Source organism: Callithrix jacchus, chromosome 1 (genome assembly GCF_049354715.1).
Source record: "Callithrix jacchus isolate 240 chromosome 1, calJac240_pri, whole genome shotgun sequence".
NCBI classification, from domain to species: domain Eukaryota; kingdom Metazoa; phylum Chordata; class Mammalia; order Primates; family Cebidae; genus Callithrix; species Callithrix jacchus.
In genome coordinates this window covers 30177411-30321589 of record NC_133502.1, presented here as the reverse complement: position 1 = coordinate 30321589, position 144179 = coordinate 30177411, and the positions used below count along the sequence as shown (strand labels likewise).

The following is a 144179-nucleotide window of genomic DNA, read 5'->3' as shown; positions in this document are numbered from 1 at the left end:
AAAGGCAATCTGTTTCCACATCCAAATGGCAAATCTATGACAGGAAATAGAACATGAAATCCAAAGATCACACAGACAGATAAGCACAAAAATACTGTTAGAAGCCAGCAGAAGAGGGAAGAAAATATTCATTAATATTACATTTAAAAGAATATCACAGTTAAGAGGGCTTATATAATTCCTCTATTATCTGTATGCTGTATGCTGCCTCAATGAATATCTTACATTAGTGCATAGTCACAGGAAGAGTAAGAACCAAACAAAAATTCCCATTATTACCATTGATGTTTTAGAAGTTCTATAATCCAGTAAGACATAAAGCACGTGCACACACACACACACACACACACGTACACGTACGCAAAATACATCCACATACTTAACGTACATGCACATGTACACAAAGGGTAATATTGGATTCCTAGAAGATTTTGGGAGAGAGAAGCAGTCTAACAAAAATAATAAATTCAACAAGATGAGAGTATGTAAGACAATCCCACAAAAATGCAATTTCTATACTTCAGGAATAATGCATTAGCATTAAATTAAAGGGTTAATTTAATTATAGCAGAAAATTATGAAAGCTGTTCAAATAAAATAATACTGTACAAATATGAAAAATACTTGATATTTTTTAATAAGAAAATGAGAACCAGCCAGAGTTTCTAAATGTAAAGATTAAATGTTGCAAAATAAGTTAATGTAAATTAACTGATAAAATTAATTGCAGTTCTAATTTGAATCTCATTGGGTGTGTGTGTGTGTGTGTGTGTGTGTGTGTGTGTTCTAGAGGACTCAGTAGAGTTACATTACAACCAAAAAGCTGCAAAGGGAAATATTTTAAAATAAAAGAAAGGGTTAACACTATTGAAAATTTATAACACTTTTATATTCACATATAAATTAAAAAGCTAGAAATATAATAAATATTGCAGAAACGAACTCCTATCTTCTGCTTAGCAGACTTCATTGATAGCCTTATATAAACTTCCTTTTTAACTTACTTCATTTTTACCTTAAATATTTTTTCTTCTTCAAGATTGAGTCTCACTGTGCTGCCCTGGCTGGAGTTCAGTGGCACCATCTCAGCTCTCTCCATCCTTTGCATCCCAAGTGATTCTCCTGCTTTAGCCTCCAAATAACTGGGACTACAGGCATGTGCCACCACACTGGGTAATTTTTGTGTTTTTAGAGGGGGTTTCACCATGTTCAGCTTGGTCTCGAACTCCTGACCTCAAGTAATCCACCCACCTTGGCCTTCTAAAATCCTGGGATTACAGGCATAAGCCCACCATGACCAACCTCATTTTTATTTTCCAGTTTTAATTACTAACTCTCATATTGCATACCTTGTTTACATGTTTATTCTCCACACATTCCAAAGACAACATAACATCTACAATGAAAGACTTCTTTTTCTTTCCACTACTACATAGCTTCGGTGTGCAAAAGCACTTAATCTAATAAATAAATGTTAATAAAATGGTTAACATATGTAGCAAAAATAAAAATACTAGATTAATCGGAAATCAGAGATTAACCAATTGTTAGTGATGACTTGACTTTTCAAAAGTGTAAAAAGATTCTAATCTAAACAATTTTACAAAACAATAAGGTCTATTTCAAATATGGGTATATTGAAAACCTTTAACACAATAATTATTCAGCAAACCATGAAAAGTGAAGAAATTTCAAAGTCTCTAAATAAAATTAATTATTAGGGAAGGTCCAGAAAATTTAATTAGAACTTTCTTAAACTGTTTTAAAGAAAAAGATTATATAACTATGTATTAGTCTTGGACTATGCTGAATAGTAAGGTTCATCTGTTTAGAGATGGTTCTGTAACTATGTTTTAATTGAAATATGCTGAATACTAAGGCTCTGCATAATGTGATACTTGTATCTTCGCCTGTTTAGAGATGTACCTGGACCATATAGTTGTAGCTTAATAATAATCTAAATAAAAATGACTTTCATTTGTATATGGTTGTTTTAAAGCATTTTACTAACACTGAAATTTGTAGTATATAATCAATAAATTGATACTGAATGAAGTTTTTGTGATAAATTAAGACCCCATGGCCATTCAGGAGCAAGTGCGTTCTGGTAATCCACTGGTAACACCGAAAAAATAATCATTTAGATAATTAGAACATTCCTAATATGTACTATTGAGGAATATTTTATTTCATATTTCTACAGTTACAACCATAGGTCTTATTGTTTCTTAAATCCTATATAAATGCACTAAAATATGAACTAACCTAGTAACAATGTTTGCGGAATTAAGAATGAAGTGATTAAAGTCGTCCTGAGACCAAACACACATGCACATTGCTGGTTTTCTTGGATTCTTTTTAGTAATTTTCCCTCCAGGCCCTTTGCCTGGCTCTTCAGTATCTTAACCTATTCCCGAGTCAGCAAATCTTCTAAGGGAAAATCCACTGTGTAATATCAACTCACCTTTCTGTGGTGCCTCTTTCTCCTGAATTATGTGAATTTCTAATGTGAAACTCTCTGTGATAACAGGAGAATTGCGGTGATAGTCTGGATCTTAAACATGGACAAAAAGTCAGTAAAGTTTAAGGCAATATAAACATTGCCTACCGATCAGAATTTGCAAAGCTTGAATACTCCAAGTTCTTCAAACTTTTCTTTTTAAAGATACATTTATAAAAATTAGAGCATTCTATGTCCCCCAAAATGTGTATCAACTTATTTATTTTTTTATTTGAGGCGGAGTTTCGCTCATGTTACCCAGGCTGGAGTGCAATGGCACGATCTCGGCTCACCGCAACCTCCGCCTCCTGGGTTCAAGCAATTCTCCTGCCTCAGCCTCCTGAGTAGCTGGGATTACAGGCACGCGCCACCATGCCCAGCTAATTTTTTGTATTTTTAGTAGAGATGGGGTTTCACCACGTTGACCAGGATGGTCTCGATTTGTTGACCTCGTGATCCACCCGCCTCGGCCTCCCAAAGTGCTGGGATCAACTTATTTTTAATTAAGACTACATGGTTACGCAGTTACTATAAATGAACATCAGTTATCCAAACGCTACATAATAGAGAATTACAAAATTATTTATCTCATCTCTATCTGAATTTTGGGGCTCTTCCTGTGTCTTTTGAATGGCATAGATGGGTTGACTGTGTTGGCAAAAGTACTAATTTACATTAGAAAACCATTGAAACATTATTGTTCATCCTTCTCTTTAATAACAGAAAAAGTCCAGAACATAAATCTCTCCCTCAAAAAACTTTGGATTCCTCCTCATTTTCTTTGCTTTTTTTGTTTTTTGTTTTGTTTTTTGTTTTGTTTTGTTTTGTTTTGTTTTTGCCCCTCACTCTCTCTATTTGACTCACAATAATAGAAAACTCAACAGAAGAACCAATATACTTAATGATTAGTTTTGCTTGTAGTTACTGTTGAAAAAATTCATAGGAAAAAAAATTCCCCATGAATATGTTGGAAAAAATACAGTTGACTTATGAACACAAGAAAAAGTTATTTTAATAATAACATTTGGGGGCCAGGGACACTGGCTCACATCTGTAATCCTAGCACTTTGGGAGGCCAAAGCAGGCAGATCACTTGAGGTCAGGAGTTCGAGACCAGCCTGACCAACCTGGTGAAACCCCAACTCTACTAAAGAAAGAAACAATACAAAAATTAGCCAGGGGTGGTGCCTGTAAACCCAGCTACTTGGGAGGCTGAGGCAGGGTAATTGCTTGAACCCAGAAGGCAGAGGTTGCAGTGAACTGAGGTCGTGCCATTGCACTCCAGCCTGGGGGAGAAGAGAGAAACTCTTTCTCAAAGTAATAATAATAATAATAATAATAGAATTTGGGATGAGCTCATTTGGTTTGGTTTAAATTGTTTCTTCCTGACATAGAAATAAAAATGTAATATATTATCATTGAAAACAGTAGGACTCACATACTATTCAGAGATATAAAACTTGTAATAGGAAACACATTTGGGGCTGATAGAACCTGTTTGATGGATCCACACACACTTATTCATGTTAAAAATGTTAGTGACTGGAGGTGAAACAGTGCCCTTTTTCTGAATGGTGTATTAAAAGTATATACCAAAACTAGCAGAAACTTGACCCTAAAAAATATGAGAAAAATAGGTGTGGCAAAGAGGAAAAAAAAAAAAGAGACAGCTTTGACCTGCCCATCTTCCATTTTCTGGGTTGGTTTTAATAGTTGAGCAATCCTAAAATGTAGAGAATACATGAGGTCCATATTTTTAAAATTCGTGACATCAATAGTATTTAGAACAAATTATTTAATGGAAGTCATAGTAAAGTTTCTATTTGATATTCATAGCAAGAATCTACAGATTACTTTTGTATGTATTTGAAAGAAACCTAAAGTCAAAATAAATCATTCTCAGAAAAAAAATATTGTTTTGAAAGTCCAAGACATATTCTGAGTGTTCATCTTCTTAGGTCTGGTTGAAATGATTTATATGTTAAGATGGAAAAACGTAGACAATGATTTTAAAATGGAATTGTGCGAAATCTGCACATTTCTGAGTGAACAATGAGTCATACCTTAATTGCATACTAAAAAAAAATTGTCTCTCTGCTAATGCTATTTTAAAGAGGTTAAGTGGCTATGCTTGGAACATTTCAAAAGGTATTTCCTAAAATAAAGTTTATTTTTTACTGTGGTTTGATTTGAATCCAAATAAATTCATTTATCTTTTAAGCCTCGAAATCTGACTTTTGTTTTTTGAGGATGAGCTTCTTGAGGTGATGTCCTGTGTTAATGTCCCATTTGCTGTGTTCCCTCAGCCACTGTTTATTTTCAGAATTTCTAAACTCTATAAAACATCATTCATCAGGAATCACAGGAATAAGTATATACAATGGAATTTTAATGCCTAATATTTTTTCTGTTAATGTTGATCTTTTGTTATTTAAAATGCTTATAAAGTTTTGTTAATATTTTTAAATGAAAAACATATATTTGCATATTGTTGAAATAGCAAGCAAAGCAAAAGTCCCTTTTGTCTATAAAGAAAAGAGTTTAAAGTCATTTTTTAATTATAACCTCAAGTAATTAGACAATCAAATAATACATTTTTTTTCAGGAATGTCATCCTTATAGATCAAGTCATATTTAAAAAGAGAGAATTCTTAGTATTCAAGATGAGGAGCAACAGAAACTAATATAATAAAGTTAAGATTAAATTTCACTTAAATAAGCCATGTTCAAAATATTTCCTCAAGCAGATCAATACTATATGCACAATTCTAGAAAAAAATATATATAGTTTTCCCATCTATTATCTATTGCTAGTCTTGTTTTTACAATAACATGTATGTAGAATAAAATTATAAAATGCTGAGTTTGCCTTATATTTTGGCATCACTGACAAGTAACACAACTCCTGTTCTCATCGTCTTAACTTAAAAAATGATGTAATTGTACTTAGTTCCCAGTGTTTGGAGGAGTTAGTAGAATAATTTTTTTAGAATGCTTTTCACAAAATTTACTATTACCAGCACTATTCTATCTTTCTGGATGGGGATCATATTATTTTTGTCTCTTTGACCTGAAATCCTAAAGCATACAATGTCCTCAATAAATATTTGTTAAATTAATGAATATCAAATGTACAAAATGTGTAAAAAATGTAGATTCTATGGGGACACAGAGATTGTAATATACAAAATATTTCCCCATCATGATTTACAGTTATGACAAAATTAAGATTTGTACAAACATAACCAAGCCACCATATATTAGGTAAATTGGAAATGAATGATGTTAACTGAAGATGGCATAGATATGCAGAAGAATCCAGTGCCTTAGTCAAGCAGAAAATGTTCTTATGGAATGACATTCAAACTGAGAAACTTTCTGCAGCTTTTGATGGGTACAACGTTCGGGGGAAGGAGTGAGAAAGTGGTATAAACAAAAGTAAAAACGTAGAATTCATATAGTGCTTCCCCTGCATAGCAAAATACTGTTTACACCACCTCCTCTATAGAAATTTTTTTAGCAATAACTATGAAATAAGATGAACAATTACAATGGTCAGGAATGAAATGCAGGTGATGAAACTTTTGACTGCTATTGTTTTGAATTGATGCATGGGGTTATACCTATGAGTCTGAATTTTAATGATTATTATTTATTAATTTCTACAGACAGCCCACCTTTTTATGTCTGAACCTGAGGCAGACCACTACCACATTTCACTCTTGGCACACTAGTTGCCTTAAGGACTCATAAATGCAAGATCCAGGCTTAATTTAATTTAATATGATTACTATATTTCATTCTGTTTTTCCTAAGCATATGTTGTACATCTCAATAAAAATACAACTGCTAACTCCTCAGAATTAATGAAGGGATGGCTTTTTGTTCTTAAAAACTAAAAATGAAGCTGATATGTGAATTAAACTGGGTTGATTTATTTTATACTTTCTACAATATTTTTATTTGTGTGTTATTTTTGCCAGATATCTTCATAGAGTTTAATACTGAAGACAGCTTTAAAAAAAAAAAAGAAACTTCCTTTCTCTGCACATCTTACACAAAACAAATTATAAAGTAAACATTGTGCTTTTTATTCTCTTTCTTAATACAATTTAGGTTAATTTAGGCTAAATCAAAATACTCCTGCAGGAGGTAAATTTGATTTATGTTTCTGGCTTTGAAGTTCGTGCTTAAGAGATAGATGTTCAGTTGAACAAGATGATCTTTAAAGTGTTTTTCTGCTGCAAGACTATGTAATTATCAGGAGATCATATTCACAACTGAGTGTTAAGTCATGGACCCCAGACACTTTTCAAATGAATAGTTTTGATCGAGAGACAGACCAAAAGTGCTATAAAGCATTGATCTCATCAGGTGAAAATAAGAAAGCATGTGTACAACGAAGAAACATACACTGAAAGAACATACTTTCTTTGAGCAAAAATATCTTGAGTAAAGATAGTGTTTCTTTTATTTCTCTCTCTCTCTCTCTTTTTTTTTTTTTTTTTTTTGAGATGGAGTCTCACTCTGTTGCCCAGGCTGAAGTGCAGTGGTGAGATGATCTCGGCTCACTGAAACCTCCGCTTCCAGGGTTCAAGCAATTCTCCTGCCTCAGCCTCCCAAGTAGCTGGGATTATAGGTGCCCACTACTATGCCAGGTTAATTAATTTATTATTATTTTTTTTTTGTATTTTTAGTAGAGATGGGGTTTCATTTTGTCGGTCAGGCTGGTTTCCAACTCCTGACCTCAAGTGATCCACCTGCCTCAGCCTCCCAAATTGGTAAGATTACAGATATAAGCCATCACACCTGGACTTAACTTTTACATATATTGTTGAATGTCTGATTTGTGTACACTTGAAATTACATAACACTGATATTTAACAATGTATCTTTTTTGTAAATCACTTTTGTCGTATATCTAGGCCGGATCATTCCATAAAGTCCCTCCATGAGTTAATTTGTAGTCTTAGAATTTTGCTTTAGTATTTAGTGTCATCAGGCTGATTTTAAATTTAGTGAGCTTATATAACAGTATCATCTAGGGTGAAAAATTAAGTAATCAATATATAACCATAAAAGTAGGTATGTGAATGCTGTATAAATAATGAGATTAAAAAATGAAATGAATTCACACACATGCACACCCAATTTAAATTACCTGAAGTAAGAAACTTAGTGTTGTTTTTATAGATATAAGAGAGTAATCAGAAGTCATACTTTTAAAGCATACTATTTTTCTCATATATTTTAAGCACTATAAATAGCTATAAAATATTTTCATAATCAAGTCTGAAATGCTAACTTCTGATTGAATCAAGGAACAGAGATATTTCAAAGATTATGGAGGTATACTAAATTCTGAAATAGAATTAGCACACATTTTTACATAGACATCAATTAAGTGTCTGGTTATGCACTAGTGTATTTCCCTGAACTGATTAAATTACAATGTTTTTATGAACAGTCTTCTTGAATTATGAAGGATGTAAAAACTGTAAAATGTTTTGCAGCCCTAGACATTATAGAAAATGGTGTTTGTTTTGTAAAACTAGATTTCAGAGAAAATTACTTTCCTGATGCAGTATCTTAGTGTTTCCATAGTTTGGATCCTCATTATACTTGACTGGCAATGGTAAGAAGTTTTATACACACACACACACACACGCATATACATATATATACACACACACATACATACATATATATGTACACACACACACATACATATATATACACACACATACATGTAAAAGTGAAGTCCAGGTTTGGTGGCTTACATATGCAATCTTAGCACTTTGGGAGGCTGAGGCAGGTGGATCACTTGAGGTCAGGAGTTCGAAACCAGCCTGACCAACACGCTGAAGTGTGCATGTGTGCCATATATATCTATATATATATATGGCAGTGATTTTTAAAACCCTCAGTTGAACCTAATGTACAATCAAAGTGAAAATATATTGGCCCCAAAGCTGTCTATTACTGGGAACATTCAGATATACATAATGTTATTATTTTTGGCAGAATTGCGTCACTACAAAACTGATTTGACTTTTTCCTTTTTAAACTCCATTTCATATCTGGTTAAAAGAAGGTATTAGCTTCTATCAGCAGAGTACAACTACCATTGATCCAACCTCATCTTGTATCTAATACTTCTCACCTACAGTTTAAACATAAGAAAAAATAGATTACCAACTCTCCTGAAACCGTGTCTATGACAGTATTTACTATCATAAACATATGTTCCTAGCATATAGGCTCAAATCAACATAACTGTATACTTTTTCTTATATAAGAAAAAGTTATATTGTTTTTAGATGGAAAAATGTATATATTTGTTTTTTTAACTATTATGATGAAATATAGAAAGTAGAAAGTTGCCTGTGAATATATTTATGTTTTAAATGGACTCTTTTTGTTACCTAATGTAACTCTAGGTTATTTGTATAATGTTAATAAAAACTTTTTTTTGCAGCCCACCCTTAAATTTTCTGTTACATTCTTTATTTATTATATGTTTGTTCAGCATTTTAAATGAGTGTTCTGTCCACATCTTCTACATCCCACAGTATGAATGGTGTTCCTTTTTTAGGTGCTCTCTCTTCAAGAGGAGCTTCTTCTTAAAATTCTAATTTTTTTCCTCTTGAAAAAATGTAAGTCACCTGAGAATAATTTGTGTTCATTGTATAAGGGTGTGTGTGTGTGTGTGTGTGTGTGTGTGTGTATTAGTATACTCTTAAGGATTGTCTCTCAAAGCATAAATATTCCCATTAAGAGCAGAATCTAATTGACTAACATATATATATTTATTTATGTCTGACTATCTATTGTCTATCTACCTATCTAACTAGTTATCTATATTTTTTTAAGCTGGGAAGCACCAAAAGAGAGAGGAAAATTAAACGCCTAATTATGAGTTCTGTTTTATAAGGCCTTAAGTATTAATATAGATTGGCAAGTAGAAATTACATTTTTCTCTATAAATTTGCATTCTGGAACATTCATAATGTAAGTGATTTTGTGCTATCATTTTGAATTATTGATGCATGAGGTTATACCCAGGAGTCTGAATTATAATCATTATTTATAAATTTCTACAAACAGCACAACTTTTTGTTGTCTGAACCTGAGGCAGACCACTACCATACTTTGCTCTTGGCACACCAGTGGCCTTAAGGACTCATAAATGCAAGATCCAGGTTTCATTTAATGTAATATGATGACTATATTTCATTCTATTTTTCCTATTAAGATTAGACAAAGACAAGTTAAGTATGAGGTTTTCACAGAAACCAGTGGGTGAAATGGTACATGCCAGAATTGGTATGGTTGCAGTACAGACAGATGAAGACTATACCTATGACAAAAAAGGATTTGATTTAAAAAATCTATTTTTGAGCACAGCATCACTAGAAGTTAAAGGTAAAATTGTGAGAAACAATTTAGTCCCAGTCCTAGGATTTTACATTGTGTTCAGAAATAGCTATATAGTGTCTGAATTTCTACATAATCAAGCTCAAATGTTTGCTTATAACATAGAAATTAAACAGCATATTTTTAGGGAACTATAAAGAAAGAAAGAAGTATTCTTTCATCCACAAGAAGACTTAATCATATTTAAATGAAAACATGCACATCTACATACAGTACCAATATTCTTTGTGTTTCACAAAATAAAGAAATATCCAGGGCATTTTTTTTTTCCATTTTGTTCCATTTTACACTTCTAAGTAAAAGTTGGGAAGTTATATAATGGTTTGTGATTCTATATAGCAAAGGTTAATTTTCTTTGGGAAATATGCTTGTTGCTTACTTATTTTTAATACCTGGCTTTTTTGGAATCATAAGAAAAATACTCTACATGTATGATTGTAGTTTAGAAATAATCTCCCCCTAGGACATTTGGTATAACAAATGAATATATAGAATACGGTAGACAGAAATTTTATTTGTTTAGTAGTCAACCCAAAATAAATAAAAACTTTCATTTCAATGGTCTCTAACACAGCTAAATGTAAAAATTTTATAATAATATAGTTATTTTAATTTTCCACTGGTCATGATTTTAAATGGAATTAGCATCCATTACCATACATATTTTAAGTAAGAGTTGTTTCAAATAGATACAAAATACTTACAAATCAGCTTGAAATTAATCAGTGGAGCACAATCATTTCTAGGATTCCAAACCACACTAATGTCTTTTCTCCTACATCTTCCAACTTCATGTAAAATATTTCTTTCTGTGGTGTATGAGGTGAGATGTTCTCACTTAGTATGAGGTGAGATGTTCTCACTTAGTATGAGGTTCAAATAGTTTACTTCAGGAAGGAAAACTTAAAGCAAATAGGGTTGGAAGCCTGACGCTGAAACTGAGAGACAGGGATCTCTAAAGCTGAGAGATTCAGGTGGCATAATGTCTCTATGCATTAACATCAGAATAGTTCAGCCTACATATTGTAAGAAGCATAGTTTTATCTTCTACAATAGACTACACAGATACATCATTTAAATGGCTTTTAGTATATTTTTGCAAAGTACTACATTAACTAGAAACACATTTTTAAAAGAAGTAATCATGTAAATTAAATTTAATCCATCACAGAACTATTTACACACACACAAACATTTCCTTTCTTTTTTAATCACCGCCCACCCCCCCCACACACCCACACACACGCCCACACACACAACCCTCAGGTAAAATTCAATCAGCAAGATTACCACACAGATGCAGGTATAAACATGTGAATGTAACCACAAACACACATTCCAAAGAACTATGTATTTTAGATAAACACGTGTAATATTAATGAGGTATAGAAAATCTCATATTTATTGGCAAATTATTTATAAATACTAGTATCTAAGGTATTCGAAAAACTTACTTGAAAATGTGTCATCATATTCAAAATGTAAGACCCTAAAAGATTAATATATAATAAAATTAAGATCTATTTTAACAATATGTATGTTATACTAAACGCATTAAAGATATATATATATAGTATTAATTCTTTTTTCTAAAACTGGAAATACGCATGCCAAAAGCAATTTTAAATAGTATTTGACTGAAATAATTAAATCTATCTGAGTACATCTGGTTGGTGAATTTATCTTAATTTTCATCACTGGAAGTTTATTGTTAAACAGAAAATATTTTCTTACAATTTATTGAAGGGAAATTATGTTTGCTTTTTTTTACATTCAATAGAATATAATTTAAATTTAGGTAAAACTGAATATTGCTATAATTAATGACTGAGGAGCAGTATTTGAACAAGTCTTTTCTTAGAACCCAAAGCACTATTCAAGAGATTACCTAACTTTGTCTAAGAGAGTACAAGTTTGTTATTAATGACATATTTATTTGATATCAATACATATTTCCATTTGTTAGTGTAACATCTTCTTGTTAGCTATTAATAAAATAGTAATAAAACCTGATATACGCTAATGACAGTTATTCAGGTTTGTATCCAGAATACTATTTTTAGTCAAACATTTGCATTTTCTTGAATATAAATTTAAAAATCATACAGAATTTTCAATTGAAATGCATTTAGAAGATCAGTAATCAAGGGCGGGTGAAGTAGCTCTCACTTGTAATCCCAGTGCTTTGGGAGGCTGAGGTGGGCAGATCACTTGAGTTCGGAAGCTCAAGACCAGCCTGGCCAACATGGTGAAACCACGTGTCTATTAAAAACACAAAAATTAGCTGGACATGGTGGTGTACGCCTGTAATCTCAGCTACTCACGAGGTTGAGGCAGGAGAATCACTTGAACCTGGGAGGCAGCGGTTGCAGTGAGCCAAGCTCGCACCACTGCACTCCAGTTTGGGCGACAGAGCAAGACTCTATCTCAAAAATAAAAATTAAAAAAGGAGGAAAATCAATATGTTGTCAGTGCATATATTTCACATTCTCTTAATATTATTATTTTCTTAGAATAAATTTGTGTAATTTTTTAGAAACCATAGATAAATCCTTCTATTCTCTAAATTAGGTTAATGATATTATAACAACCAAATTTAGTAGTATATGTGTAAACATTTAAAAACATATATAATAATAATTTTATTATATCACTTATTTAAATATTCAAGGTTAAATTTTATTTATAAGTGATTCAGGATGGAGTTGTTATATTAGTTTTATTTTGACCACCATATTCAATTTAAGGAGAAAAGCTGGTCCTTTTTTGTTCAGAAAAAAAAATTAATTTGTGCTTTACTGCTTATATATTGCCTAGACCTTTGTTTCTTAACCCTAACATTATTGAGATTTGAGGTCATATAATTCTTTTTTGTGAGAGCCATTTTTGTGCATTGTTGAATATTTAACTAGTTATCCCTGCTTTTTCCCAACTAGATGAAGTGGAAATTCTCAGTCATGGCAATCAAAAATATCTCCAGACATTGCATATGTCTTCTGGGAACAAAATCATCCCCAGTTTGAGAACTACTTGCCTAGCCTTTTCAGCTTACAAGGGCCTTACGTGATTGTGTTAAATAAAAATACTGTAATTTAATTATTGCATTGCCTTACTACCAGATTCTGCACATTTTCAAAACCGAAATGCCACATGAATATAAAATACAATAAAGAAATAGGGACATTTTTGTAAGCCACAGAGTCAGAGAGTAGCCTATAAACAGTTGTCTTATTTTTACTTTCATACTAACACATCAAAGTAAACTAGAAAATGAAATAGAAAAAAAAAATAAAGTCAGCTTTTACTTTACCTGAGGAAGTTTTACTTGTGCTGAAAACATAGGAATTAATATATTTTTCCAGTTTGTTGTTTTACATGGCCCAACATTTTTATGTAATATAAATTATACATATTTTTAACTTTTTTCTTTCATTGTTACTACTTTGATTTGCTTCACTTGATAAATCAGATTAGTTGAAGATTCCAAATGCATAAGACACTTTTCTGATTAAATTGTCAAATCTCTTTGGTGTTAACACTTTGTAATATAATGTATTATTGATACTCAAATCTTTTTTGAAAGATATTAAACAGAACTGAATGCTGATTATGATTATTGGAATTTAATCAAGAGGAGAGCTAATAAATATATTTGTCTCTAATTTTTATTTATTAATTTTAAAATTTAATATTTATAATCAACTCATAATAATTATACATATTTATTCAGTTCAGTGTGATAGTCATTGCATGTATACATAATATAATGATCAAATTATGGTAATTGCCATAGCCATTACTTTAAACATTTATTATTTCTTTTTGGTGAGAGCATTCAACATGTTTTCTTCTAACTTTCTTGAAATATACACATTGCTATAGTCATCCTTCTGTGTAACACTAAAAATATTCTTCCTAAGTGTAATTTTATAATCATTGGCAAACCCTCTCCCCTCCTTATCTCTTGTAACTACTATTCTCTACTTCTGTAAAATCATGTTTTGTAGATTCCACATATAAATGAGATCAGGCAGTGTTGGTCTTTCTGTTCCTGGCTTTTTTTACTTAACACAATAGCCTATAAGTTTATCCCTGTGCTGCAAATGACAAGATTTCATTCTGTTTTATGGCTGAACAGTATTCCATTTTTTAATATCGATTACATTTTTATTCATTCATCTGTAAATGGGCATTTAGATTGATTCCATATCTTAGCTACTGTGAATAGTGCTTTGTTCTGCACTTTTGTCCCCATCCTGTAGAACTTGCAATCAGTTTCTGAGCTCATCAAAATAAAAGGTTTTATCTCACACTTTCTCTTTCATACATTGTCTCCCTATATATAATAAATATGAAATAATTATATAGAGCGCATAGTCATAAATATGTATACATACATAGACAGAAAATAAGAGAAACAGAGGGAATGAGAGAAAAGGAGGGAGAGAAAATCAATAACTGTCAATGTGATGATGATGATGATGATGAAATTCCCACTGGTAATGGCCTAGGCTTTAAACACAAATAACCTTGAGGTTCTAGCTCCCAATACTATAAAACTCCTTCCTTTCTCATCTTTTATTCTAATGCCTAGAATTCCAACATATTTAAACCTGAGCAAAAAGACAAATCTTATGAGAAATTTAACATCAGAATATAATCTCTAAATATACTTACATCTATTATTTGTGACCCAGTCAGATTTTCTCAATTTATTAAATTTCTCAGAAAATATTACATTTATATAAAATTTTAGTTTTTTGCTATTAAAGGAAATTAAAATACTTTTGAAGGGCTTTAAATATATCATGCTCCCTGAGTATTGTGCTTACTATGCCTAGTGGATGCATTAATGCTGCTTAACTGAAATGTTTTCTGGTGGGAAAAAGATGAATAAAGTAATCTCACAAGTATCTGGGGAAACCATGCTAAAAGATCAATAGTTTAAACACTCTGCATTTGGGATCCAGCTTGGAATACACAAGAGAAAACAGCAAGTCCAATGTGAATGAAGTAGAGTGAGGAAAGAGAATGTGAAGCCACGTAGGAGACCAAGTGAGGGCACTGATGAAGAGTCTTTATGATAGGCCCATGGACTTTACTCCGAGCAGGAATTAAAGTTGTTGAAGGGATGTGTTCAGCTGAGAAATGATATGACTAGACATTCACTTGAACAGAATTACTTGGTCTGAAGGAGGAAAAAACAGTTATTCAGTCTCTTAGAATGGTGTACAGGATGATGCTATTAAAAGGTAAAGACGTTTGGGAGGCCAAGGCAGGGAGACCACCTGAGGTCAGGAGTACAAGACCAGCCTGGCAAACAAGGCAAAACTCTGTCTCTACTAAAAATACAAAAATTAGCCAGTTGTGGTGGTGCATCCCTGTAATCCCAGCTACTTGGGAGGCTGAGGTGGGAGGATAATTGGAACCCGGGAGGTGGAGGTTGCAGTGAGCTGAGATTGCACCACTACACTCCAGCCTGAAGGGCAAGAGTGAAACTGTGTCTCAAAATAAATAAATAAATAAAAGGCAAAAATGATCATAGTAGTATCCTAGGGGAGAGATAATTGTGTCTGGGACCAAACTGGTGACTGGAGGTGGCAACATGTGGTATCAAGGCAAAGCTAAAAGCACTTGTTGGAAGACTATATGTGAAACTGAGAGAGAAGAAAATGAGAAGCATAGAATTATGTGATGATTTATTGCTGGGCAAATAAAAGCACACAACTGACGTTTATTCACATGGGGCCAACTGAAGGAAGAATAGATCTTGGAGAGAATGTTAAGAACTCAGTTTTGCATGTGTTATGTTTGTGGTGCTTACAGTTATACAAATGCAGATGTCAAGTAGGCATAGGATATTTGTACCAAGATTTCAAGACAGATGTAGGGGTTAGCAAACAGATGATATTTAAATAACGTTACCACATGAGATACTCTAGAAAGTGAGGATAGTTTAAACAAAAATGAAGAAGGACTGAGCAGGAGGTACACTAATGTTTAGTGATGAGAGTGGTTGCTATGGTTTAAGTGCCCCCTTCAAAACTCATAGTGGAATTTAATTCCCATTGTAACAGTGTTAAGAGACAGGGCTTTTAAAAGGTGATTAAGTCATAAGGTCTCTGATCTCAAACATGGATTAATGCAGTTATTGCAGGAGTAGGCTATTTATCACAGGAGTGGGCTTCCGATAAAATGATAAGTTCAACCCTGATTTTCTCTCTTTGTCTATCATGCTCACTTGCCCTTCTGCCATGAAATAATAACACAAGAAGACTGCATATATCCAAGATTGTGGCATCTCATAAAATACCAACACCACAGTCTTGGAATTCCCAACTTTCAGAACCAGAAGCCAAACTCAGTATCTTTTCTTTATTCATTAGCCAGTCTTTGAAATTCTTATATAGCAGCAAAAAATGGCGTAAGACATAAAATTGATACCAGAAGTGAGGTTGTTTTTATAACACATACCTAGAAATGTGAAACTGCCTTTGGAATTGCGTTATGTGTAGAAGCTAGAAAAATTGGAATGAGTGGGCTAGAAAAAGCTTGTATTGGTATAAATTAAGCATTGAGGGCAACTGGCAATTCTAGTGACAGCTCTGAAGAAGAGACATGTAGAAAAATTCTGGAAAATGAAATAACGCATGTTCTCACTCATAGGCAGGTGATGAACAATGAGAACGCATGGATACAAGGACGGGAGCACTACACACCGGAGTCTATTGGGGGGAATAGGGGAGGGACAGCAGTCTGGGGGCGGAGCTGGGGAGGGATAGCATGGGGAGAAATGCCAGATGTGGGTGAGGGGAAGGAAGACAGCAAATCACACTGCCATGTTTGTACCTATGCAACTATCTTGCATGTTTTGCACATGTACCCCCAAACCTAAAATAAAAAAAATAAAAATTAAATTAAAAAAAAAAATTCTGGAACTTTTTAGAGATTCGTTACATGGTTGTGACCAAAATAGTGGTAGAAACAGCAGAATTAAAGGCCATTCTGATGAATACTCAGATGAAAATGAAAGAAAAAAAAAATTTGGAAACTGGAGTAAAGAACATCTTTGTTATAAAGTAGCAGAGACATTGATGAAATTGTGTCCGTATCTTAGGACTTTGTTAAATGCAGAAGTTAAGAGATCAACTTAGATGTCTGATGGAAGAAATATCTAAGCAACAAAGCGTTCACACTGCTATATGGCTCAAACAAAGGGTGAGGCCAAGTGCCCATTTTTAAAAGCGATTAATATGGATAAAAGGGAGAAATCTTTTCCATGGGAGAACTCCACATTCAGAGTTCTCTCAAGCTACTTTATATAAACTTGTTTTTAATTGTAAATATTGAGAATGTATCAATTCTATTAGAAAAGCTTTGTGGATAGGTATATCTTCCTCTATGTCTTATCTTTATAATTTCTGTATTTCTAACTAGTTTGGAAACATTGTACATGAACTTTTGAACTTTTGATTTGAGCGTTTCCATTTTAAGAATTGTACATTTTTCATTTTCTCTTTAACGTTTCCTTATAATGGCTTTATACTTTATCACTATGCATTATAACATCAAAATAAAGCTGGAAAACATATTCCTTAAAATAATAAAAGTCAAATCTACTTGTCAAAATTTTATTGTTGGGCTGATACATTTTTCTCTTTTCCAATCACTAAATTCAACTTTTATTTATAAATGCAATAAATGGATTCATGAGGAGAAAAATAAACATGAGTAACTAAGAGTTATTCTTTAAAACATGGATTTTAATTTTGCATTTGAAACATTTATTTATTTCATGTTAGTTATAAGCGTCAATTATTTAAAAGCATCATTGAAAATCCCCTGAAGATCACATTTTTTTTTCTTAAATCTATTTAAAATAACTGAAAATTGCCTCTAATAATTCCAAGGTCAGATAAAAATAGGCACAGCATGTCAACATTTCAGGCAATGATGGACTGCATTTATGATAGTGGTCCTATAAGTTCATAATGGTGCTGAAAAATGTCCATCACCTAGTGATATCCTAGACCTTTCAGATAAGATGTGGAAGTAGAAGAGTAGCATTGATGTTTCTGGCCCTGGTACGCCTTGGTTAATATGTGTCTTTGTGTCTTAGTTTTAACAAAAAAGTGTAGATAATTACTCTAAGTAATAATTAACTAAAATAGAAAAAAGGCTATTGAATAAGAATATAATAAAACACAATATTTTGTACAGATGTACAACTCTCATCACAAAAGAGTCAAAAACTTAAAAATTTGTTTTAAAAAAGTAATTTTAACTTTCAAAGATGTTTTCGGTTTGTTTTCTTTTGCCTGATATGTTTTAAAAACTAGTTTCACATGTTGCTGCTAAAGATTTTCTGCAAGTTGCAAAAGCTCATCTTTATTGATAGGTGATTGGGAATTCAAACACCCTTGCTGCTCTGCAGCGTGTGCAAAGGTCAAATCAAAGAAATAAATATCAACAACATCCTCGATTGTTTCCCTGTAAAACTAGGTTTCCAGCCACAGCCCACTTGCTGAAACAAGTGCACCAGCGCTGCCTGACAAAGCTCCTGGCAACAACAGAAACATGTTTCCACAGTTCTCAGGCAGCAGCCACTTGCCATGTGAGGCTCCTGAGTACAGGAAGCCTGGCTGGAACTGGGAGGTCAGTAGGGTTACTTCTATTTGAGTTTCAACAGCCCCTGTGGCCAATGGCTATGGTCGGCTAGAGCAGTGCATTGCAGGAAGGTGAGAGGGCAAGAGCAATATGAAAACGTGGATCATGCTGCCAAACGCCTGCCTATAGACCTTCCTTGGAGGAGGAGGATGCCAGGCATGAAGGGCGTTATGGGAATAGCAATTGCCTCCAACATGAAGATAAAGTGTATCAAGCACTTCCACTAGGCCCTGGAGTCCCTGCAGTTGACCTAGCACCCTGCATGTCTTCCCTTCAATCAGAAGGGGACACAGGCACCAGCCAAAAGCCTGTGCTCAGTGATGCAGAATGTCCTAGAGCCCAGGAGAATGTCCTGTTGGCTGAGCTGGTTGGATCTGATATCACCTTTTCTTTCCTAAAGGGAGATGCCAGGATGCAGACTGAAGCTTGTTATTTCAAGTGTGAGAGGCACCACCAGCAGCCAAGATCAGCAACTCAAGACTGCCTTCCTCGGGCTCATCTTCTTGGTCTGTTCCTTGGGCACAGGTGAGGAACTCCTCTTCTGTGGCTGCTTTTCCAGGAGCTGCTACAGTCTTTTCTTTTGTCTTCAGATAGGAGGTCATGTCCAAATGTGGCCTTGTAGAGACTGCTGAAGCTGGCATTTACACAGTGGAGCCTTCTAGCATGGTCCAGTTCCCATGAAGAACACTGGAGATTTTAACATGGTGCTTTTGGGAATAAACAGCCACTGATCACTGGCCACCCACAGGCTTGCAGAACATAGGGATGGGGTAGGAGGTGGTTCCTGGCAACCCTGCTGCACTTCCAAGCCCTGGGTCTTCTCAAGAGCCACGTGCCACACTTGGTGCTGCGACAGCTGCTGTCTGTACACCAACTTCTCTCTGAGGGCTTGGAGCTGGAAGATGCAGACCATGGGAATGTGGTCACACAGGAAACCCCATGCAGTGCCCTGGCACCAGAATCAGCAATCTCTTGCAGACTGGCCAGGTGACAGTCGTGCCATTGGCAGCTGCTTCTGTGGTCACAGAGCCTCAAGGTGCAGCACCCTGAGGTTAGAAGCAGCTTCAGCTGAGTGAGCACCACAGAGATGCAGCTCATAAGCTCAAACAATGCTCCTTCCTCAGCCTCCCAAGTAGCTGGGACTACAGGTGGCACCATGCCTGGCTAATTTTTTACCTTTTTTCTTTTTTTTGTAGGGATGAAATTCCACTGTGTTGCTCAGGCTGGCCTCCTACTTTTGGGCTCAAGCAATCTTCCTGTCTGGCCTCCCAAAATACTGGGATTACAGGTGAGAGGCACCTCACCTACCCACGTTTTTTTTTTTTTTTTTTTGCAGTTTTCTGCATTGCCTACTTTTTTAAAAGTAGTAAACATGTACTTTTTACACAACCTATAAAGTATAATTCAACAGAAAAAGAGTCATGCTCTGGAATGGGAGACACTTGCTGTGGAATATCAGAGAATAAATAGATGACTCTAAGTCACTTAGGGAAGACTCCAAGCAGAGAGTGCTATTTGTCAGAGAACACAAAAGATGGTGAAAAATTTTATGGACTGGAGTGTCACAGGGAGTTAAAATATTTGTAAGCTTTTTTTAACAGAATAAAAATTAGTTTTTTGGTATATATTGTCTTTAAAACTCTGTGGTGAATGAACCAAAATAGAAAATAGTTTCTTACCTGAACGATAATATCAAATAGTTTCTTATTCCTTATAATATAGTTAATAAAGACTTGGATTTGGGGCCTAGAGATGAGAAGATTAAGATAAGTTACTGAATTCATTTAAACGTTTTAGAGGCACCTTTTACTTAAAAGGGAGTGTCATGGTAGGCTACCTTGGCACCACATCATTTTCCCACTGGCTTGGAATGTTGGCTTAGGACGGTTAGCAGGGGAATTGCCTTTGAGGGCAGCCAGGGTCCAATAATAATAACCCAGCCCTCTTGCATCAGCTCAGAATAATTTGGAACAGCCAGGCAAGTTAGAGGACTTTCCACAGGTTCTGCTACAGCCTCTGCTACAACTACATTACTGTTCAACTTCTCCTTCTGCTCATCCTACTGTTCTCACTTCTTCAAAAGTATAAGTTCTGAGACTATTCCTCCAATAAACTTCCTGAGTATAATCTCCTTATACTTTGTTTCCTCAGGAACTCAACCTATGACAGTTGATATTGAGGTCATTCTATGAATGCCATCCTAGGAAGCTGACTCTAAAATGCAGCTTTGCCTCTGGGAAACCAATAATCTGGGTAGGAATGTGGTCTTTGTTATGGCAGGTGCTATGCTTATAGTTCCTTTTATACTAAACTGGTTTAATTGTTAAATTTTTGACAGAAGAAGAATGAATATGTAAGGATAACTAATCACCAACTGAAATTGAGAGAAAGCCAGCTAGCCTCTATGACAATAGAGGGTCATTTCTTGTCCAAAGAGGACAAAGCAGGAGAGAGATAGCCCCAGATTTAATTATAAGGTGAGCAGAACTCCAAAAGAGGTTGCTTTTTCAACTCTGACAAATCTGCTACGCCAAGATAAGTGCTATAATTGAGAAAGAGGGAGACCGTGAGATTTAGCATTTGGGTTGATTCTTTCGAATTTTGAATTCTGATACTCCGCTAATCCACCTGTACCCTCAGAAGTGATCTACTTCTTCCTATTAGAATTTAGAAATGCTCTTTCTTCTCATGCTTAAAAATAATGCAGAGGTCTTTACTTTTGAAGACAACATTCACCGTCCTCAGGATCTGCCTTATCATTTCTCCTGGACAACAGATTATATCACAACATATGATTAAATCATGAAGACATAACTCTGAGATTAGTACCCCTGTAGAAGGGTTCCAGGGAACTACTTAGGCCCTTTTGCACTTCCATCTATTTTGCCATGTGAGAGAGAGAGGGAAGGTGCCACACACGTTTAATCAACTGGATCTCACAAGGACTCATTATTGCTATGATAGCACCAAGGGATATGGTGTGAAACCATGAGAAACCACCCCCAAGATCCAAACAGCTCTCGCCAGCCCCCACCTCCAACATCAGAGATTACAATTTGAGATGAGATTTGGATGAGAACACAAATCCAAGCCATATCATTCCACTCTTGCCCCATCCCAAATCTCATGTCCTTCTCACACTGCAAAATACAATCAGGATTTCCCAACAATATTCCAAAGTCTCAACTCACTCCAGCATTAACTCAAAAGCCCAAACTCCAAAGTCTCATCTGAGACAAGGCTATTTCCTTCTACCTCTGAGACTCTAAAATAAAAAACAATTTAGTTACTCCCAAAATACAATGGAGGCACAATCAATACTCTCATTCCAAAAGGGAGTATTGACCAAAATAAAGGGAAGGCAGCAGGCTGTCATTAAACCTTAAAGCTCCAAAATAATCCCCTTTGACTTCATGTCTCACATTCAGGGCATACTGGTGCAAGGGGTGAGCTCCCAGGGCATTTGGCAGCTCTACTCCCATCATTTTGCAGAGTTTAGTCCCCAGAAGCTTCTCTCAGTGACTGATTTGAGTGCCTGTAGCTTTTTCAGGTGATGGGTACAAGCTGTAATTGTATCTACAATTCTGGTGTCTAGAGTATGGTATGGCCTTCTTCTCACAGCTCCACTAGGCAGTGCCCAGTGGGGACTTTATGTGGTGACTCCAGACCCACATTTCCCTTCTACAACATCCTAGTAGAGGTTCTTGATAATGGCTCTGCCTGTAAAGGATGCTTCGCCCTGGACACTCAGGCTATTCCATATGTCCTCAGAAATCCAGGCAGAATGTCCCAAGCCTCAGCTTTCGCACTCTGTATACTCGCAGTCTTAATACCACGTGGAAATGATCAAAGCTTACAATTTGCTTTCTCTGAAGCAGTAGTTTTTGCTGTACCTGGACCCCATAGAACCACAGCTAGAGCTGTAATGGCTGGAATGCAGAGACCAGTGTCCTGAGGCTGTGTAGGGCAAAGGTGCTCTGGGCCTGGCCCATGAAAACCATTTTATACTCCTAGGCACATGATGAGAGGGACTACATAAAGGTCTCTGAAATGCCTTAGAGGCCTTTTCCCATTGTCTTGGCTATCAGCACTTGACTTCTTTTTTACTTATGCAAATTTCTGCCATTTGCTTGAGATCTTCCCTAGAAAATAGACTTTTCTTTTCTACCACATGGCCAAGCTGCAAATTTTCCATACTTTTACACTCTGCCTCCCTTTTAAATATAAGTTCCAGTTTTATGCCATTGCATTGTTCACACATAGGCATGTATGCTGTTAGAAGCAGTCAGGCCACATCTTGAATGCTTTACTGCGTAGAAATTTCTTCTAAGAAGAATTAATTATAACTAATTAAGCACATGCATAGATCACCAATAATTTCTTCTAATAAGAAATTTCTTCTTATAAACCCATTAGCCTAAATTATCACTCTCAAGTTCAAACGTCCACAGGTCCCTAGATCAGGGGCATAATACGGCCAGTTTCTTTCCTAAAGCATAACAAAAGTGACCTTTTCTGCACTTCTCAGTAAGTTCTTTATCTCCGTCTGAGACCACCTCAGCCTGAACTTAACTGTCCATATGACTATCAGCATTTTGGTCAAAACCATTCAACAAGTCTCTCATCATCCTGTCTTCTTCTGGGATCCCCAAACTGTTCCAATCTTTGCCCGTTACCCAGTTTCATAGCTGCTTCGACATTTTCAGTTATCTTTATAGCAATACCCCTCTCCCAGTACCAATTCTGTGTGTTAGTTCATTTCTCACACTGCTATAAAGAAATACCTGAGACTGGGTAGATTATAAAGTAATGAGGTTTAATTAGCTCACAGTTCTGCAGGCTGTACTGGAAGCATGGCGGCATCTGCTTCTAGTGAGGCCTCAGGAAGCTTTTACTCATGAACATCCTTACTCTGCTAATACCAAAACATTCTCTTTTCCTCAGTCTTTTAATATTTATAATGAGAAACATTTTCTCTATGACTTCATATTTATCCATAGGTAATAAAAATATAAATGTGCTTGTTAAGCAAGAAAGTGTTTTACAAATGACCATTTAAACATTTTGTAGTTACTATTGCTAAGTACCCATTTTTACTACAGTGCAGATTATTCAAATTAATATTTATAAAGTAAAATTACATGGCATTAAGGAACATGAAACTCTAGCTAACTTGTTGTGGCTACTGATTATAAAAAAGGAATAACACAATTTGCAGAGAAGGCAAAGAGAAGATTTCAATAGAAGTAAAGGAAATCTATTAAACCTGATAAATATGATTCTATTATACATTTGCTAAATAGTTTTTTTCCCACATGATATTCAAACAAAGTTCAAATTAATCAATAACTAATTAAGCACATACATAGATCACCAATAATTACATATAAACCAATGGATTATTCATAATGATAAATCACACCTTTTCTTTTTTCAGTATTTCCTATACCTATTTTAAAATTTTGTGTTACTTTCAACTACACATGTGACACTAGTGGAGTAGTATAACTTTTCAGTGTTTAGGGCTTGGAATATTTTCTTTTAGACCTTCTCAAGTATTAGTCAGAACTTAGCAGATACTTATAATTTATAACTTATTTCTAAGCATGTGATACTGCCTTAATCTTACTTTAATGAGCAGTTTTCTACACACTTATATTCTCTATCTTTATTGCCTGAAATAATCTGTTTTCAGACTTATATAGAATTAATGCACTTTATCAGAAAATTTTTCCATAATAAAACTATAAAATATGTAAAATGTACATGTAAAAATTGAAATAAATAAAAGTAGAGCTACAGTTATTACATAAATAAATAAACTAATAAGGTTAAAATAAAAAGGTAGGAGAAGAATAATGTACTCCAGAAAACAATTTGTAACGTAATTTTATCTTCAAAAGGAAGCTCCATTTATATTAAAAGCAGAAAACTGCACATATTTAGCAGATACTCTGAAAATGCAGGTCATAACAAATGTTTCCTGTTACATGAATAAACTTCTAAACATAAAATTGCTATGTTTTTTATAATTCTATCATATTTTCCAAGGTACACACATACACAGTTTCCTAAGGTAGATTTCTTTTAAACAATGACTACTCATGAAAAATTTTAAATGTCAAATTAGCCTAGTGGGACTTATCTTCATTATACTTTTCTGGGTTTCTTATTTATTTATTTTTTACTTTGTAATGATTGTTATTTCAGTGTAACATACCCTAAAATTTAATCCTTTTCTGTTCTAGTAACAATATGTCATTCTCTAAATTCTATTTTTAAAATTCACATATTTCAAAAATAAAAACATGCTAATAAGAAAGCATATCTATATATTTATATGTGTTGAAAACTAGTTGAAAGAAATTTGCTTATGAATGAGCAGATGTCTTCCTCTCTGTTCCTGTTAAAATATCTTCTGATCAGTGTTGAATTTTTTCTGTTTCCTTCTATAATTCTCTATGTCTAGACATTTAATTTGTATTCTATGAGTTAATAATATTGTCATTTAAAAATATCAAGTTATATAATACAAAAAACTTAATATTGAATCAAAGATGGTAAAATGATAACATTTATGTCTATTAACATGTATTAAAAGTTGAACAACTCTAAACCAGTCAGTTAAAAATGCAGTTTTCATCAAATATGCATAGTTTTTAATTTTTCCATGAAAGCATCTGGAATATAGGCATAGTATGAGTTATGGTTCACATTTTCAATTTTAATCCAGATGTTTGCAATAGTGAATGCATAGGCCATGGATTTTCACCAAATTATAGTTATAGAAATACTCTTAGAATTGTCATACTATGCTGAAATAATTTATTAACCTTTTGCTTACTTATATAGTATTTCACAATGTGTAAAATAATATAAAAGTCATTTAAATAAAGCTATTACCAAAAAACTTCAGTTCACATCCTGAATAGTATATTAGGTATTTTATGCTTGTCAATTCTTACCAATAAAGACCAACACCCCAAAGTCATAGAATTTTATTGGAAATTTCTCATTATTCAGTGAATTTCAGCAGGACAAACTGAGACATAGTTAGTAGGGTCTCACTGGGCTCATTATGCATTTTCTTCAACACCCCTGCAGGGCTGATCTGAACATAAAGATCACACTGGCTTTAAATAGAATTCCATAGAAACAATATTAGCACCAAAGACACGTGCAAGAATGTTCATAGCACATTATTTATTTTAAATAGCTGGAAACAAAAAACAGCACAAAACTTCATTTAACAGCAAATGAGATTAATCAATTTTATATTCAGAATAAACTTGATATTGAAATTGTTAAAAAGTTAGAATAAAATAAGTAAGCAGAATTCCACAGTGGACAAAATGAAGTAAAAAAAGAAGATCCTCACACATTCTATACATAGTGCTCAAAAGATAAAAATATGTTTTAAACAAATGAGCACATATATTTCATATCTTATATAACTAAATATATTTTCTCAGAATTTACTTTGACAATTAAATTTCTAAATTTGAAGTTGCCCCAAATTTATGTGATTCAACAAGTCTAATTTGGAGGGGCAAATCTGCCCATACAGATTAAATAATTTCAACAGATTATTTGTCAAATATTATCATGCTATAATTTTAGAATATTAAAAAGGCTTTAAAATAATTGTCCTTGTTCAGTTCTATTCCTATGAATACAAGAGGAAAAAACAGACTCCCATGTTTTAAATAGCTTTGTTGTATTTTTACTGGTAAAATTTTTTCTAGGTAGTTATTTTCTGGACCCTCTAAACTATACAATTTATATCACAGTGAAATGGTTCACATTATGTTTATTTCATATTAACTTAGAAAAAAATCTAACTAATCCATTACAAATTTCAATTTTTGGCCGACGTTCCATAATGAAAACATTTCCTATTTGACTTCCCTGGTGATTTATCTGATATTTTCCTGTAAGATAATAAAATCATTTTCAACATTGACTTTAGGTTGATATATTACAAATGCAAGTTTAATATGAAAGTCTATTTTAATGGTTTCCAGTTAAATATAAGACAGATATTTGTTGTATTGGTTGAGCAAAAAAAAATTACTTTAGCCTAGTTTTCTATGTCTAATGATAAATAACATGAAGTACTTACATCAAACTTATACAAACAGTTCAAAACAACATACAATTACCCGTATTTCCTCAAAATTTTCTATCGCAGTTGTTCTTAACATCACTTTTATACTCATTCTACTTTTTTGAACTATTTGTTTTATAAATATACCATCACTCCTGTTCAGCTTTTTACACTATTTTGCATTACTCTTTATCTTTCTTATCTTCTCGTTTTGTTTTGCTTTGTTTCAATGATTCAGAAACACAGATTTACTACCTTGTGGTTTTGTAGGTCAGAGATCCAGCACTGGTCTCTTGAGGTAAAATCAAGGTTGCCAGCAAGGCTGCATTCCTTTCTGATGGCTCCAGGGGAGACTCTAATTTATGGTATTTTCCAGGTTCTGAAGGCTGTTTGCATTCACTGGCTTCATGCCTGCTTCCTCCCTTCTCAAAGCTAGCAATGTAGCATCTCTCTGATGTTGCTATTGTCTGTTTATCTCATTCTCTGACCTTCACACTTCTCCCTCACTCTTCCTACGTTTAGTCATTTATATGCCTATTTATTTATATATTTTTTATATACATTGAGGGTATACAACACAATGTTTTGATGTACATATACATAGTAAAATTATTATCATAGGCAGGTTAAAATTCCTGTTGCCACAGTTACACCATGTGTGTGTGTTTGTGTGTGTGTGTATGTGTGTGTGTGCGTGTGTGTGTGTGTGTGTGTGTGTGTGTGTGGTGTTTTGGGGGGTAAGGGCATTTAAAATCTAATCTCTTGGCACAATTCCATTATACAATATGATATTAAATATAGTCCTAATTCTATACATTAAATCACTAGACTTATTTATTCTAAATAACTAAAAGTTTGTGCCCTTTGATCTGTATTTTTCTCCTCTCTGCCCCTGGTAACCACCATTCTACTTTCCATTTCTATGCATTCATGGTTTTTAGACTCCACATATAAGAGAGGTCATGCAGTATTTTTCTTCCTGTAACTTGCTTATTCTACTTAGATTCATGTATTCTTGATTCATCCATATTGTCCCAAATAGCAGGAATTATTTCTCTTTAATGGCTGTGTAATATTTCATTGTATCCATGTGTATACCACAATATTTGTATACCCCATCCATCTATAGACATATAGGTTGATTCCATAGCTTGTCTATTGTGAATAGTTCTGAAATAAACATGATAATGCAGATATACCTATGACACACTAATTTTCTTATCTTTGGCTAAATATCCAGTATGAGATTGCTAAATAATCTGGTAGTTCAATTTTTAATGATTTGAGAACCTCCACATGGTTTATATAATGACTGTGCTAATTTACATTCCCACCAGGAGTGAACAAGATTTCTCATTTCTCCACAGCGGTGTCAACATTTGTTATTTTTTATCTTTTTTATAACAGCTATTTGAATTGGGATGAAGTGATATTCATCATGAGTTTAATATGGATTTCCCTTATGATTAGTAATTATTTTAGCATTTTTTCAGGTAACCTATTAGTCATTTCTATGTCTTCTTTTGATAAATGTCTATTCAGGTCTTTTGCCCCTTTCTAATTGAATTGTTTTGCTATTGAATTATTTGAGTTCCCTATATATTCTGGATATTCTGAATCCCTTGTCATTAGATGCATAGTTTGCAAACATTTTATTTTGTTCTAGAGAAATAAAATATTTTACCCTGATCATTGTTTCCTTTGTTGTGCTTTGTAGTTTGGGAAGTAATCTTATTTATCTTTTTTTGTTTGTTTGTTTGTTTGTTTTATTGCCTGTGAGTTCTTATCAAAAAAAGTCATTGCTCAGATAAATGTTATGAAGTGTTTCCTCCATGATCTTTTCCATTAGTTTTATAGCTTTGGGTCTTCTATTTAAGTCTGTAATCTATTTGGAGTTGATTTTTTAATATGGTGAGATAATAGGGGTTTAGATTTATTCTTTTGCATGTGGATATTTAGTTTTCCCAGCACCATTTATTGGAGACTATTCATTCCCCAATGAAATCAATAGGCTATAAGTGTGTGGATTTAGTATCTTGTTCTTTTTGTTGAAAATCAATAGCCTATAAGTGTGTGGATTTAATCCTTGTTCTTTATGCTGTCCCCTTGTTCTAGGTGCCTACTTTTATGTCACTACAATGCTGATTTGGTTACTGTAGCTTTAAAGTATATGTTGAAGTCAGTATATGAAGTAGTGTGATGCCTCCAGCTTTATTTTTTATCTCTTGTGATTGCTTTGGTTAATTTTGGTCTTTTTTAGTGCCTTACAAATTTTAGAATTACTTTTCTTTTTAGTTTCTGTGAAAATTTTGATAGCAATTGCATTGAAGCTTTATACATTCACTTTAGATAGCATGGACAATTAGCAAAATTACTTCTTCCAAAGCACAGCCATAGGCAGGATATCTTGCTATTTATTTATGTCTTCAATTTTTTTCATCAGTATTTTATGGTTTTCAATGCATACATCTTTTACCTCTTCAGTTAAATTTACTCTGAAATGTTATTCTCTTTAATGTCAATTAACCTTTCTGATTTCCTTTTTTTTAAAAAAAGATTGTTATTGGTCTGAATTTTAAATAAATAAAACCGACTTTTATTTATCAATTTTGTAAGCCACTTGATATGGTTTGTCTCTGTGCCCTGATCCTAATTGCATCTGAACTATAATTGCTGCATGTAAAAGGAGAAACCAGGTGGGAGATGACTGGATCATGGGGGCAGTTTCCCCCATGCTGTTCTCATGATAGTGAATGAATGAGTTCTCACAAGATCTGATGGGTTTATGAGTCATAATTTCCTCTCTCTCTCCTCCTGTCACCTTGTGAAGAAGGTGCCTGCTCCCATTAACTTTCCAACATGATTGTAAGTTTTCTGAGGTCTCCCCAGCCACGTAGAACTTTAAGTCAATGAAAGCTCTTTCTTTTATAAACAAAGTCTCAGGCATTTCTTTATAGTATTGTGGGAATGGACTAACACACAGAATTGGTACCAGTAGAGTAGGATACTGCTATAAAGATAAGTTACAAATGTGGAAGTGACTTTGGAACTGGGTAACCGATAAAGGCTGGAGTAGTTTAGGGGGCTCAGAAAAAGACAGGAAGATATAGGAAAGTTTCGAACTTCCTAGAGACTTGTTGAATGGCTCACCAAAAGGCTGATAGTGATATGGACAATGAAGTCCAGGCTGAGGTGGTCTCAACTAGAGATGAGAAAATCAATGGGAACTAGAACAAGGTCACTCTTGGCTATGATTTAGTAAAGAGACTGGCAGTGTGTTGCCCCTGTTCTAGAGATCTGTGGAACTTTGAACTTGAGATAAATGATTTGAAATTGGAAGTTATGCTTAAAAAGAAAGCAGAACGTAAAAGTTTGGAAAATTTCCACTCTGACCATGTGATAGAAAAGAAAAACAAAACAAAACAAAAAAACACATTTTCTGGAGAGAAATTCAAGCCAGTTGCAGGAGTTTGCATAAGTAATGAGGAGCTGAATGTTAATAACCAAGACCATGAGGAAAAATGTCTCAAGGGAATTTCAGAGCTCTTCAAGGCAATCCCTCCAGTCACAGGCTGGGAGACCTAAGAGGCATAAATGATTTCATGGACAGAGCCCAGTGCCTCACTGCTCTGCAAAAGCTTGGAAATTGGTGTCATGCATCACAGCCACTCCAGCTACAGCTCTGACTAAAAGGGGCCTAGGTACAGCTTGGGCCATTGTTTCAGAGAGTGCAAGTTCTAAGTCTTGTATCTTCTACATGGTGTTGGGCCTGAAGGTATGCATAAGAGGGGTTGAGCTTGTGAATCTCTGCCTAGATTTTAGAGGATGTATGTAAATATCTGGATGCCCAGGCAGAGGTCTGCGCAGGGGTGGAGCCCTCATGGAGAACCCCTGCAAGGGCAATGCAGAAGGGAAATGTGGGGTTGGAGCCCTCACACAGAGTCCCCACTGGGCACTGCCTAGCAGAGCTGTGAGAAGAGGATCACCATCCTCCAGATCCCAGAATAGTGATCCACCAACAGCTTGCACCATGTGCCTGGAAAAACTGCAAGCACTCAGCTCCAGCCTATGAGAGCAGCCATGATGAATGAATCCTGCAAAGCCAAAGGGTGGAGCTACTCAAGGTCTCAGGAGCCCATCTTTTGCATCAGAATACCCTAGATATGAGACATGGAGTCAAAGGAGATTATACTGGAGTTTTAAGATTTAGTGACTGGACTCTGGATTTTCAACTTCATGGGGTCTGTAACCCCTTTGTTTCAGCCATCTGAACTGTAACCCTACATGTAGAGGGAGGGACCCGATGGGAGGTGATTGATCATGGGGGCTATTTGCTTTTTCCCATGCTGTTCTTGTGATAGTGACTGAGTTCCTAGAAGATCTGACGGTGGATCTTTATAAGTGGTGGTTTTCTCTCCTTTTTCTACTGCCATCTTGTGAAGGAGAGCACTACTTCCCCTTTACTTTCCAACTGATTGCACATTCCTGAGACCTCCCCAACCATGTGAACTGTGAGTCAATTAAACCTCTTTCCTTTATATTACCCAGTCTCAGGCAATTCTTTATAGCATTGTGAGAATGAACTAATACATCACTACTTTGTGTAATTTATTTATTAAGTCTAGCAGCATTGTGTGTGTGTGTGTGTGTGTGTGTGTGTGTGTGTGTGTGTGTGTATAGAATATTTATGGCTCTCTACATGTAGGATCATGTCAGTTGCAAACCGATAATTTTACTTTTTTTTTATTTGAATGCTTTTTATTTTTTGTTTTTGTTCTGTATTCTGATTGCTCTTACTGGCACTCCATGTACCTCATTTTCTTTATTAAAATACAATTGCAAAGTTTTGTATGAGGACATGCAATAAAGTTTGTATATTTCATCACAATATAATTTGATAGATTAACTTCCAGGACCAGTCATGCAATAGATATTCATTGATCTTATATATCAAGTATTTTGCCTAGAAATTTATAAACACCTACTCATTCATAGACACTCTCTGAATTATTCAGCTCAGGCTGCCATAACAGAGTGCCATAGACTATACAACTTAAATAACAAAAATTTATTTTTTCACAGCTCTAAAGAATGAAGTACAAATTAGGGTGCAAGCATTGTTTGTTTCTAGTGATACACATCTTTCTGGCTTCTAGATGGCAACCTTTTTGCTTTGTTCTTACAGGGCTCTCTTCTCTTTAGACATGTGAAGACAGCGAGATCTCTGATGTGTGTCTCTTTCTCTTGAAGGATGTCAGTCCTGTTAGTTTGTGCCCTGTATTATCTGTTAGCCTTAATTATCATTTTGAAGGCCTCATATTCAAATATAGTCACACTTAAGATTAGGGGTTCAACATATGAATTTTGAACAGACATAATTCAATTAATAACAACTTCCCTCTAAAGAGCTGTTATACAACATTTCAAAGTAGAAGAAATTCATATTCTCGGAAGGCAAATCTTTTTATTAGTGCATTTGATGACTAAAGTGAAAGTAGGACTAATAAATAAAATAATATTGTCATGGAGAGTTTCTATTACTATTTTAGTTAAAAAATGTAAGCATCTTCAAATATGATTAGGTAAATTGTAAGGAATAGAAAGGAAATTGAATCTAAGTAAATAACTTTAGGAATTTGGAGAAGCTCTTGGTTTTAGGCAACATTCTGCATTGCCTTGATAGTTTACTACTTAGATTTGGAAAAATCATCTTCATATTTCAAATTTATACCATGGATTGTTTTCTTAGCAGTATAAAATAATATATTCATATACTAGTTCAAACATTTTTTGTTTCCTCAAATATTTCCTTTAAGTTTTATTGATTATGAGTTAAAAACAAGTTTTAGTCAAATACTCTATGACATGTTACTATCATAAACTTTTTATAACATAGGCAATATAATAAATATAAAAAGTTAAAAATTATCTAATTGATATTAATTTTATATTAGTCTTAGGACTAGAAGCCATTTGGTATTCAGGGCAATGACAAATAATGTTTAATATTACTTTATGTTTGCTATTAAGGATAGAATTTGAAAATATGAATTAGCAGCACTGAAGTTTGAAAGCTACACCTAATGATTAAGTCAACAATTAATTTTGAACTTGCCCAATGTGAAAACTCAATATTATGAGCCACACACATATTAGGTAATCATTATAAATAGTGTCTTTCTCAACTACCTTTATCAGTTAAGTAACAATCATAAAACTTCCACTTAGGTCTTTGAAGGATCTGATTAATATCTGTATTTCAAACTGTAAACCAATTTTGTATTAATACAACAGTTTAGAAAATTCTAGGCTAACATAAAAATCTGCTACTATTTATCTCAAATGATCAATTATCAAAATCAGTGTAATAAAGCAAATTTAAATCAAAACTACTACTAACACTTGTAAAGACAGATACATGTTATAATATTTAGAAACATCATATTTACATTGATTAATTGGACTAAACTTGACAAATAGGTAAAACCACTTATTTAATGTCAGATAAATCAAGTCTATTTGGATCAAATGGTGTAAACTTTGACTGAAGGCTTATTCATTAAGCCACAATGTGAATATTAGTTCTAGGCTCCCAGAAAATCATTGTCCCATCAAAAAAAAAAAATTTATACCCACTGTTTACAATATCACTTTTAAAAATGTGTCTTTTATTTTAGGAGGAATTTCAAGAGTCTACAAGAGTCCACATATATTATTAAACGACCTACAAAACGATTGAAATATTTTTTAAAAATCACTGTCTCTACAATGAAAATAAAATTCACAAGTGAAAATATGTAAGGATTGCAACTCGAAAAAAAAATAGCATGGTTTTAACATTTTAGCACTAAAGATAGACATAACAAAGATAAAATTTTTTGTGACTGATATTCTGGAGTAGGCCTCTTAACTAGATGATAGGGAACACATTAGAAACTTTCCTACCTTTAAAACTAATGTGAATTAATCTATCAATTAGTCAAATTATTTATGGCTAGTGGAACAGAGGTTCACTCAGCCAGTGTCTATGAGCTGGATGAGTTGTGAATGTTTTCATACTGGTGATCTTGAGGACAGTGCTTGTTTAGCTGCTAGAGGAAAAGAAACACTTTTTTCAGTTAGAACCTAGTTTATTCTTTAAGTGTAGGTTAGCATGCCTTAACCCTGACCTAGCATGGTCTTATGTCCTGTTTATAATTTGTTATCTTATTGCTACAAAGAGTCAATTCTGTCAGTCATATGATCTCTATTTTAATATTGCTGATCAGCTGAGGCATGTCTGACCTCTCGTCACATTATGGCTAGGAATCCAGTTTTAAGCTTTTTCTGGGGTCTCCTTGACCACAACGGGGTCCATTCAGTCAGTGGGTTTCTATTTTTCATTTACAATTATTGCACCATATCTTTCCATCAGCCAGCTCCCTTATAACATATTATTAGATAATTTATGTTTTGTAATTTTAGAAAGAAATTACAAAAATAAGTTATTAACAGTTTACAGAAACTGTTTAAATAATATATTCAGAAATAAAATACTGCTTATAATAAATATTTACTTTCTTGTATATTAAACATTCCAATTATTTAAGAGTAAAACATAGAGGTCTTCTGAGAAAAAAAAAACCCTCAAAATAATTAGGGAAAGCATCTTTCCCAAATAAACTATTTTATAAACTCTACCAATAGGATATTCTGCTAGAAACATGACTTACAATTAGATTAGTTAATAAAGAGATATAAAATAGTTTAGTAATTTGTTTTGTAATCACTCAAGCAGAAACAGTGGATACCAGCATTAATGTGAATGGTCTCCAGCTGTTTTCATTTCCCCTACCAATTCATCCCTCAAGATCAGTTACTGGGCATTCTACACCTCATTTAGTTGGTGATTTACATGTAACAGATGGAGATGATTAAATAGAACTAATTGTTTTAGTCCTGCTGTGCTTTTGCTATGCTTACTTCCATTGTATGCTTACGAAGAGGCTCAATCTCTTAAATTCTTGACATTTAAAAACACGCTTCAAGTTCTGAGGAAACAAGATAGCCTTAGATATGAAAGTGACTCCCATTTTTATACATTACATACTAAAATAGTTTTAGAAAATGATTATATGTATTATTCATTTAGTTCATGTGCTTATAAAAAGTTTGAATTCAGCAATATAATTATTAAATTTCTTAAATAGTTAAAATAATTTAATTGGAAAAATAAAAAAATTTAATTGGTTTCATTTTTTAAAATAGCTACAATTTCAATAGTAGTTGCTTAAAGATGTATTAAAACTATCCGGTTATTCAAAATAAATGAAAACTTCTTTCCCTAACTTTGTCAAAATCATGATGTACAAAACATGCAAAAATTAATGCAACTGCATGAAATATATTTTAAAAGTGTATTAAACTATAAAAAGCTAAGTGAAATTTTTTTTTTTAAAAATGGATTGGAGGTTTCAGTGGGACGGGAGAATCACAAGGAATCAGGTGTTCAGAGGAATGTATTGAGTAGAGGTGAGGAACTAGGATGTTGAAAAGTAAAAAAAGGAGAAGGAGAGGGGAAGAAAAAGAGGGAGAGAGAACAGGAATATTGCTTCATTCTAAAAATGGGTATTAATAATGACCGATCAATATTTTGTGTATTTAAAATGGAGAACTCTATAAATATTTATTGAGTTTACTTGTTCCGGATCTGAGTTGAAGTCCTGGATATCCTTATTAATTTTCTGTCTCGTTGAGTCTAAATCTTGTTATGGGTCTTATGTATCTGGGTATTAAGATCTCTTATTGTTGCATTGATCCTTTTACCACTGTACCTTTGTTGCTTTGAAATCTATTTTATCAAATGTGAGAATTGCAACTCCTGCTTTTTGTTTATTTATTTATTTTTGCTCTCCATTTGGTTGGTAAATTTTTCTCCAGCCCTTTGTTTTGAGTCTTTGTGTATCTTTGGATATACCGTTAGGTTTTGGCTGTATCTTTTGATCGGGGGAGTGCTTTACAAGAACTTCTGAAAGAAGCATTATACATAGAAAGGAACAACCAGTATGAGCCTTTCTAAAAATATACCAAAAAGTAAAGAGCATCAACATAAAGAAGAATTTACATCAATGAATGGATAAAATAGCCAGTTAACATCAAATGGCAGTAACCCTAAATTTAAATCGACTAAATCCCCCAATCAAAAAGCTAAGTGAAATTTTTGGCTTGTGTATTTGTTGCAGGGTAGGCAAACCCCAAAGTGAGGCTTAGTCTCAAAGGGTTCTTTGCTTCACCCAGGAAAGAATTCAAGGGTGAGCTGGTGATAGAAGAAACCAGTTTTATTAAAGTGGCAGTATTCCAGCTCTGGGGGTGTTACAGCTTCATGACTGCTCCTGCAGAACAAGGCTATCCCACAGGCAGTGTGCTGAGAGTAGCAACTCAGGGAAGTTCTGCAGTCATATTTATACCTACTTTTAATTACATGCCAATTAAGGGATAGTATATGCAGAAATGTCTAGGTAAAGGGCAGTAACTTCTGGGTTGTGGGGTCCTTGCCATGGAACTCCCAGGTGTTGCCACGTCAATGGTAACTTAATATGCCATTACCATGGTGATAATAAAAAGGACTGGTGAGCATGCCTTGTGGAAAGCTGTTTGTGTCCTGACAGTTTTAGCAGTCCTCAATTTGGTCCAGTGTCCGAGCCCTGCCTCCAAAGTCGAGTCCTGCCTTCCACCTCATATCCGTAGAACAAGTGTTTGAAATGAATATTCAAATAGGGTAGTCCTTTAATACTTGAAAGGAGCTGAGTTAAGACAATTTAACCTTCAGGATTTTCAGAAGGCATTTATTTTGTTTTGTTTGCAAGATATACAAGAAATGTAAATTTCTAAAGAAACTTATCTGAGAGTTGTAAAAATTGAGTCTCAATCAATTACTTTCTTCACATATGTTTTCTGAAAGCCTTCTATAATTATTGCACTGTGCTAGGGCTTTGTGTTAACTCCAAAGCTTAAGAAAATAAGTAGTATAGATACGCATTTTCCACATTTAAACTGTTACAATTATTCGGGGCCCTAAAAATAATACATAATATTACACAAGTGTAGTCAGAAAGCTGAAGTAGGGAATCAATCCACTCATTTTGATGGGTCATACTATCATTAGTTTTTCATTAGTTACTAGTCAACATTAGTTAATAAAAATTAATATTTTTGTCAGAGTACTGTAACAGCTAATTTGTCACTTATCAGGAACAAGAATTAATACACTGAGAAACTGGAGGAAACGTGCTGAAAGTAGACACAGGAATGTTTAGCCATTCACAAGCTAAAGGCAAGAAGACTCCTGGAGTTACTAAATAAAGCATACCTTCTCCTACACTTCCTACACTTTATAACTTGGTATTCAGTATATCAAAAATTATGTTTCTTAAATTTCAGGCCTCTAAATTCTCTTTTAGATGCACTTAGAATAAACTTGTTGATTTAAATATTTGTTTATAACTACTGTGAGTAATTAAAACTTTTAAATTTATTTTATTTTATTTATTACAGATACATAATAGTTGTACATATTTTTGAGGTACATGTGATGCTCTGATACAAGCATACAATGTGTAATGATCAAACTAGGGTAACTGGGATATACATAACCTCAAGCATTCATCATTTATTTGTGTTAGGACTACTCTAATTCCACTCCATTTAGAAATATACAATTAATTATTATGAGCTATAGTTGTCGTATTGTGCTACTTAACACTAGACGTTATTCTTTCTAACTATATTTTTGCACCCACCAACTACCTCCTCTTTTTGCCCCTCCCAACTCCGCTTCCCACATTTAATAACCATCATGCTACTGTCTATCTCCATGAGTTCAATTGTTTTTAGTTCCCACATATGCATGAGAACATGTCATATTTTTCTTTCTGTGCCAGGACTACTTCACTTAACATAATGTCTTTAGTTTCATCCATGTTGTTGCAGTTGAGCACACAGTTCCAGAGATACTGCCTCAGCTGATTTAAGATAAAGCAGAAACCAATTGTCCTGCCAGTTCTTCCCAAATTGCACATGTGTGAACAAAATATTATTGTAGTTCTTATTCTAGGTCACTAAGTTGTGTAGTGGTTTGTTGTGTAGTAATACATAACCAGAAGAGTAAGATAATTTCTTTTTCTTATTTGTCTCCTGTATTTTTATCTTCTACCACAATGATTGTAATGTTAATTTAGAGAAATATGAAACATTTTATATGCTAATGCTCAAAATATTTGAGAATAATATTTATTATAATAAATGTCAAATTAGCTTAAGTGATACTTACGATTTTTCTTAATTGGTCTTATTTTATGCCAATGCTTATTTATAATCTCCTACCACTAACCTACCTCCCAATCTTCAATATTTATTTACATGTGTCAAAAAGCAATTAAAAATATTATAGAAACTGTATTAGTCCATTTTCACATTGCTATCAAGACATATTCAAGACTGGGAAGAAAAAAAAGTTCAATTGGACATACAATTCCATATGGCTGGGGAGGCCTCAGAATCATGGCAGGAGGTGAAAGGCACTTCTTACATGGTGATGGCAAGAGAAAAACAAGGAAGATGCCAATCCCAAGATCCCTGATAAAATCATCAGATCTCGTGATACTTATTCACAACCACAAAATTCAAATTATCACCCACTGGGTCCCTCCCACAACACTTGGGAATAATGGGAGTACAATTCAAGATGAGATTTGGGTAGGGTCACAGAGTTAAACTGTATCATTCCACTCCTGAGCCAAATCTCATGTCCTCATATTTCAAAACCAATCATGCCTTTCCAACAGTCCCTCAAAATCTTAATTCTCACAATCATAAATTCCCTCAATCCGCTGTCTGAGCAGCAAGGAGAGCCAGTCCAAGTTGCAAAACTGAAGAACTTGGAGTCTGATATTCTAAAGCAGGAAACATCCAGCATGGGAGAAAGATGTAAGGTGAGAGGCAAGGCTAGTCTCTCTTTTTACATTTTGCTGCCTGGATTGGGCTGTTGTAGTTTCCCATCGATCTCAATCACAGAGCTTAGTAATACTAAGAGACACCCTGATGGATTTCCTATATTCCATGAAGACTCTTCCTTACCTCTGTTGTGGAGTGGTAGACTGATTTCATCTTGATAGTCCTGGTCATTCACCCCAGCTAACACTGTAATTTCCTTCTTAGCTTGTTGACTTAAAGATAGGCGGAGCAGAAAGTGCCCACATGGCAGCCTTAACTTCCAGTTTAATAGAATCATTGTGTCTCCTGGTGACAAGGTTCCTCCCTCTGAAATTAAGACCTCTAGGCCAGCAGAATGTGATGTCATAAGAACAAGAAGCAAAAATTTTGCTAGTGGATCACCAGGCGTGATGGTGAGTGGTGCCACTTCCATTTCCACCCCTTGATTCCTGGACCCATGAATCTTGGCTATGGGAGAAACAATACCATATATTGGATGCTAATTCAGAGCATACACGGCCTTCTGGAGAACTTTGTCTTAGCTCTGCAAATTATTGTCACATAGTTGGCATTGTAACTGTGACTTCAAAAGGCCATTCCACCATTCTATCAATTCAGCTGCTTAGAAATTTCTACCAACAGATACCCCAAATCATCTTTCTCAAGTTCAAAGTTTCCACATATCTCTAGGGCAGGGGAAAAGGCCACCAATCTCTTTCCTAACACTTAACAAGAGTCACCTTTGCTTCAGTTCCCAACAGATTCCTCATCTCCATCTGAAACCATCTCAGCTTGGATCTTATTGTTCATATTACTAGCAGCATTTTTGTCAAAGCCATTGAACAAATCTCCAGGAGGTTCTAAACTTTCCCACATTTTCCTGTCTTCTTCTGAGTCCTCCAAACTGTCCCAATCTCTGCCTGTTGCCCAGTTCTAAGGTCACTTCCACATTTTTGGCTATCTTTTCTGCAACACCTCACTCTCAGTACCAATTTACTATATTAGTCCATTTTCATGTTGCTGATAAAGACATACCCAAGACTAGGAAGGAGAAAATGTTTAATTGGATTTACAATTCCACATGGCTGAGGAAGCCTCAGAAACATGGCAGGAAGTAAAAGGCACTTCTTATATGGCTGTGGTAGGAGAAAAATGAGGAATATGCAAAAGTGGAAACCCCTGATAAAACTATCAGATCTCGTGAGACTTATTCACTACCATCAGAACAATATGAGGGAAACCACCCCTGTGATTCATATTATCTCTCACTATGTCCCTCCCACAACACGTGGAAATTTGGGGAGTACAATTCAAGATGAGATTTGGGTGGGAAAACACAGAATCAAACCATATCACAACACAGAAAGGAGCAGGGGTTGGACGATTTTCTAGAACAATGGTCCCTAGAAGACTCAGTGTGAACATGATGTGCAATAATTAAAAATAGGAAAAAAATAAACAAAACATACCTTCGCTCAGATGACTCTGCATGTGAGCTTTGGATGGTTTCCCAGATAGGAGGAACTGAAAATATCTCATACCAATCAAATGGTGTTGGATTTAATGAATATTTTCTTGGATATTTATAAAACTCTAATGCAGTTAGTAAAGTCTAAACTGGAAAAGAGACTGATAGTGAAATCACACTGAGGAGTAAAGAGAATGAAATATCAATTATTCCTAATGGGGTGAATTTGTTGGCTACCCTGAAATTTTTAAAATCTGTAAGCAGAGGATCCTCTATTAATATATGGTTCAGGCTTTTATATAATACTATAGAATCTTAAATCAACTTAGTAACAATACACCTTAACTTTATTTTATATATTAAATGACATCCTGATAATTAAGTATTGCATGAAGCTGCAGAAAAAAACAGCAAACAGAAAATATAAAATATTTTATTTGAGTAATAGTGATATTTTTCAAAGATTTTTATGTAAAAGTTCATTTTTTATCCCCATTTTATGGAAAGGAAATTGAGACTCATAGGTATAATTATTTGGATGCTATAACGTTTTTTAAAATTTATCTTGTTTTGTTGCTGTTATTATTTTTCTTTTTCTTTTTTTTTTTTGAGATAGCGTTTTGCTCTTGCTGCCCAGGCTGGAGTGCAATGGTGCAATCTTGGCTCACCACAACCTCCGCCTCCTGGGTTCAGACAATTCTCCTGCCTCAGCCTCCTAAAGTAGCTGGGATTACAGGCACACGCCACCATGCCCAGCTAATTTTTTGTATTTTTAGTAGAGACAGGGTTTCACCATGTTGACCAGGATGGTCTCGATCTCTTGACCTTGTGATCCACCCACTTTGGCCTCCCAAAGTGCTGGGATTATAGGCTTGAGACACCGTGCCTGGCCGCTGTTATTATTTTTCTTATGTAGGGACTGCCTTATTCACTCAGTTGGCCTTTTTATATTTAATGTTGGATAGCTAAGCTGTTAGACTAAAGTACATTTAATCTTTGATTTACTTAAGTGGAATAAGCCAACCATAAAGAGACAAATACCATATGATCTCACTCATATGTGGAATTTAATACAGTTGAAATTGTAGAAGCAGAGGGTAGAATGGTGGCTATGAAAGGCTTTGAGTGGGCTGGGTTAAGTGGATGAAGAAAAGAAAGATGTTGCCCAATGAGAACAAAATTACAGTTATATAAGAATAAGTTTTGGTGTTCTCTTGTGCATCAAGGTGACTATGTTAAAAACAGCTTCTGAATATTTCAAAACAGCTAAAGGAAAATTTTAAATGTTCTCATAAAAAATAAATAAAAATACTTGAAGTGATGGATATGCTAATTACCCTGATTGACCATTCTACAATGTATACATGTATCAAAACACCTATTCCCTACATATATATACATATTTATTATTTGTCAATTAAAATAAAAGCTTAAAATTATTATAAGAAAACAATAAAACTTTATGAATATAATTTTATCACCATTTAAAACTTTTGTCCATGAAATGATATTATCACAGAAGGAAACCCACTGAATGGGAGAAAATGTCTATAAATTATATTTCTTATAAATTTCTAATACCTAGGATATATGAAAAAAATTTACAACTCGAAATCAAAATGACAATCTATTAAAAAAATGGGTAAATGACTTGAATAGACATTTCTCTAAGAAGGGTATTGATATATCAAATAAGTACCTGAAAGATGTTCAGCATCATTACTGATTGGATAATGTAAATCAAAATCAGCTTTTTATATTATGCTCTCAAATGGCTATGCAGTGTTTTTTTTTTTTAAAAAAAAGAAAGAAAGAAAAAACTGAAATAAAAATGATATGTAGATATTGAAACTCTTGTGGACTGTTGGTGGGAATGTAAATTAGTGTAACTGAGAGACTATGTTAAGGAAAACCAACTCAACAAAGGGCGTGGCTTCAAAAGCAGGAACTTCCAAGCGCCAAGCCTCCATTCACGTCCCCACCAGGAATCTAGAGATCTTTGTCTGACTTTCCTGCCTGGGCTAGGTAGAAATTCCAGGTGAATTCCTTTGTTTAAAGAGCCTGCGAAAAGCCCTGGGAAGAGGGGGTTCTAGTTGCGGACTTAGCAGCCAATCCAGTATCAAAGCAAAAGATCAATCACTCCCGGAAGTTTGAAAGAACTCCTCTCATTGAACGAGAACATGAATGGGGCGGGAATAATTCCTGGGTTAAAATCCCTCTGCCCCTTACCTGTGCAGATTCCTCCTTTGGATTCTTTCCCACAGCAGCATGGGAGCTCTCTCTCCTCTCTTTTTCTCTTTCTGCCTAATAAATCGCTCTTTGCAAACCTCTTTGGGTCCACGATAGTCAATCTAACGGTAAGCTCACAGCAACTCCAGGCCCCTTCTCCCATTACTGGGGCAAGAGAGGCCAAGGACCTGGGCAAATGAGATCAGGGAAACGGGGAGCATCTTTAGGATGCCTCTGCAGCTCTTATCCCGTCCTCCAGTTACATCTTTGGTAATTGACAGGGAGGGAACTGAGCCCCTGCATCCCGTTCTGGGGTTACATGTTTGGAGATCAACCAGGTGGGAGCCAAGCCCCTGCATACCGCAACCCGGTTACATCTTCACTATGAAAAACAATATTAAATATCCTCAATAAATTTTAAAAAAGAAATGTTGCTTTCTCCTATTGAATAATTAACACACAATGAAATGTTTTTAATGAATGAGAAACGTGAGAATTTTCATTTTGGTATTTTGTATCTTTATTTTGGCATCCACTAAATAAGCTGTTTTACTTTCTTCTGTTTAGGTGCTTTAAATTTCTCTCTAAAGATTTTAAGATGATTATATAAATAACCATTCATTGAACTTCGCAAATATTTAATTATTTACAAACTTATACATTCTAAATGTAAGGGACATTTCCACATACTACAATATCTTCGTACTTGTTTATAAGAGTCAGTGATAGGGATTATTATAGTAGTAGCGGATTTAAATTATAAACGTAAGCCCTCACATCTAGATTCTGCTTTTCATATTAACATTTCTTAGAGATGCATTCTTGATATTTTGCACAGGCTGTTCTTGAATTTCTGAGTTCAAGCGATTTTACCACTTCAGCCTCACAGATAGCTGGGATTACAGGTTGGTGCCACTATACCTGGGTAGATTCTGCTTTCTATCTATATCTTTGGGAAAGTTATTAAACATTTTACAGCTTCAGTTTTTCATGTGCAAGTGTCAAAAAAAAAATACAATGACTACCTCAAACAGGGTATAAGGATTAATTGAGAGTGATTGTTAACTTTTTTAAAGCAAGCTTGTATAATGTCAAATGCCAACACTTAATATTACTTGATAGAATCTGCAAATCTCATGAAGTCATTTTTTAATCTTCTTTTGCAGATTAGAAAATGAAACACAGAGAGGTTAAGTAAATTGCCCAAGATCATACAAATAACAGAATGCAAAATCATGATTTGAATTTAGGTACTCATTTTTACAGTTCAAATTCTTAGTAATTATTATTGCCTTGATAACTATATCCATTTATATTGTTACTCTAATTTTATAAATGACTGCAGAAGAATGTAATTATCAGTACCAGCGGAATGATGCACTAACTTCAGAGATTATGTGAGAAAGAAATGATGAAAACTTTTCCTTTTCCATGGAGGAATGAAATAGGATTATCTCTATCCTTCAACTAAAAATTGAACAAAAACATGCTGCAAATCTGGGTCATATCATCCTATTAACATCATTCAAATTCTATCTCCATGTTTCTCTTTTAGGATATCCATACTCTCATTTAAAAATGCATATGACAATAAAACAGATAATACCCACAAACAAAACTCTAAACATGGTATTATTATGTAGTTTTACACTTACATATGATGTTTTCCTTCTGTGCCAGTTGAAACTAGGTTAACTATGAACATGTCATACACCTTAACATCAGAAATAAAGATGATCAACTACTAAAATCAGGTCAGTATGCATTGCTAAGCAAGACTGACAGAAGATAAAAGAGTTGTACAGATCAAGAGATTATAGATTCAAATTTGGCTCTTCTATGAAAATGCATGCATATATATATATATATATATATATATATATATATATATCTCACAACCATAACTTATCTGCATTTTAGACATCATTTTCACTTCGTAAATCTTTCTGGCAACATTTTTATTTTAATATTTTTAATTGAGGAGGAAATCTCAGACATTCAGCTTTATGTGCTAAACAAGACTAAAAAATACATAAAAAATGCATTGCTTCTGTGCTAACTAGCAACAAGAGACGTATCATTGAGCCAATGAGGCAATGATTTATTAAAAGAGGAAGATAATCTTTTATTTTTAAAGAAAATCTTGAAAAAATTATGATAAGTGAAGAACAGATTTTATTATACGAAGTTTTTATATGTTGTGTTCAAGCTACCAAACACTGTTTTAAAGAAACCAATTTTATTCAGATGTTGTAAGTGTTAATCCTTATCCTGGTCTAATACTTTAATCAAGGAAAGCTAATCTGGATTTATGTCATCTGAATAACTTCCTATATTAAAACATGATGTAATCTCTTATTCTCTCTACATGAACACCTTATGTCCTTCTCCCTTTGTACTCAGCTGTCTTCCCTTTCCATAAATTTCACTAACTGTAGCAAGTAACCAGAAAATCGGTGAAAGAAGTTAAGTAACTAAACCATAGCAATAAAATTATAGTGGCACCATCACAACATTCCTCAGAAATGGCCCTCCATTGAATTTTAGCCCTATTTCGGATTTTATTCAAGTAACTACATAGTGTAGTTACTTAACTTCTTTACACACTTTAGAACAGGCCGATCTTGGGAGAAATCCATCACAAGGTAACACTAGGGGAATGTGCTAAACCATTAGAAACTGCTACCATGATCCAATCACCTCCCACCAGGCCCCTCCTCCAACACTCTGGATTACAATTTGATGTGAGATTTGATTTGTCCAGGGACACAAATTCAAACAAAATCATATATTAAGAATATTTCTCATTAAATTTGTCCACATTTCCAGATTCTAATGCTAGAGGCAGAGCACTTTATACATTCTCCTAAACAGTATGTGATTCCTCCATCAAATTTTCCACATTTGCAAACTTGTCAGCCTTTAATTCCATATTACTCTTTTTACTCATCTTCCTCCAACCCCATATACAAAGCACAACAAATTTAGACGATTTTAAAAGTATGTATAAGGTATGCTTAAATGCATATGACTGAAGTGTTAATGTTACATAGTTGTTTGAATGTGCTACTGCTATATAAACATTTTTAATACTGTTTTATTAACTAAAATATACATTTGCTTATTTTCTGAGAGCACATGTTAGTATATATGTTGTAAAATATAAAAATTTAGCCATTTATAACATTTTGAAGCCTAAGTTTGGTGAATACAATATGGTTTTTGTCTGGATCAGTAGACCAATAATACTTTGTGATCAAGGCTCCTATGTTATTTCCCCAAAATGTTCCATGAAAGGGTTGTGTCCAGGTCATAGACTTTATTGGGCTTTTGCGAAAACTGCTGTTAATTTAACTATCGTCAAAGAGATCTGTGTTCTATTTGATTAACTATAAAATAGAGTTCATTTCCTTGGAATGAATACATCTTATTATAACATTCTATATATTACAATTTTCTGGCCATGGAAAGTGTAAATCACATTTGAAAATTATATAATCACATTTTCTTTCCTACAAGAATTCAGTCATCCAGCACTTGTGCAATGGAAAAATATTTCCCTGCCTTCATCACGTAATTACTGCAATCCTCACTTTTTTGAGGGAAGAAAATGTTAAAAGTCATATGCTTATGGGAGCTGCATACTAAGTCTCACCTCAAGTATTAAACGCCACAAATGAAATAGAATATGGTTGAACTCAGGGATGTAATTGGAAGAAAACAAAAGTATAGTTGTAAAATTTAGTTTTATGTGATGAGTTTCTTCATGACATATTGTCTGTAGTGTTTCACAGAAAAAAATTAAAAGTAAAATGTAATAAAGTTCACATATTATCAGAGGACCCCAAAATTACTAATTGCTTCAATAATAATAAAGGCCTGGTATTATCAAATATGGCATGTATGATGCTTACAGTTAATTTTATTTATAATTGTTCTATAAAGTAATATGTTATAAAAGTATATTTTGAAAAAATTTGTATATAAAATATCTAAAAGAAGAGATCTTGAAGTTTTTAAAACCAATTTAGAAAATAATTTCCCAATTTCTGTAAATTTATATGAAGACATTATTCACCCTTTAAGTATTCCCCCAACCTCCAGATTATCTTGCATGACCAATGTTTAAAGAAGGCATCATATATGAGCAAAAGCATAAAATTGGCACATAAACATAGCAAGCAGGTTGATTTAACATGCAATGTAAAATACAAATGGGCAAATTTGGATACCTAAAATTCTCCCAATTTAAAGGTGAAGTGTGTCCAAATGTTCAGAGTAAATACACAGTGCAGCAGGGTCATTTACAAGTCTGGTTTAAAATGTGACATACCATGTGTGGAGAAAAAAAATATTGGCTAGAAGCAGGTTCAATCAGATGGATTTACTTGTGAATAAAAGAAAATATCCAATAAACATGTATTAACTAAATATTCAGATGCTATCAGTGTTATATTCTTTATAATTTTACAGGTACCTTTGGTTATTATTATTTCTATTGATGTGTTTTAGAAATAGAAATCTATAGTTTGCTCATATTTCTGTAGTAAGATGCTTTCTGTATTCAAATACACTTTACATCGAGAAAATATTATTATCTAAATTATTGTAAGGTTTTTAAAGTTTTCACTCGCTGTATTACCACATATTTTCAATAATGGCATAAGAGTAAGATGTAGTTATAGATGCAGAACATAATTTTTAAAACAAATCTACCTTTTGTGACTTATCAGATTGCTCAAAAATGTGACAGAAAATGGAACAGTATATACCTCTCCTTGTCTATATTTACCTCAGAATAATCCATTTTGAAAAAAAGACACACACATGCCTTTCCATCAAAAATAGTTGAGATTGACTCATGTATTTTTAAACCATTCCATTTCTGTTAATCATTAATGATATTGTTACTTAAAGTAGTCTCTATTCACCTTGCAATTTCTTATTCAGTTGAATGCAGAGACTACAGTTTTGTAATGTAAGTGGTTTATGCAAACAGTTAATTAATATTGATGCAAAAATGTAAATATCAATAGTTGATAATTTTATCACAATTGGAAGATGTAAAATGTTTCAATTTATAATTTTGTGTTTACTGATACAAAATACATATATGATATAACCAACACAGTTTAAGCTAATATATTAATACTATATATGACAAAGTTTCAATTTATTTCATTTATGTAAAGAACAAAAATATTTACTTTGTCAAAACCAATTATATTTTTTATGCCAATTTGTTTCTGTTGTAGAAAATAGAAAGTTTCTTGGCCATTTTCAAATGTAAAAAACTGTATTACGTACATTTTTATATTTAAAATAGGAATATTTAAATAAAAGCTAATAATTCACATTATATTTATGTTTTTGAAACATCAATACTGTTTTATACACATATAAACTGTATTTTATTTGAATTGCTTCTAAAATGATTCCCAGACTCTTTCTTTTCATAAGTTAATTTACAAATATAATTGCTTTCCTTTGTAGTGCAAAAAAGTGATAAAAACTTAACTAGTAACAGCTGATAATGTTTCTTATTAGTAATTATTATCAATTTATTATCAATAAAATGTAAATCTGAACTATACATAAAATAAACAGATTAAAAATGTAAACACAAGCTGTGCATGGTGACTCACACCTGTCCTCTAACATTTTAAGAGGCCAAAGTGGGTGGATTGCTTGAGCCCAGGAGTTCAAGACAGCCTGGGGAACGTGGTAAAGACCTTTTTCCAGAAAAAATACGAAAAAAAAAAAATAGCTGGGCATGGTGGCACATGCCTGTAGTCCCAGCTGTTCGGGAGGCTGAAATGGGAGAACCACTTGATTCTGCAGAAGTCAGGTCTTCAGTGAGACATGAGTATACCACCATACTCCAGTGGGACCCTATCTCGAAAAAAAAAAAAGTAAAAAAATCTGGTCATTCTAGTGATCAGCCTCCGCATCTAGAAACCCAGTAAAGGTTGCCTCCTTAGAACAAGACACTCCTGTAACCCAGGAAATTCTAAAGGATTAGGGGCTCTGTGACAGAAACCTGGGCCAAAAATCAAACATCAGAAAAAATATGTATACAGTACCCTTACTGTTCAGGAAATTACAAGGGATTTAGAAGCTCTGTGACAGAAATGGAGCAGAGACCAAATATAATTTTTTTATATTAAAGTATCACAGGCCGTGAGAATCTTTTGATAATATTCTACTGTGGTATTTATTACTTTGTCCAACCAAAAAATATAAATAATTTTTGGAAAATCCTTGGCCACCCAACGGTAACACATACCTTTCTCAAATTTGAAATCCAAATATTTACATAATATAGCTAATATATAGTTGTAATTCTTTTAATTCTTTAAAAATTGATAATTTTCAAAGAGATATAGAAAGATACAATTTACTGTAGAAATTTAAGGGCAAAAAATGACTTGTTAGGAAATTAACAGTTAATTCTGAAATTGTGTTTTTACAACAAACATCCAAATAAAGCTATTTCTTGGTAGAATATTAAGGTTGAGATTTTTCAGGAAATATTATGGTTTATAGTACAGTTTTAGAAGTTATCAACTGGCATATACTTGTTACATTTTAGTAAATTTGGTCCTCAAGATAAAGCATATAGATATCAATAAAGTAGAGAAAAAAGAAATCAATTAATATTTAAAATATTTCTAATTTATTTTGCAAAAATGTCACTAGCCTAAATTCTGATTCCATGAGTTCAAGATAGAGATGTCTATAAAAGATTTCACTTGTGTGCTTGTTTTGGATAGGAACAGCATATCTCTTACTGCCCTATTACGTGGCAAATATGCAAGAGTCAAAAGATCACACACGCAAATCTACTGAATTACCAGGGCATATATTTTATTTTATTTTTATAATTTATTTATGGTTTCTTTTTTTTTTTTTTTTTTTTTGAGACAGAGGTCTCACAAAGTGCTGGGATTACAGGCATGAGCCACCATGCGCAGCTGGTAAATATTTAAATTATTAGTCAATTTCTTGGTTACTGTGATTATGATAATGTGGCCCAGCATAATCCATTTAGGAAAGCTGTAACTCTAACAAAGAAAAAGAGCAATTTTTTTTTTGAGACAGAGTCTTGCTCTGTCACCCAGGCTGTAGTGAAATGGCATGATCTTGGCTCACTGCAACCTCCGCCTCCCAAGTTCAAGTGATTCTCCTGCCTCAGCCTCCCAAGTAGCTGGGATTATAGGCACGCCCTACTACACCCAGCTAATTTTTGTATTCTTAGTAAAGATGAGGTTTCATCATGTTGGCCAGGCTTGTCTTGAACTCCTGACATCAGGTGATCTGACCACCTTTACCTCCCAAAATGCTGGGATTACAGGTATGAGCCACCAGGCCTGACAGAAAAGAGCAATTTTAAAATTTACAAATGAATGTTACAGTGATAGGATATTTACATATATATATGTATATATGTAATATAATATGTGTATATAATTAATATTAAATCTTATCTTTCAGGAAAATATTATTCATGTATCTGATCATAGTATCAATCAATCTCAATGCTGAGAATTAAAATTTAATAATATATTTTTATTAGTAAAAAATAAAAGTAACTAAAAAGGGCATTAACCTTAAAAAAATTGTTTTACAACTTATGGGCTAAAGAGTATGTTGAAGTTCTGTGGGCTCATTACTTTTTCAAAGATTCAGGGATTCATTGTGGAGTGGCCTTTCTAGACTGTGGCCTTCCAGTATTTATTAAATGGCAAATTTGAGTGTCTGACCAAACCAAGATCCTATTGTGGCTGTTTTATAGACACATTCATCAGTACAAATCTCGGTGGTATTGAAAGACATGGAGAGAGACGGATTTGGGATGGAGAAAACTGTTAAAATTTAAACAGCTGTATTAAAACATTCTTTAAAAATTCACAAGGTGTGCCAAGTTTGGTTTTTCAATAGACATCTTTTTATCACTGACAGGTTCCTTCACATAGCAGAGAACCTAGTGTTCACTTCGAACATTTAGCTCTTGAACAATTTTAGTTCAATTTAATTAGTTTTGTGAGTGTAACATACAAGAAATTAGATTGTTTATCAGTCACTAGATTAATTACAGATTTATATGTTTTAATGCTGAGTGTCTGGGTTCCATCTTGTTTCTTTTAAATCACTGCAGTTCCACAATGCTTTTTCTTCATAAGCTTTACTTCACTTCCAGATATCTGATAGTTTTCTAAGTCCCTAAAAGAAACAGAAAATGAAAGCATTTTGGACTAAATAAAACGCTTAAGATGAATTCACATAGTTAATTTAGGTAAACATCAATAGTTCTCTGAATTCTCTAAGACACAACCAAAAGTAAGTTCAAACATGTTCCTATTATAAAAATTACATTTGTTCAAATACATTCCTCTTACAGGGATTACATTAGATGATTAACTTTACATCCATGGATGCTGTATTTCTATTCTCCTACTTTTGTGGACTTAGTATGTGCTTCCTTGCCACCTTCATCTGACTGTTCTTAATTGTACTGTTTACATACATAACTCTTCACATGAAATAAAATATTTTAAAGGTTTTCAGTTGGTTTGTTGTGCTAACTGCAGTGTTTTTGTGTAATGACAATTTGATGATGTTAATGGAAACATATCATTAGAGATGATTACATACTTTCTTAGAATTCAGTGGTGTTTTCATATTTAAATACTATTTTTACCACAAGCATGTAGACGAGAAACAAATGTGGCAAATCTCATACAAATATATCACTCTTCAGTATCTTCAATAATAATGTAGTCTATTGTTTTTGGTTAAACAAAGAGAGACTAATAATCAATATTGTTATATTTTGAGTGAGTAGGCTGTATAGGTTTGAATAGTCAAATACATATGTAAAATAAAACACATAATAAGGAAGGACATTTGTTTTCCTAATCTTAATATTTGCTCTAAAATAACCTAAACATCATGGCCTATCATATGAATAAAAAATGTATTAATACACTGAAATTCTATTAACAAAGCTTTAAAAATTAACATGTAAACATAAAGTAATTATAATATAAATTAAGGTTTTGAAATAAGAATAGTTTATTATTCAACACACTTATTTTACAAGATCTTTAAAGTAGTTGTTTCTTCTTAAGTATTTCCATTCCTATGAGGTTGAACCATGGCCTATATGATGACTTTCTATAATAGTTCAAGGTTCAAAACATCATATGGGCTGTATTTCAAATAACTTGTTTGTGGATTTTGCATAGATTGTTTAGATAGTAGACTAGCTGATGTTGCAAATGAAACAGCATGTAGAATATACCATTTAGGAAAAGCAAGTTGCTATTTTCAAAATATACCTATTAACTCCTTCAGGAAAACTTACTTTTTAAAAATTTATTTATTATACACATATAGAAAATGTTGCAGCTAAAACTGAGTTCGATAATGCAGTCATATCCTGAAGTAAGGATGAATTAAAGATCTGGATGAGATTGGCCAATTTACATAAGTAGCCTGGGGCTGTTCTGGAGTGGGGGTACTTCCAGCATTTCCCTCAGGATGACTATGACCAAGATACAAAAAAAAAGAAAATGATAAAAATACCAAAGGGAAGCTCATAAGAAAGGACTGAGTGTAGGATGGTGACACAGGCCATAGAAAAAAATCAAAAGGATTCATGAACAGGTTCAGTTTTGCCTGGTATGAAGTCATATGTGTCTTCATGAGAGGCCACACAGAGAACTGAGTTGAATCTGGTTTGAGTTGTTCCCCCCATGCAGAATTTGCAGACCAGTATGAAAGAGCAATGTGCACCCTGTTCCTATCCGAGGTAGAGAGAGGTGTCCTAAGCCAGGAATAGGTAAATGTCTTTATAAATTCATTTTCAGGGAATTTGAAAGACCTTCCTGGAGGAGGGAGCACTAAAGAATGGATAAGTTTTATACCTGTATAGTTGTTAAATTAGTTATAATACTCAGGTTTTAGGATAAAAAGCATGTTCACAAATTGCAAAAATAAAAGATAGAATATTTCTAGATGTATTAAGTAAGTGCTGATATCCTACACCTTCTTAAACATTATGTTTATTGAGGCTCTTTCCTTTTCTATAACTAATTTTCTCATTTATATATTTGTATTTCTTTCCTTTGTTTTAACATCTGCCTTTAGACTCACTTTTTAAATAATTTTCTTAAAAATTTTTAATTTCATTTGGGCTACTCTGTTGGATAATTCGTGTCAAGAAGTTATGAATAGAATTTTTACTAATTTCTTAACTGAGATTTACATTACTATTCCTTCCTTATTCTCTGACCTGTACAGTAACAATGACAATGAACAATACCAGCTTCTTCCCCTGTCCCAAACACTTTATTAGATTCCTCAAATTATATAGAATTAAATTCTACAGAAAAAAATCAAACAGGTGTATTGATCTCATTCAATAGATGATATCAGTGAGCCTCCAAAAGGTTAAGTTACTTTCCTAAATGTTAATCCCAGTCATACTAATGCCAAAGTCATAGGCTTCTTCATGGTTATATTCTGTGCACTTCTGCAGAGCTGGCAGAGCCAAGCTTAGAGACTATGACTTAACTTCCTGGCCCTTCCAATGTAGGTCTGATTTCATTTGAAAGCTGCAGGTACTTATTCCGCAGCTGGAAGAAGTGGAGAAAGAAAGAACTATATTTTTTCCTGTTACCCTGTGAACATAAAAATAATCTACAGATTATTATTTATATGTGATAAAAAATGAGCCAAATCATTTGAATAAATGCTTTGGGTGAGAGAGGTCAAAATAGTGAAATTGATGACCCAGCAGGCAATCTTTCTAGCGCTTTTTTTTTTAATTTCCTAAAGCACCATGTGTTATTACATATGTCCTTGGAGAAACTATGTGTTTAATATTTAGTCTATTTAATATTTTAACTCTGAGCTATTGCTCACTGAGGCAGAAATCTGGATACTGAAGTCATACAGCTAAGTCCTATTAGAAGGCTAAAGAATCTACTTACAATTTCAGAATGTTGATCTGGGTCATTTGCTGTGAATTGCAACGAGGCAGAAAATGCATTTTAGAGTTTGCTGTATTAGAGATAATGGAACTACTTTGTGAAAGAATGAGATAATTTAAATATAATTTTTTTCATATATAATCTCACTATGTGTTTTAGAGTCACTTGTATTATACAATGCTTATCTCTGCAATTTTAATGTGACTATGACAATTCATTAGCTTCAAATGCGTATTACCCAGATTTACTATTACACTATTGTCCTACCCACCCCACCACACTCCACTGCACCCACTCCCATTTATATGGAAATGGATCTCCTTTTTAGTGGTTGTTTTTTTGACTTCTGCCCACAGTTCCTGACTTCTCATTGATGTGTCAGTGCTATGCTGTCACAGCTGTCATATTTGCAGCTCTGCTTTGAATGCTTTGTTTGTATCACATCCCTTCACTGCTCCTTTTTCCATGGTTTGGTGTCATTCGCTGAGCTTAATCTATTGGTGATGTGAAATGAATTATTTTTCTTACACATGCATGAAAAGGAGAAGTGAAGGGGAAAACTCCACCATGAGAGAGGTCTGGACAGTTATTGGTTGTGGTATTCCAAGGTTAAAAGTGTGAATTACTTTCAGACCTGGGTTGATGTAACTTTTCATACCAATTATAGCTCCATTTAGCTTTGTGGATAGCATAATCATTTGCATATAACATGTAATATGATGCTGTTGACACATTTTAAAACAATAGTGAAATCCTAACACCAAAAGATAAAGGGTTTCTTATTCTTATTCTATAAACAGAAAATCTTAGGAGAGTCCATAATGTCCTTCAGACATTTTCTGAAGTGGGCATCTGAAGTTCAGCTTGCAGTTTCGGTCATCCAGTCAAATCAGTAAGATTTTATGGCACTTGCATCACAACACTTTGTGTGGACAATCTTTCATGAACCTCTGCTTCTGTATTCTATTCTTATCACCAAGTCCAGATCACATCCCCATAAGGTATACTAAGTTTTATTTGCTAAAATGTGTTTATAATCTATGTGTGAGTGTGTATATGTGCTAAATAAAGTTAGTTATAACAATTAACAATGAAGAACCTCTGGTCTCAAGGATCCGGTGGTTCAGAGGATGTTTCATTAGATGTATTCAAGAGATTTTGTTTATGTATTGCCTTTTAGGAGGTGTCCATATATTTACTATAATCTGTTTCTCCTTGGTGGCTTCCATTTCCAAACTTTTTTCTCTCTTTTTATCACTGAACATAAAGTATGTGCTCTACCCAGCTGGCAACTACATTCACGTAATTATACTCTCTAGCTCTCTTTACAAATAGCACTCCACTGTCTTCATTGATGTGATTTATGACTTTGACCTAACATTTTCAGTAAATTCTTGCAAAGGTAAATAAAAGTTGCTCATTTTGTTGCTCATCAGGAACTTTCTCAAATCCCATTTGATGCTTTTTCAATTCATTTATTTTTATTTTACTTTAAGTTCTGGGATATGTGTGCTGAACGTGCAGGTTACATAGGTGTACATGTGACATGATGGTTTGGTGCAGTTAACAAACCATCATCTAGGTTTTAAGGCTCACGTGCATTAGGTATTTATCCTCATGCTCTCCCTCCCTTTGTGCCTCATCCCCTGACAGGCCCCAGTGTGTGATGTTCTCCTCTTGTTCCCCTCTCTGTCCATGTGTTCTTGTTCAACTCCCACTTATGAGTGAGAACATGCGGTATTTGGTTTTCTGTTCCAGTCTCATAACCCCATTTTAAGTAAGTCAAAATGTTCAAATTTCTATGGATGATATCAAATAATTAAACCTCTAATACCATTAAAAACCTTACAGAAGTCCAGGCACGGTGGCTTATCCCCGTAATCCAAGCACTTTGGGAGGCTGAGACAGGCAGACCAACTGAAATCGAGAGCTGGAGACCACTCTGGCTAACATGGTGAAACCCCGTCTCTACTAATACAAAAACTGGAAGGTGGTGGCAGGAGCCTGCAGTTCCAGCTATTCAGGAGGCTGAAGCAGGAGAATCGCTTGAACCCTAGAGACAGGTTGCAGTGAGCGAATATTGCGCCACTGCACTCTAGTCTGGGCAGCAGAGAACGACTCAGTCTCAAAAAACAAAACAAAACAAAATAATTAAAAAAAAAAAAAAAAAAAAAAACCTGCCGGGCTGGGTGGCTCACGCCTGTAATCCCAGCACTTTGGGAAGCCGAGCCGGGTGGATCATGAGGTCAGGAGTTCAAGACCAGCCTAACCAAAATGGCGAAACTCCATCTCTTCTAAAACTACAAAAATTAGCTGGGCGTGGTGGCATGCACCTGCTATCCCAGCTACTCGGGAGGCTGAGGCAGAGAATTGCTTGAACCCGGCCGAGGTTGCAGTGAGCCAAGATCGTGCCACTGCACCCCAGCCTGGGCTACAGAGTAAGACTTGGTCTCAAAATAAATAAATAGAAATCTTATGAAGTGGTTTGTGTATTACTATTGGAAAGCCAGTATTTGACTATTTTGGAGGTCCAAGGAGAGCAAAATTAAGCGGTATTCATCTCTATATCTCAATGCTTTCCACTCAGAAATAGCACTTGCTTTTGCTAGTCCTTGGGCATGTAGATTGACTGTCTCTCAGAACCTGATAATTACTGGTAGTTAATTAAATTGGGTTTGAATGTTAATTTTTTGTACCAAAGCTCCTCGAATACCAATTTAATTTCCTATACGTCTGTTAAAAAACAAAAAACAAAAAAGAACACCTTTCCTAGAGACCCTTTGATCATCTGATCAGATGTGAAAACTTGCATTCTTTTTTTGTGTGTGTGCTAAGAACACTACTATTTGTCTCTCTCTCTCTCTCTCTCTCTCTCTGTCTCCCCTTTTTTGTTATATGTCTACTAATAGGAAAGTGCTCAAGAAAGAAGTTAGATGGAGATCCCAATAAGCCCATTTTTCAAGCCAAACCTGGTGAATAAAAAATTCAGTGTTCCTTATACTAGCATTCTTTGGTTCAGCTTTACCTCAGGTCACTTATCAAAACTTTCTAAGGAATTTCCACAGCGTCTTCTTGTTTTGTCTGAACATTTGAATCTGAGAGAGATCCCTTAACAATACTTTCTAACAGAAAGTGCAGACGAGTTAGGTGAAGAAATTAGGTGGTAATGGTCCAGACATTAGCCTGAGGGTCTCAAAACATAAAGTCATAGCAACTATTTTAGGAACCATTTCAATAGACGTGTTTTAGTTCCAATTTTAGCCAGTGTTCCCTCTAGGACATACTACTAGTCATAAAGGTATTTATGCTATAAATCATACCTTTGCAGACTATTTTAAATGCTATCATTTCACTGTTGATAATTTAATATTGCGTGGCCAATTTTGAAAACTTGATACAAAAACTTATTTGCTTAAGAGGAGCCTTGGAATCAAAAGAGAGCAGTATTTTAAATACTAAATCCAAGTGTTTTTTTTCCAGATAATGTTTGACAGTATATCAAATAAAAGGTTAGAATTTAATGTGGCTTCATGACAATTACCAAACTGTGAAATCATCACCACAAATTAGATTAGATAATTTATATCTTCCTAAACAGAGATTCCATATCTACTAGCTGGGGCTCAGCATCTGTTCACACTATTTCACTGACTCCTTCAGTCCTTGGTAACACCTATTCTTTTTATTTCAATAGATTTTCCTATTCTGGACATTTTATAAAAATTGAAATATACCACACAATGTCTTTTATGACTATATGCTTTTCCAGAGGAAAAAATGTTTTCAAGTTTCTTCTCTGTTGTAGCATGTATCAGTACGTCATTAATTGTTTCCTGTGGAATGATATTTCATTGTAAGGGTAAGCATATTTGGTTTATCCATTCATCAGTTCATGGATATTTGTGCTGTCACCACTTTTAGGCTACTAATATAAAACTGCTATAAATATCTGTGTATAAGTGTTTATGGGGATGTACATTTCTGTTTCTTTTGGTTATATACCTTGAAGTGGATTAGCTGCATACTATGGTCACTTCTTCTTTGTCACTTTGAAGAACTGAAAAAATGTTTTCCAAAGTGGGTGAAGCCTTTTGCATTTCCAACAGCAGTGCATTACTGTTCTGATTTCCTCGCACCTGAAATAACACTTGGTATGCTCTTTTATAGCCATCCTAGTGAGTTTAAAGCGTTTTGTCATCATGATTCCCTTTTATTCCCTAATGATTAATGATCGAAAACATCTCTTCATGTATTTATTTGCCATTTGTATATAACTTCTTTGGAGAAATGTCTATTGAAATCCTTTGCCTATTTTAACATTAGGTTATATGTATTTTATTATAAAATTCTGAGTGCTTTATAGGGATTACTTAAATTCATTTTGTAATTTTTGTTTTTTATAGTTTTTAAAAAAAATTGTAATTATGTGATATATATGCAGGTTTGTTACATGGGTATATTATTTGTGATGTTGAGGTTTGTGGCGGAAATAATTCCATCACCCAGGTAGTGAGGATAGTCACCAAAATAAGTTTTTTTAGCTTTTGTCCCCTTCTTCTCTCTCTGCTTTAGTACTCGCCAGTGTTTGTTTCCATATTTATATCCACATGTACCCAGTGTTTTGCCACCACTTACCAATAAAAACATGTGGTATTGTTTTTTCTGTTCTTGCATTAATTTGCTTAGGATAGTGGCTTCCAGCTATATCCATGTGGCTGCAAAGAACATGATTTTGTTCTTTTATATGACTGTATAATATTCAATGGTGTATATGTACCACAATTTCCTTAATCAATCCACTGTCGATGGTCACTTAGTTGATTCCATGTCTTTATTGTATAAATCTTTTGCCTTTTTAAAATAGTTTTAAACTCAAACTAGGCTTGCATATTTTACAGCACACATCTTCTGTCTTTAGTGTTTCTGTAGATCACAATCACTATATTCATTTGGTGTTTTTGAAGAAATCAACAGTGGCTCCAGTGTTTTATTGTGGTTCCATCCTATATTCACAGTCTTTCAATCAGGACCTCAAATACCTCAAATTTCCATATAATTCTATTGTTATTCACCCAGTGAATGATTTTTGTTGTGTTCCAAAGAAGCACTGAGGTTTAAGATTGACTCCATTTAATTTCTTAATGTTTTCCTTCCAAAAAAAATTATGTTTAAAAGAAAACCCAATAATTTTGTCAAAATAAAGTGGGTTACCTAGGGAAAACAGTCAATCCAGGAAGTTAACTCTTACCCTGAAATAACATAAGCTGGTTAAAATTTCCCCAGTACAAAAACTGAGACACAATTAAAAAGGATTACTGTGTCTTTTTTTATATATATATACGGAGTTTCGCTCTTGTTACCCACGTTTGAGTGCAATGGCGCGATCTCGGCTCACCGCAACCTCCGCCTCCTGGGTTCAAACAATTCTCCTGTCTCAGCCTCCCAAGTAGCTGGGATTACAGGCATGTGCCACCATGCCCGGCTAATTTTTTTTTGTATTTAGTAGAGACGGGGTTTCACCATGTTGGCCAGGATGGTCTCTATCTCTTCACCTCGTGATCCACCCGCCTCGGCCTCCCAAAGTGCTGGGATTACAGGCGTGAGCCCCCGCGCCCGGCCCAGGATTACTGTGTCTTAATGATGACTGCAGACCATGGATTCCATAATGATTCAATTAAAATAACACATCACTATATGGATTAACCATGTTCTCAGCAACTTTTATCCTTTACTAGAAAACTCCAATATAAAGAGTCATTTTAAGGGTTAAAATGAGCTCTGCAATCACCTTCCTTTTTCCTCAGCAGAAGCATTATGTAATAATTTCAGAAATCCATCCACTTGATTTCAAATTTCATCTCATCCATTCTGTCCTTCTAATTCAATACCCTAACCTCCTAATAACTCAATAGCCTTGCTCCTCATTTCATTGTCCTCTGTGATACACACACACACACACACACACACACACACACCAGGTGAACATACTCTTTTGTTTCTGCTCTGCTTGCACTCAAGCAGGAGAGTTTTGTGGGAATAAATCATAATGTATGACAAACAGGTACTACTATGAATTCATCACCACTCATAAAAATGGCAAAAGAGCAATCCATAAAAACCAACTTTCTTCGTTTTTTCCTACTTTCCTAGTCTTATGAATAACTAAACTCTTGAATGCACCTTTTAGTTGACAACTGAAATTTTCATACATTTGTTAAATTGCAAAGATGAAATTTTTGCCATATTGTATATTGTATAAATGCTTTAAGTAAAATTTAAATAAGATTTTATTAAAACTTCAGAGCAGCATATTTATCTTGTTTAATGTGTGTAAAACGTCTACCATGTAAACGAACTGGCAAGGCCAGCCTCCGTAGTCAAACCAATCAGCTACATCAGACCTACTTTCTGTCAGAAAACATCTTTCATAATTTTTCAATTTGAATTGAAACATTAATACGTGCCTGTGTGACAATCCTATTACTTTTGAAATCTTACTCTAATATAACTATCTACTACCTAATGCATGAAGACTTGCCATGATTTTGTTTTTAATGTAATCAATTACTGTCCCCTTTAATATTTTTTGCTTAGCTTCTATTGGGTATTTCTTTTAGAATCAAATTGACTCTTTATTGTCCTAGAAGGATCCAGAAACACATTATGTTAAGTTAAAAATGGAAATATTTCATGCATTTGAAGAGAAAAATAGACAATTGTGATTGAGGTGGAAAAGCAGAACTGAAAAAGCTCTCTCAAGCATTTCTCCTTTGGAAAGAGTACATATAGAAAAGTGAGATCTTGGAATGGATTTACTTGAATATAGCTCAACCAATCTACTATCTTAATAGTCTTAGATTTATCTTTATACACATACTTTGAAGATCACAGCAATCCTACCACGTTCTTTTGTTGATAAATTTGTTGACACACCTTGTGAATTCCAAAGTTTGAGACAGGTCTCAGTTAATTTAGAAAGTTTATTTTGCCTAGGTGGAAGATGTGCACATGACTCAGCCTCAGGATGTCCTGATGGCATTTGCCCAAGGTGTTCAAGGCATAGCTTGGTTTTATACATGTGGGGAGACATGAGACATTAATATATTTAAGAAGTACGTGGCTCACGCCTGTAATCCCAGCACTTTGGGAGGCCAAGGTGGGTGGATCACGAGGTCAAGAGATCGAGACCATCCTGGTCAACATGGTGAAACCCCGTCTCTACTAAAAACACAAAAAATTAGCTGGGCACGGTGGCATGTGCCTGTAATCCCAGCTACTCAGGAGGCTGAGACAGGAGAATTGCCGGAACCCAGGAGGTGGAGGTTGCGGTGAGCCGAGATTGCGCCATTGCACTCCAGCCTGGGTAACAAAAGCGAAACTCCGCCTCAAAAAAAAAAAAAAAAAAAAAAAAAAAAAAAAGGAAGTACATTGGTCCATTCTGGAAAGGCAGGACAACTTGACACAAAGGCAGGAAGAAGATCAAAGTAGGGAGGGAGCTTCCAGGTCACAGATAGGTGATACACAAATGGTTACATCCTTTGGAGGTTGTCTTTCCAAAGGAGGCAAATCAGATATGCATTTATCTCAGTGAGCAGAGTGACTTTGAATAGAATGGGAAGCAGGTCTTCCCTAAGTAATTTCCAGCTTGAGTTTTCCTTAGTGACCCTGGGGACGCAAGATATTTTTCTTTCACAACCTGCAATAATTTTTCAGAGTCTCCACTATCCTCAAAACTTGTCATCAGTTGTGACTCTTTTTCTTCTTCTTTTTTTTTTGAAACAGGATCTTGCTCTGAAGCCCAGGCTGGCAGTTGATGCTTTTCCATGTAACTTTGAGTCAATTTTTAAAACATATTTTTTTTTTACTGTAACTTAATAAGTTTAATGAAATACTATGTTTTGTAGAAATTGCAGGTCCTTTTTTTTTTTTTTTTTTTTTTTGAGAAGAGTCTCTCTCTGCTACCTGGGCTGGAGTGCAGTGGTGTGAACTCAGCTCACTGCAACCTCCACGTTCCAGATTCAAGTGATTCTCCTGCCTCAGACTCCCAAGTAGCTGACATTACAGTCAAGAACCACCATGCCCAGCTAATTTTTATATTTTTAGTAGAGACAGGCTTTCTCCATGTTGGCCAGGCTGGTCTCCAGCTTCTGACCTCAGGTGATCCCCTTGCCTCAGCCTCCCAAAGTGCTGGGATTATAGGAGTGAGCCACCATTCCTGGCCAGAATTGCAGTTTTTAACGATTATCTTTCAGTGTCTCATATCTTATTTGCCATAAATTATTTTACAATTCAAAATTGAAAATAAATCCTTTTATTCTAATTAGTAAATTCTAGAGAATTACATATCTCTTACATCCACAAAAAAATTAAAATATTATTTTATGTCATTTCACAGTTTCAAAAATATCTTGAGAAACATCTCCCTGTTAGGAAGTTATACCAAGAAATCCTTGCATTACATTGTTTTATAAAGGAAAAGACTCAGATATTGAATGCTAAATGAGGTATTGGACCATGCTTTGAGGGAAGGTGGATTAAATTCACACATATCAGACTTATTTTTCTGTGGAAACACTTGCATAACTTTTATCCACTGTCAAAACAAAGGCATTTCACAGTATATATTCCAAATGTAATTAAAAGCATTGGAGGACAGATGAAATTTATTGGCCACAGTTGGAATTTTATTGACATATTGAATCAAACTGATGGATTAGGAAACTCACAAGACTCTATAAGCATAAAATATTTAATAAGACACATTGAAGAAAATCCTGATAAAAATGTATACAAGTAAAAGAGCAAATTTAGCAATCTAGCGATAAATTATCAGGTTCATCAGTGATAATAAAATAAATATTTCATTAAATCTAAGATTGGAATCATCTTAATTACTTAAAGGGAAATATTTGATGTATATTACATGACATATATATGAAATGTGTATATGCATTTTTATTGCTCACTTGCAAAACTCTTCCTGTAAACTTGCCAACTATTCCCAATGGGGAATGGTTTAGTTAGGCTATGACATCAGGTAAGTACAATAGAGACATAAAATAAGAGTGGCTTAAAAAATGGTGGGTAGAGTTGATTATTACACGTTATGTCTATATGAAAGCATCACATGTACTTTATACATAAATAGAACTATTATGCACCCATAAAATTTAAAAAATGTAAAAGCAAATTTTTAAAAAGAAAAGTAATTTCTCTGTCACATAAAAGTTTGAGCTTGTCAGGCATACTGTTTCAAAGAGTTATCTGGATTCCAGCCTCTTGTGCATTATGTCCTCAGAATTTCTATGGAAAGATGTTCATTCACACAGTGAAAGACAACTCAAGACCAGGTGTTGATAGCAGACACTGAGAGATGAAAAGAGAAAATAAGAGCTATAGACCCACCTCCTCTAAAGAACAACCAGGAAAGTGCACCCATTAAGTCCACCTATATTCTTTTTTTTTGTGATGGAATCTCAGTCTGTCTCCAGGCTGGAGTTCAGTGGCATGATCTGGGCTCACTGCAACCCCTGCCTCCTGAATTCAAGTGATTCTCCTGCCTCAACCTCCTGAGTATCTGGGACTACAAGGCACGCCACCACACCCACCTAACTTTTATATTTTATATTTTTAGCAGAGAGGAGGTTTCACCATGTTGGCTGCAATCTCCTGACCTTATGATCCACCCACCTTGGCCTCTCAAAAGTGCTGGGATTACAGGCATGAGCCACTGCGCCCAGCCCCACCTAGATTCTTTGCCTGAATATATGCATACCTAGCTGCAAAACAAACACAAATACCTGAAGTAGATCACCCGTATTCTAGCTAGGTGTTTGCCTAATATAAATTCACACTATGAAATGGTGAAAAAAGAAACCGGTATGTACAACTTTCAGATTTTGCAATTTGGAAGATTTGAGATTAACTAAAAATGTCGAGATTAACTAAAAATGTTAAAATTAACAAGTCAAAACTCGTATCTTAAATATATGTAGGTACTATTTTGCATGCTTATTTATTTACATTTTTATTTCTAATGGGGCAGTATACTTCACTGAAAAACTTTCTGAACATATATGCCAAACATTCAGAAGTAGAAATGCTTTCAATTCATTAAAAAATTTCTTATGGAGATGTGTTTTATTTTCTTTAGCTGCAGGTATAACTTTAACTGATAATATAAGTCCTCTAATGTTTTCCAGAAAACATTTTTTAATAAAATTTCTATATTTATATCAAAGAATTATATAAATGGTAATAAAGGACTTAAAATTTGATAAATGGTTTTGACATAGAATGTCACACAAGTTTAAATAAAATTGGTGCACTTTTTAAATTAAATAACTGGTTGTAAATAAGTATTTGCACTGAAATAGTCTATCCAATAAACTACAATGTCTGGTGGAAAAATATTCAGTGCCTTGCCTCTATTAAATCCCAATCAATTCCTTTTAATATGGATAGTCCATTGGAATATATTAGCAGACAAGGCAAGTAATTGTTGCCTTTATAAAGATTGTATTCTGTTGGGAGATACTTGAATTTAATTACGTAAAAATCGTAATAAATGCATTGCCAAATGAGATTTTTGACTATTAAAGAAACCATTCATAGAAATGCAAAGAAATAAATCTTAATTAGGAAAGGGATTAGTGTAGAGCTTTAACTGCTATTCTGTAGAAATAACTTTTTATTCTAGATCTGAAAAACAGGTAAGTAGAATTAATTTTAAAGAGGCTTGAGAATAATTCAATGGAAAGAAGAAGCAGCATGGACTCTTGTACAAGGAGGGAGGGAACATGAGAGATGTATGAAACTGAGAAACCCACCAGCATTTAGAAATTAATGGAGGATGCAGTGTGAAATGAATATGAAGTTTTTGGAAAAGACAAGATCACTCTGGGTCATAAAACCCACCATGTCAGCTATTTTTGTATTAATCCTAAGAGAAATGTGATTTAATCACAGAGGCGGCCCATAGAGGAGTAAAAATCATAGATTCTGAAATCCCAGCTCTGCTATTTACTAGCTGTGTGACCTTCATAACTTCCTCGACAGTTTTTTTCCTCTAAAATGAGAATAACATATTATCTATTTCTTAGAGTTCCTATGGGTATAATTGACTTTATAATCCTAAAGTATTTAAAGCATTGCCAAGATCATAATCAATGCCAGGTAAGAATTTGATAAATGAATGTTTGAAAATGTAAAATGAGAGAGGCTAAAATGGAAATCTATTATTTAAGAAGTTAAAATAATAACCAGGGACTCCAAGTTTTTTGACTTTCAGAGACTCTGTTCTTCATTTTAAATGCTAAGATCACCTGAGAGAAGCCACTTTGCAATATGTATGCTTCCCATTTACTTTTGTACAAACTGGGTGCATGAGTTCATCCTTTGCTCTTCTCCACAAATGAAGTTATGCACAGGTTTCCATTCTACTCATCCAGGAAGAAACAGTCCCCAGAGGATGTCTTCTTTGTAGACCTAATAGTGGTTATTAATTGCCTATAAAATTAAACTATAAACAGTAAAATCTTTGTGCAGGAGCATAATATTTAATTGAGTGCTAATTCTATTGTGATTATTTTAAATAACACCAGCATGGTAGTTTAAAAAATGTACAGCAATGGCTTTCTAGACAGCTAAAAAAAAAAAAAAAGCCCTGCATGTGGTCACAAATGCCAAGGTGTTCAAAAGATGTTTTATTTGTCAGTCAAAATGTGTTGCTCAATTTGATTCACTCTATCATTCTCTCACACTTGATCCTCATGTGGTGCAAGAAGTATTTTCAGGTTACACATAGAAAACTACCTATGAAGACATCAATCATGGCAGCAAAACTAGTACTGGATTTTCTAAATGTATCCTAAAAGATATGAGGAAGAATAAAGATGTGGCTTTTTTTTGTTGTTACATCCATTGTCATAATGGCTGTTTGTCAAGAGTTAAAAAGCATTGCAAAATTCAACAGCCCTTTATGCTAAAAACCCTCAATAAACTCGGTATTGATGGAATGTATCTAAAAATAATAAAAGCTATTTACACCAAACCAACAGCCAATATCATACTGAATGGGAAAAAACTGGAAGCACTCCCTTTGAAATCTGGCACTAGACAAGGATGCCCTCTCTCACCACTCCTATTCAATATAGTACTGGAAGTTCTAGCCAGAGCAATCAGGCAAGAAAAAGAAATAAAAGGTTTTCAAATAGGAAAGGAGGAAGCCAAATTGTCTCTATTTGCAGATGACATGATAGTATATCTAGAAGACCCCATCACCTCAGCCCAAAAACTTCTGAAACTGATAAGCAACTTCAGCAAAGTCTCAGGATATAAAATCAATGTGCAAAAATCACAAGCATTCCTCTACACCAATAACAGACTTAAAGAAAGCCAAATCAAGAGCGAACTGCCATTCGCAATTGCTACAAAGAGAATAAAATACCTAGGAATACAACTAACAAGGGAGGTAAGAGACCTCTTCAAGGAAAACTACAAACCACTGCTCAACAAAATAAGAGAGGACACAAACAGATGGAGAAACATTCCATGTTCATGGTTAGGAAGAAACAATATTGGGGAAATGGCTATACTGCCCAAAGTAATTTACAGAATCAATGCTATCCCCATCAAGCTACCATTGACTTTCTTCACAGAACTGGAAAAAACCACCTTGAACTTCATATGGAACCAAAAGTGAGCCCGCATAGCCAAGTCAATTCTAAGCAAAAAGAACACAGCGGGAGGCATCACACTACTGGACTTCCAACTATACTACAAGGCTACAGTAATCAAAACAGCATGGTACTGGTACCAACACAGAGATATAGACCAATGGAACAGAACAGAGGCATCAGAGGCAACACAGCATATCTACAACCATACAATCTTTGATAAACCTGACAAAAACAAGCAATGGGGAAAGGACTCCCTGTTTAATAAATTGTGTTGGGAAAACTGGCTAGCCATGTGCAGAAAGCAGAAACTGGATCCCTTCCTGACACCTTACACTAAAATTAACTCCAGATGGATTAAAAACTTAAACATAAGACCTGGCACCATAAAATCCCTCGAAGAAAATCTAGGCAAAACCATTCAGGACATAGGAGTAGGCAAAGACTTCATGCCCAAAACACCAAAAGCATTGGCAACAAAGGCCAAAATAGACAAATGGGACCTAATGAAACTCCACAGCTTCTGCATGGCAAAAGAAACAGTCACTAGGGTGAATCAGCAACCAACAGAATGGGAAAACACTTTTGCAGTTTACCCATCTGACAAAGGGCTGATATCCAGAATTTACAAAGAACTCAAACAGATTTACAGGAAAAAAACAAACAAGCCCATTCAAAAATGGGCAAAGGATATGAACAGACACTTTACAAAAGAAGACATATATGAGCCCAACAATCATATGAAAAAATGCTCATCATCACTGGTCATTAGAGAGATGCAAATCAAAAGCACGTTGAGATACCATCTCACGCCAGTTAGAATGGCAATCATTAAAAATCTGGAGACAACAGATGCTGGAGAGGATGTGGAGAAATAGGAACACTTTTACACTGTTGGTGGGAGTGTAAATTAGTTCAACCATAGTGGAAGACTGTGTGGCGATTCCTCAAGGCCTTAGAAATAGAAATTCCATTTGACCCAGCAATCCCATTACTGGGTATATATCCAAAGGACTATAAATCGTTCTACTATAAGGACACATGCACACAAATGTTCACTGCAGCACTGTTTACAATAGCAAAGACCTGGAATCAACCCAAATGCCCATCGATGATAGACTGGACTGGGAAAATGTGGCACATATACACTATGGAATATTATGCCGCAATCAAAAATGATGAGTTCGTGTCCTTTGTAGGGACATGGATGAATCTGGAGAACATCATTCTCAGCAAACTGACACAAGAACAGAAAATAAAATACCGCATATTCTCACTCATAGGCAGGTGATGAACAATGAGAACACATGGACACAGGGAAGGGAGCATTACACACTGGGGTCTATTGGGGGGAATAGGGGAGGGACAGCGGGGGAGTGGGAGCTGTGGAAGAATAGAATGGGGAGAAATGCCAAATGTGTATGAATGGGAGGAAGGCAGCAAAACACACTGCCATATGTGTACCTATGCAACTATCTTGCATGTTCTGCACATGTACCCCCAAACCGAAAATGCAATAAAAAAAAAAAAAAGATCTGAAGTAAACATGTACAAAGATCATACACATAGTATCCATACTGATTCAGGGAGCATGTGTTGTTCAAAAGACACTTTTATTTTCCTTCAGAGTTAAAACTATTTCTTACAAAATTGTAATTAGAAAATATATCATAAATCAGTAAATTAGCAAAATGTCGTCTTATCCAATGGATGCCTAACACCAGGTCGGTTAAAATGAATATTACTTTGAAGCTAAGGTGTAGATATTCTTGATATCCTTCCAAAGCCCAGATGTCCTCCCTGAATACAAGTCAAACCTCTTTAACAACCTCTCCAAAACAATCTTGATTGCTTTGTGTTCATACATTGTAAATTAGTTTAAAATAGAGATGTAAAATATACAAGTTAGTATAGAATCATAAGAAAACTTTTATAAAAATGTAAATTCAGTAAGCTTAGCAATATTTGTAGCAAAATTATATGTGTTTTTAAAAATACGTATTTTATGAAAACCTGGTTTAACTATGAAATTATCAGGTTTAGTATGGTTTATTTAACACAAAAGATAGTAATGAAATGGTTTTACTTTATTTTTCATTGCAAATAAGCCAACAGCTAATCACCTATTTTATTTTTTAATTGTTTATGTCTTGAGAAAAGAAAAACTATCTAAAATCAAGCCTGAGGAAACACTATGTATTGTTTATTTGTGCTAACAAATAAATTACTGAGCATCTATTTGGCCTAGAGAATCTTGTCTAACATTTTTATTTGGTAGTATTTGAATTCAGTCTTTTTTCATATTTAGTTGCAATACAAAAATGTGTCCACTTCGAAGATAAGTTAATTTTATCACTTTTTTTCTGAGAAAATAGAGACAAAAAGATGTTTTAATAACTAGCTTCTATTGAAACATTGAGTTTTAGCATGGTACCATTTTAAGCAAGTTATATTTGAGATAATTAGTGAGGATAAGCAATGTTTAGAAGCTGAGTTGGTCATAGTTAATTTCAGTTATCACTGGTAAAAACATTCATGTATGAAAGAAATTTCATAAAGAATTTTATTTGGCTAAAAGCAAGAAAATAATTAATCCAGAAAAATTATCTTGGTAAACCTTAGGTAGGTTGATATTAATTTTCTCAAAGATAGCAAAGTCACCATTTCAGCTCCAGTACCAGCATTCTCTTAGCAGCACCTGATCTGCACAGATGTTGATTTCTCCTTCACTTCTCAAATGGGGGTCACTGGTCGAGTTATGAGGAGCTCCCTCTGCACTACTTGTTGCTGATCAAGGTTCCTTTATTAAAAGTGAAGCTGCTTACCTTTTCCAGATTCCACCAAGATAATCAGTATTTGGAATATTCAAAACAGTTTTTTTTAATTACACACAGGTGGAGAAAAAGACAACTAGAAGAAATCAAAATGCAATTTGAAATAACTTACAGCACAAGGAAATGGAATCTTATAGAATAATATATTTTAAAAACCTATGTAAATACACAACTCTTTGGAAATCTAAATTATTATTATTACATAGCCTTCTTGGTAGGTGGGAAATAAACTAAACATTATGGTTAAAGTAACCATCATTTATACATAAAGAAAATAATTTTTGAGAAACATTCTGCAAAGATGTATACATATGTGTAAAACTAATGGAAAGAAGATAATATTTTTATATAAAACATTATATCATAAAGATTTATTTGTGATTTCCACTGGATGCTACTAAACTAATATTTTTTCATCTTAAAAATTAAAATCCTTATCTCCTAAGAAATAAAATCTCTATATTTCTGTGACCTTTTTGCTAGGCCTTAGTTTAAATTTGCCCTAGTGCCACACATGAGCTCAGGCGCTATTTAATTCACCCCCTTGCAGGAGAACAGGGTATATACATGACCTTTATAACTTCTACTACTTTGCCATAGTGCTGAGGGATGTTTGTTGTGGCTTACAGAATGAGAAATCAATTAAAATACCTCAACTGACAGTACAGGGTATCCCACTGTAATCATTATATATATTTATAAACAGACGCAAACTTTTCTTTACTGTTATTTTAAGTTTGTTACTCTAGAAAGTTAGAAGTCTCACTCCACTAAGTAGAATAAAACTTACTCATATAATAACACAAAAATTTTTTAATATACAACAGAATTTTTTTCCACAAGGCACTGAAGCAACAATAATTAAACATGTTAATGGTTAACACAGAAGATCAACATAACAGTATCAACTGTGTTGGATATAGGCAAAGTCAGGCAAACCAAAATCAATACCACCACTAAAACAAATAAAAAATAAAAAACAATGCAAGCACAATTTATGGATTTCAAGAAGCGTGTTTGCTTTCTAATAACTAGATAAACAGGGAGGGGTCTGTTTGGGGGAACAAGGAAGGGACAGCAGAGGGTGGGGAGTTGGGGAGAGATAACATGGGGAGAAATGCCAGATAAAGGTGAAGGGGAGGAAGGCAGCAAATCACACTGCCACGTGATTTGCAACTATCTTGCATGTTCTTCACATGTACCCCCAAACCTAAAATTCAATAAAAAATAAAAAATTAAAAAAAAACAAAATGAAAGAAATTACAGTGAGAGAGAAAGTCTTTGTGTCTCATAACAATATCCATAGTAAATAAAGTTTCTTAGGCATGCAATCCATGTTAAAAACAATTGAATGCATGCATGAATGAATGAATACATCCTCATTCTTTGCTTTGTCTCTAAATTACATTTGGTGCAATTCTAGGAAATAGACTAATTTCTCAATGAAAAAACATGCAGCAGTATTGCGATTCAACTAATGGCAATGGGATAAGGTTATTGTGGTCCTCTATAATTTATATTTAAAAATAACAGTTTTATGAGAGATGTCAGGTGAAAAGGATATCCTCAAAAAAAAAAAACATTGTTTTTCTGGTGTTTCCTGCTCTCCCACTATGAAGCCTGTCTTCTATAAAAGTAGAAAATATATACAAATTATTATCTAACAATGATTACTTTGCTTAAAATTGTATTTTGTTGGATATATCTAAGAATTTTCCACTAAAAATGAAGTTACATTGAATTTAATATTGATGACTCCTATATTTTCCTATTTATGTGTTTCAAACTAATGAGTCCTAGCCCAAAGATAGTATGACAGGAAAAATAATGGCCTCCCCAAAATTTTCATGCCCTAATCCCCAGAATTTGGGACTATGTTCTGTTACAGGGCAATGAGAGATTAAGGTTGCAGATGGATTTAAGTTTGCTAATTTGATTACTTTCAAATCAGAAGATATCCTTCGTTAAACCCAGTGGAACTAATGTAATCATAGGATCCTTATATAGGGAAGAAGGGGTAGAACTGTCAGAATCAAAGAAATGGTAGAGAAGGAGCCTCAGAGAAAATGACAACTTCATCTTGCTGGTGTTGAAGATAAAGGAATGGAGCCACAAGACAAGGACTAGGGGTGGTCTGTAGAAGCTGAAAACGCAAGGAAATGAATTCTGCGCTAAAGCCTTTAGAAAGTAATGCACCCCTACAGGTACCATCATTTTAGGCAGTGAGCCCTAGTTCTGAATTCTGACACAGAAAACTGAAAAATAACAAATTTGTGATATTTTAAGCCACTATGTTTCTAGTAATTTGTTACAGCAGCAATAGAAAACTAATACACCTGGGTAGTTTATTTAATCTTAATAGTAACTATAAACGGGGAATGCAGTTAACAAATGTCACACTGTGATGGGGACATATTGACAAAGCTGAATTTTACTTCAATATTCTGAACAAAAAAAAGTATGGATTTCCACCCCTCAATAAAATGTATGTACATACCTCCAATCAAAACGATAAGTAAATTCCTGCTTTGAAAATAACCCCCTATGTCTCAACATATGACGTTTACTTAACAAATGCAATGGAGAAAAATCTCTAAGATAACTGAGCTATAGAAAGAAAAATATAACTGTGTATGACAGAAAAATTCCTACAAGAGTTGGAGATGAGGTTTTTAGGTCACAGATCTCTGAGCTATAATTGCGCAGTGGTTGCGCTGGTTTGCTACCCATGACCAGAAGCATGATTGAAATTAGGCTCTCTGCTTGAAGCCTGGATCTGATAGAGACGCACAAAAAGTCTACCTCATGAAAAGAGACTGAGAAAACTCCTGCCACACACACCACTCTTTTCAAATGCCAACGTGTGCTTTGGTCGACTATATGCTTAGTGACAAAGAAAGACACAGACACAAAATTTTTAAAACCAAGCCATTCAATTTCTCTGAGGTTGAATCTCCATTTCCCAATTTTATCTTTGCATAGTGAACCTGAACATTAATTATGAGGCATCTTTCTGAATCTGAGACCTCAAGTGCTAAGTGAAGGCAACAATGATAGCATTAACAAAAATTATTTTAAAACCTTGATGGTAGCTTTAAAGAGACTCTTTTTTTCTTGCATTCAAAGCATACATGGAGAAATGTGTAGCTATCCCAGGGCCTTTTGAGTGTTTCAGAGTTGTGGCACTAATAATAATCTTAGTCCTATAGGACCACTTAAGTTAGTTAATATACAGTCAGTGGCAATCAACCAAGAAGTGGGGCCTTGATACATGGAAGGGGGACATTTGTAAAGAATCAGATGAGATTAAAAACCTTAAGCTCCCTCGATACTTGAAACTCCTTCATCAGCCAAATTGTCTTTGCCTCACTATTGGAGGAAACTAGCCATCCCCATCCCTGCATAACAACTTCCAACGACTTTACCAGGTACAGTTGCCACACAAACCAAAACTCTTCAGGATCTCAACCCACAAACTCTAATTGCCTCCAGCCTAGAGTGAAATCTAAATCTCAAAATATCCCAGTCACAGAAACATAAAACATAGTATGGAAGAAGATAGCCCGTAAAAATACGTTTTTAAAAAGTTGTTTACCCTCACCTATTTATATAGGTAAAGGTAAATTTCTCAGAAGGAAACAGATTAAAAACTGAAAAGGAGTAATATGGAGTGAAGTAAATATTTCCAAAGGTATTTGAGCATCCTTGAAGAGATGTACAGTCACCTCTGAGCTTACTGACTTTTGTAGGCCATAGAGGATGTTAGATGATGTTGCAATGAATTGCGTTTCCTGCTATCCATAGGAATTATTGGATTCTACCAGAGTAGCAAATCGTACTATTAACCATCAAAGGCAAAGATAAATGCAAGCCATCAGGTGTCTGAGTATGTGGCTAATTGGTTATAGACTCAAGAAATTGCAAGAAATAGAAAAATCTTAAACTACGGTCTCCCATAACGTTTTGCAAATAGTAAAAATGATTATTTTTATAAGTTTAATAGTAAGACAAAGAAGTTGAACCAATAGAGTGGAGATTCATGACTTCTTACCCATCCACCTAACCAGATCACACAACAGACCTTTGATAAGGAGGAATCCAGAAACTCTGGAAGTATTCTATAACACTGCAGGCACACCATAAATTTATCTTATCACTATACATTAGAGACGTGAAATGCTCAAAACTGTTAGGGGTTGATATGGTTTGATTCTGTGTACCCACTCACATCTCATGTTCAATTGCAATCCCCAGTGTTAGGGGAGGCCCTGGTAGGAGGAGATTGCATCATTGGGACGGATTTACCCCATGATATTCTCATAATAGTGAGTGAGTTCTCACAAATCTGGTTGTTTAAAAGTGTGATGCATTTCCCCCTTCACTCTCTCTCTTGCCATCATGTGAAGACTGAGCCTGCTTCCCCTTTGCACTTTTGCTATGATTGTAAGTTTCCTGAGGTCTCTGAGTCATGCTTCCTGTACAGTCTACAGAACTATGAGTCTTTAATTGAGTCACCATTAAACCTGTTTACTTCATAAATTACTGAGTCTCAGGTAGTTCTTTATAGCAATGTGAAATGGGCTAATACAGGGATTATTAGATGCTGGCTCTAAATTGACATTGATATTCAGTGATCTAAAATCCAACATAGGCCATGAATCAGAGAAAACTTGTGCAAGTTAGATGATAGTTGAAGCTCATTCTGGCTTGGGTCTGACTCATAGTGGTTCCATTGGCACTACAAATATCTTGTGTGGTTAATTATCCAGTCTCAGAATATAGAGTGTAATTAGATATATTTCATATGTGAAATATTTTGGTATTGGTTCCTGACCTAGGAAGATATGTTATGGTATATGACAATCAGGTAATAAATGAAGTAGATTGGCGCAGATCACAATGGGTAAACTGGGTATATCTACAGTACTACAGGGTGGTCATTTATTTACCCAGTCCCAAAAGGTATTATTAGAATAAACATACTTGTTAAATCATACAATTCCACCATTTTGGATGTTTGTGCAATAGATTAAGAGCTAATATAAACAGAACAGCCAGAGAGAAGCCTCTGAAATAGGAATTAAATCAAAATAAAACACTCCCATAAAAATTTCCAGGGAACAATGCCATCCTTAAATGCTAAAGGGTGCAAAGGTACTAGTAACTGATATTTCCAATTAATTTGCCCATCTTGCCCCCGCAAAAAACAAACTAAACCTGAAGGAAAATGTGATTGCCATATGCTCAACTAAGTACAGGAAAACCTCAGAGATATTGCTGGTTAGGTTCGCCATTGCAATAATGCAAATATCACAGTAAAGTGTTTCAAAATAGTTTTTATTTCCAGTACATATACAAGTTATGATTAGACTATACTGTAAGTTTTTAAAAGGACAATAGCAGCTGAGTGTGCTGGCTCACGCCTGTAATCCCAGAACTTCAGGAGGCCAAGGCAGATGAATCACCTGAGGTCAGGAGTTTGAGACCAGCCTGGCAACATGGTGAAAATCCATCTCTGATAAAAATACAAAAACTAGTCTGGCATGATATCGAGGACCTGTAATCCTAGCTACTCAGGAGGCTGAGGCACGAGAATCACTTGAACCTGGAAGGTGGAAGTTGCAGTGAGCTGAGATCATGTCATTGCACTCTAGCCTGGGTGACAGAGTGAAGCTTTGTCAAAAAAAAAAAAAGTGTGCAATAGCATTATGTCTAAAAATCAATATATGTATTATAATTTAGAAATAAATTATTGCTTACTGCTAAAGAATGCTAACAATTATGTAATCCCAGCACTTTGGGAGGCCAAGGCGGGTGGATCACAAGGTCAGAGATCGAGACCATCCTGGTCAACATGGTGAAATCCCGTCTCTACTAAAAAATACAAAAAATTAGCTGGGCACGGTGGCGCGTGCCTATAATCCCAGCTACTCAGGAGGCTGAGGCAGGAGAATTGCCTGAACCCAGGAGGCGGAGGTTGTGGTGAGCCGAGATCGCGCCATTGCACTCCAGCCTGGGTAACAAGAGCGAAACTCCGTCTCGAGAAAAAAAAAAAAAAAAAAAAGAATGCTAATAATTATGTGAAACTCCACTGAGTGGGAATCATATTGCTGGTAGAGGTTCTTGCCTCATTGTTGATGGCTGCTGATTGATCAGGGTGGTAGTTGCTGAAGGTTGAGGTAGCTGTAGCAATTTCTTAAAATAAGATAACATTGAAGTTTGCAGCACTAATTGCTACTTTCTTTCTTGAACTATTTCTCTATAGCATGCTATGCAATGCTGTTTGATAGCATTTTACCAACAGCAGAACTTCCTTCAAAATTGGAAAAAAATCCTCTCAAATCCTGCCACTGCCTTATCCAGCAGGTTTAGGCAATATTGTAAATATTTTGTTGACATTTCAACAATATTCAGCTCGTCTTCTCCAATAATAGATTACATCTCAGGAAACTACTAACTTTGGTGATCCATAAAAAGCAACTCATGAGTTTAACAATAGTTTGTTTGTTTTATGTCCAATGTTACACAATCAAGTTAAATTAGTAATCACACTTACCACATAGTTTCTCATCCTCAGTCTAAACTTTTTTGTGTCCGAATAAAATCCAAATAAAAATGCTTTGCTTTTTATTATTGCATTATTTTTAATTATAAGTAGTTTTAATCTTCTTTGGATTATGATACATTGTGTGTGTGTGTGTGTGTGTGTGTGTGTGTGTGTGTGTGTGTGTGTGGTATCATTTTGGTCTCTGTGCTTTCATAAATCACCCTACTTACTTCTCTGTTCCAGAATTCTAGATTTGATGTTAAGCATGACAGATTAAAATATATGAGAAAATTTATGTTCCTTTTGGAGCTAGATTATAGGCACAGCATTAAACTAAGAATGTAAGGTGCTGATTTCACAGAGTTAATGGATAGGCAGGTATAAGATATACTGAATGCCATTCATATAAGTCTGTTCGTAATGTATTTTATAAAAACATTTTTGTGTACAACAGCAAAAATGAAATGGCTATGGTACTACTGATAATTTATATTGTCAATAAAAATAGAAAACAAGAAATAATGTCATATATATTATATATGCATCCTAGCATTTTAAAAAAATACTCATTTCATGCGAATTATTTTATCTAACTCAGATTTTCATTTGAAAGTAGTTGTGAAGATTATTTTCTGTGGCTATAAGCTGTACTAGGATGGTAATATGAAGACACTTCATTTCTAATATATAGTAGTTGAATCTCAAAGCATTGTCTGGAACCAATTTTCTAGCCTTACCGATCAGATATCATGATTTTGATACCCTTGATGTGGAAAAATCTTTTGATAAAATCCAACATCCCATATGAAAAAAACCCTCAACAAACTAGGCATTAACAGGACATGGTTGAAAATAATAAAAGCCATCTATGGCAAACCCACAGCCAATGTAGTACTGAATGGGCAAAAGTTAGAAGCATTCTCCTTCAGAGAACTAGAACAAGACAAGGATGCCCATTTTCACCACTCTATTTAACATAGTACTGGAAGAGTTAGCCAGTGCAATTAGGAAAGAGAAAGAAATAAAAGGCATCCAAATAGGATAAGAAGGCAAGCTACTACTTTTCACCAGCAATATAATTCTATACCTAGAAAACCTTAAACCAAGTGGCTCCTGGAACTAAGAAGTAACTTCAGTAAAGTTTCAGGATACAAAATCAACGTACAAACCAGTAGCATTTCTGTATGTCAATAATGTTCAAGCTAAGAGTCAAATCAAGAATGCGATCCCATTTACAACAGCCTCAAAAAAAACCCTAGAAATACATTTAGCAAAGGAGTTTAAAGATCTCTACAAGAAATACAAAACACTGCTGAAAGCGAGGGAATGTGTTCTCTTCCCGCGTCCACAAGAGGGCGTAGTTTCTAGGGCAGGAACTTCCCAGCGACATGTCCTACCTGCCTTCCCCTTGTCTCCATCAGGGAGACTTAACAGTCTTTAACTTTGGTTCCCTCGGGAAAGGATCAAAGATCAATCACTCCAGCAGAAGTTTAAAGTAACTCTTTTCGTTGGCCAGGGGGCTTGGAGAAGGTGGAAATTCCTTCCAGGTTAAAAGTCCCCTTTTTCCTCACCTCCTTGGATTCCATCTTTGAGTCCCCTTCCACCATCTTTGTGGAAGCTTTCTCTCTCTCGGGGATTTCCCCCTCAGGGGTCCCCTTCCACTCAGTGTGGAAGCTGCTTTCTCTCTCCTGGATTCCATCTTTCTAGATTCTCTCACTCAGTGTGAGAGGAGCTTTCCTTCCCTGATTTTCCCCCTCTGGGAACCCTTCTCACTCAGTGTGAGAGTGGCTTTTCTTTCTCCTCACTCAGTGTGACAGCTAGCTGTTTCTCTGTCTCCTCCTTCTCTTTTTTTCTCTCTCTTCCTCTGCCTAAATAAATCACTTCCTGAAAAAACTTTTTGGGTCCAGTATTTACTCCAAGGTGCTCACCACAGCTGGCAAGGTGTCCTCTTTCCCATTCTTGGGTCATTGAAGGACAAGAACCTGGGGCACACCTGATCGGAAAGGGAATAGGGCCAGTGTCCCTTTCCCCTTTGGCAACAAAAGAAATCATAGATGACGCAAACAAATAGAAAAACATTCCATGCTAGTGCTAGATATATATTCAAAAGCAAGTATTTCATTCTACCAAAAAGACACACACACTCAAAAGTTCACTGTAACGGTATTCACAATAGCAAAGATGTGGGATCAACCTAGGTGCCCATCAATGGTGGACTGAATAAAAACAATGTGGTACATATACACCATATTATAGAAATTATTGAAATTATGTCCTCAGCAGCAACATGGATGTAGCTGGAGGCCATTATCCTAAGTGAATGGATGCAGGAATAGAAAATAAAATACCACATATTCTCATTTATAAGTGGGAGCTAAATTTTGGGTACTCATACACACAGAAATGGCAACAAAGAAACTGGTGACTAATGGGGGGAGGTAGGAAAGGGGAGAAATGTTGAAAAAGTACTTATTGGGTACTATGAATGCTCATTGCCTGGGTGACAGGATCAATCGTACCCCAAACCTCAGAATCATGCAATATACCCAGGTACCAAACCTGCATATGTAAGTCCAGGAGACTTAACAGTCTTTGTTTAACTTTGGCTGAATCTAAAATAAATGTTGAAGTTATTTCTTAAAAGAGAAAAAAAAACTCTGAATCTAAAATAAAAGTTGAAATTATTTCTTAAAAAAAAAATTGTTTTCTTGTTTCAATTGCTTCTTCCATCAATTTCCTGTCACTTAGAATATTAGATAAATGTAGTTGACAAACATTTAAAAACAAAGCATTTTTACTTGTACAATTAAAAAAAAAAACTAGTCTGAAGGGATCAGGGATATTTGGCGGCTTCTACTTACTCTGAGCCTATGACTATAAAGCATGCTATTCACAGAGGTGACATAGATCTTAAATCCTTCTTTATAACTTTAAAAAATAAGTTTTGGCCTCATTAGAATACAGATGACCTAATAATAAATATATGTATTGTGATATACCTAGGTTCTTTGGAGGGAGCTACTCAAATGTTCTCACTCTAATAACCACAATTTCAACAGCAATTATCCTAAAGGATTTTCGTAGCTGAGGAACAATAATAATGGGAGGGACTCTTTGTTTGGGAAATATTGCTGTGCATGATGAAACATACCATGAAATAAAAACGCCATTCAGGCATACCTCAGAGATATTGCAGGTTCAGATCCAGATCACCACAATAAAGCCGCTGTCAAAATAAAAACAGTCGGGCGTGGTGGCTCATGCCTGTAATCCCGGCACTTTGGGAGGCCGAGGCAGGTGGATCACGAGGTCAACAGATGGAGACCATCCTGGTCAACATGGTGAAACCCCATCTCTACTAAAAATACAAAAAATTAGCTGGGCATGGTGGCACGTGCCTGTAATCCCAGCTACTCAGGAGGCTGAGGCAGGAGAATTGCCTGAACCCAGGAGGCAAAGGTTGCGGTGAGCCGAGATCGGGCCATTGCACTCCAGCCTGGGTAGCAAGAGTGAAACTCCATCTCAAAAAAAAAAAAAAAAAAAAAAAAAGTCACAAATAATTTTGGTTTCTGAGTGCATATAAAAATGATATTTATCCTATACAGAGGTACATTAAGTATGCTATGTCATGTCTTGCAAACAATATTCATATCTTAACTTTAAAATATTTTATTGTAAAAAATGCTGACAATCGTGAATATTCAGCAAGTAATCTTTTTTTTTTTTTTTGAGATGGAGTCTTGCTTTGGTGTTTAGGCTGGAATCCAGTGCCTTGATCTCAGCTCACTGCAACCTCCGCCTCTTGGGTTCAAGCGATTCTCCTGCTTCAGCCTCTAGAGTAGCTGGGACTACAGGCATATACCACCATGCCCAGCTAATTTTTGTATTTTTAGTAGAGACAGGGTTTCACCACGTTGGCTAGGATGGTCTTGATCTTCTGACCTCGTGATCCACTTGCCTCAGCCTCCCAAAGTGCTGGGATTATAGGCATGAGCCACCACGCCTGGCCTGTAGTAATCTTTTTTTTGGTGGATGATTTCAACTTGCTGCTATTGGCTGCTGACTGATCAGGGCAGTGGTGGCTAAAGGTTAGAGTGGCTGTGGTAATTTCCAAAATAAGACAATAATGATGTTTGCCACATTAATGGACTCTTCATGAAAGATTTCTCTGTAGCATGTGATGCTAATTGACAGCATTTTAACTACAGTAGAACTTCTTTCATAATTGGAGAAAATTCCCTCAAACCTCAGGGCAGTTTCATCAATTAAGTTTATGTACTAATCAAAAATTTTTATTGACGTTTCAACAACGTTCGCAGTATCTTCACCAGGAGTAGCTTCCATCTCAAGAAACCACTTTTTTAGATCATTCATGAGAAGCAACTTGTAACCCATTAAAATTTGATTATGAAATTCAGTAATATCTTCAGGTTCCACATCTAATTCTATTTGTTTTACCATGTTTACCAAATCTGCAGTTACTTCCTCCACAACAATCTTGAACCTCTCTCAAAGTCAACCATGAAGGTTAGAATCAGCTTCTTCCAATCTCCTGTTAATGTTCATCTTTTGACCTCTTCTCACAAATCATGAATATTCTTAATGGCATCCAGAATGGTGAATCTTCTTCAGAAGGTTTTCAATTTACTTTGCCCAGATCCATCAACTCCATCATGATCTACAGCAGCTATAGCCTTAGAATATTTATTTCTTAGGTAATAAGACTTGAAAGTAAAATTACTTCTTGATCCATAGGCTGCAAAATGAATGTTGTGTTTGTGGGATAGAAACAACATTAATCTCTTTGACCATCTTCATCAGAAGTCTTAGGTGACTAGATACATTGTCAGTTGGCAGTAATATTTTGAAAGCAGTCTTTTTATTTTTTTTCCCTGAGTAGTAGGTCTCAGTAGTGGGCTTAAAAGATTCAGTAAATCAAGCTGTAAACAAATATGTTGTCATGTGGATTTTCATTGTTATATTTTAGAGCACAGGTAGAGTGAATTTTGCAGTATTCTTAAAGGTTCTTAGATTTTCAGCATGGTAAATGAGCACTGGCTTTAAAGTTACCAGCTGAAGTACCCCAAGAGTTAACCTGTCCTCTAAGACTATGAAGCCAGACATTAACTTCTCTTTTGCTATGAAAGTCTTATATTGCATCTTCTTCCAGTATAAAGCTGCTTCATCTATATTAAAAATCTGCTGTTTAGTGAATCTGCCTTAATCAATTATCTTAGCTAGGTCTTCTGGATAACTTGCTGTAGTTTCTACATTAGCACTTGCTGCTTAACCTTGTACTCTTACGTTAGCAGAGATAGCTTTTTGTTTTTCCCCCTAAAGCTTCATGAACCAGCTTCCACCAGCTTTACATTTTCTTCTGCAGCTTCCTCACCTTTCTCAGCCTTCAGAGAATTGAAGAGAGTTAGGGTAATTTTCTGTCTTTAGCTTAAGATATTATTGGGGCTGATTTAAGCTAGCCAAACCACTAAAACTTTCTCTATATCAGCAATAAGGCTGTTTCACGTTATCACTCTTATGTTCACTGGAGTAGCACTTTAATTTCCTTCAAGAACTTTTCCTTTGCATTGAACACTTGGCTTGTGTTTGTCACAGAGGTCGAGCTTTAGGTCTCTCTTGGCTTTCAACATGCCTTTCTGACTAATCTTAATTATTTCTAATTTTCTATTTAGAGTTAGGGACATGCAACTCCTTCTGTCCCTTGAACATGTAGAGGCCATTGCAGAGTTACTGATTGTCCTCATTTCCATATTGCTGTGTCTCTAGGAATAGGATTGGGTGGCCAGTGAAGAAGTAGAGAGGGAAGTAGAGAGGTGGGGAAATGGTCATTCCATGAAGCAGTCAGTACAGGTAAAATAGTTATCAGCTAAACTTGGCGTTCTCTATGGGCATGGATGTGGCACCCCAGAAATATTGCAATAGTAATGTCAAAAAGCACTAATTACAAATCGCCATAGCAGATATAATAATAATGAAAAAGCTGTAAATATTGCTGATTACCAAAATGTGTAACAGCAACACAAAGTAAACACATGTTGTGAGAAACATGGTACTGAGAGACTTCCTGGAAGCAGGGTTGCCACAAACCTTCAATTTGTAAAGAATAAAAAATATGTGAAGTGCAATAAAGCGAAGTGAAATGAAGGGAGGGATGCCTATACATATTGCTATACACATTTAAAACAAACTATCAATATTGTTGCCTCTCCTATCACTTTTTCTTTTGAGACAGTCTTGCTCTGTTGCCCCAACAGAAGTACAGCGGCATGGTCTTGGCTCACTGCAACCTCTGCCTGCCCAGTTCACATGATTCTCCTGCTTCTGCTTCCTGAGTAGCTGGGATTACCAGCACACTCCAGCCCCACCCAGCTAATTTTGTACTTTTAGTAGAGATGAGGCTTCACCATGTTGGACAGGCTGGTCTGGAACTCCTGATTGCAAGGGATCCACCTGCCCTGGCCTCCCAAATTGCTGGAATTACAGACGTGAGCCACTGCACCCAGAGTCTTATTAATTTCTAAGGAATTTGAAGATATTTATTTGGATATAATTCATTGAAAGAGTCTTTCTTTAGAATGAAATGTGAATCATACATTGCACAGGTTCTTCAATTCTCATCTTTGGAAAACTTGTTTGCTGTGTTTGTGTTAGGTCAGTCTGTGTCATCATCTGAATGTGTGTGCTTACCCCTGATTTGTATGTTGAAACCTAATTCCCGATATGATGGTGTTAAGAGTTTGGGCCTTTAAAGGTTTCTAGGTTAGGAGGGCAGAGCTCTCATGATAAGAACTATCTATCTATCTATTTAAACGTAGATATTCTTACAGATACATGTATATGTATACATATATATATAGACACACACAATATATTTCTCTTTTAATTTTTACAAAAGTTAGTGAGGTTGGTTTTATTACTTGCATTTTACAGTAAGAGTAATTGTACTAAACATCATTTGTTTTGCTGATTACTTTAACACTAACCTTGGTCAGAGGGGGATTCACTTCTATCCCTGAAGTGAAGGTGTCCTGGACATTGGATTCAGCAGTGAGTGGTGCTGTGGCTCTTCATCTATGGAAGAATGAAAGAGATTTAGTTGTTTTCTTTGGAAGTTTTGAGTTCAGCTCTTAATTTCCTGTTTCAAGCAGCTTCAAACTCTGGCAAATGCCTGGACAGGAACTGGCCATGTGCTTGTGGCAGAATCTCTCCCTCCATGGGGCCGTTACTTGCCAAGCACTATGAGACTGCAGAAAACTTCACTGTTTTTTAGCTTCCAACCAAACTCTTCACCCGCAGCCTAAAATAAGGCCTGTGTTTTAGGCCAAGGAAAATACGATTATGAGTTTGGCCTCATAGTTTCCATTTTCAAACGACAGCTCTGAGTGATTACCACAAGCTCTGCTGGTTTCTCTTCCTTTCAAGAGGAGTCTGTTTGCCTGGGTGCACCAGATCCCTTCACACCCAGATTCTGCAGTACTCCTAGGACAAAACGCCTGGTGCTTGCCAGCTCACCTACAAAGAACTCTTTCTTCTCTGGAATTCTTGTTCATCTCATCTCTGTTGTTTCATTGACTCTTACATGTCTTTACACATCTGATTTTTTAAAATTTATAGTTTTATAGTTTTTAAGGTTGCTGAACCAGAGTGTTGCTCAACATTGAAAGGAAATATTTTGATCTGTGATTATTTTATTTATTTTCTCATAAGCTCCATGATATATTAATTACCCAACATCTGGAAGGCCATAAAATTCCCTTCTTCTGCATACGTATTTTTCTCTATTTATGGATAAAAGCATCCCATTTTTAAATTCTGTCCTTCCTTCATTCTCCCAATCCTATAATCTTCTTTTTTTCATTTTCTCCTTTTTCTGGTCTTTACTACATCTATATCACATCAACTGCTCTCCAGACTATACTCTAAAGAGAAAAATTACGTTGTACTCTGTCACCTTTAATTGGATTAATGTTCCTAAATCTAGGTCCTCAAAACACTTTGGAAAATCAAAAGAAACATTTTATTATGTGGGTTTGTGAGGCTTCGAGTACATTATCCCACTGCTTTTCATTTCATTTTAATTGCCAGTTCTCGTTTCTTCCTACCTTTTTTTCTGTCTACCAATGATAAAATTTCAGTTTTCCTCAGATATCTATCCTACCTCTGTACCTGCTATTTCCAGAGATTACTGCTTTCAAGTATACTCTCAAGTTATTGTATGCACATGTAACCACATTCTTCTTGTTTCTCACCTTTCAGTAAAATAATATCCTGTTTCTATCTAAGCCTATTCTTTTCCTTTATTTCATGGATCAAAATTTCGCCTTCTCCCTCAGAGACCTACCTACATCTATTTTATTGCTTCCACCAAGAGCAATTTTCACTTCTGGATCTTTATTTTCAGTTTATAAGCATTCACAAACTCCTGGTAGTGACCTCACATATGTGTGTGTATATGTACTCTTTGTTAATTTTTTTTTCTAAGCGAATAATGGGGAAAGTAAGCTAATATGTTTGGTCTATAAATAATTATCACAAAAACAAGAAGAAATATATTTTGTAAATATAACAAATAAAAATATATTTTGTAAATAAAAGACAATAAAAGTAATTAGATAAATGTTAATTTATTTATTTATACATTATGGCTCATGTTAAAATCATAATGTATTAGTATCTCTTGGCCCTGATACCTTGTCAGAAGTATTTCTTTTCAGAGGAGTATATGTAACAGGATTTCATGAATGAGAATGTATTTCAGGCAAGATATAATACAAACTGTTAGCAGTATTTAAGTCTGAGAATAGAATTCATAATTTCTAATTTGTATTTTATATATATCTAAGACAAATACTATTTTTAAAAGATTTTTGTAAGTACTAAAAATGTGAGCTTATTTATTATTATTATTACTTGGCTGTTTGTGGATTTAATGGCAGGGGATTGAGGTCAGGAGGGGTCCCAGCTGCTGCTTCTGCTTTTCTTGTAATAGGGAGGCCACCTATGAGTAGTATGGGGTGGACTTGGAGTGCAGAGTTGGTGGGACAGGGGACATCCAGGAGGCTCGAGATGTTGCTGATGACGAGGAATGTCAAGTGGCACTGAAGCTGGCTGGCAAGGCCACAGGCAGGTTCTCTCACATGGGCGCTCACCCCTTTCCTCCCCGCCGCATCCCTCTCTCCTGCCCAGGCCCCACTCTCCTGAGGGATGAGGGGGAGGGCACCCATTACTGGACAGAGGAATGGGCGCCCTCCTTCTTCCTTCTATGGGGCTGGAGTGAGGGAGGAGGCTGGCTCAGGCAGGGTATATGGGGCCCAGGATGGTGACAGCATGAGTCTTGAGTGCTTGGCAGCTGAGGAATGTAGGGGTGTCGGGTAGTGGCAGCAATGAGTGGGCGGGCCAGGGTGACCCGAGCCCAAGGCCAGGATTGAATGCAGCTGAGGCCAATGGTCCCAGAGTCCTCCCTCCCGACTCCAGTGGGGGTTGGGTAATCAGGAAGGAGGATGGCTTATGGTGGGGGTGGAGGGGGGCGCCCAGGGCTCAGAGCTTGTGGGGGTTCACCCACTTGAAGGTACCCTCGTGCTTGAAACCCACTCTCTTCATCAGCTCATCTGCCTCTGCGGAACTCGGCTGCCATAGACGTAGGGGATGGGCTGGGGCTTCTGCTGCTCCATCTGGTGCAGCAATGGGGTGAAGATCCGCCAGGCCTCCTGGAGCTCGTTGCTGCAAAGGAAGTACATCTGGCTCCCACAGAAGACGTCCAGGAGGAGGCGCTCCTAGGTGCCAGGGAGCTTCCAGTTCTTCCATCTGTTGCCATAGGTCAGGTCCAGCTCCTACTCCTCGGGGATGAAGAACATGCTCGGCTTCTTGGTCATCATCTTGATGTATATGGCCTCGTGGGGCCGCATGCGGATCACCAGCTCATTGCGCCTGCACTGCTGGTGGAAGATGTCACCAGCCACCTTGCGGAACTGCAGCCTCACCTCGGCCTTGTGCTCATTAACGGCCTTGCGATAGCGCAGGATGAAGGGCACCCCATCCCACCTCTAGTTCTCCAGGTAGAGGATGACGGCAAAGATGGTGGTGGTGGACCCGTGAGGCACCAGGGGGGCATCTGGTATCCTTTGGTGGCCTTGCCCTCTCCCTCGGGGTTCCTCACGTACTGGCCCAGGACTACGTTGTTTGCCTGTACCCCTGAGATGCATTTCAACACCTTGACCTGCTCATCACGGACATCATCCGAGTTGGTGGAGGTGGGCTTCTCCATGGCCACAAGACACAGCATCTGCAGGAGGTGGCTCTGCATCATGTCCCAGGTGATCCCAAATTCATCGAAATAGCCTCTGTGACCCTCAGTGCCAAAGGGCTCCTTGAAGGTGAGGATCACGCAGGTGATGTGGTCTCGGTTCCAGATGGAGTTGAAGATCCTGTTGGCAAATCTCAGCACCATGAGGCTTTGCACCATTTCCTTGACCAGGTAGTGGTCGATGCGATAGATCTGGTCCTCGCGGAACAGGGAGGAGATATGGTTGGACAGCCGCTCGGAGCTCTGCAGCTCCCTCCCGAAGGGCTTCTCCACGATGATGCAGTTCCAGCCTGTCTGGCTCATGCAGGACTTGTGGATGTTCTTGGTGATGGCCTCATAGACCGTGGAAGGCAAGGCCAGGTAGAAGAGCTGGTTGGCCTGTGATCCCCGGTGGAAGGCGTTCATGTGGCTGTTGAGGTGCTAGTCGGAGGCTGCATCATTTTACTGGCCGGCCACATAGGAGTTGCGGGTAAAGAAGTCCTCCAGCTTGAGCTCCTCCTCTGCGTTGGCCTTGAAGAAGGGCTCACTTTGCTTGCGGATGTCAGCCACTGTGAGGCGGGAGCGGGCGTAGCCCATGAGGAAGGTATTTTCCAGCAGAATGCCATCCCGGAACAGCCACCAGATGGAGGGGTAGATCTTCCTCCTGGCCAGCTCACCTGATGCACCCATCATGATGACTATGCGTGTATCCGACTGATGGAAGGCATTGTCCCCGGAACAGCTCTTCCCAGAGGATCCCTCACACCTGGGTCCGGCTCAAGGCCACCTGCTCGGCCATGATGCTGTCTGCACTTCGTCGCTGCTGCCCTCCATGCTGGCAGCTTGGAAGTGCACGGCCATTTAAAAAAATGTGAGGATCTTATGACATCAAGTTGTATACATGGAATACACACCATAAAATTTACTTTAAAATATATATGCCTTTCAAAAGAAAAAGAGAAGGAATCTTTATTCAAACCCATGTCCTTCTGAAATATAACGTGATTTTTATCTTTTTATTCTTAAATTGCTTATTCAACATTTATAACTCAAATAAAAATCGATTTCCACATCTACCACTTCTAATCAAATTATTCCTACTCATGTTGAACATTGTCTTTCAGAACATCCCTGTACTAAATGACCCTCTTTCAAAAAAAATTTTGGTACATCATTCTATCCTTCTTATACCATTGTTCCTTCTATCACACTATTGTTTATTTTGCTGTAATCCTTTTCCCTTCCCTTTGCTTTTTAAAAATATCATCCAGTTGTCTCCCTTAACCCTCCCATGTGTAGGAATCCTCCCCTGCCACACCCACCACTATCTTCCTTTTCCCACAATATATGCTCTCAGAGAGGCAGTTGCTGGTTGCACACTATGCTTTCCTGGAAAAAGAAGGGCTCACAGTCCCTGAACTTGTGAGTCTCCTTACCCTGCTATTCTGTATGCCTCGGGTCATGGAAGCAATGACTCACAAATTCTGCATGGCTACCAAGGCCTCCCTGATACCAGATGGAACAAACCTGTACCTTCTAGTATATCCCCCCACTTTTTTTTTCAAGTCTGTTCAATTCTGAGTGCCTCTGGAAATTCTCCTTTAAAATATTCAAACTGATAATCTTTTTTTTGTTTTTTTTCCTTTCTGAGATGGAGTCCAGAGTCTCGCTCTTATGGCCCAGGCTCGAGTGCAGTGGTGCAATCTTGGCTCACTGCAACCTCCACCTCCTAGGTTCACGCTTTTCTCCTGCCTCAGCCTTCTGAGTAGCTGGGATTACAGGGGCTGACCACCATGCCAGGCTAATTTTTGTACTTTTAGTAGACATGGGGTTTCTCCATGTTGGCCAGACTGGTCTCAAATTCCTGACCTCAGGTGATGCACCCACCTCTGCCTCCCAAAGTGCTGGGATTAAGGCATAACCCACTGCACCCAACCAGTATATACCTTTTATGGGAAAGTGGTTGGCCTCCGCTCAGTTTAGTATTTTATCAGATTCCATGGTGTTGAAAGGGTAAGTTTTTACCCTACCTCATGGCTACCTGGGGAGTCTCTTGAGATTACTTGAATGAATTCTTATGTTTTGTGCACAGTATTGAACCCAGGAATGTGACAACACTCAGTGAAGAGTTGCTGCTTTTCATCCCTTCTGCTTTCATCCCTTAAATGAGACTTTTCTGATAGAAGACCAGACCCAAATGACACAACTGGCCAAACCTTAGGCAGCTATCAGTGCTAGATGGCCTGGCTAATCAGGCCCACCTGAACATTTTTACAGATTCTTGGGCCACTGCATGAAAGTTACCTCCATTAAGGTGATGAATTCTGGAAATCTCCTGCCTTATAGAAATCCAAAATATAAATCAATTTAACAAACAACACAACATAGGCTAAATATACTAAAGCCAAGATATAAGATCTCACCCAAACACGTTTATCTATTTCAGAATTCTAAATATTATTCATGTGACCAAGACACTCATTTCACTTATCAAAATACATAATGCAGAGATCTTAATAAGACATTCATTGGGAACTTTCACCTTCCTTACCTGCCCCAGGATGCAGGCATTGTAGAGCATTTCACTTATCAAAATACACAATGCCAACATCTTAATAAGGCATTCAATGGGAACTTTCATCTTCTTTATCCACTCAGGATGAAGGCATCATAGAGCATCATAATGGCTGATTTAAACATATCCAAATTCAACTAACTGCAATATGGCATGTTACAGTCAGCAGTCAAAAAGCAAGGTTGAAACATAATAAAGAATCTGTAACCATGTTTTCATAGTTGACTTTATCAGTTTTTGATTTTGTAATTCCTTCTTTCCCTTGTTCCCCACAAATGTACAAGCTGATGAGAAAGCCTAGCTTCTCTGTCCTTTGCTGCTGATGAAAGAATCACATCGTCTTAGCCCCTGCCCATGCAGAGGACCTCTTACCGCGAGTCATACCCCTCTTCATAACAAAAATCTTAAGCCATTCTTCTTTCTTTAGACATTTTGAGATACCTTCCTGTTCCTTTAGACATCAGTTATATATACAGAAAACCTTTTCCTATCCTCCTGGTGTGAGCATGTAGCAACATCAGTCTCAACATCTGAACTGAATTTTTGATGTACGAGTATCCATCCTGCCTTTCCAGCAGGGCAGAACAGAGTATTAACAGAATGCTATGTATATTAGATAAGTTAAAATATGTGAAGCACTTAGGACAATGTCTGGCCTATAGCCAACATTCACCCTACCATGTAAGTTATTTTATTAGTAAATGCCATGCAACACTCCTCTCCCTCCCAGTGTTTTGACATCTTAAACACTATATTAAGGTAAATGTGGTTTCCAGCAAGAAGCATAAGCAGTTACAAAATGATTTCTTAACTTTTGAAGCAGTCAATCACTCTTGGGAGAATATTAAGATATATGATTGAAACTACAGTAGCAGTAATAAAACAGTCATGTATCTTTCACATAGTATCCTAACCCCACTTGAAAAGTGTTAATGTAAATTATGTACATATGCAGCTTTGTGGCCTATTATGTACAGCTCAGCCTACTAATTCCAGTTTTCCAGCTTTGCTATTCCAAATTTCTGACATAAGTCCTGACCATCCGATATATTATAGGAACTGGAACAGCTATTGACCTCAGAGCAATTATTCTTTTAGCCATAAAGCAAATGTAGAGAATTTCTGGTTTTACTTACTGTGAGAATGTCCCTGCTCTCACATTCTTTAGTGCCCATGCTAAATAAGGCTGTAATAACAGAGAAGCTCACTTTGCCACAGTGTTGACATATCCAGCTGAATTACCTACAAACTGACTCAATATGCTTTTTCCTTTCTTTCTGAAATGATCAGGTGAAGCAAAAAATTTAGATTGGTTTGCTCAAGATTCCTTCTAACTCTCTTCCAGTATGCTAGGATTCTGGCCATGATATATATTGTGCTAAGCAGTTTCACTGGTACATGACTTGAATTTGTAATTGGGTCATGGAGACAGTGAGGAAGGCAAAATGCATCAAGTTTGCTGATATGAATCAGGTCACAGTGGATGTGACTCTGGGACCAGAAGCAGTGATGACATCTTCTTATCTCAATAGGCAGCTTTTATATACAACTTTTTACACAAAGTAGGCTCTTCTGTTTGATAGCTTCATTCTGTAGTGTAGCAATGGGGCAATGGAAGAATTTCCTGAATATTTAATTTAGTATGTATCATTGCCCCCCCCAGATCTCTTAATATTAGATTAATAACTTATTTTATAGTAACAATTATCTCTCCTTAAAATTAGCTAAAGTGAATTGTCTTTTCAGTAGTGATAGATCTGTCTGATCATTTAAATTTTCAGGTTAAAAATTTTCACTTGTTCAGGAAGTTTCTGTAATTTTTTTCAATCATTTAACCATCCATAAGTCTCATGCTGCAAAAATATCAGATACAGAATCTGCCTTTTCAATTCGCTGTTTAAAGCCTAAATTAATTTTGCAGCTTCACAATAAATGCTGAGTGACCATCAAGATATTAATTGGAACAAGACTGAACATGGAAAATTGGAATAGGGTTTTCAGTGAAAATTGGGAACACTATGAATAAAGCAAATTAAAAAATCCTTCTAAACCTTTTGTTGACAACAGAAACTGATCTGTTTCCTTTTTCTATATACGTGTTATCATTTTATTTTAAACAACACATATTTTTATCTAAATCCAACACATATTTTTATCTAAATCTTACTGTAGGAATTCTACACCCTCTGCCATGGTTACATTGAGACAAATGTCCTGAACTACGATGAGAGTTAGATAAGAGTATGTCCCAGGGGAACAGAACAAGGTCTGGCACCAAAGTAGAAGACAGAGGCTCAGGCTAAGGGGGAAATAAGTCAAACTTAGATAAAACTATTTTTATATGGAAGTACTTAAAATTAATCTTTAAACATGTGGATTCAAGAGTGGGAATGTTTCAAATTGTTTGCTAAAGTGAATAGAGTGTGTATTTCATACCTATGCTAAATGAAGTTGAGATGTCAGATATTATTTGTTGAAAATTAGGAGGAATCTAAGACTTAAGAAGATAGAAGTAGTGAAGGACTTTTACCTTCACTGCTTCAACAACTTACCTCAAATCAACAACTTACCTCAAAATATCTGTGAGGGTGTCAGATGACATCCCCTTGCACTATGTAATGACAAATGCATTGTTGTGAAGAAAAGTAGTGTCTATGAAGAGTTGTCTAGCAATTTCTTCTTTAAGTCACAGATGAAAGTGGAGAATTCTGCCATTAAAATAGTTCTAAAAATTTCAGAAAGAATAATGAAAACACACTGTGACAGAGGCCAAATGACAACATTTAATTATGAGTGGCAAAGTAGCCTATACGGTTAGACTTTGTTTCCCCACACAAATCTCAGCCTGAATTATAATGCCATAATCCCCATAATCCCCATTTGTTAAGGGATAAACAAGGTGGAGGTAATTGAATCATGGAAGCAGTTTCCCCCATGTTGTTTTCATAATACTGAGTGAGTTCTCAAGAGATCTGATGGTCTTATAAGAGGCTTTTCCTTTTTCATCTGGCACTTCTTCCTGCCACCTTGTGAAGAAGGCACCTTGTTTCCCCTTCATCTTCTGCCATGATTGTCAGTTTCCTGAGGCCTCCTCAGCAATGCTGAACTGTGAGTTAATTAAACTTCTTTCCCTTATTTATTACCCAGTCTCAGGCAGTTGTTTATAGCAGTATGAAAACAAAATAATACAGTAAATTGGTACAAAGAGTAAGATGCTTCCATAAAGATATCTAGAAAGGTCAAAATGACTTTGGAACTAGAACAGGCAGAGGGTGGGAACAGTCTGGAGGCTTAGAAGAAGACAGTGAAAAAGTTTGGAACTTCCTGGAGACCTGTTTAATGGCTTTGACCAAAATGCATGATATGGACAATGAATCCAGACTGAGGTGGTCTCAAATGAAGATAATGAACTTGTTGGGAACTTGAGCAAAGGCTACTCTTGCTATACTTTAGCAAACAGATTGTGGCATTTTGCCCCTGCCCTGGAGATATGTGAAATTTTGAACTTGAGAGAGATGATTTAGGGTGTCTGGTGGAAGAAATTTCAAAGTAGCAAAGCATCCAAGATGTAACTTGGGGGCTCTTAAATGCATTCAGTTTTATGCATTCACAAAGAGATGGTTTGGAATTGGAACTTATGCTCAAAAAGGAAGCAGAGCATAAACGTTTGGAAAATTTTCAGTCTGCAATGAAATAGAAAAGAAAAACCCATTTTCTGAGGAGAAATTCAAGGAGGTTACAGAAATTTGCGTAAGTAACAAGGAGCCAAAACCTCTTTCCTTTTAAATTATCCAGTCTCATGTAGTTCCTTATAGCAGAAAAAAAAAAAAAAACTAAACTAAAACAGTGGTCCTGGACCACTTAACAGAAAGAAGAACTAGAGTGGTAATCATAATCTTTTAATTAGATGGCTTCTCTTTGGTAACAAACTAATAATAAAGACCCTGGAAATGAAATATACAGTATGTTTTATTGGCACCATAGAAAATAACATAAAGTGGTATAAAAAAGTCCTCGCTTGAATCTACAGGGAAATATTAACACTTAAGATAATTAATTCTATAGATGCTTATAATATCTTCTTTGTAAACCCAAAATAAAGTAATGAAAAATACATTAAAAATAATAGCCTGGAAGAAAAATAAAGAACAAGAGATATGATAATAGCAACAAAATTTGAAAGTTGGTTAGTAGATAATTAAGAGAGTATTATAATAGTAGTGGATAAAGCTGCAAGCCCAATTTACAATAAAGAATCCTCAGAAGCCTCCAGAAACAACACAGAGAGTTATGTCTGCCACTGGTCTGAGGGAACTGTGTTAAGTAAGGAGACTTCAGTGATTTTTTATTAAAAAGCACTTAGATTCATGTGTTCCCTTTTCAGTTTATGATACTGGATGATTATATCCCACTACAACATTTTGGAAAGTTACTTTCTAAGTTATGATTCATCACATAAAAGGGAACTTCCATGAGATTATCAGAAACGTATCAGCAAAAAAGCATTACAGGCCAGAAGGGAGTGGAATAATATATTCAAAAAGCTGTTAGAAAAAATATAAACCTGTCAAAACAGAATATTGTATCTGACAAAACTCTCCTATAAAAAAAGAAATAAAAAATTAGACTTTTCTACATAATCAAGCCAAAAGTGTTTGTTACCATGTTACCTTTTCTAGAAGAAATGTTAAAGAGAGTCTTTCAAGTTGCAATGAAAGTCCAGTGGACAGTGGAACAAAGTCATATAAAATATAAGATTCTCTGGGAAAAGAAAACAAATGAAGAAATACATTAATCTGTACTATAGTAATTTTGGTTTATATAATATAAATAGCAAAGCATTTAAAATAAGAAATTTATGAAAATGGGTATATAATATATAAAGATGTAATTTTGACATGAATAACATAGCATGTGGGTGTCCAGCTATAAGAAAGAAGAGTTTTCATATGTGATTGAAGTTAATTTGTTCTCAGTTTAAAATACATTGCTATAACTTTAAGATATTGTATGTAATTGCTATTGTAACCACAAAGAAAATATCTTTGACTATTCATAAGATGACATGAAAAGGATATCAAAGTACAGCACTACAATTAAATCAGTGAAATCGTAAAAGATGCCAGTATGAGAGAAAAGGAGGTACAAAAGCTTATAAGATCTACAGGAAACAATTAACAAAGTGGCAAGAGTAAGTCTTTCTTTAACAGTAATTAATTTAAATTTAATTGGATTAGAATCCCCAAACAAAAATTGTGGATCATCTGAATGGATTTTATAAAATGAAAACAAAAAACGTATTCAAATGTAAGTTGTCTACAACAGACTCATTTTAGATCTAAGGACACACATAGGTTGCAAGCAAAAAGATGGGAAAAATCAATCTATTTATATGATAACCAAAACATACCAGGAACAGCTATATCAGACAAAAATACACTTAAACATTTTTATAACAGACAAAATGATATATAATGATAAAAGGGTCAATTCACCAGTAAGATGTAACAATTATGAATATTTATATACTAAACCTAAATATATCAAACTATTTTGACAAAACTGAAGTTGGAGAGCAACAGCAACATACTAATAGTAGGAGATTTTAATATCACAATTTCATAGCAGATAAATACAACAGACAGAAGATATTGAAAAAATAGGGGAATTGAACAATACTACAGTCAAATTGGACATAACACAGATACATAAAACACTCCTGAAAACACCACCAAAACAGATATTCTTCTCAAGTGACTGTGGAACAACCTTTAGGAGAGATCACATGTTAGGCCACAACACAAGCCCTTCACAAATTCAAAAGAAATTGAAATCATATAAAATGCCTTTGAAAATAATTATAAAATAAGACTAAAAATCATTATCATAAATAAAATTGGAAAATCCACAAATATGTAGAAATTAAACAACATACTCATCAATGACCAAAAAGTCAAGAAAAAAGACACAAGAAAAGCTGTAAAATATTTCAGTTGTTATTTCTTCTTTATGAATTAGCCAAATGAGAATGAAAATGCAACATACCAAATTATAGAATGAAGTAAAAACAGTACTAAGAGGAAAGTTTATGATTGTAAATGTATACAGAAAGGGAAAGAGCTAATATCAATAACCTACAGTTATTTCTTAAGAAACTAGAAAAAGAGGAATAAACTAAACCCAAAGCTTCAAAAAGCAGAAGAAAGGGAACAATAAAGATCAGAGACTGACAAAATTGAGAGAAGAAAAACCAAAATTCTGTGAAGCTAAGTTTATCAAATAAAAGAAACTCAGAAATGAAAGAGGAGACAATAGGGCAGATGCCACCAAAATATAAAGGGTAATTGGAGAATGTTACAAACCATTGTATGCCAATAAATTGAAGAGCCTAAAAGAAATGAGTATATTCCTAGAAAGTCAACCTATCATGACTGAATTAAGAAGAAATAAAAAATCTGGACAGACCAATAATGTGTAAGGAGATTAAATCAGTGACCAAATTTTCTCAAATATTTAAGGAAGAATTAACACCAATTCTCTTCAAACTCTTCAAAATAGTTTAAATAGAAACACTATCAAGTTCATTATGTAAGGTCAGAATTATCTTGATACCAAAGCCCAAGACTCTACAAGCAAAGAAACCTAGAGACCAATATCCCTTAGAAATATGGATGAAAAATCCTCAATAAAATGTTAGCAAGCCAAATTTAGTAGCATATCACATGGATTATACACCATGACCAAGTGGGATTTATTCCTGGAATGCATAGATGTTTCAAGATGCAAAAATCAATCACTGTAATACATATAAACATAAGGAAGAAAAAGAATCCATACCATAATCTCAATTAATTCAGAAAAAGCATTTGACAAAATTTAGCACCTTTTCATGATAAAAACCAACTAGGAATAGATGGAAACTATTTCAACAGGATGAAGGCCATTTATGAAAAGCCCACAACTGTCATACTCAATGGGAAAGACTGAAGGATTTTCCTCTAAGATTAAGCACAAGGCAAGAATTCCCACTCTGCCATTTTTATTCAACATACTATGAGAAATTCTAGCCATAAAATTAGACAAGACAAAGAAATAAAACACATCTAAACTAATAAGGAAGAAGTAAAATTATTTTTGTTCATAGATAGCACTATCTTACAAGTAGAAAATTAGAAATACTCACTCCTCCCCAAGAATAACAACAGCAACAACAACAAAACTTGTTAGAACTAATAAACAAATTTAGCAACATTGCCAGGTGCAAAATCAACATGAAGAAATCAGTTGCATTTCAGTACATGAATAGTCATCAATCAGTAAAGAAAATTAAAAAAACTATTTCATTTGTAAACCTAACCAAGAAGGTAAAAGACTTGAGTAATGAAATCTACAAAATATTGTTAAAAGAAATTACAGAAAACCATAAATATATAAAGAGATATACCAGGTTTATGGCTTAGAAGGCTTAATGTAGTTAAGATGTCCATAGTATCCAAAACAATCTACAGAATCAATACAATTTCTCAACAACATTTTTTTTGCAAAAATGCAAAAGTTAACCAAAAATTTATTTGAAATTTTATGGGACACAAATTAGCTAAAACAATAAAAAGAATAACTAAGCTGGAATACTCATATTTCCTGATTTCAAAACATTACAAATCTGCAGTCATCAAAAAGGTATTGTACTGGCATAAAGATAAATAGACCAATAGAATAAAATAGAAAGCCCAGAAATAAAGCCACTTGTATGTGGTAAAATGATTTGACAAAGATACCAAGACTATTCAATAGGGAAAGAAAAATCTCTTGAAGAATTAGTGTTGGAAAAACTGTATACTACATGTAAAAGAATGAATTTTGACTCCTCCCTCACATGATATACAAAATTTAATTCAAAATAAATTAAAGCCCTAAATATCCAAAATAAAACTATAAAAATTCTAGGGGAAATGCTTCATAACACTAGACTTGGCAGTGATTTCTCAGATATAACACCAAAAGCTCTGGCAATAAAAACAAAAATAGACAAATGGACCTCCATTAAACTTGAAGACTTTTGTGTATCAAAATGCAGCATTAACAGAATGAAAGATAATATCTGGAATGAGAGAAAATATTTATGAATCATACATCTGCTAAGGAACTAATATTCAGAATTTGATAGAAACAACATCTCGACAATAAAAAAGTCAAATAACCCAATTAAAAATCATGGTTCAAAAACTTGAATAGGCATTAATAATGTTGAACATTTTCTCATATACTTGGTCATTTGCATATTTGCATATATATGCAAATATGCAAATGACCAAGTATATGAGAAAATGCATACATGCAAATATATGCATATATGCAAATGACCACGTATATAAGAAAATGTTCAACATCATTAATCATCAGAGAAATGCAAACCAAAATCACAATGAGATAGCACCTCATATGCATTAGGATGGCTACTATCAAAATGAAAAACAAAAACCAAACCAAACAAACAAACAGAAAAATCCAGAAAACTTTGGCAAGAATGTGGAGAAATTAGTACACTCATGTACTCTTGGTGGGATTGCCCAGTGGTGCAACTGCTATGACAAATAACATGGAATTTTCTCAAAATATTTAAAATAAAACTACTATATGAAATAGCAATCTTACTTCTGGGTCCATATCCAAAAATTTTTTTGAAAGCATAGTCTCAAAGTATATTTGTACACCCATATTAAAGATAACACTTACAACAACAGCCAAGAGATAGAAGCAACTCAAATGTTGATTAACAGATGGCTGGATAAACAAAATGTGGTATATGCATATAATAGAATATTATCAAGCCTTAAAAAGAAAGGAAATCTTGTCACATGCTATAACATGGATGGACATTAAAAATGTTATACTAAGTGAATTAAGTCAATCGCAAAAAGACAAATACTGTGTCATTCCACATATATGAGATATCTAAAGTAGTCAAATATACAGAGACAGAAAGTAGAATGGTGGTTACCAGTGACTGGGGGAAGAGGGGAAGGGTGTGTTGTTTATTCTTAATGGGTATAAAGTGTCAGGTTAACAGACATTGATTTCACAATAATTTGCATATACTTAACACTACTGAACTGTGGACTTCAAAAAGTCAAAATGATAACTTTTATATTATGTATCATTTAACCAAATAAAAATTTCTGAAGAGAAATTCTTTACAATTTATGATTTTAAACTCATCTTTACTATCAATCAATCAGCTGACAATGTAGAATAAAGACTTGTTATACATGATCACACACAGATTAATTCAAACAGATCCTTTGAGAACAAGCTCCTGGAACATTTATTTTCCAAGACAGGCATGAAACAGAGTACAGAAGACCCTCAAATGGAACCTCTAATACAGCAGTTAAATAACAGAAATCCTCAGGCTGATAAAGAAGGTATATGTCATTATGATAGCTATGTACTAAGATTAAAGAGGTCCAAAACTTTGTAATCAAAACCCGAGCATGACTCACAATATGTTTCTAGTTCCTGCAACAATGGGCTATGATGAACCATTCTAAGATGGAGATTTGAAGTGGTCCAGATTTCTTTGAACATTTAGAATGACAAAGAAAAACTAATAAAGAAAAAGTGAGCAAATTTATTTTGAAGGAAAATGAGCTTAACAAGATAGAAGAGTAAGGTAAAATAGGGTTAGATACTGAAAAAACACTGACTTCACAGAGAAGACAATAAATCTGCATTCACCTTCCCCAAAATAAAATGCTTTTAAGAGTGGTAGGAGGAACTGAACATGAATTCACATGATCAATTTACATACTTACTGTATTCAAAGAAAATAAACTTTGTGGTAGCACTTTTGTATGACTAGAATAACAACAGTAAGAAGAGAAGCAGACACTCCAATTCAAACAATATATAATAAAACAGAATTATCTGGGCTTTGGCCAAATAGAACAAGAAAACAGTATGTTGATCATTTTGTGAGCTTGATTTTGAAAATGATTTCTTTTATCATACTCAAGACCAGTCTGTATACTGACTTTACAAACATCAGCAGGTACTAAGGTGCTAATGTTTGGCTATTTTCTTTTTTAATATGCAACCTACAGAGTTTTGCTGTTTTTTGTTATTTTCAAGAATGTCTTCTAAAAATATATATTTATCCTATACCCCAAAGTGGAATAAAGGTGATGGTGAGTTTTGTAAAGAAGAAAAAGAGCAAACAACTTGATGAGAATTTAAAAAACAGTGATTTAGAGTCATTATTTTGTTTCATATTTGCTGTAAGAAAATAGTAGCTAATACTAAATTCAACTGCTTGTAACAGATCCCATGGATTAGTTGCATACAGGCTATTTCGAGCGTCATCTCCCTTACATTTTTTTTCTTTTAACAACTTTCTTTTTGCCCTTATTTTAACAAGACAGAGGGCATATTGTGAGCTCTTTCCAATTCCTAAGCTCCAGTAGGAAGCTTGCTTGCAGCTGGAATTCGTAATGTGCTGATGCATCCCAGGACTTGCTTCAGTTACATGTGGCACTACAAAGGATATTCAAAAAGACCAATAGAGAGGATCCTGGGACAACATCAGAATGACAAAGAGGTCAACATCTGAGGTGCTGCCTTTGAAGAAACACATGTAGCAGTAGACATCAGAGCTTTGGTACATGTGGTATATTTTACTTGAAGAGTCAACTTAATGTACAAAGAGGAACATGGGAAGAATTAGAGTCCCAAAGAGCCTGCTTCATTTAGATGGAAAATAATTTTCTTTGTTATTTAAACATATACAGCAGAACCCCTTATGATATTTACATTTAGGAAATAAAGCACAAAAAAATAAAGACAAAAAGAGAAGAAAAAGAAAGTGAATCTGGAAAAACAGCTGAGAGCATATACTCTTCACTTTTAATAAATAAGCTCTTTTCATTCCAAAATACAGCCGTGCCTATAATACGAAAACTAGGCTTATTATTTTCATGAAACCAAAACATTGTATCATAGCCTGTATTCTCTATAATGCCTATCTAATTTTCTGGTAACTATTTAATGGGGAAAAGGTGCATTAATTCTCTTGGGTCACTAACCAGAATTTTACCCATATAACTAAATCTTTACACATGTGCATCTCATTCCTGACACTTAGTAAACAGACCGTGTGTGTAGAGGACCACAACACCCAATCTGCTCAAAAAGAGATGTGTTCAAACCAGTTGCCTGGTTTTGGACAATTAAGTAAGTCATTGCTTTTTATCAGTATATTTGTTTAGAATACATAGTGTAAACAGTGCCGTTGGAGAAATTTCAGCTCAATCTGCATGAGAGTTCATAAACTGCAAAGTTTTAGTGAAGCACAAAGGGCGGACTATGAACTTATAGTAATATATGGGAAAATTGATTAAAATAAATCTTCATTATTGTGGGGACTAGAGAAATTACTTATTGTTTTCAACTTATAACTAAATTTACTAGCAATGTTAAATGTCTAAACTCTTCCAAATATGGTCACTAAAAATCAAAATGAATTCATCTTGAGAAAATCAGCAATATTAACCAACAAATCTTAGAGTAAATGTTAAATTGGTGGTAACTGGAATAAGCAGTACAGTATCAATTTTTTTTCTGTCACTAGTCTCTAGAAATATATTTAAAGTTATCAGAAGATGCTATTCACTCCAATGAAAAGAATACAAATAAAATATTTATTAAAAATGTATTGTGATTACAAAGCTGCCTAATAACAAATGAGACAATGATGAAACAGCTAAAATACCAAGAAAGAAGAGAATGCCCCAAGACTGAAGAGATCCCTTGACCTCTTAGCAATTTGAAGACCTTGGTTATCATTGGATAAAAGCCTATATTAAAATGTAACATTTAGTAATTGTCTAGTTCAGGCTTAACTCCTGAAAAAGTTGCAGATAACATCCAAAGCTTAATTTCTGTTTTCAGTTTTTAAAAAAATGAAATACATGACATAGACATATTAATACAGATAGTACATTAATGTATATTTAATAATAAAACATCTATTTATTTTCCCAGTATCTACCTTAAAATATAATACATCCCCTTATCACTCAAGCTGCTCCTGAGTTACTCATCTGTATCTCATCTTCCTTTCCCTTTAAGAAGTAACTATTATTCTCGATTTGGTGTTCTTGTTTAACTTTGGTATATTTGTAGGCTTGTTATATATGCATTTATCCCTAAACAATGCAATGTTACTTTTCAGTTTGCCACAAATATCATATATTTGTTTTCTGATGATTCCCATTTTCTCTATCCTGTTGCCTAACAATTCCTCAGAAAAATAGTCTCACATGTTGTTCTATACAGGTGTATATTTGTTGTATGCATTTGTGTGTCTATTCCTTTTTCAGATCTTAATCTTATGGTACATTTCCTTTTCAGTTATGAATAGCCTTCCTATTTTCTAGCCTATACATATTTCAAAATCTCTAGAATTAAACCAATTATTACTACTATAAACACATATTTGGAAAAACAGTTTTTGAGAACATACTTTTGTGTGACAAGTGAGAACACTGAGGTAGAATTGTAATAAATGGTTTGTAAAAATGATGCAGATACTGAGTCTTCAAATTTTGGATACATTGATTCAGGTCACTTTATGACTATCATCACTTCTGTATTACCATCAGCCTTTATTTACTATTCTTTCTACAATGAGATTAGAATTTGGGAAGATAAGACACAGAGACAAATATGTCCAGACAATAATATTCCTCTATGAATTTAAAAGCTATTCTACACTTTTTCCCTGCTTTAAATAAAATCTTCACAGGGCATCTGGAGTGAATTTGCATATGATATATAATACTTGAGAAAATAATGCCATCAGAAGAGGAATCCTCTCATTTTATCCAAATTAAATCATCAGTCTTACCTGAAATTTCTCTCCACAGATACAGAGGAAGCATGATCTTTTATTTCTGACACAGGACTTTTTTGGTGCCCCTTCACCAGCCTGAGACATCAGTGGCTGGCAATGTCCCTGCCTGGGCCTCACTCAGCCCTGGGCTCACCACAGGAGGCACCTCGCCCACTTGGCCAACAGCATGCACTCTGGCCCAGATCCCATGCTTACCACAGAATCTGTACTCAGCCAGCAGCTGGGCCAGGCATGACCCAACCTGCCTTTGCCCTGTGTCCCAGCATCTGCATGAGGGGATCATATGGTGGCTGAACAGGGATGCCAACAGTCCAAAGCCCCAAGGGAGGTGTTACAGCATGTTAACAGCCCTTTCAGTCCACCATTTGCAACCTGGCCAACTGGGGTTTGTTAATAGCTCTTCCAGTCCTGTGGCCCCCAATCTGGCCAGCAGGTCTGGGGTCAGCCTAATTCCAATAGACCTTCCCATTGCATGGAGTGGCTGCCCAGCATCAATGGAGGGTCAAGGGCTACAGTGTTACTGCCTTTTTCATACCTGCATTAAATGGGTTGTGAGTTCTTGTCCCTAGTCCAAGAAGAATGAGGTTATGCTGATAGCTGAAGGGTGAGCAGGGTGCAAAGTTTTATTAGCAACAACTCTCAGTGGAAAGGAGAAATGGAGAGGGCATCCCCCTACTCTACCTGAAGTTGGGTAGCTGCCCCCATTGCCCGAAGGCAGGCAGTCCCTAAGTATGGATGAGTCCAGGGCTTTTATAGGCTCAGAATGGAGGAATGGATGCTGACTTACTGGTCTGTGAGTAAGCAAAAAAAGGCTAAAACAAAGGCACCACTCAAAGGTGGGCATGACAGTGTACAAAAACAATTAAGGAAGGGTACGTATATGTAAAATGGGTGAAAAGTGGGGATCAATCGGGAAAATGCACCAAATGGGAAGAGAGGTTCTCAATCTGGTTTGTGGATTTCTCTGAGACTTGTAGCTCGGCTTTCAGTCTTTAAACTGTCTTTGATTTGAAGATGGGGTTTCACAGGGGGTCCACCCCTATCTGCCTAGTGTTTGCCTGCCTCCTGCTGCTATCAGTTCTAAGACCAGTCCCCCACTATAGACAAAATGTATTTGCATACACACACACACACACACACACACACACACACACACAATGACTTAATTAATAAATTTAATTATATGGTCTTTCTGTTTTGCCCAGGCAATAGTGCAGTGGTACAATCACAGCTTACTGCAGCCTCGACCTCCTGGTCTCAAGTGATACACCACCTCAGTGTCTTGATTAGGTCTGAATACAGGCACACACGCACCACCATGCTCAGATTTCTTTTTTTTTTCTTTTGAAGAGATGGAGTTTTACCATGTTTCTTAGGTTGGTATCGAATTCCTGGGCTCAAATTATCCACCTGCCATGGCCTCCCAAAGTCCTGGGATTACAGGTATTAGCCATCATGCCCAGCCCAATTAAATTTATTTTTAATTTTAATATATTAAGGCACATTTTAAAAGGAGCTTATTAATAACAAGAAATAAATTCTAGAAAAATAACTATATGATGAATAATTAAAATCTAGCAAGATTAAAACTACTTAGATATCATATTAATAAATCATTCTAGTAATGTTTTACATAAACCTGAGAAATATTTTACATTTGTCATTATTAAAACAAATAATTCTGCATGATATGTGCCTAAAATGAGAAGGGATAGGATTAAAGTCACTGATTTTTTTCTAGATGTGTATATTTGTGTACACATCAGTACATGAGCATATATTTAATTTGTTTCTAATTTTGAAAGTAATTAAATATTAGGCAAAAAAGCATATTTTTCTTTTTTTTTTTTTTTTTTTAATTTTTTATTGGATTATAGGTTTTGGGGTACATGAGCAGAGCATGCAAGACAGTTGCGTAGGTACACACATGGCAGTGTGCTTTGCTTTTCTTCTCCCCTTCACCCACATTTGGCATTTCTCCCCAGGCTATCCCTCCCCACCTCCCCCTCCCACTGGCCCTCCCCTTTTCCCCCCAATAGACCCCAGTGTTTAGTACTCCCCTTTCTGTGTCCATGTGTTCTCATTTTTCATCACCCACCTATGAGTGAGAATATGCGGTGTTTCATTTTCTGTTCTTGTGTCAGTTTGCTGAGGATGGTGTTCTCCAGATTCATCCATGTCCCTACAAACGACACGAACTCATCATTTCTGATTGCTGCATAATATTCCATGGTGTATATGTGCCACATTTTTCCAATCCAGTCTATTATCAATGGGCATTTGGGTTGATTCCAGGTCTTTGCTATTGTAAACAGTGCTGCAATGAACATTCGTGTACATGTGTCCTTATAGTAGAACGATTTATAGTCTTTTGGATATATACCCAGTAATGGGATTGCTGGGTCAAATGGAATTTCTATTTCTAAGGCCTTGAGGAATCGCCACACCGTCTTCCACAATGGTTGAACTAATTTACACTCCCACCAACAGTGTAAAAGTGTTCCTTTTTCTCCACATCCTCTCCAGCATCTGTTGTCTCCAGATTTTTTAATGATCGCCATTCTAACTGGCGTGAGATGGTATCTCAATGTGGTTTTGATTTGCATCTCTCTGATGACCAGTGACGATGAGCATTTTTTCATATGATTGTTGGCCTCATATATGTCTTCTTTCGTAAAGTATCTGTTCATATCCTTTGCCCACTTTTGAATGGGCTTGTTTGTTTTTTTCCTGTAAATCTGCTTGAGTTGTTTGTAAATTCTGGATATCAGCCCTTTGTCAGATGGGTAGACTGCGAAAATTTTTTCCCATTCTGTTGGTTGCCGATCCACTCTAGTGACTGTTTCTTTTGCCGTGCAGAAGCTGTGGAGTTTCATTAGGTCCCATTTGTCTATTTTGGCTTTTGTTGCCAATGCTCTTGGTGTTTTGTTCATGAAGTCCTTGCCTACTCCTATGTCCTGGATAGTTTTGCCTAGATTTCCTTCTAGGGTTTTTATGGTGCCAGGTCTTATGTTTAAGTCTTTAAAAAGCATATTTTTCTATAGATAAAATTAGACTTATAATAAACTTTTTCTATAGATGTATTATAATGAGAAAGACATATTTAGTTACATGTCAGTCTACTGCTAATCTATAAATGCTTTTGACATTTGCTTATTAAGGAGGTAGAATTTAATAAACTTTTTTTTAGAAAAAAATTCACTGAAAATAAAAGACATTTTATTGATTTGTATGGTATAAAATGCTTTAAACCCCTTAGTGAAAAACATTCAGTGACATCTAAACTTTTTACAGTCCTCCCTCACACACCATACATTGGTAATTGTCCCATGTAGCTTGAAATTTTGTTAGTCTTGAAAACTTTTACTTATTTACAAAAAACCAGCATCACTTTTAGATCTTTGGGGTAGTTTTTCTTTCAAGTTAATAACACATTCTAGGGCTGTGAATTGAGAATACATTTAAAAAAATAGGTTTTGCTCAAGTACAGGGATCAAACCACTTTTAACATTCATTATCCCTTACTGATACGTTTTGCACTACTCGAACTCTCCAACATGATTCCTATCACAGTATCTGACATTTTTCTGAAATCGTTGTAAAGGAATCAGTTGGAGAATATAAAATTCATTTAAGGAAAGTATTCTGCACTTTATTTCTACATACATCTTAACTCATAACATCTCAACATGGATGAATATGCCACTTTTCTAATATCAGGCTTCACATTACTAGAGATATATTAGACAGACAGACAGATAGATTCATAGATAGATAGATAGATAGATAGACCAATGAATGGATGGATAGATAGATAGATAGATAAATAGACAGATAGATAGGTAAAATGTAGACCGAACATGAAAAGTGAGAAACTCTAGACTGAAATATTGAATTCTCATTAGATAGCCTTACTATTTGGTACTCCAGAAGTAATCCATCACAAGATAATATACTATATTAGGATTTTGAGTGATACCATTATTTGGGGAACAAAAAATGTATCCTGAGCATAGATAAATTTTTCAGAGACATAGTTTTAGAAAAGTTCACATGAAAATTGAGTTGCTGGAAATTGATTCCTTTCAATGGAAAACCTGTCAATGCTGTAATTCTTTCTGGCAATCTTTTAACTACCCAGAGGAACATGAGTTCCCTAATGTACAGAAACATAGTGAAACCCATATTTTTGCCACTGTAAGAAATTTCACTTTATTAGATCTCTACCTGTCTTCTGCATCATCAGTCCCTTTTCTATTCTGGCTCCTATTAATCAGCACAAATAGGTCTTCTACTGTAGAAATATAACAAGTCTTTCTCAACTTCCAAATCAGAAAACCTGAGATCTAAAAAGGAAAAAAAAGCTTTCAAACTTGATCTGAATTAATGCAAAGTCACTTACAGTCTTTATCGTATTTGGTGTGAATATCTTTACATTTTGTTGCTGAAATATTAATATTTTATTAGAGTGTTACTTTAGACTCGTTAAAGGTATTTCATGGTAAACAGTTAATAAAGCATATTACCAACTTGACACCTGACCAATTCAAGTTTTTGAATTATATCTGGCCCACAGATTTCAGAAAAGTGTTGTGAACTTGTACTGCTGAAAAAGTAAACAAACTAAAATACATCTTTTGAGCCCTTAGAACACTCCATATTGAATTACGTTCTCTATTATTCAATTATGATTTTTCCCCTGCATTCTCTCTCTACTTCTTAATTTTATTTATGCAAGTGTCTGCATTTTGGTTTCTTTTCTCTCATGTCTTTTTGGGCAAAGTTGTTTTATTTTCAAATATGTGTGTAATACATACACATATATAAAAATAAAATGTACAAACTATTTACATACATGTAGGTACACGTGTAATGTTTACACATATATACACATGTATGTATGCACATGTGTATGTGTTTATTACACATATGTATATATACATATATACACACATATAACATAGATATTGTGTATATATATACATGCATTATATATACACACTATATATTATATATAATATTGTGTATTATACATACACACACAACATATATATACAATATATAGAGTGTATTATATATACATACTATATATATATACACACATGTATATATATACATACACAACATATACTTGTGTACATGTGTGTATATTACACACAAATGCACACAACACATATGCATGCATGTACACATGTGTTATGCACATTATATACACACCTATGTGTGTATGTACATGTGTGTATATTATGCTCATATGTATATACACACAACACATGTGTGTATGTACATGTGTGTATATTACACGCAAATATGTATGTGCATATGTATGTAAGTATGTGTATATATGCCACAATTTCTCTAATTATTCTTGCCATAATTATTCTAATACATTTTCACATTTTGAATACAATCAACATGCTCAAAGGTCTCACCTGACAGTTCAAGCTTGTGCTTTGGACTTCTAATGCAGTTTTCAAATTTAACAATTCCAAACTGACCCTTTGTATGACTGTGTTCTTCTCTTCACATATTTCATGGCTGGATGTTTGGTAATCCCCATTTTTCAACTTGTGTCTCAATTTTTCAGAGAGGTCATATTCAAAGAGACCTCTGTCATATTCAAAGAGAGAATTCTTAAAAAAATTTATTATAGCATTATACTATTTGCATTTATATTATTTATTTTGCTCATACCTTTATTTCCATGAGTTCAGGAAACGTCTGTTCTTTTTAATATTATATCTCCTTGATACATTACTAGAAGATAATGAAGTGTTTTATAAAGTTTCTTAAAGGCCAGGCTCTTTCTAGCCTTTAAGTTCTAAGTGGCTCACACTTGTAATCACAGCACTTTGTGAGGCTCAGGTGGGAAGACCACTTGCTCTGGCCATCTAGACTCCATCTCTACTGAAGAAGAGGAAGGGGAAGGAGAAGGAGAAGAAGAAGAAAGAAATAAGTAAAAGAAAAGAAAGTTATCCAGGCATAGTGGCAGCATGTGCCTGTAGTCCCAGCTACTCAGCAGGCTGAAATCAGAGGATAACTTGAGCCCAGAAGGTCGAAGCTGCAGTGATCCATGATCGTGCCACTGCACTCCAACCTGGGCAGCAGAGGGAGATCCTGCCTCAAAAAATAAATTAATATAAAAATAAATAAATTCTTGTTAAATGCTAAATAGTTGTTGAAGAAATGTATCAATATAAACAAGACTATTTGGTGCCTTTATACTTAATAAATATTTTAAAAATATTTGTTTTTATAAAATACAGGATATTTTACACCTTAAAACAATTTTCTTTGTTCATTTGTTTTAATATATCAAATATCTGTAAGACTTTTAAAAAATTGTGGGGCTCTAAAAAATAATTTTTCTTAGGTGATACCCACACTAATGCTATAAAATTTAAGTAAATGTAGAAGTCTACTTTTATATTTTGTTACATAAAATTGACTTTTTATGGATAATTTCCTCACTTTCTATTTTAGAATCACATAATTTTATGTAATTATAGCAGTTACATTTAATAGCTAATTATAACATCGTTATCTTTTCACATTTTTCTACTTAAGTGGAAATAACAACCTTTTTAAGCCTTTCGAGTGGAGACACAAAAATCTTCATGCAGAAACACTCATTTGACTGATGTACTTCTGAAAGCTATTTCTAACAATAAAATAGCACTAAATCTGATAATTTTTTACTTCTGCATATCATATCATAGATGTCGAAGATGATACAGGAAATTGAAATTGTAATTTGACTGAAATGTCCAATTAGATGCAATTAAATGGGAATGTTTACATCAAAAGTCATGAGAAGAATTGATTCTTTCCTACTTAATCTGCATTCCACAGAGAAGAAGGATATAGCAAAATCATTGGTGTATTACATAGATCTATACATTCTGTATCTTCTCCACAAATTCTTCCTAACATTGTTTTCCATGGGAGATTTTGGCAAAAGAAATTCCCAAAGACGGAATAGTCTTTTTTTTTTTAATTTTTTATTGGATTATAGGTTTTGGGGTACATGAGCAGAGCATGCAAGACAGTTGCGTAGGTACACACATGGCAGTGTGCTTTGCTTTTCTTCTCCCCTTCACCCACATTTGGCATTTCTCCCCAGGCTATCCCTCCCCACCTCCCCCTCCCACTGGCCCTCCCCTTTTCCCCCCAATAGACCCCAGTGTTTAGTACTCCCCTTTCTGTGTCCATGTGTTCTCATTTTTCATCACCCGCCTATGAGTGAGAATATGCGGTGTTTCATTTTCTGTTCTTGTGTCAGTTTGCTGAGGATGATGTTCTCCAGATTCATCCATGTCCTTACAAACGACACAAACTCATCATTTCTGATTGCTGCATAATATTCCATGGTGTATATGTGCCACATTTTTCCAATCCAGTCTATTATCAATGGGCATTTGGGTTGATTCCAGGTCTTTGCTATTGTAAACAGTGCTGCAATGAACATTCGTGTACATGTGTCCTTATAGTAGAAGGATTTATAGTCTTTTGGATATATACCCAGTAATGGGATTGCTGGGTCAAATGGAATTTCTATTTCTAAGGCCTTGAGGAATCGCCACACAGTCTTCCACAATGGTTGAACTAATTTACACTCCCACCAGCAGTGTAAAAGTGTTCCTTTTTCTCCACATCCTCTCCAGCATCTGTTGTCTCCAGATTTTTTAATGATCGCCATTCTAACTGGCGTGAGATGGTATCTCAATGTGGTTTTGATTTGCATCTCTCTGATGACCAGTGACGATGAGCATTTTTTCATATGATTGTTGGCCTCATATATGTCTTCTTTCGTAAAGTATCTGTTCATATCCTTTGCCCACTTTTGAATGGGTTTGTTTGTTTTTTTCCTGTAAATCTGCTTGAGTTGTTTGTAAATTCTGGATATCAGCCCTTTGTCAGATGGGTAGACTGCAAAAACTTTTTCCCATTCTGTTGGTTGCCGATCCACTCTAGTGACTGTTTCTTTTGCCGTGCAGAAGCTGTGGAGTTTCATTAGGTCCCATTTGTCTATTTTGGCTTTTGTTGCCAATGCTTTTGGTATTTTGTTCATGAAGTCCTTGCCTACTCCTATGTCCTGGATAGTTTTGCCTAGATTTCCTTCTAGGGTTTTAATGGTGCCAGGTCTTATGTTTAAGTCTTTAATCCATCTGGAGTTAATTTTAGTGTAAGGTGTCAGGAAGGGGTCCAGTTTCTGCTTTCTGCACATGGCTACCCAGTTTTCCCAACACCATTTGTTAAACATGGAATCTTTGCCCCATTGCTTGTTTTTGTCGGGTTTATCAAAGATTGTATAGTTGTATGTATGTTGTGTTGCCTCCGGTGCCTCTGTTTTGTTCCATTGGTCTATATCTCTGTTTTGGTACCAGTACCATGCTGTTTTGATTACTGTAGCCTTGTAGTATAGTTTGAAATCCGGTAGTGTGATGCCCCCCGCTGTGTTCTTTTTGCTTAGAATTGACTTGGCTAGGCGGGCTCTCTTTTGGTTCCATATGAAGTTCATGGTGGTTTTTTCCAGTTCTGTGAAGAAAGTCAATGGTAGCTTGATGGGGATAGCATTGATTCTGTAAATTACTTTGGGCAGTATAGCCATTTTCACGATATTAATTCTTCCTAACCATGAACATGGAATGTTTCTCCATCTGTTTGTGTCCTCTCTGATTTCGTTGAGCAGTGGTTTGTAGTTCTTTTTGAAGAGGTCCCTTACGTTCCTTGTGAGTTGTATTCCAAGGTATTTTATTCTTTTTGTAGCAATTGCGAATGGCAGTTCGCTCTTGATTTGACTTTCTTTAAGTCTGTTATTGGTGTAGACGAATGCTTGTGATTTTTGCACATTGATTTTATATCCTGAGACTTTGCTGAAGTTGTTTATCAGTTTCAGGAGTTTTTGGGCTGAGGCCATGGGGTCTTCTAGGTATACTATCATGTCATCTGCAAATAGAGACAATTTGGCTTCCACCTTTCCTATTTGAATACCCTTTATTTCTTTTTCTTGCCTGATTGCTCTGGCTAGAACTTCCAGTCCTATATTGAATAGGAGTGGTGAGAGAGGGCATCCTTGCCTAGTGCCAGATTTCAAAGGGAATGCTTCCAGTGTTTGCCCATTCAGTATGATATTGGCTGTTTGTTTGTCATAAATAGCTTTTATTACTTTGAGATACGTTCCATCGATACCGAGTTTATTGAGGGTTTTTAGCATAAAGGGCTGTTGAATTTTGTCAAATGCCTTCTCTGCGTCAATTGAGATAATCATGTGGTTTTTGTTTTTGGTTCTGTTTATGTGGTGAATTACATTTATAGACTTGCGTATGTTGAACCAGCCTTGCATCCCCAGGATGAATCCTACTTGATCATGATGAATAAGTTTTTTGATTTGCTGTTGCAATCGGCTTGCCAATATTTTATTGAAGATTTTTGCATCTATGTTCATCATGGATATTGGCCTGAAGTTTTCTTTTCTCATTGGGTCTCTGCCGGGTTTTGGTATCAGGATGATGTTGGTCTCATAAAATGATTTGGAAAGAATTCCCTCTTTTTGGATTGTTTGAAATAGTTTTAGAAGGAATGGTACCAGCTCCTCCTTGTGTATCTGGTAGAATTCTGCTGTGAACCCGTCTGGACCTGGGCTTTTTTTGTGAGGTAGGCTCTTAATTGCTGCCTCGACTTCAGACCTTGTTATTGGTCTATTCATAGTTTCAGCTTCCTCCTGGTTTAGGCTTGGGAGGACACAGGAGTCCAGGAATTTATCCATTTCTTCCAGGTTTACTAGTTTATGCGCATAGAGTTGTTTGTAATATTCTCTGATGATGGTTTGAATTTCTGTGGAATCTGTGGTGATTTCCCCTTTATCATTTTTTATTGCATCTATTTGGTTGTTCTCTCTTTTATTTTTAATCAATCTGGCTAGTGGTCTATTTTGTTGATCTTTTCAAAAAACCAGCTCTTGGATTTATTGATTTTTTGAAGGCTTTTTCGTGTCTCAATCTCCTTCAGCTGAGCTCTGATCTTAGTAATTTCTTGTCTTCTGCTGGGTTTTGAGTTTTTTTGATCTTGCTCCTCTAGCTCTTTCAATTTTGACGATAGGGTGTCAATTTTGGATCTCTCCATTCTCCTCATATGGGCACTTATTGCTATATACTTTCCTCTAGAGACTGCTTTAAATGTGTCCCAGAGGTTCTGGCACGTTGTGTCTTCATTCTCATTGGTTTCGAAGAACTTCTTTATTTCTGCCTTCATTTCGCTGTTTACCCAGTCAACATTCAAGAGCCAGTTGTTCAGTTTCCATGAAGCTGTGCAGTTCTGGGTCGGTTTCTGAATTCTGAGTTCTAACTTGATTGCACTATGGTCTGAGAGGCTGTTTGTTATGATTTCAGTTGTTTTGCATTTGCTGAGCAGTGCTTTACTTCCAATTATGTGGTCAATTTTAGAGTAGGTGTGATGTGGTGCTGAGAAGAATGTGTATTCTGTGGATTTGGGGTGGAGAGTTCTGTAAATGTCCACCAGGTTTGTTTGCTCCAGGTCTGAGTTCAAGCCCTGGATATCCTTGTTGATTTTCTGTCTGGTTGATCTGTCTAATATTGACAGTGGAGTGTTAAAGTCTCCCACTATTATTGTGTGGGAGTCTAAGTCCTTTTGTAAGTCATTAAGAACTTGCCTTATGTATCTGGGTGCTCCTGTGTTGGGTCCATATATATTTAGGATCGTTAGCTCTTCTTGTTGTATCGATCCTTTTACCATTATGTAATGGCCTTCTTTGTCTCTTTTGATCTTTGTTGCTTTAAAGTCTATTTTATCAGAGATGAGAATTGCAACTCCTGCTTTTTTTTGCTTTCCATTAGCTTGGTAAATCTTCCTCCATCCCTTTATTTTGAGCCTTTGTGTATCCTTGCATGTGAGATGGGTTTCCTGGATACAGCACACTGATGGGTTTTGGATTTTTATCCAATTTGCCAGTCTGTGTCTTTTGATTGGTGCATTTAGTCCATTTACATTTAGGGTTAATATTGTTATGTGTGAATTTGATACTGCCATTTTGATGCTAAGTGGCTGTTTTGCCTGTTAGTTGTTGTAGATTCTTCATTATGTTGAAGCTCTTTAGCATTCAGTGTGATTTTGGAATGGCTGGTACTGATTGATCCTTTCTATGTGTAGTGCCTCTTTTAGGAGCTCTTGTAAAGCAGGCCTGGTGGTGACAAAATCTCTGAGTACTTGCTTGTTCGCAAAGGATTTTATTCTTCCTTCACTTCTGAAGCTCAGTTTGGCTGGATATGAAATTCTGGGTTGAAAGTTCTTTTCTTTAAGAATGTTGAATATTGGCCCCCACTCTCTTCTGGCTTGTAGTGTTTCTGCCGAGAGATCTGCTGTGAGTCTGATGGGCTTCCCTTTGTGGGTGACCTGACCTTTCTCTCTGGCTGCCCTTAGTATTCTCTCCTTTATTTCAACCCTGTTGAATCTGACGATTATGTGCCTTGGGGTTGCTCTTCTTGCGGAATATCTCTGTGGTGTTCTCTGTATTTCCTGCAATTGAGTGTTGGCTTGTCTTGCTATGTGGGGGAAATTTTCCTGGATGATGTCCTGAAGAGTATTTTCCATCTTGGATTCATTCTCTTCGTCCCCTTCTGGTACACCTATCAAACGTAGGTTAGGTCTTTTCACATAGTCCCACATTTCTTGGAGACTTTGTTCATTCCTTTTTGCGCTTTTTTCTCTGATCTTGGCTTCTCGTTTTATTTCATTGAGTTGGTCTTCGACTTCAGATATTCTTTCTTCTGCTTGGTCAATTCAGCTATTGAAACTTGTGTTTGCTTCGCGAAGTTCTCGTATTGTGTTTTTCAGCTCCTTTAATTCATTCATATTCCTCTCTAAGGTATCCATTCTTGTTATCATTTCCTCAAATCTTTTTTCAAGGTTCTTAGTTTCTTTGCATTGATTTAAAACATGTTCTTTTAGCTCACAAAAGTTTCTCATTATCCATCTTCTGAAGTCTAATTCCGTCATTTCGTCACAGTCATTCTCCGTCCAGCTTTGCTCCCTTGCTGGTGAGGAGTTTTGGTCCTTTCTAGGAGGCGAGGTGTTCTGGTTTTGGGTGTTTTCCTCCTTTTTGTGCTGGTTTCTTCCCATCTTTGTGGATTTGTCCGCTGGTCGTCTGCGTAGTTGCTGACTTTTCGTTTGGGTCTCTGAGTGGACACCCAGAATGTTGATGATGAAGTATTTCTGTTGCTTGGTTTTCCTTCTACCAGTCTAGCGCCTTTGCTGTATGACTGCTGAGGTCCGCTCCAGACCCTGCTTGTCTGGGGTGCACCTCTAGTAGCTGTGGCACAGCGAGGGATGCTACCAGTTTCTTTTTCTGCTCTCTTTGTCCCAGGATGATGCCTGCCTAATGTCAGTCTTTTGGATATAGAGGGGTCAGGGAGCTGCTTGAGGAGACAGTTTGTACTTTATAGGGGTTTAATTGCTGAGCTGTACACTCTGTTGTTCATTCAGGGCTGTTAGGCTGCTATGTTTTATTCTGCTGCAACAGAGCTCATTAAAAAACACATTTTTTTTTTTTTTCCTCAAATGCTCTGTGTTGAGGGGTTTGGGCTTTATTTACGGATGTCCGATCAGGTGTCCTGCCCAGCTAGAAGGCAGACTAGCCACTGTTTGGCTGTCGAGGCTCCGCCCTGCTGTTGTGTGATTCGCGCTATTCCTGCCGGCTCTGCTGTGGTCTCTGCCACGCCCTGTGGCGGAGTCTCTTCGTTGTAGCGTGTTGCCTCAGCAACGGCAGGCTGCGTCAGCAGTGGGCGTGTATCTCAGTAGGGACGGGTTGCCTCGGCAATGGCTGGCTGCGTCAGCAATGGGCGTGTATCTCAGTTGGGGCGGGTTGCCTCGGCAACGGCTGGCTGCGTCAGCAGTGGGCGTGTATCTCAGTTGGGGCGGGTTGCCTCGGTAGTGGTGGATGCCCCTCCCCCACAGAGCGTCTCGGACCGTCTGCTCGGGATAGTTTGAAATCATGGTTTTGTTCGTCCCACTGGGTATCCCAATCCCTGCAATCCCCTGCGCTGGCCTACTGTCCAAGTCTCGTTCAGTCTCAAGTCCAGCCCTCTCAAGTCTCAGGTTGCCGGTTCAACAGGGCACCCAGACAAGTGTGCCCTGTGGGGATTGCTGGGTAGGGCTGGCCGCCACCGCCCCGGCTGCCGGCTTCGCCAGGCAGACCTACTGCCTGGCGTCCCATGTCTTTTTTATACTTGGGAGTTTCCCCGTTCTGTGGGCAACAAAGATCAGTCTGGAAATGCCGCTCTGACTCACCATTTGCAGATTCAACGAGAAGAACTCCAATCCTGGGTTGTTCTCACAGCGCCATCTTGAGTCTTCTCCGGAATAGCCTTTTAAAAAAAAGGCAAGGGCCCTGTAAAAATTATTATTTTAAAACAGGAAAAATACAAAAATATTACAAATAATGATTCAGAAGCAATAGGTAATAGACATTTGTAAATTGGAGTTAATATGTGTTTCTGCAAACTCTGCATTAAGAGAAATGCATTATTCATGAGTTTTCCTTTTTCATACATTTAGAGTAGTATTTTCTTGTTACATCTTTAATATTAGTATTTTCTATGCAAATGATTTTTGAAATAATGTATTTATTTCCTTATGCACTGTACATAGAAATATGTAGAATTTTTATATAGAATATATATTTCAAAAAATAAAAGTACAGAATGAATATTAAAGTTAATTAGGAAATAAGCTCTTTTTTAAAAAAGTGTTACTTCTTAATTAGGAAAGTAGCTATATTCTAGATTTATTTATATAGTATTAGGTTGATGAAAAAGTAATTACGGTTTTTGCCATTGGAAGTAATGGCAAAAACCGCAATTACTTTTTCATCAACTTAATACTTGTCAGCATAGGCTCTATGAACAATATTATTAGATTTTTTAATATACTTTAAGTTTTGGAATACTTGTACAGAACGTGCAGGTTTGTGACATAGGTATACACGTGCCATGTGGTTTGTTGCATCCATCACCCTGTCATCTACATTAGGTAGTATTAGATAATATTACATTAGGTAGTATTAGGTAACATTAGATAATTTCTAATATTATTAGATTAAATGAAATTCTTCATGTATAAGCACAGTGTATGTGTATAATTTACTTTTCATTTCTAGCCCAAAGTTTTCTTAATTTTTTTTTAAATAAAAGTACCCAGTTAGATTCATGTTGCAAACAATCCACTGACAAACAACACTTCTCGGGGGCCATAGTCTGAAACATTTAAACTCAATACTTGTATATAAACCAACCACTCTGCCTAGGCCTGTATTCACAAAGTGGTCCATTTTGCTTGCTATATTGCTTGCAATATGCTTTCTTAAATTGGCCAGTCCACTATACAGCTCCTCAAACATGTTCCACAAATACATCCTCAGCAGTAAGGAGGGGGAATGGAAAGCTAGCACAACACAATATGGTCTGTCTCATCTGCTTAGAATGAAAAGTCAAAACATACTTATTTCTTCATAATTCATTCTTAACATGTATGCAAATGTGCTCTCTATATTCTTCTTTGTTTTAATATTCAGTGTTTCTCCCAAAACTCTTTGCTTAAACTTGATATTCTGAACAGTTATGTCACAGTAAGTTTCATACCATCCTAATTAGTTATCAGCAACATTTAAAAATGGTACCATAAACAAACTCAGTAAAAAATATTTTAATGAAAATATGAACTATTGATAGATTTTGTAATAGTTGTTTAAAATAGACGATTACTTACCCTAGATATTAAAGTAAAAAATTACCCAAATATTAGTATTAGCAATTCCTTGAATCTCTTTGCAAAAATAAATAAATAAAGCACTATTTTTAACTGCTAGCCTAGTGCAGGAAGCTGCTTCTATGTGATAATTAACTCTGACATTAAATTATTTTAAGTTAGAAAAAGTTTTGAGATAGCTTAAGATAGGATATACAGTTGATGTGTCCAGTACTTCTATTAATCAGCGTTAGTTTAATATACAACATTTAGATGCACTCTATGTACCAAATAGTGTTTATGTGAACATAGAGAAGTGATGGGCCACAAGAGAGAACTGGTCATAGAAAAGTGCTGAAAATGGGTGGAGACCAATACTCTCTATGCAGCTATTACAAAAACTTATTTCAATAAATTGGATCTTTTACACCGTCAAATTTGCTTGGCAAGGAAAACATTCTTTTTTCAAAAAAAGATAGCACAAAATAAATCACTGGAAATTTATCCAGTTAAAGAAAAAAACCTGATATACCTTTTTTCAATTTCCATTTTCATTCAGCCACAATTACTTAGGACGTAAATTGCTTCTCAATGTATTTTGTCATTGCCAGGACACACTTTTATGCCTTCCAGCAGTAATATTAAAAATGCTAGTACTATGACCTGAAAATGTTCAGAGCAATACAAAATTAATGCATTCCCCAAAACCCAAGCATAAAGGAAAAGGAAACAATTTGCAGAAAGGCAGAAAATGTTGCAGGGATCAGGATGATGGCATTCATTGCACTCCAGTTTCTTCTACACACACACACACACACACACACACAATTTCCTAGTAATGGTTCATGCTGATAGTAAGGACATAAATATATATTTATTAGGAGATTAGTAAATGTACGCTGTTCCATCCTTGTGTACCAGCCATGACTGTAAACAAAGGTAAACACAATGCAATTGAGGAGTTGGGGAGTAAGGTAAAGAAAGGATACTACCTAATTCACATGATCAAATTAATATCTTTGAAAATCATTCTGGCTTCAGAATGGAAAATGGGTTAGAGAGGGCTATAAATCAAAGTAATGAGATGTTAGGATACTTATGATATAGTCAAATCATAAAATAAGAGCAGCAACAGAAAGACTAGAGAAAATGAGTGTATTCAAGTCCACTTTGAGCCAGACAAAGTTATTTTTTCTCTATTTGTTGTAAGTTCTGACATTGACCAAATCTTGGTTGGTTGACAAAACAGATCTTGATATGAAACACAGTTGAAGAGTACTACATAAATAATTATAGACACGATTTTTTAAACTAGAATCCATGAACTCTGATGGAATACCTAGATAAAATTAAGAGTATCAATATACTGGATGAAGAAAAATTTTAATATCTTATTTTCACTGACTTCAAACTGGAATCTAGCATTTCATTCATTATGTATTAGGAAACAAACCACAATAGTTTTAATTGTATTGGTAAATTTGTCAGCCATATAAATTATATGTTTATATTACATTGCAGTTCTTACAGATTTATCTAACTATTGTTTACACTCTTCTATTTCTATAACTTTCAAATTATAGTATTTATTAGCAGTGCCAGTTGATCTTAGTCATATGTATGTACATTAATAAACAAGCATATATATTGCTATATCACAAATTTGTTTCATTGAGATTTAATAACTACATTGTAATGTAATTGGCTCCTGTGTAATCTTGGGTATTTTTTTATTATTGGGAAAACAATATTCCATAGCTTTCTACTGGCCAATGAAATGTGAAACCCTGCTAATAGTAGGAGAACTGTACGTATTAGCTTTGTTAGCAGAGGCTAACTTTGACCATATGAAAGACCTACTTGAATTTTAGATAGTTCACCACAAGCTAAAACTGATAAATGTTTGTTTCGTTTTGCTTCGTTTTGTTTTTCCTACCTTCACAATTCCGCCTAAGGCTACAAAATATACACACACAGCAAAGCACTGCAAAATTAAACATCAGAATCTGAGGTGTGGCTCTGAATTGAGGGAAAAATTTAAAGAAGTTAGATACATAGAGGAGTCAAGGGAATGGGTAGAAAGAATGTCTACAGCCGGGCATGGTGGCTCAGGCCTGTAATCTCAACACTTTGGGAGGTTGAGATGGGTGGATCACCTGAGGTTGGGAGTTCAAGACCAGCCTGACCAACATGGAGAAAACCCGTCTCTCCTAAAAACACAAAATTAGCCAGGTGTGGTGGTGCATACCTGTAATCCCAGCTACTTGGAAGGCTAAGGCAGGAGAATCACTTGAACCCGTGAGGCAGCGGTTGCGGTGAGCCAAGATTGCACCATTGCACTTCAGCCTGGGCAACAAGACTGAAACTCCATCTAAAAAAAAAAAAAAATGTCTACAGAGTGTTTTCTTACTAAAGGATGAGGAGCTGCTAAGGAGACAATTCCCAAAGGCTCCCATGGCAAGAGCTGGAGGGATATTCAAATGAGTTTGAATATATCACTATAATTTACAATGAAATTCTCAATAAATATTTTGTTTAGATCTTTGTTTGGGTATATCTTCTATATCTAAAGCAAAAATTATTATTCTGTTATCTTTTTGGTAGAAAAAATATAGCCCTGATTTCATGCTATATTTTCATGCTGATAGTAAGGGGATAGTGTATGAAAATACTTTCATGCTGACAGTAAGGGCACACATATATACTTATTAAATAATTAATAAATGTATGCTGTTCCATACTAGTGTATCAGACACAATTAGAAACAAAGGTAAACATAGTGCAATTGAGGAGCTGGAGAATAGTTTTTTTTTCTACCAGAATAATTGTTTTTAAAAAATTTTGTTTTATTGTCAAAAAATTATCCTACTCTTTTGATACAGTATCTGCCTACACTTGAAAAATAGAATTGAGTCAAGATATGCTAAATGCCATGGAATATAAACCATTGGCACGCTTGATCCTAGCTGTAATAGCAGTCCAAACATAATGGTGATAGATGTTGATAGGTAGAAATCTCCATCATTTATCTCTGGAGTCTCTGAGTGTGTGCAATGTTCAGGAAAAAAAAATTTTAAACTGATAGTTGAGGATAGCGTATCTCTGAAAACTGAAGGCATTTTTATGACAGGGAAGAGGTCCTTTAAGGCAATGGAGAAGCCAACATCATATTATTGGGAATTAATTATGTGTGTATATATGTATATACTTCCCAATTACAACACTTATTATATTGTATATATTATGGTGTAATATATAATGATTATGTATTATATATAATATCACTATGGTATATTGCAATAATTGGGCAATAGGTATGCTTAATTGATGCTAGGCCCTCTCAGCTGACAGAGCTAGAATATATATGTGTGTAACCCTTCTATATACATGCATGTATAAATATTTCTATATGTATTGATCTGTGTCTATATTAAGCTCAGAATGAGTTTAATTGCTTCCAATTCTAACCCTTTACCACACAGATCATTCAAAGCTTCTCCCATTTCAAAGCTATAGCTATAGCTTTGGAACCAGGGATCCTGGGAGAAATGACTTAATCTAGGATGGGGCAAGGCTGTACAAGATGAGCATTTTATAGTGACAAAATATAAGACTTACTAAAAATAAAATGGATAAAGTCATATCAACAGGACATAGATACTAACTGACAGAGCCCCCAGTGTCCAAAATTGTAATGATTTGAGCATGAAAATAAATAATATTCAATTATACACCAAGTCATACAAATAAATATTTATGAGCTAACAGTAATGTGAATACAAATTTTAAATAAATAAATAGAGAATGGACAACTCTCTATTGCAGAAATCAGAAATATTCCAAATTATATACTCATAATACTGTGCTCAAAAGAAGTGAACAAATAACTCTCCACTCCTTAATTGTTGGTTGCTCACAGCAACTTATTTTTACAAAGGGATGAATGAAAAGGGAGAACCAGAAAGAGAAGCTGCCTCACCCTTCAGTTATCCACCTTTCTCAAAGCTTGCAGCCAACAATTGGCTGTCACTAGGTCAGAAGACTGTCACTGAATGAATACATGATAGAAAAATGGACAAATTCTGGGTGTACTTCATGCACTAGAGCTTCCCATGGGTGGATCCAGGCAAGTAAGACCACATTTTTGCTTAGCTATGTGCATTTTCTCTGTCCTACTTTTTTTTACTACTTGTACCCAAAAAAAGCACTTAAAAAATATCTTGCACAAGAATACTCCTTTCTGGCCATGGTTCTAAAAATTCAAACTAAGTCAATCCTAATAAAAAACTCTGACCCATTAGAAGTTAATGCATTTTAAAATTCTGAGCCCCTCACTTGTATGTGTGCCTTCAGTCCTAGGAGAGGGACCCTGTTAATGTCTTAAAGTGATCCTATGGTTTTATAAAAATCTATAATAAAAATACAATAATTATACAATATTGGCTAAAACTGCAGTATCTTTTCACTCTAACTTCATTAACAGTATCTTCTCATCCCATATGGGAACCTACTGCATTTTTGAGAACCAAGATATTACTATTAATACCACACATTGCACCAACTTAGCATTGGATTGTGGAAGCAAGGGGCTACAGGTTGGAAGGTAACATAAATGGGTTCTTTTTCACTGTTGTTGCAAGTGGAAATATGTCAGTAATAAAGGGAAACAATGTTTAAAATGTATGAAACCAGCACTAATCTGTGGAGAATACTTGCAAGGATTTGGAACCTTGTCAAAGGTTGGTGATTAAAAAAAGCTAGCTTCTTTCTCAGCCTGGACAATATAGCAAGACTCCATATCTACATGATTTTTTTTTTTTTTTTTTTTTGAGACGGAGTTTCGCTCTTGTTACCCAGGCTGGAGTGCAATGGCGCAATCTCGGCTCACCGCAACCTCCGCCCCCTGGGTTCAGGCAATTCTCCTGCCTCAGCCTCCTGAGTAGCTGGGATTACAGGCACGCGCCACCGTGCCCAGCTAACTTTTTGTAATTTTTAGTAGAGACGGGGTTTCACCATGTTGACCAGGATGGTCTCGATCTGTTGACCTCGTGATCCACCCGCCTCGGCTTCCCAAAGTGCTGGGATTACAGGCTTGAGCCACCGCGCCCGGCCATCTACATGATTTTTAATTAGTCAGGCATGGTGGCACGAGCCTGTAGTCCCAGCTACTTGGGAAGCTGAGGCAAGAGGATTCAGCCCAGGAGATTAAGGCTGCAGTAAGACAAGATGATGCCACTACTGCACCCCAGCCTGGTCAACAGAACAAGGTCTGGTCTCTAAAAACAAAAAACCCCCACTTTATTCTGTCAGGTCAATGATCAATAATAATGGAGTATATGCCATTATAACACCATATATGTACGTGTGTGTGTGTGTGTGTGTGCACATATTTATCTTCTTTCCCTTTATTGATGGAATCTCATTACAATGATCAGATTTTTGTATCCTGCTCCATTCCTAAAAACTGTAAGAATATCAGTAAGTCACACATTTCACCTATCCCAACTATTTATAATAAAAAACAAATTTCAATCAACCATGCTAAAGGAAATACTGTTACTTTCCTTCTACAGATCATGATATTAAAAGTAAACATCAACTGAAAATGAGATTAAAGAGTATTCAGGAATAAAAAATAAGAAAAAGAGTACTGTAGAATTGTGTTAGGCAGATTATTTAAAGCTTATTTTCCTAGATTTTGTGATTTTTATAGCATTAGTGGAATTAAAAATGTATAATGGGGTGGACATGTTGGCTCACGCCCATAATTCCAGCACTATGGGAGGTCAAAGCAGGTGGATTACTTGAGGCCAGGAGTTCAAAACCAGCCTGGCCAACATGGCAAAACCTGTCTCTACTAAAAATACAAAAATTAGCTAGGTGTGGTGGTGCACACCTATAATCCCAGCTACTCGGGAGGCTGAGGCAGGAGAATTGCCTGAACCCAGGAGGAGGAGGTTGCGGTGAGCCGAGATCGCGCCATTGCACTCCAGCCTGGGAAACAAGAGCGAAACTCTGTCTCAAAAAAAAAAAAGAATTGCTTGAACCTGGAAGGTGGAAATTGCAGTGAGCCATGATGGTGCCACTGCAGTACAACCTGGGTGACAGAGAGATTCTCACAAAAAGTATACATATACATACATATATATATATACATATATATAATAGTGTGCTTTTTAAAATTTTAAATAAAAATGTAACAAAGTACAGTAGAGGCAAATAGAAAACCAACAGTGGAATGGTAGATTAAAATAAAAACACATTCACAATTGCATAGAACCCAAAAGGCCTCCTGTTTTGTCCAACATGGTAGCAACTAGTCTTATGTGGCTATTTCAATTTAAAGTAATTGAAATTTTTAAATAACTAAACGTTTAAGTCCTCAGCCACATTAGCCACATTTCAAGTTTTCAATAGCGACCTGTGGCCAGTGGCTATCATGTAGTAACACAGTGCAGAATAGAACATTCCCATCAATACAGAAAGTTCTATTAAACAATATTTTCTAAATATCCCAATTATAAGGCAGGAATTATCAGATTGGATAAGAGAGCAATATGAAACTATATGTAATGAACCCTCTTTAAATATAAAAACACAAATAAGTTAAAATTAAAATGTAGATACAAACATCCAGAGACTTAATCTCCTGCCCCGTCAATCAAATTCCATGTCATTGAGGTCCATCTTGACAACATGTATGAAACTGCATTCTCTCACTCCCATTGTCTGATACCTACCAATGCCTGTATCCTTTTATCTTTCTTCTTGTTGATTTTATTTTTATAGTACTTTCAATAGCACTTCAAAATGACATGTATATTTAATTTTCTGTTCTTCTCTCTAACAGGTAAATTCTACTAGAATAGGTATAATTACTCTTTCTTTTGAAGCACATATACTAAGAAGCCAGAACAGAGGCTAGAAAATAGTAGACACTCAATAAATATCTATTACATTAACTAATTAATTTTCACACCTGAAGCTCAGCACATCATGTTGCTGGAGAAAAATACAGCTGTAATTTGAAGTATACATGAAGAATGCAATGAGAAATATTGCTAAATTAGTGCCTAATATGACATGCAAAGATATATTTTCACTTCAGTAAACATTTCATTTTTCTAGAAAGTTACACATTAAATATATTTATTAGAAATAAAAACCTATTTTTTAAAGATGCATTAAAAAAACAAGATATAAGTAAAGGTTTAGTAGGTTTTCAACAGGAATTTAGGGACCTGGGGATAAAAAGAAGAGTGGAAATAGCAGTGAGGCATGAGTGTATGACCATCTCTTTTCTTTTAGAACTCTTGGGAACTCCTTAGAGATGAAACTTTAGGCAAGGGCTGAAAATAAAATTTATTGTATTCTGCTAAAAGAATTATCAGATCAGAATTGAAGATCCTCAGTACAAACAACATAAACTGATGGTGTCCTGTAGGTAATGCCGCAAAGCCTACTGTGAGTCCACCAAAGTCACCCAGTAAGTCACTGAATCAGGGAGGATTTTGAGTACTGCTTGTTCTAAGTGTCAGCACCTATTCACTTTGAGAGGGCAGTTTAAAAGAGTTTGACAGAGACATACTTTCTTTCTTTTTGCCCATCAACAAAAAAAAAATAGAGGGGGGACATTACAAGATCCATGAGTTTGTCTTTTTCATCTGAAGACATTTGTTTCTTTCCTATTGTACCAATAAAATGTCCCTGAAAAACCATCTGTCATCCATGAAGAAGAATAATGATAATGTCTTTGAAAAATTCTAATGAAATGATTAGCAAATACAGCAGGAGAATTAACAGAGATAGCAGCATCAGAAATGTGGAGGAGGAACTGTAAAATAACCCAGGCACTCTGCACTATTGCTCCTCTACCAGTGGGGGTGGTGAACACTGTTACTTGCTCAGAAAGTTATTTGCTGAACGTCAACTGGCCAAGTTGTTCTATCTTTCTCTGTTTTTATCATGATTCATTAGAATTTCAAGCGGCTGGGAAGAACCACACAGATGTAGAGATAAAATCTCAAACTTGGAAAGAGACGACAACAAAATACTGACATTTTCAAATGAAAACCCTTCAGCTAGGAATTTATTTGGTGTTGTTCATGCAGAAGGTGACCTCTTGCTATGAAAAGCCAAACTGTTGTATTCCAATAGAACTGTCAAGAAGGAACACTGGGCTGGTCCTTTACAGAGGGGCATAAAGAGTTGACTTTAAAATAATGCTGCTTCCTGCTCTTGGGAATTTCTTAACAACTACAATCTGTTCTGCACACAGATAGCTGAATAGCAAAGAATGGACAAATCCTAATGGAATTAAGTTTTTAGAAGTGTCTGTGTGTGTTTGTGTGTGTATGTGCCAGACAGAAAACTAAAATTATTATCTAAAAAATAAGAACAAGATCTCTATTTCTCACATAATACTGAAGTACTAAGAGATATAGTGAAACTTGGTAGTTGTTTTTCTTAAATGGCATGACTATTGTTTATTAAATATTTTTTCCTTTCTCTTTGCTATTGTTCTCCAATCCCCAATAAAGATAAAACATACCCTATGTTAATATAATTTATTTTAGCATTTAAAGTAATTTGAATTAAAATCTATAATAAGCTAATTATTATATTGCCTTGAAAACAAAAAAATTGATGCTATTATTCTTTTTAGGTCTCACAGTTACTTAGAGGGGGAACTTCTAAATATAAGTACATGTCATTATATTTAAAATTTAGTATTATTTTCTCATGAGAAGAAAAATGAAAGTGGCCAGAGAGCTGAGTCACCCATCCACTCATTTATTCATCTTACAAATATTTATTGTGCCTTGACTCAGAGACAGGCATAGTTCTAGGGACTTGGAGAATACATTAGTAAACAAAATGATTGAAGATTATTGTTTTGTAGAGTGTATATTCTAGGGTGAAGAATATGAAATAAAGAACATAATAAACACATGACATGTTTAGTGAGGTAGCATTTCAAGAGCTGGGGAGGGGTGGGAAAAGGAAAGAGAACAGGGGCTTCACAGAGCATTATGGAAATTGCAATACAGGAGGTGTCAGGGCTTGTTATGATCTGGGATAAAAGACACATGAATCCTAGTGACTTCACACCTAGTGGCAAGGTTTATGTGTTGAGGGCTGGGAAGATTGTTCAGGGACTCCTTCTCATTTGATGATGGGGGCAAAAGATTTAGTAAAGTCTTGCCTCAGTGCACAGGCCCTCTCTTAACCCTGTGGTGGTAAAGGCTTGGGGTTGGTGCTGCTTTATACTGACAGCAATACTCAGACTCATTTATTTTAATTCATTGGCAGATAAATGTCTTTAGCCTGGGTGTGTATGCTTTATCTTGACCACTATTTATGTGTTGAAAGAATTCTGTAGAAGCAGCCTTCTGTACCAAGAGCATTGTATCTTCACATGTTTACTTCATCTTTTTATGGGAGAAGTGCAAAGTGCCCAGCACCTCTGAATTATTAAGTTATGAATAAAGCATCATAGTGTTCAGAATATTTCACTATCTACCATGATGTTTGAAGATAGATGGAATACTTTAATTTAGATTATAATCTTGATACCCATGCTTGATCAAGATATTTATCTCAATTATAGAGCTTTGTTATTTCATTCTCACACTTCACAATTCTATAAAGACATACTTGACAGGAGGCTGAGGCAGGAGAATTGCCTGAACCCAGGAGGTTGCAGTGAGCTGAGATCGCGCCATTGCACTACAGCCTGGATAACAAGAGCAAAACTTCATCTCAAAAACAAAAAAAGAGAGACATACTTGATAGTGGGTAATTTATAAATTAAAGAGTTTCTTTGGCTCCTAGTTCTGCAGGTTATATGGGCTTCTGCTTCTGGAAAGGCCTCAGGAAACTTACAATCATAATGGAAGGTGAGTAGGAAGTGGACACATCTTCACACGGCCAGCAGGACAGAAAGAGGGAGAAAGGGTAAGTGCTCTACACTTGTATTTATTTATTTATTTATTTAGACTGATCTCACTCCGTCAACAAGGCTGGAGTATAGTGGTGCAATCAGCCCACTTAAGCCTCAAACTTTTGTGCTCAAGTGATCAATCCTTCCACCTCGGCTTCCAGACCAGCTTGGATCACAGATGCTTGCCACTGAACCAGGCAAGGTTTTTGTATTTGTAGAGATGAGGTTTTGCCATGTTGTCCAGGGTGGCTGGGAGTTCCTTGGCTCAAGCAATCCACCTACTTCAGCCTCCCAAAGTGCTGGAATTACAGGCATGCACCACTGCGCTCAGTCACTGCATGCACACTTTCAAACAACCAGATCTTGTGAAAACTCACAAAAGAACAGCAAGGTAGAAGTCGGCCCCCATGATCTAATCACCTCCCACCAGATCCCTTTTCCAACACTGGGGATTATAATTTGACATAAGATTTGGATGGGGATACACAGCCAAACCATATCAAGAGGCTAACAGAATAGGCTGTTGTACTTTCTTGTAACATTCCTAACTGCTAAAGTCATAAGGTATTGTACTAGTTTCCTAAGGGTGCTCTAACAAATTACCACAAATTTGATCACATAAAACAACAGAAATGTATTGTCTTACAATTCTGGAGGCCATGAAATCCAGCATACCAGGTCCCCTCTGGGGGATTCAGGGAAGAATCTGTTTTTGTTTGTTGGTTGGTTTGTTTATATTTATTTGTTTTGCTTCTTTTAGATTCTAGTTGTTGCCCTGGCATTCTCGGGCTTGTAGCCTCATCACTCCAATCTCTGAGACCAGCTTCACGTTGTCTTCTGTGTGTGTGTCTGCATGAAATCACCTTCGCCCTTCTCTTATAGGCACACTTGTGATGTCACTTAGGATCTACCTCGATAATCTAGGATAATCCAGGATATGGCTCTTTCTGTTTAGTTTATTTATTATTTTTTTAATTATCTTTTTTGAGACGCTGTCTTGCTCTGTCCCCCTGGGTGGAATACAGTGGCGTGATCTTGGCTCACTGTAACCTCCACCTCCTGGGTTCCAGCAATTCTCCTGCCTCAACCTTCTGAGTAGCTGGGATTATGGGAACCTGCCACCACAGCTGGCAAATTTCTGTAATTTTAGTAGAGACAGGATTTTACCATGTTGGCCAGGCTGGTCTCAAACTCTTTACCTCAAGTGATCTGCCCTACTCGGCCTCCCAAGGTGCTGGGATTATAGGTGTGAGCCACTGCACCCAGCCTATTTATTTTTGATACAGGGTCTCACTCTGTCACCCAGGCTGGAGTGCAGTGGCACAATCTCAGCTCATTGCAACCTCACAGGCTGAAGTGATCCTCCCACCTCAACCTCCTGAGTAGTTGGGTCTACAGGTGCCAGCCACCATGTCTAGCTAATTTTTGTATTTTTTGTAGAGATGGGGTTCCATCATATTTCTCAGGCTGATCTCATACTTCTGGACTGAAGTGATCCACCCACCTTTGTCTCCCAAAGTAGTTCTCTCCTCAGACCATTAACCTAACCTTTCACCTTATAAGATACATCCCTAGGTTTTATGAAATTGATGTAGTTATCTGAAGGAGGGACCATTTTTCTTCCTGACAGAAGTAGGATAAAAACAAAACCCACCTACCTACTGGAGGAAACTTAGATGTTACTACTTTGATAAGAGAAAAAGTGGCAAAGCAAAGGCTGTAGGAAACACTGAGGAGCTTTTCAGCAGAGAAACTGCCAGTGTTATGTTCCCTTTGCCATTTGTAGATCCAGACTTTCAGGATCTTATCTTTACCCGCATTTGGAATTAAATATATTTACATCTTTCCATAAATTATTAGGAATGCTGAAAATAACAGATTCTTGACCCATGGTGTGAAACCATAAAACAACTAAGTGTATACATGAGATAGGAAAAAAATTAAACTATCTTCTTCTTTGTAAGTCTTATTTAAATATTTATGTTTTATAAGAGTAAGCCCCATATAATTATGTTCCATTATATCATTTTAGCTAAAATATGCTAATATATTTTGAAAGATATTATGTGCTAGACACTATTCTTAGAATCTTCACATATTAAGCTATTAAATATACTCATCAACTTAACGAGGAAGGATGTTATTATCCTCATTTTTCACATGAGGATCCTAATATGGAGAGATGCTGGGGTTGGGATTAATGCTACATTCAAGTCAATTTGCACAAAGTCCTACAAGATTTTCTCAAACATGAACTTCTGAATTCTGCCCTCTTGACTACTGCACTAGACTAAGAGTGAAGTTAGTGAGACCAGTAAAATGAGATATTTTTTTTCTTTTCTTTTTGAGATGGAGTTTTGCTCTTGTTGCCCAGGCTGGAGTGCAATGATGTGATCTCAGCTCACTGCAACCTCCACCTCCCCCATTCTCCTGCCTCAGCCTCCCAAGTAGCTGGGATTACAGGCATGTGCCACCATGCCTGACTAATTTTGTATTTTTAAGTAGAGACAGGGTTTCTTCATGATGTTCAGGCTAGTCTCAAACTCCCGACCTCAGGTGATCTGCCTGCCGTGGCCTCCCAAAGTGCTGGAATTACCAATGATAGCCACTATACCCAGCCACATATTTCTTTAATAGAAACATTTTAACTTATTTACTTGGATAGAAATGGATGTAGCAACAGCATTATGCTGAATAGTCAGTCAAAGCCCTCTTGCCTCCCCAATCCCAAATAGTGAATAAATCTAGTCATTCTATTTTCTTCAATTTTACCAAATTAGGTTGAAATGTTAATTGTCAGCCAGGCGCGGTGGCTATACCAAAATGAGGTTGAAATGTTAATTGTCAGCCAGGCACAGTGGCTCACGCCTGTAATCCCAGCACATTGGAAGGCCAAGGCGGGTGGATCACTAGGTCAAGAGATCGAGACCATCCTTGTCAACATGGTGAAACCCCTTCTCTACTAAAAATACAAAAAAGTAGCTGGGCATGGTGGCATGTGCCTGTAATCCCAGCTACTCAGGAGGCTGAGGCAGGAGAATTGCCTGAACCCAGGAGGCGGAGGTTGCGGTGAGGTGGAGATTGCAGTAAGCTGAGATCGTGCCACTGCACTCCAGCCTAGGTAACAAGAGTGAAACTCTGTCTCAAAAAAAATAAAAAAGAAATGTTAATTGTCATAATTTTACACTTAGTATTTATAACGTTTTTATTTAAGTAAATTGTAGGACCTATCAACATCATAAAAGAATTTTAAAATTTTAGAATGTAATGTATTCATTTTAAAAATGGATTTGTTTTAGTAGTACATATTGCCTATATCTTATAATGGTGTAAAATGTATTCACATGCAAAACTGAGATTATGAACCCTATGATATATGAAATTATATAAGGAAGAAAAGAAAAGTAATCACTATTGGGTTCCTATTATAGGCCAGGCACTTTTCACTGCAAGGTAGAGTGGATGAAGTAGTCATTTTATAATCTAATACACATACATATACAGATATATTTAAAAGGAATATATATATAATAAAAATATATATACACATATATTTACACATATACATACATAACATACATACATGTGTGTATATATGTTTATAGACATATAAATACATACATATATAGATGTATATATACACACATATACATATATACATATATGTCTACACTAGTAGAAAAACCATATATATGTTTTATATATACCATATATGTATGTATGTATATATATATATATATACACACACACACACGTTTTTTTCTTTTTTTTTGAGACGGAGTTTCGCTCTTGTTACCCAGGCTGGAGTGCAATGGTGCAATCTCGGCTCACCGAAACCTCCGCCCCCTGGGTTCAGGCAGTTCTCCTGCCTCAGCCTCCTGAGTAGCTGGGATTGCAGGCACGTGCCACCGTGCCCAGCTAATTTTTTTGTAATTTTTAGTAGAGACGGGGTTTCACCATGTTGACCAGGATGGTCTCGATCTGTTGACCTCGTGATCCACCCACCTCGGCCTCCCAAAGTGCTGGGATTACAGGCTTGAGCCACCGCGCCCGGCCTATACACGTTTTTTTCTACTGGTTTGTTTTCTCTGGAGATCCCTGACTGATATAATAGTTTAGCTTGCTAAGTAAATCGTATACAAAAATGCGTATGTGTACATATGCACACACACACATATTTTTGTATACAATTTACATAGCAAGCTAAACTATTATATCAGTATAATTATGTATACACATATGTGTATAATTATATATACACAAAATACCTTGTGTGGGCTGGCATAAGAATGTGTCTCTCTCTTGCTCTCTCTCTTCCTCTCTCTCTCTCGTTTTCTTTCTCTCTCTATATATATATACATATAATACTACACATGTATTTATATACATGGCTATGTATGGATGTGTGTGTATATGTCATATATGCATATATATATGTGTATGTGTATATATGTATATGTATACACACACACATACACAGAGAGAGAGAGAGAGAGAGAGAGAGATTTTGTTTATCTCATGAAAGGGGGCAAGTCCAAAATCTGTAGCTTACTAAAGCAGTCTGAACACTCTAAGTCAGCTGATATTGCAGAAATTCTTCTTTCTCAGGGAACCTAAGTTTTGTTCTCCAGGCGTTTAACTAATTGAATGAGACCCACACATAATATCCAGACAATCTCCTTTCTTTAAGTCAACTGATTGTGGAAGTGAACCATATTTACAAAATACTCAACTCAAGACCTAGATTAGTGTTTGAATGAATAAATAGGTGCTATAGCCTTACCACATTTATAGATCCAAGTAATGACCATACCTATTTTTCTTTATGTGAAGGGAATACATTTATTTACTTAAAATTATGTGCTCTCTTCTATCATGATATTTCCATCACAGCTTTGCTACTCACTAAAAAGAAAACAAAATGGTGGAATACTTTTACAAATTAGTATCAGTTTTCCTTTTCTATTTCATACTCTTCTTTCATAATTTCCCAATGCTGTTTCTTCCTTCCCTATTTAAAGAGCAATTGCTTGCAAACCAAAGCTTGCAATCAAAGCGTCTGTTAAAAGAACTAAGCCACAACAATTCTTTTGTAATTCTAAGAAAAAAAATGACAAGAATTTTGACAATTTTACAAAACAGCATGTTACACCTTGCTCAGGCATCCTTAGTTTTTCTTCTTAGATTAAACATAATGGAATTTGATGTCTTTAAACCATGCTTTTCTTGTCACATAACATTTAAGACGAGCCTGCTGTCTTTGTTCAGCAAGCTTTAAACATATAAAGATAAGATGTGATCGATTCTGTAATAACTAATTTTAACAGTGAACTGTGGGAGGGTTAAATATAGGCATCAGCATGCTATTATATATAATCAGTAACAGTGGGTACAGTAAGAACATGGAAAATAGCTGGAGGATAAGTTTATTATAAGCATTGTGGCTTGAACAAAGTGGAAAGAATGTAATGTTTTGACTGATGGAGTCTCTCTTTCAAATGCCTATGGAGATAAAGCTAAATTAGTTTCAATCTTGTCTGCATCTTTAATAGATATGCACAGAGCTTTAGGGTTTGCCACAAGAGAAAACAAAAGAAGAAATAACCTTCTAAATGTTATCAATAAAGTTGTTAATGTGTAAGACAAATAAATATGCTATTCATGTCAGAACATGATGTCTCTGAAGCAGCAATACTTGAATAATATTCACAACCATGTAAGGGTCATTCCCAGATTATGATCATTTAAGCTTGAATTGTCTTTTCATTTGACATATAAGAATTGGATTCTCCGCCAGGCGCGGTGGCTCACTCCTGTAATCCCAACACTCTGGGAGGCTGAGGCGGGGCGGATCACGAGGTCAAGCGATCCAGATCATCCTGGCCAACATGGTGAAACCCTATCTCTACTAAAAATACAAAAAAATTAGCTGGGCGTGGCGGCTGTTGCCTGTAGTCCCAGCTACTCGGGAGGCTGAGGCAGGAGAATTGCTTGAACCCGGGAGGAGGAGGTTGCAGTGAGCCGAGGTTGCGCCATTGCACTCCTGCCCGGCGCCTGGTGACGGAGTGAGACTCTGTCTCAAAAAGAAAAAAAAAAAAAGAACTGGATTCTCAGCCAGGCGAAGTGGCCCACATCTGTAATCCCAGCATGTTGGGAGGCTGAGGTGGGTGGATCACAAGGTCAGGAGTTGGAAACCAGCCTTACCAACATGGTGAAACCCTATCTCTATTAAAAATACCAACATTAACCAGCTGTGGTGGCGAGTGCCTGTAATATCAGCTACTCAGGAGGCTGAGGCAGAAGAATCACTTGAACCTGAGAGGCAGGAGGCAGAGGTTGCAGTGAGCTGAGATCACGCCATTGTACTCCAGCCTGGGCAACTAAGCAAGACTCAGTCTCAGACCAAAAAAAAAGGCGGGGGGGATTCTGTTTAAATACTTTTTTACAAAAATAATTGACCGGGAAGTCTAAAAGTTTTAAGCGTTCCTAGTAATTTTGCTACTGCTGCCTTCCCTCAAAAAAATAAAACTAAGACAGCCTTCAAAGTAAGGTAATAAAAACAAATTAAGGTTAAAAACCAAAGCCATAAAAAAGAGCAACATTCTGTATTTCTGTCACCCTAGCACCAGTAGGCCTGCAGATAGTTCTGATACTTAACATACCTGTTCTTTCTTCTGCATATCCTTGTGAAAGTCAATGATAGAGAAAGGTGCCTGATCTCTAATTGGACTCCCATGTCTACTGAATGATATTCTTCCCTTTGAGTTGGTTTTGTAGCTAACATTATGCTTTAGAAATTCAGACTGTCTGACTTGGTACCCTCACTTCAACATTTCCTAGCCAGGTGACCTTGGGAAGATTAAGCACACTCTGCCTTGGTGCCATAATTTATAGAACAGGGAAATTTATAAACTCTATCCACATAAAGTTTTTCAGTATTATTTTCTTCTTACCTTGAATTTGTTCCACTTTAAGTTCCTTTAAGGTATTAAACATATGTGCTCTTTTAAGCGGTCCTAAATTCTTAGGAAAGTTGGTGCATCATAACTTATGGATGGCCTACTTAAGACTATCTCTTGCCAAATCTGTGAATTAAGGCCATTCTTAGTTAGACTCCTATCAGATGTTTTTTCCTGCTGTCTTGAAAGAGCTTCTCTTTCACTATTTTGTGTCAATATTGTTAAATAATAGCTAATGTCTTCTAAACTTACTATGTGATGGGCATCATTCTAAGAATTTTTTCCCATCTTATAATAAACATATGAATAAATACCTTAACATCAATTTTTTACAGATGAGGCAGCTAATGCTTATATGCTAATTTCACTTGCCTAAAGTCACATGGCTAATAAATTGAAGAAAGAAAATTTTATTCAAGCCAATCAGGCTCTGCAACTTCCTGTCTTTAGTCTTTCAAAGATTCTGCTGCTGAGTCTTCATAGTTGTTCATGACATTATATAGTTCCTCTTCTTCTTTTAAGATAAAATACTGTACTTTTATCTGGGCTGATGGTTACCTAACATAAGATAACACTCCCACTTCCATCTTGCCTATCAAATGGCCATGTGACAAGTTCTGCCCTGTTAGACAAAAGCAAATGTGTCATCAGAATCTATCAATTTTCTCAACAGAGAAGTGTTAAAATCTTACCTTCCTCTGACTTTTCATCTGTGCTATATATTAAAGTTTTGTGGTCCTAAACGTATCAAAATGGAGTCACTTAAGACAAGTGACTCAGCCCACTGTGGAACTGCCGACCACTCAAAGTGAAAAACTTATGAATAACTGACTGAGGTGACAACAATGCCTGCTGTGCCCAGGCATCCCTGAGATCAAGTAAAAAAGTGAAGCTAAAAGGTAGCTTAGATAATGACTCTAAACATTCCTACAGAGGGCCATAACACATCAAGGACACTGATCATGGCCAAGATGCCTGCAGAAGCTCTGCTCATGAAAACTCTTAGGCCCTCTCTCCACAGATGCCACAGAAAACTCTTCTTCAAAAGAGCAGTCAACCTCCTCCCCAAGCCCTGTCAGCATGTCATGGGAAATCCAGAACTGCCCCACTCATCACTCAGTGTGCTGGTCTCCCATGCTACTTGCTATGGTTTGTTACCTCCTCTCTTATTACTGAATGTGTGTGCATAATTGCTGGTATGTAAAAGCCTTTTAATAAACCATAAATTCGAAATGTATTTCATTGGCAATGGATATGGTTGGCTGTGTGTTCCCACCCATATTTCTTTTCTTTCTTTCTTTTTTTTTTTTGAGATGGAGTTTTGCTCTTGTTACCCAGGCTGGAGTGCCAATGGCACGATCTCGGCTCACCACAACCCTCGCCTCCTGGGTTCAGGCAATTCTCCTGCCTCAGCCTCCTGAGTAGCTGGGATTACAGGCACGTGCCACCATGCCCAGCTAATTTTTTGTATTTTTAGTAGAGACAGGGTTTCACCATGTTGACCAAGATGGTCTCAACCAAATCTCTTCTTAAATTGTTATAATCCTCACTTGTCATGGGAGGGACCTGGTGGGAGAGAACTGAATCATGGGGTCAAATTTCCCCTGTGCTTTTCTCACAATAGTGAATGAGTCTCACGAGACCTGGTAGTTTTATAAAAGGGCAGTTCCCCTGCTCACACACTCTTGCCTGTGACCATGTAAGACATGCCTCTGATCCTCTTTCACCTTCTGCCATTATTTTGAGGCCTCCCCAGCCATGTAGAACTGTGAGCCAATTAAACCTCTTTTTCATTATAAATTATCCAAGTCTTGGGTATTCTTTATTAGCAGCATGAAAATAGACCAATACAACATCTGAGTCAATGTGAAGAGTTAGCACAACTAGGCTGATTGAAACCTAAGAGGATAGTCTGGAACAAGAATGCAATGGATGAAGCATTAGGATTGTTAACAAAAAAGTGACCAAGCCAGATGCCTTGAAGGTAAAAGCTTTGTTTAGTCAAAGATTGAAGATGCACCCTGGAAAACACAGGCACAGGAGCCTCTGTGACCTGTGCTTTTTTTGAAGAGTTGGGGAACTTCCATATTTAAAGGGGAAAGAGTAAGCAGGAGGCCAAAAAAGAAGGAAAGGTAGGCAGTGAGACAAATGGTTACATTATTGTGAGGCTCTGATTAGGGCTCCTTAATTCACATTTTACATGTGAAAAGAGGGAACAGAGGAAAAAGTCAATTATGCATTTGTCTGTAGTCAGTACATCTACATTTTACATAAGATAAAGATGTGAAAAGAGGGAGTAGAGGAAAGTCAGTCATGCATTCCTCTCAATGTAGGTGCAAGGATGATTTCTGGTCTTGTCCTTGTCCTGTAGCTGTGAAGATAAGCTAGTAATTGACATCATCAGGGTGAGATTCAACAGAACTCAGTTTCAGGCTAGTTTATAGGTAGGATATGTATCCTGAAAGATTTAGGGGCTCACAGTGAATTTCACTGTGAGCAATCTGTGAAGGAGGCCATTGAGGGAGATATGTGGCCTTCTATAATTGTGGGAACCTGGCTTATGAATGAGGGTATGACACACATGAAGCTAACAACACAAGCGTTGTTAAATGACATCTCTGTTTGGAAACAAAAGGAAAGTAATATTGCATGACTCTGTTCCCAAGCTTAACTTTCCCTTTGGCATAGTGAGTTTGGGTCCATAGTTTCGATTTTCTTTCACAGTACTTATTTTGGCCCATAAGGTGGGAGCCACTGTCTAGAAATGTCAGAGTAAAACAGATGAAAGAAAACAAATTATATGGAACTTGATATCATCAACTACCTAAATGAAGATTCTCTTTACATGAAAAAAAGATTGTTAATTAATAACTACTAACTTTTTTCATTACATGCAATCTAAAAAAGTTTTGTAAGAATATATTTGGTCTGAAAAAAATTAGATCTGACAAAGCACATATGAACTGCAGACGTGCTTTGCTTGGGCCAAACACTCTTTTAAAAAAAAAAACAAAACTGTATTTCAAATAAAATTCCAGATTTTAGGCTACTTGTGGGATATTATATCCAGCAACACTGAGATACACATGCATTCTATTGTGCAACCCTGTGTGCCAGCTTTCTGTGCCTTTCATTTACTTTCCTGTCTCTTAATCCTCAAAATTGTCTGCCCATTGAACATAGCTGTTGTTGGTGTATCAGCATGGTGTCATTTCTTTGCGGAACTTGCTTTAATGTGCTACTGTGGATTAATACCCAAAAACAGCAATAACTAAAAATAATACCTCAGAATCACAAATGATTCTTAAATATGGAATAGGATGCATCTGTTTCTTCAAGAAGTTCTAAAATAGATAAAATATCACTCAATTTGTCTGTTAGAAAAAATGTACAATGACCTTTTCTACACTCTTTTGGAGTATATACACCAACTCAATATGTTCTCTCATGTAAAATATTGAAATTCTAAATTTACACGGTTACAAAAAAATATAAATATTATCTATGTACCCCAATGTGAAAGGCAAAATGCTCTGAAAATAATCTGTTAAAAAAATATACAATGCCCTTCTCTACATTTTTTTGAAGTATATACACCATCTCAATATTCTCTCCTATGTAAAATACCAAAATTCTAAATTTACGTGAATAGAAAAAAATATAAATATTACCTAGGTACCCCAATGTTAAAAGCAAAGTTGCTCTGAATATAATCTGTCAGAAAAAATATACAATGCCCTTTTCTACTCTGTTTTGGGGTATATACACCAACTCAATATGCTCTCTCATGTAAAATACCAAAATTCTAATTTTACGCAAATAGAAAAAAATGTAAATATTATCTAGGTACCCCAGTGTTAAAAGCAAAATTGCTCTGAATATAATCTGTCAGAAAAAATATACAATGCTCTTTTCTACTCTGTCTTGGAGTATATACACCAACTCAATATGCTCTCTCTTGTAAAATACCGAAATTATAATTTTACGCGAACAGAAAAAAATATAAATAATATCTAGGTACCCCAATGTTAAAAACAAAATTGCTCTGAATATAATCTGTCAGAAAAAATATACAATGCCCTTTTCTACTCTGTTTTGCAATATATACACAAACTCAGTATGCTTTCTTATGTTAAATATTGAAATTCTAAATTTTCGCCGTTACAAAAATATATAAATGTTATCTATGTACCCCAATGCTAAAAGCAAAATGCTCTGAAGATAATCGGTTAGAAAAAATATACAATGCCATTCTCTACATTTTATTGAAGTAAATACACGATCTCAATATTCTCTACCATGTTAAATACCGAAATTCTAATTTTACGCGAATAGAAAAAAATATAAATATAATCTAGGTACCCCAATGTTAAAAGCAAAATAGCTCTGAATATAATCTGTGAGAAAAAATATACAATGCTCTTTTCTACTTGGTTTTAGAGTATATACACCAACTCAATATGCCCTTTATGTAAAATACCGAAATTATAATTTTACGTGAACAGAAAAAAATATAAATATTATCTAGGTACCCCAATGTTAAAAGCAAAATTTCTCTGAATATAATCTGTCAGAAAAAATATACAATGCCTTTTTCTACTCTGTTTGGGAGTATACACCAACTCAGTATGCTTTCTTATGTAAAATATTGAAATTCTAAATTTACGCCATTACAAAAAAATATAAATGTTATCTATGTACCCCGATGTTAAAAGCAAAATGCTCTGAAGATAATTGGTTAGAAAAAATATACAATGCCTTTCTCTACATTTTTTTGAAGTATATAAAACATCTCAATATTCTCTCCCATGTAAAATACTGAAATTCTAAATTAAAGCGAATAGAAAAAAATCTAAATATTATCTAGGTACCCCAATGTTAAAAGAAAAATAGCTCTGAATATAATCTGTGAGAAAAAATATACATTGCTCTTTTCTACTCTGTTTTGGGGTATATAAACCAACTCAATATGCTCTCCATGTAAAATACCGAAATTCTAATTTTATGAGAATAGAAAAAAATATAAATATTATGTAGGTACCCCAATGTTAAAAGCAAAAGTTGTCTTAATATAATCTATCAGAAAAAATATACAATGCCCTTTTCTACTCTGTTTTGGAGGATATACACCAACTCAATATGCTCTCTCATGTAAAATACCGAAATTCTAATTTTACGCGAATAGAAAAATATATAAATATTATCTAGGTACCCCAATGGTAAAAGCAAAATTGCTCTGAATATAATCTGTCAGAAAAATTATACAATGCTTTTTTCTACTATATTTTGTGGTATAAACACCAACACAATATGCTCTATCATGTAAAATATAGAAATTCAAATTTTACGCGAATAGAAAAAAATATAAATATTATCTACGTATTCCAATATTAAAAGCAAAATTGGCCTTAATATAATCTGTTGGAAAAAATATACAATGCCCTTTTCTACTCTGTTTTGGAGTATATACACCAACTCAATATGCTCTCTCATGTAAAATACCGAGATTCTAATTTTACGTGAATAGAAAAAAATATAAATATTATCTAGGTACCCCAACGTAAAAAGAAAAATTGGTCTGAATATAATCTGTCAGAGAAAATATACAATGCCCTTATCACTCTGTATTGGAGTATATACACCAACTCAGTATGCTCTCTCATGTAAAATACCGAAACTCTAAATTTACGCAAATAGAAAAAATTCTAAATATTATCTAGGTACCTCAATGTTAAAAGCAAAACTGCTGTGAAAATATTCTGTCAGAAAAAATATACAATGCTTTCTTCTACTCTGTTTTGGAGTATACACCAACTCAATATTCTCTCTCATGTAAAATACCGAAATTCTAATTTTACGCAAATAGAAAATAATCTAAATATTATCTAGGTACCCCAATGTTAAAAGCACAATTGCTCTGAATATAATCTGGTAGAAAAAATATACAGTGCTCTTTTCTACTCTGTTTTGGAGTATATACACCAACTCAATATACTCTCTCATGTAAAATACTGAAATTCAAATTTACGCAAATAGAAAAAATTCTAAATATTATCTAGGACCCTAATGTTAAAATCAAAATTGCTCTAAATATAATCTGTCAGAAAAAATATACAATGCCCTTTTCTACTCTGTTCTGAAGTATAAACACCAACTCAATATGCTCTCTCATGCAAAATACCGAAATTTTAATTTTACACGAATAGAAAATATCTAAAAATTATCTAGGTACCCCAATGTTAAAAGCACAATTGCTCTGAATATAATTTGTCAGAAAAAATATACAATGCCCTTTTCTAATCTGTTTTAAAGTATATACACCAACTCAATAAGCTCTCTCATTTAAAATATCGAAATTCTAATTTTACGTGAATAGAAAAGAATCTAAATATTATCTAGGTACCCCAATGTTTAAAGCAAAATTTCTCTGAATATAATCTGTCAGAAAAAATATACAATGCCTTTTCTACTCTTTTTTGGGGTATATACACCAACTCAATATGCTCTCATATAAAATAACAAAATTCTAATTTTACACGAATAGAAAAAAATCTTAATATTATATAGGTACCCCAATGGTAAAAGCAAAATTGCTCTGCATATAATCTGTCAGAAATAATATACAATGCCCTTTTCTACTGTTTTTTCGAGTATATCCACCAACTCAATATGACCTCTCATGTAAAATATTGAAATTTTCATTTTACGTGAATAGAAAAAAATCTAAATAATATCTAGGTACCCCAATGTTAAAAGCAAAATTATTCTGCATAAAATCTGTCAGAAAAAATATACAATGCCCTTTTCTACTCTGTTTTAGAGTATATACACCAACTCAATATGCTCTCTCATGTAAAATACCGAAATTCTAAATTTACGTAAATAGAAAAAAATTTAAATATTATCTAGGTACCCCAATGTTAAAAGCAATGTTGCTCTGAATATAATCTGTCATTAAAAATATACAATGCTTTTTTCTACTTCGTTTTGGAATATATACACCAACTCAATATGCTCTCTCATCTTAAATACCGAAATCGTAATTTTACACGAATAGAAAAAAATCTAAATATTATCTAGGCACCACAATGTAAAAAGCAAAATTACTCTGAATTATATCTGTCAGAAAAAATATACAATGACCTTTTCTACTCTGTTTTGGAGTATATACACCAACTCAATATGCTCTCTCATGTAAAATACCGAAATTCTAAATTTACATGAATAGAAAAAAATTTAAATATTATCTAGGTACCCCAATGTTAAAAGCAATGTTGCTCTGAATATAATCTATCAGAAAAAATATACAATGCCCTTTTCTACTTCGTTTTGGAATATATACACCAACTCAATATGCTCTCTCACCTAAAATACCGAAATCGTAATTTTACACAAATAGAAAAAAATCTAAATATTATCTAGGTACCGCAATGTAAAAAGCAAAATTGCTCTGAATTATATCTGTCAGAAAAAATATACAATGCCCTTTTCTACTCTGTTGTGGAGTATATACACCAACTCAATATGCTCTTTCTTGTAAAACACTGACATTTTAAATTTACGAGAATAGAAAAAAATCTAAATGTTATCTAGGTACCCCAATGTTAAAAGCAAAATTTCTATGAATATAATCTCAGAAAAAATATACAATGCCCCTTTCTACTCTGTTTTCAGTATATACACCAACTCAATATGATTTCTCATGTAAAATATTGAAATTTTAATTTTACGTGAATAGAAAAAAATCTAAATATTATCTAGGTACCCCAATGTTAATAGCAAAGTTGCTCTAAATATAATCTGTCAGAAAAAATATACAATGCCAATTTCTCCTCTGTTTTGGAGTATATAGACCAACTCAATATGCTCTCTCATGTGCAATACCGAAATTCTAATTTTACGCTAAAAGAAAAGAATCTAAATATTATCTAGGTACCCAAATGTTAAAAGCAAAATTGCTCTGAATATAACCCGTCGGAAAAAATATACAATGCCCTTTTCTACTCTGTTTTGGATTATATACACCAACTCAATATGCTCTCTCATGTAAAGTACCGAAATTCTAATTTTACGTGAATAGAAAAAAATCTAAATGTTATCTATTTACCCCAATGTTAAAAGCAAAATTGCTCTGAATATAATCTGTCAGAAAAAATACACAAAGCCATTTCCTACCCTGTTTTGGAGTATATACACCAACTCAATATGCTCTCTTATGTAAAATACCGAAATTCTAATTTTATGCGAATAGAAAAACATATAAATATTATCTAGGTACCCCAATGTTAAAAGAAAAATTGCTCTGAATATAATCTGGTAGAAAAAATATACAGTGTTCTTTCTACTTTGTTTTGGAGAATGTAAACCAACTCAATATGCTCTCTCATGTAAAATACTGAAATTCTAAATTTACGCAAATAGAAAAAATTCTAAATGTTATCTAGGTACCCCAATGTTAAAAGCAAAATTGCTCTGAATATAATCTGTCAGAAAAAAATATACAATGTTGTTTTCTACTCTGTTTTGGAGTATATACACCAACTCAATATGCTCTCTTATATAAAATACTGAAATTCTAATTTTACGCAAATATAAAAAAATCTAAATATTATTTAGGTACCTCAATGTTAAAATCAAAATTGCTCTGAATATAATCTGTCGGAAAAAATATACAGTTCCATTTTCTACACTGTTTTGGATTATATACACCAACTCAATATGCTCTCTCATATCAAATACCAAAATTCTAATTTTTTGCGAATAGAAAAAAATCTAAATATTATCTAGGTACCCCAATGTTAAAAACACAATTGCTCTGAATAAAATGTGTCAGAAAAAATATACAATGCTTTTTTATACCCGGTTTTGAAATATATACACCAACTCAATATGCTCTCTAATATAAAGTACCGAAATTCTAATTTTACGTGAATAGAATAAAATCTAAATATTATCTAGGTACCCCAATGTTAAAAGTAAAATTGCTCTGAATATAATCTGTCAGAGAACAAATACAATGCCCTTTTCTACTCTGTTTCGGACTATATACACCACCTCAATATGCTTTCTCATGTAAAATATCGAAATTCTAATTTTACGCGAAAAGAAAAAAATCCAAATATTATCTAGGTACCCCAATGTTAAAAGGAAAATTGCTCTGAATATAATCTGTCAGAAAAAATATACAATACGCTTTTCTATTCTGTTTTGGAGTATATAGACCAACTCAATATGCTCTCTCATGTGAAATTACGAAATTCTAAGATTTCGCGAATAGAAAAAAAAATCTAAATATTGTCTAGGTACCCCAATGTTAAAGCAAAACTGCTCTGAATATTTTCTGTCAGAAAAAATATACAATGCTTCCTTCTACTTTTTTTTTGGAGTATATATACGAACTCAATATGCTCTCTCATGTAAAATACCGAAATTCTAATTTTACGTGAATAGAAAAAAATGTAAATATAATCTAGGTACCACAATGTTAAAATCAAAATTGCTCTGAATATACTTTGTCAGAAAAAAATATACAATGCTTTTTCTACTCTGTTTTGAAGTATATACACCAACTCAATATGGTCTCTCATGTAAAATACCGAAATCCTAATTTTACGCGAATAGAATAAAATATAAATATTATCTAGGTACCACAACGTTAAAATCACAATTGCACTGAATATAATGTGTCAGAAAAAATATACAATGTTTTTTCTACTCTGTTTTGGAGTATATACACCAACTCAATATGCTCTCTAATGTAAAATACTGAAATTCTAATTTTACGCGAATAGAAATAAATCTAAATATTATCTAGGTACCCCAATGTTAAAAACACAATTGCTCTGAATATAATCTGTCCCAGAACAAAAACAATGCCCTTTTCTACTCTGTTTTGGAGTATATACACCACCTCAATATGCTATCTCATGTAAAATACCGAAATTCTAATTTTACGCGAATAGAAATAAATCTAAATATTATCTAGGTACCCCAATGTTAAAAACACAATTGCTCTGAATATAATCTGTCCCAGAACAAAAACAATGCCCTTTTCTACTCTGTTTTGGAGTATATACAACACCTCAATATGCTATCTCATGTAAAATACCGAAATTCTAATTTTATGCGAATAGAAATAAATCTAAACATTATCTAGGTACCCCAATGTTAAAAACACAATTGCTCTGAATATAATCTGTCCCAGAACAAAAACAATGCCCTTTTCTACTCTGTTTTGGAGTATATACACCACCTCAATATGCTATCTCATGTAAAACACCGAAATTCTAATTTTACGCGAATAGAAAAAAATCTAAATATTATCTAGATACCCCAATGTTAAAAGCAAAATTACTCTGAAAATAATCTTGTAGAAAAAATATACAGTGCTCTTTTCTACTCTGTTTTGGAGTATATACACCAACTGAATATGCTCTCTCATGTAAAATACCGAAATTCTAATTTTAAATGAATACAAAAAATCTAAATATTATCTAGGTACCCCAATGTAAAAAGCAAAATAGCTCTGAATATAATCTGTCAGAAAAAATATACAATGCCCTTTTCTACACTTTTCTGGAGTATATACACCAACTCAATATGCTCTCTCATGTAAAATACCGAAATTCTAATTTTACGTGAATAGAAATAAATCTACACATTATCTAGGTACCCCAATGTTAAATGCAAAATTTCTATGATTATAATCTGTCAGAAAAAATATACAATTTTCTTTTCTACTCTGTTTTGGAGTATATACACGAACTCAATATGCTCTCTCATGTAAAATACTGAAATTCTAATTTTACGTGAATAGAAAAAAAGGCTAAATATTATGTAAGTACCCCAATGTTTAAAGCAAAATTGCTCAGAATGTAACCAGTAAGAAGAAATATACAATGCCCTTTCTACTTTGTTTCGGAGTATAAATAACAACTCAATATGCTCTCTCATGTAAAATACCAAAATTCTAATTTTATGTGAATAGAAAAAAATGTAAATATTAACTAGGTACCCCAATGTTAAACGCAAAATTGCTCTGAATATAATCTGTCAGAAAAAATATACAATGCCCTTTTCTACTCTTTTTTTTATAGTATATACACTAACTCAATATGCTCTCTCATGTAAAATACCAAAATTCTAATTTTACACGAATACAGAAAAATCTAAATGAACTCTAGGTACGCAGATATTAAAAGCAAAAATGCTCTGAATATAATCTGTCAGAAAAAATATACAATGCTTTTCTCTACTCTGTTTTGGAATATATACACCAACTAAATATGCTCTCTCATGT

General features: G+C 35.3%; 1 long non-coding RNA gene and 1 pseudogene across 2 annotated transcripts; both read right to left on the bottom strand.

The window, feature by feature from the left end:
- Nucleotides 1-47757: 47757 nt before the first annotated feature.
- Nucleotides 47758-118706, bottom strand: LOC144577861 (uncharacterized). Of its 2 annotated transcripts, XR_013522636.1 has the most exons (6): nt 118227-118706; nt 114524-114600; nt 92979-93069; nt 90879-91033; nt 82435-82522; nt 47758-50601 (listed from the first exon to the last, which is right to left on the bottom strand). It is a non-coding gene; the product is annotated as an uncharacterized LOC144577861 (long non-coding RNA). The 2 variants fall into 2 exon arrangements; XR_013522630.1 differs by lacking the exon at nt 118227-118706 and having other exon boundaries at nt 114524-114618.
- Nucleotides 84112-89186, bottom strand: LOC144578970 (glucose-6-phosphate 1-dehydrogenase pseudogene; annotated as a pseudogene).
- Nucleotides 118707-144179: the final 25473 nt, after the last annotated feature.